This window comes from Labrus mixtus, chromosome 22, assembly GCF_963584025.1.
Source record: "Labrus mixtus chromosome 22, fLabMix1.1, whole genome shotgun sequence".
In the NCBI taxonomy this organism is placed as follows: domain Eukaryota; kingdom Metazoa; phylum Chordata; class Actinopteri; order Labriformes; family Labridae; genus Labrus; species Labrus mixtus.
Window position 1 is genome coordinate 5182832 of NC_083633.1, and position 142228 is coordinate 5325059.

General features: G+C 41.4%; 8 protein-coding genes and 1 long non-coding RNA gene across 11 annotated transcripts in view; 5 read left to right on the forward strand and 4 right to left on the reverse strand.

Moving 5' to 3' along the window:
* Positions 1-3156: 3156 nt before the first annotated feature.
* On the forward strand, positions 3157-40522 carry gas2l3 (growth arrest-specific 2 like 3). 2 transcript variants are annotated; one of them, XM_061029634.1, is made up of 9 exons: positions 3157-3290; positions 20792-20847; positions 31625-31811; positions 32875-32993; positions 33407-33548; positions 35048-35111; positions 36098-36239; positions 37240-37344; positions 38925-40522. In XM_061029634.1, the coding sequence occupies exons 2-9, from the start codon at positions 20824-20826 to the stop codon at positions 40272-40274; spliced, it is 2133 nt and encodes a 710-aa protein (XP_060885617.1). In that variant the 5' UTR covers positions 3157-3290; positions 20792-20823; the 3' UTR covers positions 40275-40522. The 2 variants fall into 2 exon arrangements, with proteins under 2 accessions (XP_060885617.1, XP_060885615.1); XM_061029632.1 differs by lacking the exon at positions 3157-3290 and adding an exon at positions 17635-17858.
* Positions 40523-42109: 1587 nt separating this feature from the next.
* On the forward strand, positions 42110-43510 carry LOC132956766 (uncharacterized). Its single transcript, XR_009666084.1, has 3 exons — positions 42110-42267; positions 43019-43078; positions 43192-43510. It is a non-coding gene; the product is annotated as an uncharacterized LOC132956766 (long non-coding RNA).
* Positions 43511-44024: 514 nt separating this feature from the next.
* Positions 44025-65389, reverse strand: tm7sf3 (transmembrane 7 superfamily member 3). The gene is made up of 12 exons (XM_061030262.1): positions 65104-65389; positions 60852-61006; positions 54166-54316; positions 53668-53788; positions 50678-50849; positions 50395-50572; positions 50022-50108; positions 48140-48220; positions 47891-48043; positions 47649-47749; positions 46458-46620; positions 44025-46357 (listed from the first exon to the last, which is right to left on the reverse strand). Exons 1-12 carry the CDS (start codon positions 65186-65188, stop codon positions 46104-46106), a joined length of 1701 nt encoding a protein of 566 aa, XP_060886245.1. The 5' UTR covers positions 65189-65389; the 3' UTR covers positions 44025-46103.
* Positions 65390-66294: 905 nt separating this feature from the next.
* On the reverse strand, positions 66295-69925 carry fgfr1op2 (FGFR1 oncogene partner 2). Its single transcript, XM_061030263.1, has 6 exons — positions 69674-69925; positions 68650-68786; positions 68420-68537; positions 68008-68150; positions 67735-67848; positions 66295-66707 (listed from the first exon to the last, which is right to left on the reverse strand). The coding sequence occupies exons 1-6, from the start codon at positions 69744-69746 to the stop codon at positions 66570-66572; spliced, it is 723 nt and encodes a 240-aa protein (XP_060886246.1). The 5' UTR covers positions 69747-69925; the 3' UTR covers positions 66295-66569.
* Positions 69926-69967: 42 nt separating this feature from the next.
* On the forward strand, positions 69968-74261 carry med21 (mediator complex subunit 21). Its single transcript, XM_061030264.1, has 4 exons — positions 69968-70064; positions 71117-71231; positions 72323-72423; positions 73606-74261. The coding sequence occupies exons 1-4, from the start codon at positions 70023-70025 to the stop codon at positions 73783-73785; spliced, it is 438 nt and encodes a 145-aa protein (XP_060886247.1). The 5' UTR covers positions 69968-70022; the 3' UTR covers positions 73786-74261.
* Positions 74262-77894: 3633 nt separating this feature from the next.
* Positions 77895-96910, forward strand: LOC132956605 (serine/threonine-protein kinase 38-like). Its single transcript, XM_061030146.1, has 15 exons — positions 77895-78270; positions 84242-84381; positions 85348-85399; positions 85516-85638; positions 87124-87207; positions 87319-87442; positions 87593-87747; positions 87844-87946; positions 88116-88177; positions 88338-88455; positions 89357-89480; positions 89633-89728; positions 90967-91058; positions 91211-92191; positions 92257-96910. Exons 2-14 carry the CDS (start codon positions 84248-84250, stop codon positions 91333-91335), a joined length of 1392 nt encoding a protein of 463 aa, XP_060886129.1. The 5' UTR covers positions 77895-78270; positions 84242-84247; the 3' UTR covers positions 91336-92191; positions 92257-96910.
* Positions 96911-100995: 4085 nt separating this feature from the next.
* Positions 100996-126920, forward strand: LOC132956125 (basic helix-loop-helix ARNT-like protein 1). The gene is made up of 18 exons (XM_061029334.1): positions 100996-101088; positions 102233-102374; positions 111517-111628; positions 111756-111794; positions 112999-113040; positions 113145-113302; positions 113387-113469; positions 113554-113646; positions 114338-114455; positions 114562-114711; positions 118446-118680; positions 119110-119216; positions 119908-120058; positions 120214-120266; positions 120364-120475; positions 120677-120767; positions 121753-121849; positions 122885-126920. The coding sequence occupies exons 2-18, from the start codon at positions 102332-102334 to the stop codon at positions 123040-123042; spliced, it is 1842 nt and encodes a 613-aa protein (XP_060885317.1). The 5' UTR covers positions 100996-101088; positions 102233-102331; the 3' UTR covers positions 123043-126920.
* Positions 126921-127540: 620 nt separating this feature from the next.
* Positions 127541-133405, reverse strand: LOC132956706 (P2Y purinoceptor 1-like). Its single transcript, XM_061030293.1, has 5 exons — positions 132566-133405; positions 130321-130508; positions 130047-130155; positions 128660-128893; positions 127541-128494 (listed from the first exon to the last, which is right to left on the reverse strand). Exons 2-5 carry the CDS (start codon positions 130486-130488, stop codon positions 128079-128081), a joined length of 927 nt encoding a protein of 308 aa, XP_060886276.1. The 5' UTR covers positions 130489-130508; positions 132566-133405; the 3' UTR covers positions 127541-128078.
* A 1759-nt stretch (positions 133406-135164) lies between these two features.
* Positions 135165-142228, reverse strand: part of zgc:162331 (uncharacterized protein LOC793007 homolog) — a 110632-nt gene continuing 103568 nt past the window's right edge. For both annotated transcript variants that reach the window (XM_061029770.1, XM_061029769.1), the window contains 4 exons: positions 138576-138767; positions 137664-137817; positions 137364-137549; positions 135165-136735 (listed from right to left, as the gene is read on the reverse strand). In XM_061029770.1, coding sequence (XP_060885753.1) covers positions 136402-136735; positions 137364-137549; positions 137664-137817; positions 138576-138767 — 866 coding nt within the window. In that variant the 3' untranslated portion in view covers positions 135165-136401. The remainder of the gene's footprint in view (positions 136736-137363; positions 137550-137663; positions 137818-138575; positions 138768-142228) is intronic.

Consider the following 142228-nt stretch of genomic DNA (forward strand, 5'->3'; position numbering starts at 1 on the left):
TTCCTGTGGACGATCTCTGTTCAGTGGACCTTTAAGTGAGAATGTGTGTTTGTAGATTTCCATCAGTAGGGGGCAGATTAGTTTAAGAGATGGAGGCTGGATCAGAGCTGCAGCTGCTGTTCTGAAAGCTCATTCACATATTACTACACATAACTGAAGGAGCCTTTCTGTTCATGGTAACATGAGATCATATCTTCAAATGATTTCAGGAAGTGACCATTTGTGCTTCTCAATGTCCCATAAATGTCTCACTGAACCTTCAGCTTCTTAAACTTTTCCCATAATGCACCTGAAACATTTGGAGCATGTTCACCCTGATCACTGGATCTCAATGACATTTTACTCACTTTTCCTCTTTTTTTTTAAGTATAAAGTATATTGAAGTACACGCTAAACTGCGAAGTATATATTGTGATTAATACACTCCAGAATATTTTGGGAAATGCAAAAGCTATAGTATCCAAATACTTACTCAAAGATTACTTACTATGTCATGTTTGGTAAATGGACATGGGTAAATTTATACATTCAGGGTTCCTCTACTGTTCATGTTTCTGCACACATGGAGACATTTGCTCTCCAGGTTCTGTAAAAGTAAAAAGAAAAGAGATAATGGATGAAATGGGGTTTCCAGACTTCTGTGCCTGTTCATCTATTTTTTATTATTTACAATTGCATGCTGACATTATAAACAACCAAATATGAAGTTGTGAAATTGTGTAGTAACCCGGTGAACTTTAATGAATAGATTCACTATCTGACTGTGGCAGTATAAAGAGTCTCAAAGTGTTTACATGTACTGTTTCTGGATTATCAGTGGAGTTTGTGGTTCAGATCTTTAAAGGAACAATCCCAAATCTGCTGTTAAGAAAATGACCTTTATCAGACACACTGTTACTGATTAGCAGCGTATGCAGGTTCACAGAGGGTGAACTGTGTGTTTGTAGAGGAGACGCTGCAGTTCACTAAACTCAGACACACAGCAGGGCTAAAGTTTAACCTGCTCACTAAGGCACTCATCAAACCCAGCAGAACCAGGAACATTAAAACAGGTAACTGTTAAATGTCTTGTGTGTCTCATCTCCAGTTTCAGGGAGCTTCAAGGAGGTCAGCTGGCAGGGAGGAGAGCTGGGCAGCTGGAAGACTGTTTCCTGAAGTATTTATAACAAAACCACGTTCAAGAGGAGGTTGCCATGGTTTCACTGCACAATGGTAAGGGTGCGGCTGAAACTCAACACAAACCTGTCCTCATCCCCCCCCCCCCCCCCCCCCCCCCCCCCCCGCCCCCATGAGACCAAGCAGCCCTGAAAAAGCCCCTGAACTATTCGTGATCTGATGTAGAGAGACGCATCCTCCTCATTGTTCAGAGTGAAGTGGGCCAGTGGGCCTCGATAGTGAGCGTCTCACTTTAATGTACTTTAACATCATAATGTTTCGGTCACAGATGTCAGGGCTCCTCAAGAAACAAGAGGCCCTTCATAAAAGCTGCTGCCTCAAGTTCCTCACTTCTTTGTTTTCATTTTACATGTGGTCTTTTTTCTTTATTTCATTACTTCTCTCTTTCTACTTTTCTCTCAGCTCGTCTGCAATATAGAAGATGAACCACTGACCTGTGTCACTGTGAGTTCATCACTATCAACAACAACATATCAGAAAGATGTACAAGTGGGCGAAAACATCTCAACTAATTCTCCTGATTTGCTGACAGTTTTAAAAGTAAGAACAATGCATTCCCGCCCGTCCAATTCCTTTTCCTTATTTTTTATAACCCGTGATAAAGTGGCAGTTCTACCTTTTGCAAAATGTGAACATGCATTTGATAGAGGAAACAAAATACAAAAACTAGCACAAAGAATGTTGATGATAAAATATTCAAACTATATGTTAAGGTCTGAAAAAGGCATTTAAAGACTTCTGCAGTGTGCTCTTAAATCAAAAGACAAATGTTCAGTATAAAGTCAGGCTGCACAATAAATCATGAGTGTTTGCAGAAAATGATTTTTGCCAACAAGCTCTGCTTTCTCACTCAGCATGTGTACATATTACACGCTCTCACTACATTTCCATGCAGTCAGATGATATTAAAGTTAGCTACCAGCTATTCCCTCAGGGTGTTTTTTTGCAAATGTATTGGTGTATAAAAAATAAAAGAACACTTGGGGCGCCCGTAGCTTAGTGGTTAGTGCGCGTGCCCCATGTATAGACGCTGTTGTTGGTTCGGACCTGACCTGTGGCTTCTTTCCCACATGTCATTCTCCAATATGTCTCTCTCTCTCTCTCTCTCTCTCTGATTTCAAATTTTAAATCCTCCCAAAAAAAACATGATTCATTTTTGATTCCTCATACAGGGCGGGCCGAACTGTTTTAGGTGTAGCAGAAGTGATGAGGACTCATTACATCAGTAATTAACATGAAGATTTACAGATGATGACATGCAGTAGTATGAAGTGAATGCACAGAGAGAGAGAGAGAGAGAGAGAGAGAGAGAGAGAGCATTTGTTTGAAAGAACTTGCCCTTGTTTTTGCATATTTCAGAAAGAAAAGATATCACAATGTCCCTTCCCCCCACCCCTTGATATCATTCAGCATCAGTATGAAGCAGATTGTCATAAAATCTTCCTCCTCTGATTTACAAAAGCCTTCTCCCCTGACTTTTCATATTGCTATTTATACATCAGCTTAACTTAATTCTTGGCGTTAAGGCTTAACATTCTCAACATGTGGACTTATTTCCAAATACATATTTCACATTATAGTTCTCTTCCCTATTCCTGGACCTTTTATAAGTATCATTTCTGAACCCCATAATTCTCTCACGCATTACAATCTAAAGAAATAGACCTAAAAAATGATACTTTTTAAAACCCACACATCCTTACAGGAAGTTGTGTCAACCCTGGATAAGTAAAAGTCTGCTTAGGAACAGTGTGAAAGTTCAAATATAAAAATCATTCCCGTGTTGTTTCTTTATATCTTACTCATCATCCCATAACTACCTCTTGATTCGTACTTTCTATAAAGCTTTTTTTTAAGGCACTTATATTTAATTGCTATGAATGGGCTTTCATCATTCAGTAAAATGACACTCAGGTGCGCCCGTGGCCCCGCCCCCAGCTACTCGAGCGCTCTGATTGGCTGGTTCGAACAGCGCAGCCCACAAACACTGAGCAGCGGAGAACATGAGTAACTCCTGCTGAAGACTTCCACAAGGATCAACGCTTTCTGGTTTCTAACTAATACAAACTCCCCGGACTTTCTGTTTGAAGACCCGAAACCCTTCACTGGAGCTGGTGAGTGTGAAACTTTGAAAAAAAAAATATTTCTGAAGGAGAATCGACGGAGGAAGTTTATCCAACAACTTTTTCGCCTACATTGTGCAAAACTTTCCCCCAAAAATTCCCTTTCTCCCCAAAACTCCACGAGGGAGCCTCGTGAAAGCTGGTGTGGAGATAAAACACTGAATATATATTTTTTGTGTGTAGTCTATAATTGACGTTCAGTTTTCATTTTAAGTCTCGTGGAATAAAACGACATGCTTTGACAAGCCTTAAGATGTGCGCAAATAACGCGATAGTTGCGGTCATGTCTGCATTTTTCAAGATTTTAAAAAGGTCAACTGTGCAACTTATTGAAAGGTATTTTACATTCCTATCTACCACTCTTTAGATTTTGTGTTGAAGTGCATTTCATTGGCTGTCCTACTTCATTCATGTCATTGAAGAAGATTTAGTTTTTCTCCTCTTTCAGTCATTTGTTGTCTATCTTAAATTGTTGTTTAGTTATCTTTTTCTCTGGTGTATAATTATCTGCTGGTGTTTCCGGTTTGTTTACTTTGATTGTTCCCTGCTATGCCTTGATCACCTGCTGCTTTAACACAACAATGTTACCGTCTATGATAAATTAATTCACCTATTATACTATCAGTAGAGCCTGATAGTTGAGGGAGTCTGTGGTTATGATCAAACTGGTAGGTAAATGAAGCACTTTCCTTTTCACATGAGCCACACTCACATTTAAACGAGGCTACTACTTAAACCAATTAGTCCCTGTGTGTACAGATTTCCCTCTTACATAATGACCGTCCTGTCCTGTTCGTGCTTGTGTTCATTGTGAGACAACAACAACAGCTCACAGGTACCGAACATGCACACTTTTATTTATACTTGATTGGCAGGTGGGAATAAATAGGCAAGAGGATGAGTAGTTTAGAGGTGCATAATATGGACAGTGTCTCCTGAGGACATTGTGGGTTTAAGTGAATGTTGTGTTTGTGAGGAGGAGCAGGTGGAGGTTGAGTTGAGACTCCCTCTCCTGTGACACCTAAAGACCCTCATGATGCTGGTTCAATGCTGCCTTCAGGTGCTGCTAGGGGTGGTTCGAGTTTCCGAGTTGGGAAGTCCTTCTTTTGGCTTCAGTGTGTTCATGTGATTTCAGTTCAGAAAGTCTGAATGTTGTAACTATAAAGCAAAAAAAAAAACAGTGTTGATGCCACGAAGAAGATCAGTGAAATGTAACTGTTAAAAGTTATATTAAGTTGATGTGCAATATGTGAATTAATAAAAAAAAGTATGTTAACATTAAGAAAACATATTTGATGATGATTCTGACGTCAAGTTGGGAAGTCGGGCACCTCATTATTTCCGAGTTGAGCTTGTGTTTTTGTACATTTTACAACGCGGAAACTCGTTTTTCCGATGGTGTCCAACACCACGTGAAAGCAACACCCGAGGCACCCACTGACATGTCTTGCTGGTGTGCCCTTCATGGACCTGCAGGGGTGTAGGACTGTATTACCCATTGTGCCAGAACAACAACAACAACAAGGGATAAAAGTCAAATTGTCCTTCGACATGTAACAGTCCTGGTTTCCTGACGGAGGAAAAAGGATGAATGAAAGAGGTTGGCAGGTGTTTCCCTCAAACCAGGAAGAGATCGTTTCACACACACTGCCCCTCGGACGCTGGCGATGACCTCATGCTGGTGTTTATTTTTGTTCTCGCAACAACATAGTTTGATGTACTTGACCTTGTGATTTAGCATCATAACCAGGCTGAGTGCTCATTTCCTTTCTTTTCATTCACTCACATGTGACATGAAGGAGGTGATGCAGAGCTCTGGAACCAGGGAGCTGTGATTACAGCTGTGAATTAATCGTTCCACTTTCCACACTGTGATTATGTCACTGTAAGTAGGACTGGAGGAAAAAAAAGGAGAAGAGGCTGAATGAGAGTGGAGAGTCATTATTATTCATCCTCACATGCTGTCCATGGAAAACGTACTTCAACATGCAACATCCTAACAGTTCTACATCCAATCATCTGATGTATTGATCCGAACATCAATCAGCTGATGGGTCTGCTGACCCTGCTGGTTTGACCCGGGGGGGTCTCGTTTCAGTCTAACCCTGAGCTCTGAGTTGATTTACCCCTCAGGCTGGAAACGCACAGTGTCCGGCTCCAGAACAGCTGATTCCAGTTGGATCAATCGCCTCTGAGAGGATTCACTATACATGTTCAGGGTGTGCATCACGACTATGAAGAGCCAACATCAATGGAGCCCTGATAGTGCGATTCACTATGGCAACAGGTGACAACAAAAAAAAAAAAAAAAGATGCCCTCTTGTTTGCAATCCAGCAGGAGAGAAGTGGACTTGGAAACGGCTTAGAATGAAATGTAAGAACAGACTGTGAAACGATGCAGCCCCTTCATCTCGAGGCTCCTCGACGAAAGAACGTGCCATGTTGAGAAAAAAAACCTTTTTGCTAAACCAATAAATGTATAGAAGTCATAAAGTATTGATAGAATGATCAATATTTTAAAAGTTGTTCAGTGTCGTGTGCACACTTTCTTTTGCTGCCCCCATGTGGCCAAAGTGAATTAATTTTTACTACACGTGACCGTCAACTTGGTTTAGCTACTCCTGCTTACTGATCGCTCAGCAGAACACGGGGGGGGGGGGGGGGGGACGACGACAATACGTCAGTGTTTGAGACAAAGCTGTCGCTGCTCCGCTCTCGATGAATGAGCAGCAGACCCAATTCCAAACCATCTTCATAAATAATCACCATCTGCTTGATGTTTGGCATCAGGCCTCGCAGTGTGGGGCTGCCAGGGGTCCCGAAAGTTGAGACCAGAGCACACACACACACACACACACACACACACACAGCAGAAGAGACAAAGAAGGCTTAATGAGTTCAAAATGCACGTGGGCACATATGGCCTGTGATGCTGCGTGTGTGGACACAATGGACATGATAATGAAATCTTGGATTAGCCCTCGTGTATTTAGGGTGCAGCTTACAGGAGGGGACTGGTGGGTGGCCGAGTGGTGGGTGGGTGGGTGTGGCTGGTCATGGTCAGTGTGTGTGTGTGTGTGTGTGTAAAGGGGTTTGTTATTTAGTGTGGCTGATATGTTTAGTAACTGTGTTAACATCATGCATTATTCATCGATGGCGGTGTGGATGGGTGACATTTGAATATTGCGAGACATACTGGTTTGTAAATTTGACTAATGGAAGTCTGAGGTTAAATCGATTTCAGTCGTTATTATTGTCATATTGTTTTCCAACCTGCTCACACTAAGTGGTCAACAATTCAAGGCCCAAAGATGTCAAATGTGAAGCTGTCGGAACCCCTCTAGTGCCAAGTCTTGATGTAAAATCTGCACTTTAATCCACATGTTGACTGTTGGTGTACGTCCAGAAGGGGTTCATGAATGGGATGAATTACTTCTGATGGTCACTTTACTCAGCAGCCTCTACCATCAGTGTGTGAACGTGTAGGTGTGACCTGAGCTGTAAAAGAGCAGAGAAGACTAGAAAAGATGAAGTCCATTTACCATTTAAAACATCAACTTTTGAATTTAATTATGTGATAACATTGTTCAGTATTGTGATGAGGATATAAAGCACGATGAATTAATCAAAATAAAAGCGCGCACATTAAGCTGTACGTCACTGTTTGAGACAGTTTTTAGGGCTGTTAGCTGTTCTTCGTTTCTTACACTTACCTGTGCCTCCCAAACAAATTTCTCCGGAATCCAAAGTCCTAATTTTTTTATATATATTTTTTTACAGCTAAATTGGTACTAAATTAATTTGAAAGTTGCTAGTTTGGTTAGCCTGAGCTCCGTCTGAGGCTGTGGCTCAGCGGTAGAGTCGGCAGTCTCTCCTCTGGAAGTGTGTCGAAATGTCCTTGAGAAAGACACTGAAGCCTAAAATGTTCTTGAAATGCGCTTTATCAATTTAAGCTATTGTTAAACTGTCGTAGTTGGAGTGAAAAGGCTGACTGACGATAAGCAGTGAACTTTCCTCAGTTTGAATTTTGGTCTCACTTAGTCGAGTCTTTTACCGCCTCCGTCTTCATGGTGTTGTATTCTCTGATCACTGGAGATATAAAGATGCACAGATCTCTCCCGACATGTCAACAAGCGCTGGTGAGGCTGATTAAGGTGAAAGGTGCCCCGGTTTTGAAATCCTACCACAATCCCAACACACACACACACACCCTAACAAGGATTATTATTGTGAGGAAGAAATGCAGCTAATTAGGCTGAGCTCGCCGACCCTTGACCTCTCGGGTCTCCTTGGCTCGACCTTCTGTAAATGGTTAGGAAGGGGAGACGGGGGCTTATCAGCGGTGACCCTGATAAAGCTTGTTACACTGCAAAGTTGGGGGGGGGTGTGTTTGGACTTTGTGAGGTCCTCATTGTGGGGATGTTATCCACGATTATTAGCAAATAGCATAACTGTGTGACACAGGCTAACTTATTTACAGTGATGACATTTCAAAAGTTTCTGGATACGAAATGCTTAAAATCAGTCAACAGCTCCACATCTTGGTTAATAAAATTCAATGGTCGTGTGATGCATTGCTGTTCATTATGGGATGTCCGTCAGTCGTTGTTTTGTAACTGAGAAAAGATCAACGGTCATGTTGCCGTTGTTGTGTGTTCAGGTATTTTAAACTGCCGCCTGGGCTGCGACTGCAACGGTTCTGTCACTGCAGGCAGTCGGCCTCTCTGTGTGTGTGTGTGAGGTCAGCAGAAACACCTCAGAGTGGGCATGCTGCCAGGTCCACTGCAGCTTTAAAAGATGCAGTGCCTGTGTCGGTGACTTCTGATTGACTCGGCTAACTGATCGCCAAGCACCGTGCAGGGGAGGGAAACTTTTCAAGAAATGAGGAAGAGGACTTTAAATGTAGAAAATGTTCAGCTGTAGTAATCTGCTCAGTCCCAGTAAATACTCTGAGGAGGATGTGTCTCCATGTGTAGGTTACTGGGGACATAGGGAACTCTCTATCTACACTCTGTGTGTGTGTTGCAAACAAACCAGAACATATGATTGTCATCTGACTACAAACACACACATCATCCATTCATTCATTTATCCTATAAAGCTAAACTTGTGAAAAATGCTCGTGGTGGAGCCGATTCAGCACATTTTCTCGTGGCTCATGTTCAACATCTTTCGCAGTTTAACCACAACTGTTAAGTTTGTTTCAGATTCAGGGTTAGAAAAGAGGTGTTTACGCTCATTAAATTGGACCGTGTGTTCAGTTAGCTTATTTATAGAACAGTTTGAGGAACTCTAAAACTAAAAGGGGAATTCCCCTCCGAGATTTCTGAATCTATCCACTGTCCGGTCTCTCCAATGAAGACATTAAAATCCCTAAAATAGAATCTTTAAAAAAAAAATAAAAAAATAAAAAAACATGGATGTGGTCACCCATTGGTTTGTAGGAAGTGTTTTGAAGCCTGACAATGGCGGTCGCCATGTTGGAAAAAAGCCAACTCAACTTTTGATCAATTTAGAGGAGGACAGAAGTGGAGTCAAATCAGCTACGTCCCTAATTATGCATATGAACAACTCTTAGCCTTAACATTAGCCATTTACAGACAGCGGTCCTGCAACAGCGCCGTTATAAAGTCCTGCGGTCATTACGCCCTTGTATTTGCATATTACGTCTGTATGTGCCTTCTGGCTCTGACGTTGTACATCACCCGCTCATTCCCCTCGCTTCACCTTTGACTCTGCCTCCAGTGGATGATTGGTGGTGGCGTGACTTTGCCCCTCCATCCTGTAGCCATGTTACATGCTGCATGGGAGGCGTAACAAGGGCTAGAAGTATTTCACCTTCAAATGGCAATTATCACCCCTACACGTTATCCAACACTGATGGTTGCCACTGGACTAGTAGGGCAAATGCACCTGATCAAGATCAGAGTACGACCGCTAGAAGGGCTTTTAGTAAGAAGCTTTTCAGTAAGCTACATTCAAAGACTCCCTTCAGAACCATCCGACTCTACGACCAAACCATCAGATTTATCTCTTGAACGAGGGAGTTGCTCTGCTACCACTTCAGTCAGTTATTTGTAATCGTCTCTTGTAAAGCAGCTAACCGTCTTTAAAACAAACCTGTTTCTGATGGAGGAAGATGTAGAGCAGCGACTCCTTCTTCGACTTTCAATGATTGTTTTTGTCAATGGAGTTTGGTGGCTTCGTGGAGAGTGATGTAAAGACTGTTGGGGGAAGACGACGGCATTTTATGATTTAAAAAAAAATCCATCTCCATTGTCCGCCCTTCCCTATTGTGAAGGAAAAATAACATTTCAAGACTATAAATGGCAAAAAGATGCTCTTTAAAGTGTCTGAGTCATTTTTGAGTGGTGACTAATATGTAAAAATAGGGCCTTAGTAGTTAAACAATACTAGAATTCCCCTTTTTTAAAGTCCTCTGTGTTTCATCGAGAGAGCCTGCTGGCTTTGTTCGTTACATTACTTAAAGGAAGACTGTGCGACTTTTTGATCCAGCAGGAGTCGCCCTTGAGCACCAGCATGAAACAAAAACTGTTTGTTTGGCGACTCCTTCACCACACTGATTCCTTCGCTTTCCTCCAGCGACACACCACCAACCCTCTCTCTCCTCACGTTTCCACAAAGGAGTTATCGAACTGGAACGCACCATAATGAAGCACAAGCGGCTGACGTGATCGTCCTTGCCTTGAGCTGCATTGTTGTGTTAGCGGGCTAACGGTAGCGCTCTTTAGTTTCCTCGTAGCTTCACGTTGCTTGTAAATTTACAAATCAACATCCGCTGCGACGAGGATCCTCTAGTCTGTACACGGGGCGCTACATAACCGCTAGGCTATCCAGCGCCCCTTAAGTTTAACTCTTCTGACACTAGAGATCTACCAGCATCAATAGCGTTTGGTATAGACGTTCCTTCAGAACCAGTCAGGAGAACTTCATGTTTTGAATAAATGGATGGCTGATAGCATCTTCTGTTTGACGCCAAGGACAGTCTTATCTCATGGCGGCTCACATGCGAGAAGCAGACTGAAGGTCTCTTTTCACCGACCTGGAGTCAGAACCAAGGGTCCTTTTTGCGACCCCCCCCCCCCCCCCCCCCCCCCCGGAGGTGACCCGGTGGCGTGTTGGCGAGCCAAGGATTAGCATCAACAAATCAAAATGGGATTGGCAGGTGGCTCCCACTCATTCAAGCCTTTAAGATGGACTTTACTCCCACTGTCTCACCTCTAAGGAGAGACGGCTTGAACAAGGACGAGAAGGAAGGAGGCCAGGAAATGTTTTAATCCTGCTTGAAAGGGGGATAGTCTTTTAGTTTAGAGGACCATCGTGAGCAGGCTTGTACAGGCCCAGGGGGGGAGTGAGCAGCTTTAGAAAGTATAGTTTGATTGAAGATGTCGGGTTCTGTACGACAACAAACGGCTGACATTTATTTACTTTGGGTAACTGAATGAATTTCTCTCAGCACACACTGCACCCGGGGCCCCATCTGTAATGAAAAGGTGGGGGGGGAGGCCGGCCCTTTAAATGAAACGCTCCTCTGACGGGGTAATTAAGTCCAGACACAAAGGGCTCAGCAGGAAGGAGTTTAATAGATGAGGAGTTGGTATTCTCCTGGGGGAAGCACGGTCCAGCAGAACCCTTTTGGACTGCGGGGAAAGGCTGAGGGTGGCAGGAGGTTTTATTGGCCCTGAGAGCTGGAGCGCGGCCACCTCTCACCGCGGGTACACCGCAAGGACACACAAAGATATCACTCACCCGTTTCTGTCTGCTCATGGTATCAAAATGACTGAAAGTAGGGCCTCCAAAAGCTACAATTAACATTGTGTCGTAACATAGTGTTTGAACTAACGAGCTTCAGGAGGTTTGCCAAAGAATCAGGACTGAAGGAGTGGGTGTGATAAACACAAATAAGATTAAATCATAAAACGGCACTTCATGACAAGAGTGTTGACAAAAAGATCATTTTTATTCCATACTGGATGTTTTATCAGGATTAATAATTTGAACATGCTCCCACTTTGAGTAGCGTCTTGATAACAGATTCTTGAATGTTCTTGATTATTTATGTCTATGTTAGCCGTCATCAAAACCAGAGAAATCCTTAATGTTTTAGTTATAACAGCCCGTTTCTTTTGGGCAGCTGCCATGACAGAGACGACGATGTTTGACTTAACATCTGATGTTTCCATGGCAACGCTAAAGACCCCTGCATTAGGTAAGGGGATCTACTAGAGGTGGGGGATAAAATGGATTTATGTCAAAATTGAAAATTCTTCTTTTGTGAGATTTTTAATCGATACATAACTTAACCAAAAACAGATTTTTTTTTTTTGGCTAATCAGTCCCTCCCCGCTAAGTGCTAAAGCTAGCTCTGTAACTCAGTAGAATGCTAAATGAAGCAGCAATAAATTCAGCCAGTCTCTCAGATGACTGGAGTAGATCCTGAACTATGTACTAATTCAAAAATAGACTTTGAATCATAGATCCAGAATCGCTTTGAATAGAAGATAGATTCCGAATCGAATTGAAATCAAATAGAATCGTGAGACACCCAAATATTCCCAGCCCTAGGAGCTTCTACTGAAAGCTGCTGTGATACAAACGTCATGTAAATTATTCTCTGATACATCATTGGTAAACATATTCTCTTCCTCAGGTCTGTTTCGCCCGTTCCTCTTGACTATGGTCAATGTTGATTTTGATTCATCGGGGGTGGGGGTAGCGTAGCGGATAGAATAACCCTCATGACTCCTGATCAGCCTCGACGTCATCTTTCGTTATTGTTTTGATTGAGAGCCCCCTGGTGTCAGAATTTAGACACCAGTGCATTCAGTATTGTGTCTCCTGTGGACGAAAGAAAATGGACCAATGTGGATGAGCTGAGATCTCTATTCAGCTTTTTAAAGCATATTCAACTTTCTCCCATATAGCAAATGAAAAAGGACACGTTATGATTTTGGAACAGTTAGCATGTATGTACTGATGTTTTTTTTATTTTTTTTTTATGCATTAGACATTTCATACTTCCAAACATTTTCCCGTAGACGCTGTCACTGACTGATTAGGACTTCAGCCAACAGAAGAACATAAGACACTCTCGGTTGTTTCTTAGTAAAGGTGGCTGTAAACTGTGTAGTGCTTCAAAGAGAGAGCCTTCAGTTGGAATAAGCCAAACACCCACAAAGAGCACATGACATTCCCCTGGAGATACTCCAAACTGCACATGGCCCACTTTGGTTTAATTTCTACCCGTGCGTACTCCATTTGTATTCCCCTGACTCACACACACACACACACACACACACACACACACAACGCCATCCTATGGTTCCAAATGTAAACGGACATGGCCGCCCGAGCAGTCAACTTTGTCTTCATTACGTAATCTGTTCTCATTTCATTTTGCACTTCTGCACGGGTGCACGCACGCTGCAGCGGGAGCGCCGCCGGCTGCATGTGTGTGCCACGTGCTGCGTCGTGTGTTGTGATGACGACGGCGGCGGCGGCGTGGAGGTGGATGTGTGCTCGGCCGTCTGGAATAGCGCTGATCCTCTTAAATGATTACCAGAGAGAAAGAGACGACCTGCGCGGGGAACATGCGGACAGATGTCTCACCCCCACCCTCAGCTAAACACACACACACACACACACACACACACACACACACACGGTTTCTCTGTTTAGACGAGGCAACTGGAAAGCTCTAACTAGATCCCTCTCCTTTAATCGACTCCAAGTCTATTATAACACTCGTTGGTACCAGGACAAAGGCAATTCCTCTAATTTATTCAGCACCTTTCTCCGGTCAGGAAGTGGATTATTGTGGAGCACTAAAATGAGAAAATAAGAGTCTGAATGAGGACCGTTAGATAATTGGATTCTGGCAGTGTGTTTATCTGATCCCTCCTTTTTAAATCAGGCAATGTATTTGGTTAGAAAAAGTTTTTTTTTGTTGTTTTTTTCGGTGCATTCAAAACTGAGCAGCTGACAGGTTGTGTTAAGATGACCTCTGGTGTCCTGCACATGTGTAAAGAGTGTTTTCTGAGGAAGAATCTCCTCCCTGATGTCTGTCAGGCAACACTCAGTGAGTCTTTAGTGTGGATTTTGTTTTTACAAAGGTTGTTTGTCATGACCCTTATTGACTCTTCTTGATTCATGCCGACAGTGGTGTGATCTTTAATGTAAAGGCGCTGACTCATCAAGGAGATCGGCGGTGAGCGGTCGTCCCCCTAGTTTTTGCGGTGTGCCGGCTCCGTTGGCCTTTTTTTTTGTTGTTGAGCCGATTCGACATGTTGAATCTGCGGTCTGTGAGAGGAATCTCTCTGATTGGCTGTTGGGAGGTTTCATTTCTCTCCAGCTCTCGACTCAGGTTCAGGAAAGCTCCTTGAGCATGTCTCTGTAGTATCCATGCTTTCACCCATTAGTGCGGTTTCTCCTTCTTTGTCTCCTCCTCCTTCTTTTTCCATTAAAACACCAAGGGCTGACAACACCAGCGCCATTTTCACCTTTTTCTCAGACATTATTCTCCATTAGTAGACGACCTATAATACCAGTGGTGACCGACAGCGGTGTGAAAATGGCCTTCTCGTGTCATAACAACGCACTACCGCTGCAGAGCGTACGTGGTGGTCGGCTGTAGTCTTTGCGGTGTGTTCAAATGCAATTTCTTGGCCAAGACAAAAGGTGTCAAGAGGCGACGTGAGATGAATCCACAGACACTAGTTCTTTACTGTCTGCTTGGTGTGTCGGGGTCTTTAAAAAGTTCTCCTCTGGTTGCCTGGTGAAGGCTTTGGAGGGCCGGATGGATCAGAGTGGAGAGGAAGAGGGTTAAAAAGGCAGAATAAATAAATAACTGGATTCATAACATTAATAACAATCCACATCATCATCGCCTCAACTACCATCACTAACAAATAAGTACTATTATGACAACAATAACAGCCAACTTCATAGAATCACCTCTGCACAGTCTGAACAAAGGAAGTGAAATTCCCTCCTTTACAAGTTATCTAAAAACAAAAAGAAAACACAGTAGAAAAGCCATAGAACAATCCGTACAGGATCTCCATATATCACACATTGCTTGAATCTGTTGTGTCAGTACCTGCATACTGAAAATCTTTTCTGAATGTCGCCTTTGAAACTTTGTCGGAAGTTGTTGCTCAAAGCGTGAGTTCATTCAATCAGGAAATCACAGCCTTCCTGCGTGGATTAAACCTGCTTTTCTTTTTCCCTCATAACAAGAATTACAGGTTTATCCACCCCAGACCTGACCGGGGTCTTTTGTGTACCGAGTTCCTGTGGCTCATTTACTCAGTTAATCCTAAAGTGGCTGCAGAAATGGGAACAAGGGATGATTGCACCTGAACAAAAAGTGAAAGTTCTTTATCGTGTTTATCTTAATGTGGGTGTTTTAAAAAGTTGTTAATGCTCTGCAGTTTTAACAAAAACACCCAACATGTCAGTGTCTATTTAAGAAGTACAGCTTGTTCCTCAGCAAAGGTCAGTGTCATTTGGCAGACAAAAGAGGCTCAGTTGCATGTTTGGCCCCAAAGAACTCCAAGGACCAGATCTCAAAAATGGTCTTTCTGTAAAGTCTTATTGCGTGCCTACATCATCGAGGAGAAAGCATTACAGATGTCTGAAGAGTGCCAACATGGCTCCATGTGTTTTTTCCCCCCAGTGACCGTTGGAGAATGTGCGTGGTCGCCGTGTCCTTTCCAGCGTGCCGCTCCCAAGTTCACCATCATAAAAGATGTTTTTGTCTTCGCCTCCCCCGGTTCTTTTGGCTCCGGTTCTGTCGTCCTCCTCTGTGCTGTGACATTTGACTGTGCGTGGGTGCCTTTGGTCCCCGCAGGGAGTCGCGGCTCTCAGGCTCTGCTGGGGCCCCAGATGCACACAACTGGAGTCCAGAGCCAAAGATTTGCCCTTTTTTTTTTTTTTTTTTTGTCCTGCGTTGTCTAGTGTGAACCTTCACAAACGCCTGAATGCTGAAAAGAATTCAGAGCCCTTTCTGAATACTTTTCCAATCCTTTGAAATCCTAAATGGGTTGTTCTGTCGCTGTCCCTGCCTCCAATAGCCTCGAGGACACGGGTTTGAAAGACAAAAAAAAACTCTTTGAAATATTTTCAAGCTTTGCCGACATGCCACAAGTCAGGCTTTTAACTTCTGGTTTTGCGTCTTTCGATCGATGATACTTTTTTATCATCTTTTTTTTAACAAGCCAGAAAGTTGTTCTCCCTAATTTGGTTCCCCATTGATCCTAAAAAACATGTGTTCAATTTTTAACAAGACAAGCCATCACTTGTAGCATGTTGTGTTTTCTTGATGGTAATGGTTTGATCTGCTGGTTAAAGTGTAGCATGAATTTAAAAAAAGAGCGTGTGCAGCTGTCTTTTGGCTAAATGTCAAAGACTTCAGGCCAATTTCAGATTTTTTCTTTTTTTTTTAGTTTCTCGTGCAGGACTTTGTGCCCAAGGACATGTGATGTAATGTCTTCAGACCGTATGTTCCCAAAATGAGAGAATACGAGGACTGAGAGAGAGAGGGATGTACTGTTCATGCTACAAGTCAACGTGTGGTATTAACCCTACGATGACTGAGGAGTCGGCTGCAGGAGATCATCACCACATAATCCTGTTTAAATCAATCCAATATAACAACATTAAAACATGGAGCCTTCTTGTGTTTGCAGCACTAAGCCACGACTCGTCTCTTCTGTCATCTCGCCGTGCTTCTTCTTGATGACGTCATTATGTTGCATTAGGAGCAGTTAAAACATGCATGTATCGCCATGGCGATAATGAGCAGGCAGCAAGGGGGCAGCTGCATCAGGATGGGGGACGTCTTTGTTTCATAATCCAGTTTAAATTGATCTAATATGGCGGGGGGCATAATAGTTGGAGCATAACTATCAAAACGTATGTGACCTTAAGATCGTACAGAATCAAGAAAGATGACAAAATAAGCCAAAATTCCAGCGCAGGAAGTTGGAACTATTTATTTTTCTGCAGAGGAATCTATCAAGACAGGTTTTCCCTCGGCTCTTACAACAGAGTATTTCTCAGAAAGAACTTCAAATAACTTCAGGGATGCAACAAAATGTATTTCCATTGTTTCTTTATACAGGATAGGTCAGGATCTAGAGAATGTATGAGTTTGACATGGCTTGAATTAGGGCTGGGCGATATATCAAGTTTTTAAGATATATCGATATATTTTCAATCCAGATATAGAGTAGGACAATATCGTTAATATCGATATAGTTCATGTTGCATTAAAATAACGTTATACGTTTCTTGTGTAGAGCTGCCAGTTCACCCATTTCTCATCTCACTGTCTCTCCCTCTTCACCCTGCTCCCCTCTCTCTCTCTCTCTCTCTCTCTCTCTCTCTGAGCCAGAGTCAGATGTAGCCATTAAAAGCACACCAGGAAATCTGCTGTTAAAAGAAAGCTGGACATGATTTTGCACCAGTATAAAAACCGAACTCATTCAAACACGAGACAAAATACGAGACTTGCTGCTTTGTCCACAGGGGGCGCCAAAATCAAGACAAACAGACATTTCCTCACATGAGCTTTAATGGATAACTCACTTGCCTGATATTGGAAAATTAAAAAAAAAAAAAAAAATGAAGATAAAAAGATCTCATTTAGAAATAACCCATGGAGACACTGGTGGACCGTTTGTACCCACAGTTTTAAGGACTGAACTATTGCTTCATTGTTACAAATCTGTTCGAAACAGCTGCAGAAAACACACATCTGTTTTCATCAACTATGATGTCATGTTTTTTTGTTCGTATCCTTGGAGTTTGTTTTCCTCAGTGTAGATCTGTTGGAACACTTTCCACATGGACACACAGGTTTTTCTTTTTTTTTACACCTAAATTGACAATGACAACCATCACAAGAATCACCAGAGGAATGAGCTCTGCACATCTTGTTTTCCTGCTTCACACCCCCAACTTTCTGCTTTTGGTGTGGGAGGCTGGGGGAGTGTTATGGGGGGATGAATAGGAAGTAGGTACCCCCCCCCCCCCCCTCCCATCTCATTCCATTTCATTGCATCCTGGTTGGGGAGTTCATGGTTTTTTGCTGCTAGCTCGGAGATGAGAAGAAGGAGAAGTGTTCAGAAATGTGTGTGGTGGGGAGGGTGGCAAGCTAACAAAACAATGGAGGCTTTGTGCGAGGGTCCCGCCATGACAGGATTGTTGTGGGAGAGCGAAGGGGGGGGGGGAGCAGGCGGACAGGGCTTAGCGAAGCGCAACCACTTCATTAGTCAGGGCTCTCCCTCTGCACCTCCTCCCTCCCTCTCATCCATCCTCCCTCCCTGTCATGCTCTCGCTGTCTTGCCCTTCCCCGCTCACTCGTGGAAACACAGAGGCAGGAGTCACCGCTCTGACTGGGCAGCATTGAGCGTAGCGCTGTGTTGTGTTTTTTTTTTTTTTTGGCTCTGTATCGACGAGGACGTGCTTTTTGAGGCTTATTGGAGTTGTTTGGTGCACTTTTCTCGCATGGTACTCTTCTGTTTTTGTTCTGAGGTAGGTTTTCTTGTGTTGTCATCCTTCCCATCCCACCCTGTCCCGTCCCGTCCCGTCCTTGTGCGCTGACTTGCATCTTCTCTCCTCTGGGCTGCAGTTTTGGTGTCGGGTGACTGGACGCTGCACTCCAAGGCAGGCCTCTGATGGACAGCTGAGAATTTGATTTTAGGATTTGTGGGTTTGGGATATCTAGATGCATGCCACTTGAAAATAAGAAGCACATTCACATTTGAAATGTGTTTTGTTGCCAGAGTAGTATCGCTAAAAACAATGGTGCATGATTGTATTTGGTAAAAGTAAAACAGAAAATGTCTTGCAATCAAAATCCCTGCAGGAAACATTTTTTAACTTGATCAAATCTAACTTTTTTTTTTTAACCAACCAAATGTGCTACCAGTTACTAAAATTCCTTGAGTACTTTCTTCCTCAATCATTTCATCGCTCTTCACATGATGAAATCAGTTGAAACTCTCAGAGTTTTGAAGTTGTACAAACCCATTGTGTTGTAGAATTTAAGCTCGATTCAGGCCAAGGTGAGATTTGCCGGAGGAAGGTGGGGGTTGTTGGTGCTGGTGTGGGACTATTGGCTCAGCTGTGTTGACCAAATGATCAGTGTTATGAGGATCTATGTGCCTGTGATTGCTCCCCCCCCCCCCCCCCCCCCCTCCGGCCACCCACCCGCTGCCTCTCTTTGTCGTGCGCACACCCCCGGGGACAGTTGAGCGTCGGGGTAATCCGTCACGTCCTGTATGGGAAAGGGCAGAGAGGAGCACTCTAGACTAACCGCATCACTTCCTCGTGAGAAAGTCTGATCCACTAAGACTCACTTTGTGTTGAGTAAAAACAACAACATCCCAACTGGGTTTTTTTTTTTTTTTTTTTTTACCCAGAGGGCCGTTCACAGCATCCTGAGTGGCCTGAGTTCATCTTACTTCCTGTTAAACTTTCCCAACTCAGTAACTACAACATCCTGCATGAGTTGATTAAATGTCTTGTAAATTTGATTACACACTTTAAACAGAGTAAATCACTCTGACAGTGAGAACAGATAAGTACTGTAGATTGAAGAGCCACATGTCTGAAATTGGTTAAAAAGACTGGACGGACTTGACTGGATAATCGGTGCATGGCCTGAGAGCTTTCAGGTCATTCACAGGGATTTCCCACATCTTTCTCGTGTCCACGAGTCAGAAGGCTCAGGTGGCCAAGGCTGGACCATACACCAAAAAGATTTGGCTACCATCAACAGGTGCACCGGTGATTCAGTTTTGCAGATGAATCTTTATGGAGTGTTAGTGGACCCTCGCTAAGCACTGGGCGAGTTACTGTTACTCCCCAACAGCAAAGTCTCGCACTTTGCTTATGATTGTGAAAATGTTCCTGTTCAACTATAGTTTCTAATTTTCTGACAAAAAAAGAAGGTTAAACCATAATTAACCATCTGGCAAAAAATCAGCCTTCAAATCAGAAATAAATAATGATTTGACATTTATCGTGATAATTATCGATATCGACTGATATGACTAAAAATGTTATCACAATGAAGATGTTCGAACCGCCCAGGCCTCATTTTCCCATTATCGGTATGTTACCGTAGTTTGATTTAGTTACGCGTTTTTAAATGATTGTGCTATACTCCAAATTCTGCTGCTGCATCGATCAAATAATTGTCTTAATGATTTTCCCTTTTTGGTTTAAAATTTTTGCAAAATCACGACTCTGACTGATATTATATGACAGTGAAAATAGTTGAGATTTAAATAAATCACTTGGCTGCTCTCCTTTGCTAAAAGAGTTATCATCAAGTCAAAGTCCATTTCATATATCTCCAATCTTAACTGGATATACATTCATTTAATCTGCCATTTTCTGCATTTTGAATCTGTTATAATCAAAGGCAGAATGGGTATTATTTCTCAATCAGTCTGAGGCAACCTCCACAAAATTCTTAATTGCTCATTTTTTTAAATACTGAGGTATGAGAAAAATCCTGTCTGAAAAAATCTGAGAGGGCTCCAGCCCCCCCCCCCCCCCCCCCCCCCCCCCCCCAGTTTGAAGGAGCATGACACCTCTGTATGTGCATGTATTATATAATGAAGCTTTGTATTGCAAATTTTTCCATAAAAATATCCGCAGGCATGTTTGGACACGCCTTAATTAGCTCTTGACAGAATATAGATCTGGAAATTGCCACCCCGTGTATAGCTGTAGTCTATTTAGTATGTAGCCGGCCAATTAGGATTAGCGTAGCTTCCTGTGAATGATCTGTTTTTATTTTATTGTGCCAGTTATTATACCCGATCGTTGCAGATCTTAAAGGGTTTTAAGTCGCGCTGTAAGTTCACTTACTGATTTACTTAGCTTAGCATTCAAAAGTCTAGCTCATCCTCTTAAACAGAACAAATAAAACTAAGCGTTGACACATCATGTTTCTTTTGTTCAATTTGTCACAAACAGAAATCTAGAAAGGGATTTATGTTGGGGAACTATTTCTCGACATTAAGGTGTATCCTTCCACTCGTTGTGTCTTCTCTTGCAGTTTCAGGGTGATGTTAAGTCTATGTCTGCATAAGAACCGTGTTTCACAGTTTTAACCAAGAAATAGTTCCAATATGTACTTTACCTCCTTTAACCCCTTCTTCTAGTCGTTAGAAGCTCAGCTAATCACCTACTGTACACGCAGACATTGGTAGGATATAGATCTTCCTCTAACTTCTTGGAAGGAGTGCAAACCAGATGATTGTTAACATGTCAGAGTTTCTTTGGTGCTGCCCAACCTGCCCAGAATCACTACCATTTGGATCTTGATGAGCGTTTCTCTGAAAAATCATCTGAACTAACTTTTTTCCCCAAACTCATTAAAAAAAACACAATATGATAGAAGTACATTTTGGTTTTTCTTTAAACCAAATTATCTCTCTTTTCCTCCACAGAATGAAGAAGTGAATCATCTGCGATCACAGTCATGGCTGTCCAGACTGGCATTCAGGTAGGCAATCCCCCGATATGACAATGTGCACTTTGATCGTCCAAGAGAGGAAATGTTAGTCCTTCAGTCCGTTGGTACAAGTTGGGGGATCAGGGATCAGCAGCATTCGGCTTGTTGATTTTTCTGATCCAATCTGCTGAGTTTTGAAAGTTTTTTAACTTCACAATTTCCATTCTCCTGTGGACATTTTAGACATCAGGAAGAAATCTGTAGGAAGTGTACACATCAGTACCAAAGACTAAATCCAGTGGACAAAGTCTCCTATTGGTTGACGGTCTATTATATCCAATCCTCGATCCGGCGTATTGGTTGTTGCCAACTTCTTGCTGTTAAGAAGCCAACAGAGAACACATTTGGGATGAGGACGCATTCCTGGAGAGGAGAGAGAGGTTTCCAAATTCTAAACTATCAGTTTACCAGCACTAGCTTGGATAGTTAGGTGCATCTGTAGGAAATGGTTAATTTGATGCGGATGCTGATTTTGGCGCTCTTAACGAGGGAATGAACCCCAATGAGTTTCTTTTACTTCAACCGGAAGCTTAAAAAGAACCGCTGGTTGTGACAGCCAATCACAAGCTGCCACACTTAAGATCAACCACAAGTCAGGCTTTGCTTTTAATGAAAAACGGACATCATGGTGTAGTGAAGATGACTTGTTACTATGACGATCTAAACACTCAAGGGATTTGGAAAATGTTTAATTTACTGAAATGTAAGGTTTTTTTTTTTTTTTTCAACACAAATGCAGGTTAATGAATGATACACTTCCTTCACTTTTTTAGACCTGGAGTCTAAACCTTCTTCTTATTTACAGTTAATGATCCTGAAGTCAGTTTGTACATTGTGTAGTTTATAACGCCCTTCAACAGTCGATCTAGTGAGTCATTGTTTTTACACCAAGAACGAACGGTTCAATCTGTGTGAGAAACTTCAGGGGAAAAGTTCCCGGACCATGTGAGAGTTATTCGGATCAAATAAAGAAGTGCAGACATCTGTCTCTTACTCGACAGCTGCGGCGAGCCCACCTGTGTTACAGCTTGCCGCCTTGTTGTTGTTATGCATGTCTGACGTTCCTCCGCTCGGACCCTGAGGAGTTTCTCCGCACATTTTTCAGGAGGAGTGGGTGGAATGCGCAACACTTTTTTTTCCCTTTCCCCTCCCAGCAACCAAGTGTCAGACATCCCAAAACCCAAAACAACAAACGTATCGTGTTACAGATTTGTCACATGGCAGCTCCTCGCTGGGAAAGGCTTTTCTCTGTCATCTGTGTTTGGAAAGTCCTGGCTCTCAACCCATCTTGGATCAGGGATTTTTTGCAAAATATGTATCCCAGTGCTGTGCACTTAGAACATGTGGCAGGAAGCCTCTCGGGCTGATGATGTGTTGACGAGGCTGTCAGGAGCTTCCCCACAGTTGTTGATGAACTTTGCTTGGATGCTCTAGCTCAAAAATTTAACCCCTAAAATCATGTGAATTAAAAGGTTTGCTTTCTCATGCCAGGAGATTAGATTTACGCTGTGCTCTAGCCAGCCCAAAATCATGGTTTCTATTTGATAAAAATGTGGAATAAAGTAGTTCACATTGAATAAAGCATAAATCCCGGTTGCAGCAGAAACAACAGCTGGGATTTTCCATTTGGCATCTCTTTGAACGACAGGTGGCAAATGTATTGAAAAGATCTCACATCTAGGGGTGAGGCAAAATCTCGATACAGCAATTCATGGTTGTCCTGAATATCATCTTACAATAGATGAGTCGCTGGTGCCAAATAAGCATATTTTAATTCAAATGTACTTTCCCTGCCCATTTGACTCACTACATCCTGGTTCTTCAGGATGGCGCTCATGACATGAGTGAGGCTAACGTGAAGGGAAATGAAACTGAGTGATTCAGACTTTTCTAATCCTTTCAAGGGAATTTAGTATTCTTCAGTTAATCAGATGTATCATTATGATTGTCATCATATTGTATTGAGTATCTTATCATATGGTGTGTGAGAGTTATCCTGCGATTTCCACCCTTTATCTCCAGTATTCAAATTCATGAAGTCTTTGGTATAAAGTTGAAAATTACAGCCGACTTACAAGAAAAGCTTAATTTAAATGTTCTCTCTTATCGCTATTGTGGGCCACGGAGTTACCCTACCTCCAGTCACATCTGTTCTTTTGTTTTCATTGGTTGGACCGATCTAGTAAACTTTTTTTTTTTTTGAGAATTCTGATATAAATTGGCTGATTTTGTCCCTACTTGGAGTGTTATCATCGTCTCCCTGTGAGGATATTGATCGGTATCAGACTGTATGCTGCTGCAGAGACTGAAACACTGCGGCTCAGAGCTTCACTGCTCATGTAGAGCGCGCTCACATCGGATACTCAGACACACTCTGACTGCTCTGCTCAGCCATGCTGACAATGTATGCACTCATGGAAGTATAAGTAGCATATGCACACATGTTTTAATGCAACAGTATAAAAAACATTGTAATGTATGAAGTCTGCAGGTTTTGGTTTAAAACGGACTTCAGATTAATTTGTGATCGTCACAAATTGTTGCCGTGAGGCGAAAACCTCGCCACAGCAGAGAGGACAAATCTTGTTTTGAGCTTGATGCGGTTTGGGATTTTTTAGTTCCTAACCCTTAACTTGAATTTCAGAAATAAGAAAACAAGAACACACTGAACAACAGACTTAAACAGAAGAACGTTAATGAGAATGGAGCCAGTGTCGTCTCCTCGTAGCATAGCAACGCTTGCGTGCCAAAATTAATTATTTATTAAGGCGCCGTGTCCACCTGTAGCGTTTTTTTTTCCCATGCAGAAAAGCGCTGGTTGTGCAGTGAGAAGAAGAGCGCTGCTCGCCTGCCTTGTCTCCATGACAACAGTCTGTTGACAACGACAGACACTGCTCCGTTACTTTTTTTATCATACAATTGGAAAAGAGCGACGGTGACGCCAAAAGTGCCTTTCTGGAAAGTTGCAAGATTTTCAACTTGAGTGCTCGGAGCGGCTGCACAGAAACGGCAAAGCAATGGTCGCTGTGCTTTTCATCCAGGCGGCTGCTTTCTGCTGCGAACGCTCTATACTCATTGAAAACAACTGGGGGAAAAAAACGCTGGCGCTCAGAAAAAAACGCTAGGTGGACACGGGGCCTAATGAATGCTAAATGGTTCAACTGGATGACAACTGTGACAACTCGTACGATAGCTGTAAACTGTGACCCCACAAGCTATCATCTGCTGTCTCATTTGGTTCATTGAATGTGTAATAGCACATCGAACATGTAGTGAGATAGTCACCGTCTCGTTTTGAGTTTTTAGCCTGCTAATGAATTCACATCCAATACTTTAAGCTTTATTTTGGTCTCCATCAATGTCTAAGGAAAGTATCCGTCTCTGTAGCTGCTAAATGCTACATTACGTTAAGAACTTAGTCCCAGACTTCGTCTTAGATAATGTAGTTCAGGTAAGGTGGAGATGATTTGTCATCTGTTTCAGCGTAGAGTGTGATGACAGCGGTGAGTCTCAACCAGTGCTGCAGACCCCTAGACCAAAACAACGAGCTAAAAGAGGCTCAAAGGACCCATAGAGTGTCAAAGAACTGCAGCGTTACTGGATCATTTTCCATGGATTTAGTACCAAATATAATTTCCTCATGGCACAATGTCATTTTTGTATAAAACTACTGAAACGTGCAGCTTCAATCAAACTATTAGTGATGTAGAATTCAGTATTCTAAAGTTTTAGCCTGAACTGAGTGAGGAAGGTTTGATAGCATTTGTTTGTTTCAGGAAAAGAACTGTGCGGTCAGCATGAGCAGAAATTCACACCAAAGCTGACTACACATCAAAGAGCAGCATCTGCAAAAACCCCCAACAGAAAGCTGGAGGAAGGTTTCACTGATTCAGCGCAGTCAGACTGACAAGTGAAGCGCTCCGATTACCACCTCCTCTGTTGCTACTCTTCTCAGAATTCCTTCATTAAAACCAAGGCTACGTCTTCTTTTCCCCAGCTTTTTAAAATAGCCAGGATGAAAGTGACCAGAGGAGCTCTTGTAGTGTTTGAAAAGAGCAACGTGACCCTGTTAGTTCAGCCTGGACAAACCAAACAGCTCTGGGGTTCAGTGACGATCGAGATAGGTCAAAGGTTAACAGTCAAGCCATGGGAAGTTTTTCAGTCGAACTGTGACGGCTGAAGTATTTGTTAAAATAAAAAAAAAAGTGTCTACCAGTTTTGCAGTATCTTTGATCTCTCACTTTTTTAATGAGTCATTTCTTGTGTTAATTGTCTTTCATATTTTTTTTTTTCCAAATTGCACAAATTCGTTGGCAACATTTCAACATGTAAAACATGTTTGACAACCCTAGTTTGAGTTGTTGCTCAATATTGGATACAGCTGTAGTGAAAACAGTCAGATCTTCCCTTCTAAAGTTTGTTTGTTTTTCACATGAGTCACGTCCATGAATCATTGACATATGGCATGAAGGAATAGTTTCATAGTAATGGGAACAGATGAAACAGTCATGAACAGTTTATGTAACTCTATATAACATGATACTTATGTGAACTGGAGGCCTGCCTGATATGAGAAGGATATGTGACATGTGATAACGGTGTTCAATATTTGGATAACGATACGAGGCGTGTTCCATAAAGAAATCTTAAATTAGCAGTGACTCACAGTTTTAATGTTTCTCTACTGTTTCTCATGCTTCAACAACACGTGTTTGCAGCATGTTTCTACTAAATCCTAAAAGCTTTTTTCCCCAACTGAATTGGCACCAATTCATCTGATGGCCAGTTTGAGCTGACTGTAAGGTCTTTATTGTTTTTTTTGTTTTGTTTTTTCACATAAAAGTTTAATTAAAGGTTATGTTTTTAAAAAAGTCATGAATTTGTGTTCACTCAAAGAAAGTATAATGAAGGCTTGAATTACTTTAAACATTGTTCATTAATGTTTAATATAATAACGAATAATTCTAGTCCTTGATACAGACGGGGGACCTAAGAACAACATGAAGAACATCTGTATCAGAATTTGCTTTCGGCTAAATGTTGATTTTTAACTTTGGAATCTGTATCGGACTGTACCTGATTTTCTCAAAAGGTTCATTTCTATTGATGACACAGCCCTAGCATGAATATTTATTCTAAGGTTTATACCGAATGCCTTGATCCCGTTTGGAATATTTAGCATAATCCAACTTTCCTTTTCGATCTTTCCTCGATGAATCACTTTATTGTTTCAGGGATTTTTGGCCGTTCTTGCTATAAGTAGCTCTGGTTAAGCTTTTCACCTAAACTCCTAAAACGTACCGAGTAAACGTAGAGGGTAAACGTACCGAGTAAACGTAGAGGGTAAACGTACCGAGTAAACGTAGAGGGTAAACGTAGAGCAAGAACATGAACATCTCAAGATTGTTGCGGTTCTTAGCAGGACTGTAAACCCACATTCCTGAACCTACTGGGAACAGATTAGCTGAGATGTTCTCTCTGCTCGTTATGATCCAGATTTACATGAACAACACTGTTCTGCTTTGAATGCTCACAATACACATGTAGAAAGTCAGGTGTTTTCATTATGAGGATGGATGATCTCACCGTTCAGCCGTCTTTTACGTAACTTGTGAACTATACACTAGACTGCTTTATTTTCTCATTAGCTGGATGTTGAGCAGAGCACATATGTTGTTGTGAACCCACAGAGCCCCACAGGCAGCATGCCCTTCTGAACCGCGTTACATAACATGTATGTTCTTCTAACAATTATAAATCAGGTGGTTTTTGCAGCGTTCTCGTGACCGTTCAGAGCTTCAGAGGTCGCCCTGACGGGGACAGATGTGGATCCATGTTGATGTCTTCTATTGTGATCACTAGTGTCTAATCCTTTCACTGAACTAACTCAGGGGCCGTGAAGCTCAAAGAGTTCCTCCAACAATTCAGTTACACATTCAGGTTATTGAATCACAGTAATGGGAAAGAGCTGGAGTCACCTGAGGTTGAAGTGAGGAAGGGACAGAATGCTTATTTGTCTCAGGACTTTATCACGAGGAGGCTGCTCAGTCTGATGAAATCTGTCTTAAACTGTTTCCATCAGACTGAAGGTCACTTTGAAAATATTCAATTAAAAACCCCTAAAGTCATCAGAGTGATCATTGCTCTAGCCTTGAACCTGGATGTTTAAAGTCCGTGTTATAACCTGAGCATCTTGGGTTTTGAAAAAATTGGATATGTAGGATTTTATTGAAATTTTTTGTTGAGTTGCATTATGGGATTTGTAGTTCAAAATGGTTTGGTTCATCCTCAGGTATAATTTGATGTCATGGTCATCATGCAGTTAAAGAATCTTTTCAGACATTTGTGAGTCCGATCGAACTTCAAGCTGTTGGTTTGAACTTCCTGACGTTGTTTCCTCTTTAGATCCTCTCTTGTGCTGTACTTACTCTCTGATGTCGGTCGCTTTGGATAAAAGCGTCTGCTAAATGAATTTTAGACTTAAATGGGCGTTCACATGAACTTTCCCAGTTGTGTAACACTTCCTGTTGTAATGCCAGCTGTCATTTATGCAGGACAATCAGTAGTAGACCCCTTGAGCCACACTATCTGAGACCAAAGACAGACCCGAGACCAGAGTGCTCCGAGACAAGACCAAGACATTCAGGGATTGAGACTGAGTCAAGACCAAGACCAAGACCAAGGCCGAGACCAGGACCAAGACTATAAATCATTATGTGCAGACTAGAGCGCGTCCCTAACTTAGACCGAAACACCAGAAGAGTTTGCGGCCGTAACCGGGGGGATAAAAATAAAATGATGATTGAATTGAAGTCATTGGTTCTTTTAGAAAGAGGCGTTTTCCTTCTGATCACAGTGATGATGTGGACATGTAGCCTCTCATTAGCGGTCTAGATTTAAAATCCGGAGTTCACCCAGTTTGAGACCAAGACAAGACCGAGGTAAAATTGCAACTCTATTTAGCATCATTAGATTCAAACACTACAGTTTGAACACTAGTTGCCTTGAGCTCCCAGTAAGAAAATATATTTTGGGTCCCATATGTCTCTGCCCCATAAACATTCAGTATCTGTTTGATCTGACGCCTCTCTGAAGCGATATCACACCACTCAGAAGACACACACAGTCAAAGCCTCCATAGCGACCATCTGCAGGAGTATGTTATCACATAACAGCCTCTCTGTTCCACTGGCCAGAAGGTTTCTTTTTCTGTTTGTGGGAAATCAAGTTCGAAACAAGCCTCTGCATTGTCTTAAAACACAAAACCGCCTCACTACAGTGGATCCCCATCGCTGCTCGATGGCATGTGACGGACACACACAGATTACAGGCTGTATCTCAAACAGATGTCAATATAGTGGACGTGGGGGCGGAAGCGGGGGCGTCATCCAGGAGGCAGTTATGCAATGTCTGGCCGCGTCCTAATAAAGCACATCTGCTGCTGATTTTGGAGATTTCCCCCCTTGAGATGCACGTCAACAATTGAAAAGTTGAAAACAAAATCCACTAAGTCCTCTTGGGGGGGGGGGGGGGGGGGGAGACAGAGTTCTTAAACCATGAGGGTTGGGCTACTTACATTTCAGTTCATAGTTTTGCTCCAACATTTCAGCCAAAGTAAAACCTGATAATGACTCTAAAAGATGTTCTGAAATGTTGAACAAAGAGACAACACAGGACATCATGTTGAAGACTCTGCAGGTGAAAAAGACGGTGCAGAGCTGAAGTATGAGTTAAAAATGGAAGGGGGGGGGGGGAATGGATGGGACAGCAGAGGATGGATATGATGGGACAACTGCGTCAAAGGCAGAATCAACGTCTCGCTTCAGGCGCTGAAGTCCCCGGAATATGAACCCTGAGCTAGACGCCCATTGAAGCAGTCAAGTGCAACGGTGTTTACCCGTCTCACATTTTCCCTTTTTGGATCAGAAAGCAAAGAGGAAACAAGTGACAGTAAGGTTGTTCTTAATGGGGAGTCGGGGGGGGGGGGGGGACGGCATCAAAAAGAAGATGATGTTGGGATTTGGTGTTCAGGGATCAAGATGTGGATTTTACTCCCCGAGTGAAGCGCAGTGGATACCAGGCCAACTTAGAGCGTATAGTGGCGGCATCAGAGCGTGCTGAAAAACTCCAGCAGAGCATTAAGTGAAGTGTGGTATGACGACATCCCCGATGCATCCTCTCTGCATGGATGGGTCGCTAAAAAAAAAATTCCTCTGGTATTCTCCCAGTGCGAGGCTGAGTGGTTACTAGAGTATGATAATGTCGTAGTAGAGACACTTAGAACAAACCGCTAACCTACATTCAGGGTGAAGGAACGACGAGGTGTTACCAAGAGACATTGCAGGTTTTTTTTTTTTTAACTCGTGTTGTACGGCGTTTACAGAAGGATTGTACGGAGAACATGCTCGGGCTTCTTCCATAACGCCTCACTGAAGGGATTACATTTGTAAATCCGAGTCCTGAATCAGGCCTGGAGAGAAGAAAACATGTTTTTGACATAAATATTGAAAACAAATCTGCAACACTCCGACTGAAGGAGTCCTATAATCAAACACTGCTGCAGTGATCGTAACATGGCGCCTGTGCACAACAATGATGCATCTTCTCACAGTCAGAGTTACCCTCCTCACAGTCGGAAGGTAAATATTAGTTATGCACAAATACGACTTCCTCAGTCTTCATAAAGACACCAGAGATTTGGATGTTCAAGAAGCTGAATACTCACATTTTGAAACTTCATTAGAAAGTATCAGATAAGAACATATAGAAACAACAAACCGTGTTTAATCCACAAAACTAGCTAATTAAATCTGTGGCTCAGTGGTAGAGTCGGTCGTCTCTCAACCGGAAGGTCAGAGGTTTGACCCCCAGCTCCTGCAGCAACATGTCCGGCGTCTCTTTGGATTTAAGACACTTAACCCCAAGTTGCTCCTGCTGCTTCATCGGGCAGAGTGTGAATGTGTGTGAATGAGATTAATTAGTTCTGATGATAACTTTCCACAGCAGCCTCTACCATCAGTGTGTGACCTGCAGTGTAAAAGTGCTTTGAGTAGTTAGAAGACTGGAAAAGTACAATTTACCATTTACCAAATTTAAGCCACAATCTAGAGCTAATTAAAGTTGACAAAATTCAATAATTCTTGATGCCATGTGTTTTAAAAGTTCAATAGTACCGAAGCTTTAAAAAGACTTCAGACCTTCAGTCATATTTTTAATCAAAAGCTGCCGTGATCAAAAGAGAGAGAGAGTACTTTCTGAATTGCACATATATGTTGACAACAAATGTGTGCAATTTAGACGTGTGTTATTTTCTTACAGCCTAACCAGGGATGAGGAATGCAAATGAGCCATGGCTAGAAGTCCTACATTGATTGCGTCATTTTGCACTTTAATTAGATGTAACAATGTCTAAATGTCATCTCCCTGACAAATAAACTGATACATAAATAATACACAGCGTGCAGGAGTTTGCCTGCAATTGTTGGTGATTAGAAACCAGGAGTTTCCTGACATCAGGTGCCTATAGGACTTCCATTTTTGTTGCTCTTGTATCCCAACAGGTGTCGATAATCTTTGGTTTTAACCAGAATATTATTGAAGTTTAAAAACCGTGTGGTGGGACAACCCTACAGCACAAACTTTACATCTGTTACGTTATATTTTTGCAGCGATACCAAAAAGCTGCACATACAGATGTTCGCCTTAAGACAGCTGACACTTCAGCTCTTCATCTTCCTTCAAGCTAAAAGGATTAAAGTGGCTGCTGATGCATTACTTAGTACATGCACATAGAAGTTAACAGAGGGATGTAATGAACCTGCCATAGACGAGTTGATTACCGTTTTGAAGCATGCATTCGTCATTTCTGTCGTCACCATGTTGTACTCTGAGTGTGGATCTGATGTGGATCTTTATTCTACAGTCGGTTTGACTCCCAATGGGACCGTGATTTCACATCCTTTTATTAAAGCCTTGATTAACAGAGAGGAGCGCTCAGATTAGATTAGGCAGACGTCTCAATATGTGGGCAACCACCCCGCTAATCTGTTACAGCGTTCTGCCAGGCTTTAAATCAGCGTTTCTAATCCTACAAGTAGACCGTTTGAATTTGAACATCTTACTCTTTGTGACATTTTTCATGGAAAATTCTTGGGCGTCTTATGCCTTTTTATATATAGATAGGACGATTGCTAGAGTAGGAAATCTGAGAGGGAGAGTGGGGATGGACATGCAGGAAAGGACCTGAACCCGGGCTGCCTGCCTGGAGGACCCCGTTCTCCATACACAGGCTAACCACTGAGCTACCGGCGCCCCTACTTAATTTTTATTTGTACTAAAACAGTTCGATGTTCTCCTGCAGCTTCCTTTTTTTATGTCAACTTGAGCTGCAATGTTGAGTCTAAAAAATATCTAATAAAAGTTCCGTCCACTGGTCATTTGTTGAGTCTTTTCAAACACACCAGAACCCCACAAGGTTTATTTCTTGAACAGTATAGCACCATGTTCTTTGTATGGAGGGTTTTGACTTGAGGAGGGAAAAAAGCTGTTAAAAAAGAAATGGCGCTGACAGCTCGGAATCAGACGGTTGCCGTACACAAATCACTGGAGCTAATCTACCACCCTGTCTGTTTCATTCTTATAGACTACATGAATCATTGATTTATTGCTAAAATAATGAGCTCCAATATTGATGATGTAAAAAAAAAAAAAAAAAAGGACCTGACATTTAATCATCCGTTCCCCCCCCCTCCTCTCCTCTCGTCTCCAGGTATGGTTTGGAGAAAAGTTCGATGCCCCGTTGCTGAGTCCCAGGAGCCCTCGCAGCCCGTTGGCACAGAGACACGGCCCCGGCCTCGCAGACGTCTTCCAGTACGACCAGTGGCTGGCCGTGAGACATGAAGCCAACCTGGTGCCCATGCAGGAGGACCTGGCCATCTGGCTCACCGGCATGCTGGGTAAGTGAAAGAGAGAGAGAGTAGCTGCTTTTTAAGAGTGTTTTTTTTTTTTTTTTTTTTTTTTTTTGTCTGATTCAGGGTTGTTGTTGGGTTATTTTTTTTCTCTTTCTCTCACATGGGTAAATAAAAAGCGAGCAGCTGAGCCCAGGTCCGTGCGCGTGCGAATCAGCGCTGTGCATGCTAACACTGTTCCCCCCTCGAGGCTAGGAAAATACCCGAGCACAATTGACACGGGTGTCCCATGTAATTGGATTTGGATGCTGTCATTTCCAAACCGGTCTTTAGCCGAGCACAGAAACAGGAGTGGAACAAAATCCCTCATTTCATCCGTCTTTGCCATTATACTGACGTCTATTGTCCCCGTCAGATACAATGAGGCAGTGAGGAAACTAAAGCCGACTGCAAACTGACTCTATTGTTGACTGTTGAAACGTTTTTTTTTTTTGTTTTTTTTTTCAATAGATACTTTAGATTTTCTCACGAGGAATGTGGGCAGGTACCAAACACTTAGAAAGAGTTATGAGTAGCGTGACCCCGGTGACCTGTATCCCACATTTCTGGACTCTTTTTAAACGGTTTGGCCCATCTGATAGTGGATCCAGAGGGGGGCCGGATGCTTTGCAGGAGAACAGGTGGCGTGCAGCGGCTGAGGTTTCAAGCCTCGAGGCTCGCCCGTTGTCGTGCGGACGAAATAAACTTTTGTGGAGAAATCTCTGTCGCTTAATGTTATTGTGGGTTTTGTGTTCCCAGTGTGAGTTAAGTTCACATGGCCCTTTTTGTTGAGCTTCTCAGAGGGGTGTGATTTACAACAAGGGGGGGGGGGCGGGGGGGTCGTGGGAGCGCGATGAGCCCTGGGGGAGTTTGTGAGAGACTCTACTGTTGGAAGTCAATGTTGAGTCCTACCGCAAAAGATGTAGAAGAAGAAAATCTGTTTAAAAGAGAAGATTCCTCAGGCCATTAAAACGACTGAACGCCAATGACGACCCTGTAAAATAAAAGCCTCTTGTAGATAAAAAGAAAATAGTTTGCATTGTGCTGACGTCGTTTTCTCTTCAACCGTCAGGAGAGGAGGTGCGAGCCGAGTTCTTCATGGAGGAGCTGAACAACGGCGTGAAGCTCTGCCAGCTTATCGGCGTGCTGCAGACCAAGATCGCCGAGAGCTGCCCCTCCGCGCTCTGCAAGGTGAGTCAGACGGCACGGACGGAAATAGCTCAGATGACCGTCTTTAAGGGCAACCTGGATGTTTACACGTGGTGGGATGTTTGGTTCTTTTTCTCCGACTGATTCAGGGTCTTCTTCTCTGAAGCCGTCGGTGGAGTTTGAGCACTTTCTGCGTCATCTGATAATGTACTCGTCTATCATTCTGAAATGCATCCGTTTCAGATTTTAAAGCATTTCACTGTGGAGAATAAGTGTGAACATGACCTATCGACCATCTCTCTGCCATTTGCTCTCTATGCACCTTGCTGTGTTGTAATAAAAGTAGCTTCTAACATTTCACCAGTTTATTTGTTGTCTTTAAAATCCACTCCCTCACCTACAAATGTCACAGCAGTGTTCGGCGGTGATGCTCACATGTTCATCTTTTCTGACAGCTGTTCCCCACGAGGAAGGTTGCTTGTAAGCGCGACGCCTCTCCGGGTTCCTTCTTCGCTCGTGACAACACTGCTAACTTCCTGTCCTGGTGTCGCCACATCGGGATGGAGGAGACCTACCTGTTCGAGTCAGAAGGCCTGGGTAAGAAACCTGCAGCCCAAACCTGCCAAAGATCAGGACTAGTCCACGCGTAGGCGGGTAGTTTTTTTCAAATGGGGGGTTTTCCTCCTCTCTTTAAAAATGAAAAACATCTTTGTCCGCATGAAAACTGAAAACGTGCTGATACAGCTGTCAAGAGCATTCTCACTACAGGTGCACTATGTCTGCCTCATATTGTCTTAAAGAAGACGACTTTAAATCTGAGACACGAGGAATTTGTCTGAACCAAAAGCCAGTTCCAGTCTGCTGGTTTTTTTTGTTTTTTTTTTTCCTCTTTCTGTTATGAATCAAAGTCTCGTGAAGCTCTCAGCTCATGCGCATCAGGCAGACTTAACTCTAAAAATCCAGCTGTCTTAATGAATCAACCTTTATGTTGATGAATCTGACCTTTGAGACTCTGGAAAGCAAACCATTGTTTTTGTCTGACACGTTACACCGATGGAAACTTAGTTTGTTAAAGAGCCAAAATGCAACTTTTTTTTTAAGCTTACTGCGTTTGGCAAACTGTGAGATAGTTTTTACAATCCAGACTCTTATAAAAAACCAAACACACAGTCCTGGAATAGAGGCAGAAGTTACACTGGTATATGTATTCAAGCAGCTCTTCACAGAGCATCTGGGAAATCTTTTAATTCAGGGGGTCAAAGTCTCACAGAAACGTCTCTACACCTTTCTCACACCGGCCAAGTTATGCTGAAAACTTAGGAAAACGTTTAAAAAAAAAAAAAAAAAAAAGCTAAATTCCTCTGAGCTCTCATTACTTTAGTCAGATCAGGGTCCAGGACCGTTTGAATTCTCCCAGACCAAGAAAAATAAGGTACCAGAGTTTTGTGCTCGCGTGCAAGGCGGTCAAAGTCTAAAATATTTCCAATGGTGTTGATGTATCTGAGTGTTTGTATGAAGAACTTCATATTAAATCAGCCACATCATCCATACCTGTGATTTTAAACTATTCAGCTAACAAGAACAGCATTAAGTGGACATACTGGGGTTGTAAGCTCCTGATAACTCTGCAGAGATCTGTTGTTTAAGACTCTCTTCTTAATGGATTAATAGGATCTGTCGTGGAGAGCAATCATCCTGAGTACTCTGCACGGGGGATCACTTCTTTCAAAACTCATTTGAGCCATTCAGAAAAGAGCGCCATATGTCTGCTGCTCCAAGAATCAAACCAGACATGCCTTTATTTTTATTTTTTTAACGCATATATATATATATATATGTTGTCGAACAGCTATCCTCAAGTGACTTTTACACATGTGAGTTTAAGTCGTGCTCGCCCGTCCTCCGTCTGCATGAGTCACCAACCATCCTGCGGGGGGGGGGGGGGGGAGCTAACTTTATCTTTTGTGCTCATAATGTCACGTTTCTGATGTCATAGCACGTTTCTTAATCCTCTGAAGAAAGAAGAAGTGGCAGCTGCTTCTTCGGATAATAACGATGGGTCGGTTAATTGTTGCATTTTTTTTTTCTTCCCTCAGTGCTGCACAAGGAGCCTCGGCAGGTCTGCCTCTGTCTCCTGGAGATCGGCCGTATTGTCTCTAAGTAAGTCCTGAAATGTGTGACATCATTCGTGTCTCTCTCCAGCCAGATGTGAAAATACAGTTTTCAAGAAGTTAATCAGGGAGGCCGGGCTCCTTAAAAGTACTTTTTTGGGGGATTTCAAGATCTTTAACTTTGACCCAGGTCATGTCTTTTCCTCTTTTCAAGCCTGGCTGATGATGTCTTTGCATATTCTACGGCACTGATAATGCATTATTCTAATTTAGCAACAGCTTGATCTTTTCATTTCAGGTATAACTCATCATTTATCATATTACAGAATATTTAGCGCGGCTCATCTGCATTGCAAGAAAATAACTGAGGTTTAAGGGTTCACTGTGAAAGGAGATAAAAGTATCTTTGTTGTCAATCCTGCTATATGTACATGAATATACAGAGGATCAAAATGAAATTACAGTGATAACAGACCATGATGTAATTTGTCAGTGGTCAAATATAGCAGCCAAAGACTGTATGAAACATGGACGTAGTCTCAGTGACGTCATCCATTGGCTTCTGAAGAGGGGTTATGAAGCCTAATGACGGCAGTCTCCATATTGGAAACGTGTTCTCAACCTAACTTTGGATCAGTCCAGTAACAAACAAACAGTTGGAGTTAAGGCGGGGCTTAATCCTCCTGGCATACGGCTACTGTGTGTCCACCTGTCAGTCATCTCAGCCACACCCCCTTTTTATGCATAACTCGTAGGCTTGATATGATCAGAACGAAGACGTAATTAAGATTTCACACAAAAACTGTTTGTTGAAGCAGGCTGTGAACATTGTTAACCCTGGAGGTTGTGACTTGATGATAACAGCAGAGTTGTGTTTGAGCTAAAAAAGGGTGATGGAGCGTGGTGTGAAAGTTTTTTTTTTTTTTTTGTTTTTTTAAAGGGGGGGTGGTAGTGTCAGAGCATTTTTTGAGTAAGGTGTGAGGGCGTGTAACGACCTCCTCTGTGCACATGTAAACCCTGCTCTGTGTCTGTCAGGTACGGCGTGGAGCCCCCCGTGCTGGTGAAGCTGGAGAAGGAGATCGAGCTGGAGGAGACTCTGCTGATGACGGAGGAGCCGCGCCCCGCCGTCAAAACCTTCAGCGTGTGCTGCCAGCACGGCGGCCTCTACCAGCCCGGGGTGAGTCCTGATTGACAGCAGGAAACATTTGAGCACGATGTGATGGCTGCGATGTTTTGACACAGACCGAACATGAAACGTTACACACCTGGAGGCAGGAAGTGTGGCTTCATAACAGCCCCCCCCCGAACTCTTGTTACGTCGTGTGAACTGTCATGTCACTCGAGTCTGTGCGATGATGTTCACTGCTGGCGACACACAAAAACAAGCAAAAAAAGAAAATCACAAAAGGGCCGCAGCTGATCACGTTGGCAACACGTAGCCGCCGCCGCTGCTGCTGCATGTGCGACCCATTTGAAGCCGGGGCCAAAGATGGCGGCAGGCGTCCGCTCTTACCGCTTCACTGGCGCCCCCCGCGGGGTCTGACACATCGCAGCTGACCATGGCTGCTGCTCGTGCGGGCGCCCCGTGCCTCGCCGTCAACACGTGACCTCCAGGCTATCGCAAACATGCCGTCACGCAGCAGCAGATGAACTCACCGCTCATTTAAATACATAACATCTCCGTCAGCTGGGGCTACAAAATTCCTCACGGGGGCGAGATTATTCCCCCCCGGTGCAGTAAAACAACAAGGCTCCGACACTGTCAGGGTTGGGGGTTGTATTCCCAGAGGAGACGGCTATCCCAGAGGAGACGGCTAAAAATAACTGCCCTCATTGAAGTGGAAGTCAGTTTGAATAAAAACATCCAACAACTTGTGTGGTCGTTCTTTTTTTTTTCTTCCCAAATTGCAGTTTGCATTACACATTCATAAAAGCCTCAAACAGACAGTTACTAGCTATTTCAGTCCATCACATCGCCCTCTTCTGCGTTAGTCATCGGGTGTAATCGCATCACTGCTCGCTCATGCAGGACAAACTAGAGGTCCTTAAATGCTATATAATCCAGTCATCTGAGGTCGCACTGAGTTTTCCCCCCCCAGATGGAAACATCCTATCATATGTCGGTGAAGACAGTCCAATATGGCCGCCCTAATGGTTCCTCTTTTGTCCACTTGCAGGAGCACGGCATGGACGACCCTCCCTGCAACTGCTCCAACAGAGTCTCCATTGAGTACCTGTCTGAGGGGCGCTACAGACTGGGAGACAAGACCCTCTTTATCCGGGTGAGTGTCCTGACCGAGCACACACACACACACACACACACAAACAGTCCCTTTTTTTTGCAGTGTTTGAAGGCTCTTGTCCGCCTTACCCACAGCCGAATTTTTCACAGATGTCTCCTCTTGTCCAAAATGAAAGAACTCTGTGTTTGACAAAATGTGAACAGAGCAGTATCACCTTTTTTAAAATCAGTGTTTTTCTTCTTACCCTATCTGGCTGAGCTGCTGCTATCTTTCACTCTAAAGGTGATTTTTAAAACGCAGCACGGGGTTCAATCAGTGTTTGCTCATTTATTTTTTCAGCTAATCATGAATTACCTTCTCATGGTGTCACTACACAGCAGCCTCTGCCATCAGGTTGTGAATGTGTTAAGTGTGACCTGTGGTGTAAAAGAGCTTTGCGTTGTCAGAAGACTAGAAACGTGCGACACAAGCTCAAGTCCATTCACTTTTTAATATGGGAGTTTTGTGGAGGGGCGAAATGGGAAACAAATGAAACAAAATGTCTTACATGACTGAGAGTAGAATCCAGTTCAGCAGAAATACTAAAGAAGCATATTTGAGGAATTAAGCGAACACTTTAAAGGTGCACTGTATAGATTTGGTAGTGGAATTTTAAAAAGTAGAAGTACAATTATATGTTATATTTTCTGAACTAAATACACAAACTTTACTCAAAGGAAAAAAAAAAAAAACGGCTCCCTGAAACACTGTTAGAGCTAAAAAAAAAAAAAAGCTACCAGGAGAGTTACCTTGTAGCATAGCATTTTATCTTCAAACTGTTCCAGGGACCACATATTTCCTCTGAGGACAGTTTGTGTTTCGAGTTTTATATACCACAGAAACTGTTTCTCCACCTTTTCATATTTCTCCAGCAAAACTCCAGAGTGCACCTTTAACCAGCACTGAGTAAGATCTTCCTGGAGTGCAGTGCGAGCATCAAGACTTCAGTTTATATCCTATTAAGTGTGTGTGGTAGGATACACACTGACGACACAGGCTGCTGACCGTGTGTGTGTGTGTGTGTGTGTGTGTGTGTGTGTGTGTGTGTGTGTGTGTGTGTGTGTGTGTGTGTGTGTGTGTGTGTGTGTGTGTGTGTGTGTGTGTGTGTGTGTGTGTGTGTGTGTGTGTGTGTGTGTGTGTGTGTGTGTGTGTGTGTGTGTGTGTGTGTGTGTGTGTGTGTGTGTGTGTGTGTGTGTGTGTGTGTGTGTGTGTGTGTGTGTGTGTGTGTGTGTGTGTGTGTGTGTGTGTGTGTGTGTGTGTGTGTGTGTGTGTGTGTGTGTGTGTGTGTGTGTGTGTGTGTGTGTGTGTGTGTGTGTGTGTGTGTGATCTCTGGCAGAGATGTAGAGCGTGCAGGCGTCGTCACTGCATCGCTCGCGGCTCTGATTGGACACATGTAAGCTCGTTACCCAACGGTGGCGGCTTGCGTTAGGGCGATTACATCATAATTACTCTGCTGTCTGCGGTGCCAAGGGGACGGACAAACTCGTTATGAACCTGCCCGCTGCTATTTTTGGATCATCCAAGGAGCACCTCTCTGTTGAAACCTGTGTTTTGAACTTTTCTTATTTTTGTCTCCACAGATGCTTCATGGGAAACACGTGATGGTGCGCGTCGGCGGCGGCTGGGACACGCTGCGCGGCTTCCTGACGAAGTACGACCCGCTGCGCGTGCTGCAGTTCACCACCCTGGAGCAGAAGATCCTCGCCTTCCAGAAAGGCCCCCCCGGCCTGGGAGGTCACCACGGCAACGCGGCCCCGCCCCCACCCCCCGACATGGACCCGCTCGCCGCCGTCAACGACCTCATCTCCTCCTCGTCTTCGTCCTCGTCCTCCTCGTCGACGTCCTCGTCCTCCGGCTCCGCCTGCAAGCCGGTGAACGCTGCCGGTCAGACGTGTCGGTCCTACACCCCCTCCCCCGCCTGCACCCCCACCCTGTCCAGGAAAGGTTCTGTCTCGGTGCCCAAGAAGAACCTCATGGGGACGCCGTCCTCCCCCAGGAAGCCCACCCAGCTGCCCCTTCCCGTCACCGCCAAAGGCTCCTCCTCTCTGCCCGCCACGCCTGTGGGAGGTTCCTCTAAACAGTCCCCTAGCCTGGTGGGGGGTCAGGGACCTCGCAGAGCCCTGACTCCATCCTCCAGTCCGTCACCCACGCCCCCAGACCCAAGTACCGCCTCCAAACTCAAGCTCAGGCCGTCACCACGCGGCCCCGCCTCCCAGCCCAGGAGCCCCGTCTGCCCCGAGCCGTCCTCTAAATTTCCAAAACCCTCGACGCCCTGCACCTCCCCCACCGCTTCCTCTGTTCCCCGCCCGATCACAGCACCAGCACGAGTCCCCGCCCCTAAAGACGGCCGACCTCCGACCGGTGCCGGCCAGCGCTCTCGCCTCGCACAGCGCCGCCCCGGTTCACCTGCATCACGCCTCCGTTTGGAGGGGGCGAGGCGGGTGAGGACGGCCGCGAGGGCCGCAGCGGCTCCAACAAGAGTCGCTGTTTCGGCCCCCCAAACCCGGACCCCCACCCCAATTTCCCGCACGGCCTCCCCGGGGCTGCAGAAGCCGACCTGCCCCCTCCCCAAGAGCAAAGAGGTCAAAGCCAAGGCTCCGACTAAAGCCGCTGCTGCCCTTCCACGCAGCACCGCCGCCGTCCCCGGGCGGGTCCCGCTCGGCAACACGGGCCCGCCTCCCACCAGCAGAACCAATCAGAAGACAGCAGCCACGGCACAGAGGGTGGGCCGAAAACAAACCCCCAACAACGACAAGTCCACTCTGAAACCTGAACTGTCCCCGGGACCGGCCCTCGCCCCGCAGAAAAGCAGCCCCAACGTCAAAGCGGGGAAGACGGAGCCGAGCGTCCGCAAGAAGATCCCGCAGTACATCGGCAAGAGCGAGGACGCTTACTTTGAAATGAACGGCAGGAGGAAGCAGAGGACGTAACTGCACGGCCTCTGACGCTGATCACACAGCAGCAGCAGCACTTGTTGGATCTCAGACTCTTAAAAAAAAAACAAAAAAAAAAAACATGAATCTCGTCAATAATCCCGACCACGACGCTTCATTTCTGACCATCGTTTTTTTTGTTGGATGTTATTTAATAGTCTTTAATTTCTATTTTTTTAATCCAAAGGGTCAAAGACGTCATGCTTTTGTATGTCTTCTCTTTGTTGTGATCAAATGGTCTTTTTAAGAAATCGATATCAGCTCCATTAACTTCTTAAACCGGAGGCCAACGAGGGCGATCGACCTGCAGCTGCACAACGGTTTTTAAAAAGCAATAACGTGCTGCGAATTCAGAAAGGACGCAACATCAGGAACACGATGCAAATGTTAAAAAAAAAAAACTGGATGCAAGAGTTGTGTTTGGCTTTGTGCATCCCGCTCTTGCGTTGCATGTTGTCTCTGAACGCTGAATCTCCTGCAGGCCTTTTGTTAGCCACCGTTAGCTCTAACACTAAAACTTGCACAATGTTTACATTCTCACCTTTTGTTACATCTGAATATCTGAGTTTTTAGAAATATATCACATAATAGAATTCAGTAGAAAATAAATCAAACACTAACCTCAGAACTTTTACAGCTCTAAAGTAAAAACAGGACTCAGCCATGATTCAGTCAAACGCACTTAGGTGAACTTTTAAAGGAGAAGGTCCGTTTTTATCACTCTGTTACCAAAGTTGTGAAGACTTCAGTGACACAACTGGAACTCAAATGATACATGTTACTCCCCAGTGAGAATAAACATTCCACTGGTAGGGGGGGTCAGATGTCTGATTTTTTTTTTTTATAAATGATATCTGGGGGGGGGGGGGGGGGGGGGGGGGGGGAATAGACCTTCCTTTGTGTGCCTTCATCAGAGATGGAGTCTCTGAGCGGCAGTAGAATGTATACGATGATCGGGGGTGGGGTTGTCGAGTGGTGGCGGTGGTGGCGGTGATGGCGGGGGGGGATGTTAACTGGGTTTTAAAGATGAAAATTGCACAGTGTGTACGAGCACTCATGCCTCTGTTTTCTCAGAGATGAACTACTGATCAAAACGCCTCTTTTCTTTTTGAACAGGAAATCCTTTTAGAGCTTCTCGGTATAGACATGTTTTTATATGGTTTCTAATATTTCTGTGTATTAAAAATCTAGTTTTCTATGTGGTGTTTGTGTATATGAGTGTGTGTACGTGTGTGTGTGTGTATAGTATATATATATATATAATATCAGTGAGGCTTTCTTTTCTTTTTTTCTTGTTTGGCACTTTACAGAAACCGCTGTGTTTGTCTGAAGTTGAATGTTGATTCTGTCGATTGTGTTCCTGCTTCCTGTTTGTCATTTGATCAATAAATGGACAAGTGTTTTAAAAGGTTAACTCGGCTTGGTTTGTCTCTTTTCACACGTCGGGCTGTTCCCTTCGTGACATCACAAAGGGCAGTGTTGAAGAAGTGAAATCTCCTTAAATTAAAGTTAAACTCTGCTGCCCTCTAGTGGTTATAAACAAACACTGCATTGGGGTTCAGTCAGTGTCATTGGTTAATTTATGTTGGATTATGAAGAGATTTAAGAGTGGGGGGGCTCTTTAACTTGATGTATTAACTTTATAAACTAGATACTAGAAATATATATTTAAAATAAAATATAAAAAGACATTTTGTTAATGTTTGCAGCTGAAACTCCGATACAACAGAGGAGAGGTTAAGTTCATTCATACATCATAACTGTGCTTTTAATCAACATAAACTTCCATCTAACCACTCTCTATCTATCTCTCTACTCTTTCTGTGTTTTGTTAGTTCATATCAGCAGAAAGGTCCAGCGAGACGGTCGCTGACTTAAGTGGAATCAGCTGTTGTCGACTGATCTCTTTAATGAGTAACAGAGCCCGTTTAATCAGTCACAGTTCTTCTGAACACACAGAGGAAGGAAGATTTGAGTCTCAGCTTTAAAGGTAAATCAAAGTCAGATCTGAGAAGGCTTTTTTTTTTTTGTCTACATTTGGGCTCAATTGGTTAAAACAGATTTTTAGCAGAGATTCATCGTTTGTAGTTCCTGTAAGCTCTGGGCTACTTTCTCTGAAACATTGCTGTTCTGTTTCACTTACACATGAATTATAGATGCAGCAGGCAGATGTGAAAAAAAAACATCAAATGGCACCTGCCTCATACCAAATGCATAAAGGCAGAGTTAGTGAAGAGTGTACTTTTTATCTTTGGAAACAGAATTTGGGAGTTGGGAAGGTTGGGGGGGGGAAACAGAGAAGAGAGAGAGAGAGACTGTTAATAATAAAGAAGATGATGTAAGCAGGAGGTTTCTGCTGCACCCAAGAGACAAAAACAAAAAGTAAATGCAGGTTGAACAATTCACATTTATGATGACTTAGAACATACAAAGTGGCTGTGGCTCAGTGGTAGAGTCGGTCGTTTATCAACCGCAAGTACGGGGTTTGGATCCTGCAGCCACATGTCTGATGTGTCTTTGGGCGAGACACTTGAAAGAGAATCCAATTTGAATAGTTGTATCTAGAATTTCTAATAACACTGGTTTATAGCCTTCTTCTTTTGTTGTATTGTGGTATATTTATTTGAACGTATCCTCGTGTCATGTGGGTTTATCTTATTGAATGTTGTTTCAGAAAGCAGGTTTAGGGCAAACACTCAGTTAACCCTGAATTTAGGGAAACTCTGGGTTTTCTGTTTCAGAGAGGGAGGTCACTCAAACCCGAGAAAGAGGAGTAACTCCAGACCGTTCCAGAGAGGGAGGTAACTTTACCTCTGAGTCAGTTACTATGGCAACTGAGTCTGTGCACCTAAACCTGGTCGAGCAGGTTTTCTTTGATGAACCCCGAGTTTCTACATTCTCTACCTTCTTTCAGAGCCAGAGACGCTTCATTTCCTCATTCTTTCATTCAGTTCGTGTAATGCTGGAAAACAAATTAAATCAGCTGATCTGGAACCCAAAACTCAGAGTTTCCCACCCGAGGGTAAATCAACTCGACCTGCTTTCTGAAACGGGGCCCCTGTTCACCCAAAGGCCCAGCTAGGGACAAGAGATGGACATGAGCAACAGCTACAAACCATAGACTGTAAATACTTCTACAAACTCTATGTGACGCACACCACTTTCATGTTTTGTTTTGAAACTAGATTTAAGTTCCTGTTCCTTTTTCAGTGGTTACGTTGATGTCCTAACAGCAACAGACGAGATCTGAGAACAGAGATCTGTTGTTGATCTGTACGCTGCTGCTCTACCCGGATAAAACACACTTTGAAGGACATTCAGTGTGCCCACTTTTCTGTCTCTCTTAAATCAATGTCCTAACCTTTGTTCTCTTTGTTCTCACACCGTTACATCACATGTACGGTATCCTGTCCCGCCATGTCTCTGCACTCAGAGAACCAAGGTCACAATGTAACCCTACAATCCAACAGGTCCCTACTTTATTTCAAAATAAAAGCAGGGTTGAATTAAAAAAAAACCAAGTAAAGTAACTCTCAGCTTAAGACAGTACAAAACTTCAAAATAAAAGCCTAACAATTTCATTCTTAAATGCGAAATAATGGATTTCAGACATGTGATTAAAAAATTAGATTCATCGCAATTCACTATTGAAATTAAGTGATTAATCGCGATATACATTTTAACCGTTTGACTGCCCAAATTTACATATCATAGCATATCAAACGGAGGAAAGAACAGAAGGCAAGCTTTTACCTGATGGCATTTATTAAATATCAAAACATGTTAATTTAAAAATGACATTAAACCATGTGTGCATGTGGTTTTGGATTCTTTATAAAAAAAAGTCTAGAGACCAGAAAAGGTTCAGTAAAAAATCTTCCTGTACGGACTTCAAAGTGAAGGTTTGGTGAGCCGTCTCAGTGCATCTTTGTTTAAAAGCTGAAGTGAAACTGTGACAAAGAGTCATATGGCACACAGAGTTAGAGTAAAAACAAAACATCAGAGAGATTAACAGACAATCATCATCGGAAGAACCAGAGCATTAAATATATAAAAATTCAGTGTGCAAAATTACAAAAAGACTGACCCGACTTGAGTCTGATCAGGAGCACAGACGCAGTCGATGGAGTAGAAGAACACTGCTAATCTAAAGTTTGTGTAAAAAACGACGACAGTGCAATATTGTGTTAGTCAGTTTCTGCTTCGTTGCTCGCTCTCACACACATCCTCACTTTTCAGACACGTTACACATCATCATGTATGCTGATTTAAAAAAGAATTATGTTAAGAGTTTAGTCTAAAACACAGAATCATCATATGAACTCTCCGTCATTTTTTAGAGTGTGTTCAAAGTTTTACATCAACTTTAAGGTACACTGTATGTTCATCGTCGTTTAAAAAACAACTTAAACATTTAAGATGCATTTTTTTTTCCATGCCAGCTGTGAGACAAACGTACAGACCGTATACAAGAAGTGGATTTATACTGTGACGTTGCTGACTTGTTTCAGGACTACAGTTCTGAAGCCTCCACTTTGGTTCTTTTAATGCTTGTTCTTACAGCGAGTAGTGACACAGCAACACCTCTGACCTGAATCTACAGAAGCCTTATGCAAACATGTTTACACACTTTGTATTTACTCTGTCTTCCTGTGATAACAAGACCTTTCCCGCCCATTTCTCAAGATCTTGACTTATACCCTTACTCGTATCCTGCACAGAGTTGCAGAGAAACAATGGCTAACACGACTTTGTTGTCCTGAGCAATCAAGAAAAACAACTGAAATAAACTCTTGAGGTGAGTCGAGATCTCCAGAAAACAACCGGACATTTCTTGATATTAAAGGAAAATGGAGTAACTAAAATGTATGGATGCGGTCCGCCTCGGGCTTCCATATGAACGAGAGGCTGCAGTGCGACAGAATAACTGGCTTTAACGTCTTAATTTTGTCTAAATGGAAACGTCTGTTCTCAGTTCTCAGTCATCCAGAAGCTTGATCCAAAGGCGGCTGGGCGTAGCTGAAGACGTTTCACCTCTCACCAGATAGTTCAGAACTGAAGAAGACTTTTGGAGGAGAGGTGAAACGTCTTCAGCTAAGCCCAGTTTCTTTTGCATCATCAACTTCAAACTAGAGATTGGGAAAATAAACTCATTAGGAACATTTCATTTTCTCCTCTTCTTTCATTCAACCAGTGGAGTCGCCCTCTGCAGGCCATGATAAAGAATGCAGCTTTAAGGCGCTTCAGCTTCACGTCTACTGCTTGTATACAGTCTGTGGACAACACATGGATATCCATTATTTATTTTCCTGGATGAATGCAGACAAAATGCCTCGCTTTGTAAGATTCGAGTAGTTTGTGACTTTAGTGCAAAAAGAGCAGAAACAACAGACCGATATTATAAAGCACGTTTCAGTTATTTAAAAAAAACAAACATTCAAAGACACTTCTTTAGTTCTTACTGACAAGTTTCAGTGATTATTCAAACGTCATTTAAGTGTTAAAAAAAGTGGCTTTCATGGGAAAAAAACAGTCAGTCTTCCTATGAAGGTTAAAAAATAAAGAAGTCAGCTCCACCTGCAGAGTGTTTGTGCTGCAGCTGAAGCTTTTCAATCAGCTGATCTTGTGTCGACTCCCAAAGACAGTGATGAGGAACTGAAGTCCTCTAGGCATCAAAAGTCCGTCTGGCTTCCTTGATACTCCGCAGGATGAGTCTCCACAGGACAAGAGAGGGTTTTCTTTTTCTCTCTGTTTCAGCCCCCGACAGTACGGGTAATAATCCGCCTCTGAACAGAGACAGTGAGGGCGTGTGTGTGTGTGTTGGTTTTAGAGAAGCAGAGGTGTGTGTTCTCCGGCCGACTCGTTCCTCTTTGTGAGCTGCCGCGCTCGGGCCAGGATGCGGTTCGGCAGCGGGGGGAAGTGGTGGCTCGGGTCCAGGACGTTGGTCTTCCGGCGCTCGCGCTCCTGCAGCCACATGAGGTACGGGCTGGGCGGGAAGAACGGGCGAGAGCGCTCACGGTAGAGCTGCAGGACGATGCCACCCACCCCGAGGACCACCCACACTGTGATCATGGCGTAGTCTTAAGCGCCGGGAGGAGGAGAAAGAGAGAAACAAAAAAAAGTTTTGTTCAGGTGGGATAAGAGGTTGGAGCTTGATAGCAGCACTGAGATTAAACTCACCGATTGTTTGGAAGGGCACGTCTGTGAACACGGAGCTGAAGTTGTTGTTGAGGAAGCGTTTGAGGATGTTCAGAGTGATGTAGGAGAGGCTCGTGTAGATGTAGGCGTTTATAGCCAGGACGACAGCGTAAGCACCGACAACACCACACGTGATGATGTTCCCCTGTTGACAAAGAAACAAGAAAACATCAGTCAGAATCAAACGCGCTCTAATCGTACGGCAAGTTTATTTACAAATCAAAGAGAATATCACATGAAGAAAATACATGACACAGAATGCCAAAACAAATTTTAATATGTGCTCAAGTTAAAAATCAATAAGGAATTCATATCACCTATAATGAGGTGACTTAGTTAGGAGGTGATTGAAGTTTTGGGAAGGCAGCAAGTGTTTTTAAGACCCGTTTAAAAAGAGCTGACAGAGATACAGCACGACTGAAATCACTTCACTCCTGCTAAAAACTGAATAATGGACATTTTAATGAGGAACTACTTCAATATAAGACTCATTCTTAAGTCATTTAATTATCTGTTTTCTGTTGAAGGAAGAATGTGCAACTTTTTTGACACGGTAGATGTCGCAGCATGAAACCAAAACAAACTGCTGTTTGCAGGAGTTAATGTCGGAGTTGCGCACAAGCTACGTTTTTTTTTTTTCGTCATTGGATCGCGCTGCAATTGCCCGTGGCCTGCATCGTCACACAAAGACCGTGATCTAAAAAACGCTTACTGGACATTATAATTAGCAGTGAGTAGGTTATTCTTCTTTTCTCTAGTCATCGACTAGAACAGCTTTTATACTCAAAAGTCCATGTAAACATGTAAACACAGCTCCGACAACAACACAGCCAGCGGGACTGAAAGTGACAGTAATGTCATTTTTCAGTGTGCCACGGTTTATTTATAATTATTTTAATTGTAAGTTCCTGCAACCGACCGGCACCTGGGAGCGAAGGTTGGCGGAAGACGGGGCACCCTGTTGGATCGATTGTCATGGATGAATGACTCTATGGGGGCTAAGGGAGACCCCTAGTTCTACTCCAAAATGATTTAAAAAACGACTCTAAAGAGGAGCACCATTTCCCTCAAATTCTTTTAAAATTTGCAATACCACCACTAGAGGGCGTCAAAGTAAGAACTTCATCTGTAAACACACTGAAGTGAGCAGGCTGGAGGGGGAAATCAGTTTACCTCTCTGGGCCAACGCACAAAGAAGAGCGGAACGATGACCATGATGCAGCAGAAGGTCACCCAGAAAACAGCATCAGATCGCCTGAACAAGTCCAGGTCACCTGGAGAAAGAAACACAAGGAGCATGTGTAACATACGACGACATTTACATCTTGACCCTGACTGCATGTTTTATATACGGTATTTAAGATCAAACAGACTGATGTTGGAGCGAGGGACAGGGTGTGTGGTGGTTTTCGTACCCAGAGGAGTGAAGAAGATGGTGGAGGCGAGGAGGAAACCCAGCATCAGTCCGACCACGACGATGCAGGCCATGACTGAGCCGAAACGCCACCAGCTCATCACCAGGAGGACGCCGCCCACCACGCCGATCACAGCAGACAACGCCAGGCAGACTGCACAGGAACATTATCAGAGAGGTGTTACTCTGAGGAGAACATCTGTTTATTTCTGCAGGATGACTTGCAAATAATCCAAGAGGAAACACTCACTGTCATATTGCAGCTGTGTTGTCCTCGTGATCAGCACGAAGAAGAAAAACGTTGCAAAGCTGAATCCCATGCAGAACAGCTCTGCAGAAAACCAAACAAAGGAGAATAAAACACAGTAACTTTATGAAAACCAGGTCAGGCATTTCTACATACACATCACTAATGCTCCTGAAAAATCAGCTGCTGCATGTTTGTGACACCACATGACGCTGGGTGAAGAATGTCCACTGCGTCGTACCCTGAGAGTCTGACACTTTCAGATTGATCACATCTACTGGGAGCAGTGGCAGAACGCAGTCACGGGTTCAGATTGGAACAAATACATTTCCGCATCACATGTGAGGCGGGCCAGAGATCTCCAGTTTCTGATGCTCTTTAACTTTCATACAGCGACACAGGATTCACTAAAAATCACTCCACACCTCTGAGGTGTGTTCTCTCTGCACCACACAAAGGGGCCTCAAAGTGCTGCTGTTTCATGCACACACTGGGATGTATAAAAAAAAATCAGTGTGACGAGGGAGAATGTGAGGACCATGCTGCAAACTATATTGTTTGGCCAGTGGCACATGCAGCTGCGCTCAGTTTCACATGTACTGTGATGCATAAAGGAAAGGTGTGCAGGAAGTGGAGTGTGCACGTTTTGTTTTTATACATGGGGAAATGTGTTTGTAAGCACTCTGAGTACGCCATCTTTCAGTTTGAAAGCTGTGCTGTCTTTTATAAAGAAGAGGCCTCTGAGCTTTGTTTCTGTTTATCCTCTCTTTATAGATTCTCATGGGGACAAAGCAACTACAACAGATGCCTAATAAGTCTCGTAAGCACATCTAGAGGAACTGTATGTCGGTGCATGAAGAGAAAAGAGCTTTTCCAATTGCTGTATTTTTAGTGGATCTGGATTACTTAATGCTTGAAAGTGGCATTAGCAGAATTATAAAGCCGTTTGATCAAATCTGAGTCACAGTTTCTGATCCTTTTCATCTCCTCACACATCCAGAGTTCAGTTTCATGTTTTAATCTCACACCAGAGCGATCATGTGTTTCCTTACAGAGCTGCAGAACAAAGACAGTAAACTTTTCTCAACATGGGTTATTAGACGTGTTGCTCAATTCTGTAACAGCCCCGTCATGCTATTTGACTTGTAAATGAGTTTGTCAAAGACATGTATTTACATGAGATTAACATCTTAGAGTAAGAAAGTAAATCTCATTCCAACAACAAGCACATTTAATCAGGACAACTTCTTATTATAAGCACAATAAGCTGTTTACAGTCGCGACTGTTTCAGCACCGGGGACTGAATCTAATCTCATTTTCTTAAATAAAAAGAAGGAACGCTCCGACTTCTTCTTTGATCGCACATTTATCCTCTAGATTCTTTGTTTTAAGACTAACTGTAAGTGTGTGGAGTATAATTCTGATCAGAGGTTTATTGTTGAACATTTTATAGCACATGGTCTACAGCAGTGGTTCTCAACTGGTGGGTGGGGACCCACAAGTGGGTCACGGAGCTGTTTTCAGTGGGTCCTTTTTAAACATGTTTTCTTGTTTTGTATTTAAGGTCTGTCACATGTTTTGAAACGGCTGAGGTCGAAATGTCACCGTCTTTCATTAAATGAATCTGACTGGTTGAAAAATGTCATGGAGGAGTTGGTAGTGGGTCCTGAGGCTAAACCAGTTGAGAACCGCTGGTCTACAGTGTTTGGTGCAGGTGCTTTCAAGGTGTGTCAAAAGTATCCATATAGTGGATCTGGTAGCAGATCACTTTGCATATTTAAGCCACAAAATTAGATTCTTTTTTTTTTTTTTTTTTTAGAGCTTCCTTTTTGTAGTGATATGCGATGTGGTTTAGATCACATAAAGCGATGTCACACTGCTCACCAATTTTGAAGAAGCGATGTCCGAAGAAGCAGATGAACAGGCCCGCCAAGCCAATGATGGTGAAGAAAACCTTTGTGGATATTTTTCCTGCAAATAATCACGAGACATCAAAAGATTATTTAGAATCATTAACTGTGTTACAGAGAAGCTAAAGGTTAAACTTTCTCTAAGAGCATTGCCAGCCTTGCCAACAAGTAGATTTTTTACTTATAAGGGCGTTTGCTGTAATTCATCAAAAGCTGACACATGCAAAAAAAAAAAAAAAAACAGTAAATACTTTCTGTTTAATGTTTCAGCAAATCCACCAAATGCAGGATTACAAACAATCGGATAATAATCCAGCTGTGGTGTTTTTAATCATGGAGGAGCTCACCCAGTGTTTGGCAGCCGTCCAGAGTGGAAGTGAAGCTGCAGGCGTAGGTGTGGACGGGGACGTAGGAGGCCGAGGTGTTCTGCACGGGGTCTCTGACGACGACCGAGTAGATGACGCCCTGACCGGGGATGGAGTTGAAGACCGCCGTGCTCTTATCTGTTGAAAACAGCGTCATGACCTGCGGAGAGACGAAGCGTTACCGTGAGTCACAGCACACGTTTGTTTGTGCGTCTTTCACTACACATATGGTTAGTGTTTGTGTTCTCGATTGGCGCCCCCCCACCCTTCTGCCGTTCTGCGTCATGCCGCGGACGTCCGCCACATCCTGGATGCTGCGGAAAAGGCTGCGCTCTGATAGGTCGTTCTCAGGCAGGAAGTATTGGTAAATGTCGTACTGCAGCCGCCAGCGCGTGCTGGGCTCTATGGATTCATCGCAGGCCGGAGGATCCTCCCCCCTGACAGAGAGAGAGAGAGAGAGAGAGGACAATCGAGACTTATATCATGTTTTTATTACAGCTGCCCAATAAGGGTGTTCATTTACATGAATCAGTGACAGAAAAATCAAGACCCTTGACATCATAGGCACACACATAGGACGATTGTAAAGGCCCCTGACTGACAGGAGCCCATGGCAGCGCCCCTGCTCATAGGTCACTGGGCATACACTCTTTACTGTAGCTTTGTAAACATGACAGAAGATGACCTAATGTATGACTTTTTGTGTTATTGTTTTATTCTGTCTGACACACACACACACACACACACACACTGTAAATATATTGATCAAGGTGAGGCCCCTCCTCCTATAGAAATACTTACTCCAACCAGCAGATAGATGGATACTTCCTCGTCATTTTTCATTGTTGACTTTCATTGACAAACTTTGGTTTTCACAGCAATCAGCCTAATCAGGGGGGTTTCCTACTGTCATTGCAAAATTTGCATGTTTTGAGCCACTGCTTTGGTTTAAAATTTGTCAGCCCTCTGCCCCCCCCCCCCCCCCTCCCTGGTCTGGGGCCCCATGCAGTTGCCTGTCTTGCCTGTTGACAAACAGCACCTGTGAGCAGTGTTTGTGGTGAAAAAGGGGAAACATCGACAGTCGTTTGTATAAAACTCTCCTCATGGTGGTGAGCAATAACACTTACGGTTTAAAAAGAAAGATTTAAACACGAATTAGAATTAAGGCAGAGACGACCTCCAAAGCAAAGCTGCTCACCAAAATGTAGAATATATGTGATTTATTTTGATTCACTCTCAGTTTTGATGTTTTTAATCTTGCACCACAGCACAGCAATCATGTGTTTCCTTGTAGTGCTGCAGAACAAAGACAGTAGACTTTTCTCACCATGAGTCATTTGAAGTGTTATTCAATTCCTCTACATCCCCAACACAGTATTTGACTTGTAAATGAAGTTTGTCCAAGACATGTATTTACATGAGATTAACTTCTCTGACTAAGAAAGTAAATCTCATTCAATTAACAAGCACATTTAAATCAGGAGGACTTCAGAGTCCACAAGCACAATCAGCTGTTTTCTCTTATATCCGTATTTTAAGACAGATGCTACAGCTTTGGATGCAGAATTTAAGCACATTTCCTGATACAATAAGTTACTTTTTCTTTGATCGTACAATAATCCTCTATGTTCTTTAATTGCAAGTGTGTGGAGTGTATTTTGGCATAAACTCTTGACTCTGATTTGGATCAGAGGTTGCTGTTTGAAACTTTTATAGCCCATGGTCTACAGCGCTCAGTGCGAGTTCATCCCAGCCCTTCTTTGCTTGTTCACAGGCTCATATTCTGAGGGCAAAATATGATGAGGAGCAAGTGGCTATCTCTTTATTATTCATCAGTGTGTTTTGCAGCACACACTGAAACACACATAAAGGGGGATGGCCAGAAAAAGGGGGCATGCTGTGTGGAGAGTCTGCAGAGAGCAGAGGGGTGGATGTTTGTGTGAGAAGAAGAGAAGGATGGGGGGGAGATTAAAGGTCCTTGAAATAACCTTACAAGGGATAGGACAATGCAGACTATGTTTCCACTGGCAAAGGAAAGCTGCTCATGACAATCACTGATATTTTCATACATTATTTGGAGGAATTAATCACAGAGCACGCCCTTGTTTCTTCTGTAAACTCTGCTTCACTGGCCTGCTGCTACGGAAAAAGCAAAAAGGGTGGGTGAGAGTGAGAGTGAAGAGTGAAACTTGACACAGTTTGTTTTGTATGTAAAATTATGTGGTTTATCAGTGCACTTTGAGTGAACAGAGAGTGCACAAAACAAGTTGTAAATCTTTACAAACAGGAACCAATGAAATATGTCCAGAAAATTCTATTTATTGAATGTTATTATTTGTGTCTTACTCAGATCTCTGACATTTTGAATTGATTCATACGTATATGTGAAGGTTTGGTGAGCTCATTGAATTTATTACTAAATGGTTTCTCTAATATTATTATAGGGATGAGCTCTGTTTGTGCAGAAACATATTTGATCCATCTACATGTGATTTACTGCATTTGTCGCAACCTAACAAAATGACGGCTCTGACATCTTCCGCAGCTCCTCTATCAAAAAAGATTTGTAGAAACAGTTTGTGTTGGCTTCACAGCTCAAGGCGCGGTCACCATGTGCACCCATCACATGATATAATAATAAATCACACAAATCAGACGCGTCAAACAAGTTTCCCCTGAAGTGACCTGACTCAGAGCTAAAGGCAGTCAACAAAGACATTTCTATTTGTCTGCACGAACACTGTTACCGGGCTCAACATTTCTTTCTGCCACACTGAATGCAGATAAAAAACAGTCCACAAAAAGTGTTCAACTCTTTTATCTTGGGGGGGAAAGAATTAGCTTTTTATGGTGTTGCAGTTTATAATGACATACTCCCTCAACATATTTTTTGTTTCTTGAAGCTGAACCGCAACAAGAACTGAAAACTTGTAGCAAAACATGCAAAACATTTTCCTTCCTCAAAAGCATGAACACTTTAGACAGGCAAGAGAGGCAGGAAACGATCGAACCGGTTGATTTATCTCTGTTTATCTGCCCTTGAGACAGATTTGAAATATAACAGACATTCTTGAGTAAATAAAGCGAGTACTATCAGTCACCACAGAGGAGGAGGGGGAGGGGGAGGCTGTGGGGGCATTCAAAGGAAATGAAGAGTGAGGCTGTTTGATGGAAGCTGCTGGCAGAGTTTGCTGCTGACTTCAGCTGAACAGGCCGAACAGGAAGCTGAACAGGCGAGTGAGTTTGGTGTGTTACCTCTCGTAACCTAAGTTGGCCGGTGCAAAGCGGATCGTGGTCTCGTAGAGGTTGTAGTGGATGTAGACGTTTGGGTCGATGTCCAGGTTGAACTCTGTGTTACAAGCTCCAGGGACCGGATCTAAAAAAGACAACACATTCATAATAAGCTTCAGCATATAAGGCTGACAGAAGACAAAAAAAACAAAAAAAAACACTCAATTGAGTCTGTGCTGAACTCTGCCATGTCATGATGACTTGTAGTAAGGAAGTTTCAACACGCTATAAGCAACCACAACGTGCACAATCAGTGACAGCATGGTCTGCATGAGCTTCCTCAAAACTTAAATCATGATAGCTGAGAGTTCATTAAAGTAACCATGCCTCTGTTTTGCAGTTCTTAAAACAAGAGTAGCAGCAACTTCCTCGTTTCCGATTTCTCATGAAAGACGAGGATGATGATGACGTTTTTCCAAAGGCCTTATATAATCCCCAAGAAGAGTAAAGAGGAAGAAGTACCGGTGCTGGTGTATGGGAGGATGACTCCGGTGCCGGCCACAGGGTCACCATCTAAAGATGACAGGAACATGGAGAGAGCCGATTGGCCCGGCTGAAGAGCTGACAGGAGACCTGAATCCACTGCTGTCAGAGAGAGACCCAGGTCTGGAACCTGAAGCCAACACACAGACACACAAACAATGCAGAAAACACATGAACAGTTTGATTAAAATCACTTCAAGGCAAACTCTCTACAGTCATATTTTCATCTTTGTGAAGTTATAGTCAGACAAAGCATCAGAGAATACGCAGATTCAACATGTGCGGCCGTCCAATATTTAAAATGTAACCATGCTCAAGGAGGAGTGTTTACAGAAAATATTAATGCCAACACTGGAAGCTAACAACAACAATGCTAACATGCTGGTCGATAACAAGCACAAAAAAAAGAGAAAGAATTTGTTTTTTCATCACCATCCCCCCCTACAACAGACTTCTGCACAAGTCCACACTACTGTGCTGTGATTGGCTGTAACTCCCTGCCTTAACATTTGTCTTGAGAGCTTCCTGCCTATGAGCGCTTCCACCCAAGAGTACAGAGAAATGGTGTTCATGTCCACTGAAAAAAAAGTCTCCCTTGACTTACGGTTTCAAAAACATAACCCTTTTTGTTAAACATAACCAAGAAGTAGTGATGACTAAATCTACGACAGACTCATACTGCAACCTTTTCACAAAGTTGTCAGTGCACTTGGTAATGATAAGGAGATGATCATGGTATTAATCTGGTGCAAACTTCTGGTGTCACACACCAAATGAACAGTGATCTCCAGGGTCAAAGTCTATTTTTATCGTGAGGGAAAGACCACCTGACATTCCTAAAGCTATGCAGCTAGCATGGCTTAAACTGTGATTTAGTATGATCAGGAATCAATCATCAATCAACTTTTATTTGTATAGCGTCAACTCATAACAAGTGTTATCTCGAGACACTTTACAAGAAGCAGGTAAAATACCTTACTCATTGTCTGTTAACATTACAAAAGAGCAGGTAAAAGACCTTACTCATTGTTATGTTACAAAAAGCAGGTAAAAGACCTTACTTATTGCTATGTTACAAAGATCCGGCCTATCCATCATGAGCACTTTAGCAAAGCAGCAAAAGTTACAGTGGTAAGAAAAAACTGCCTTATTAAAAGGCAGAAATCTTCGGCCGGATCCCCGGCTCATGACGAAACAGTCTTCACAGGCCTAGACTGCGCCGGGCTTGGAAAGGGATAGGGGGAGAGATGGGATAAGATGCAGGAAGAGGGATAGAGAGCAAGGGGGTGGGGGGAGGTAGACCGTCCATCAGCAATCCGGTGGGGAGGGGAGGGGGTGTGGGGGGTTGTTCTGGCAGGCCGCCAACCCACGAATGAAACCTACATACTTTTCTGCCTTTTTTATGGGTCAGTTATGCTGAGCTCTGTGGCACTTCCACACGTACACATGTTCTCTGAGACCTAGATTAAAAACAAACGCACAATTGTGTCGCCCAAATGGAGATGGCCGGCAAAAAAAAACCCCACAGTAGAAGACAACATAACACAAAATGAGCCGACGCAAACACGAGGACGAGACAATCACGCGTCTGCAGTAACATCGGAAAAACATCACAACACTCACTTCTTTGTTTCATGGATTACTTTGTTTCACCCACACTGTACGCCAATATCTGAAGATTATCATCCAGCGTGGTCTACACGCTCAAGGCAGTGACATTTAAAAAAAAAAACCGACTGAGCGTATGGTTCAGCTTGTGAGACGGCGGTGACTAAAAGGTCAACTGATTGCTCGTGTCTGCGTTTGAAAAACAGACAAGAATCGATTCCCCCACTTAGATACCTGGATTATTCATTTGTACGTATTGTGTTAGATGTTGATAAAGAAAACCCATGATGTGACTGAATCAATTTTATTGGCAGAACAAGGGGAAGCAAGTTCAAATGAGATCAAGGGTTCACAGAAGGTTCTTCTTTGGAAAAAGTCTGCTCATCTTTAAACTTTTAAACAAACTTTTAAACAAATGTCACACAAAGTACCAAAACTAAGAATGATGAATTCTGAAAAACTTAAGGCCCAGTGTCTGCAAAGCATATTTTTCTGAGCGCCAGCGTCTTTTAGAAACTTAAAATAATGTATTTCTTTCTTTAATAATTCCGCTGAATGTAAAAAATTGCAGAGAATGAGTCAGAGTGACAAAGTCCAGCACATCCTGAACTGGTGAACTCCCAGTTCACATCAACTAGTTGGATAATACCCGTAGTATGTGTGTTATACAATGGAATAAGTGAGGACAACATGTTAGTTAAAGTTTTTAGTCAGTGTGTCTCACTGGTGGGATTTTCCCTTCCTGCTCCACAGCTTTCTTTTGTTGGCAGCATCTCTTCGGTGGTTTCACATTCTTGTGTATCACAAACTTACTAAACCTTTAAATCACTCCCAGTATTAACCCACAGATTAACAGCTTCACCCTTTGCTTCAGAGTCACTCCCTCACTGAACATGTAAGTCTCTGCCCCCTACAAACTTTGATACTGCAGGGTTCGATTCCCCTGTGCCTTCAATGAGATGCTTGTATACTGGCTGGGTTTGTGTTTTTGGATGTTTTAAATCAGGCTTTATTAATAATTTTTCATGATTTAGTGATCGATGTAGGATTACACACATTTTCAAAGAAAGCATGGCATTGTTTGGGTCCAGTCTAAAATCTAAGGGAGAGGAAAGGCTTGGGATATAGAGGCATATTCTGTGGCTACGATCTGGATCTGTTTCAAACTTGAATTTGTCTAATATGTCACTTTGCAGTTATGCCCGATTATGGACCTATAACAGATACACCAGTGTCTGTATTTGCTTTTATTGGTGGAGGGAAAACATTTATGCAGGACACATTGGGAAGAAAACAAAACTCTGGGTGATTTAAAAATGAGATGTTTCTCAGCACTGTCTGCTGCACAGCTTCCTATCTCAGTAGACCGTCTGCACTACGACTGGTTGACAATCTGATTGATAAAGTTATACATTTTAAAAAAGCAGCCCTCCTTATACCTCTGTACAGTCATACCTGAGCAGAAAAGTGGTGCATAAACTTCAAGGAAAGAGGCAATAAGTTGATAAAATACCGTTTTTGGCCATTGCGTGAGAGAAAGGTGAAATTAGTATCGTTTTCCTAAATCCCAAATATATTAGACTCTTATTCAAAGCCGTGGCATTAAGGCTTTATTGTGTTTACCACAGAACAACAACTGTTACAAGAAAATGCATTCAAGATCGGTATCCAACACAATTGTGATGTTGTGACTGAAAACACTATTTTCAGGGCACATACCAGATATTTTAAAAAACATTTTTCAGAGAGTAAACGCTGAATAACTCGTGTGACGGCGTCTGGCAGCAAACGAAGCATTGTGCCCACACACAGTGTGACTCTCAGTCTGACTGCTCATACAATAACTCCATTGTACGATACCCGGCATCTTGTGTGCAGACAGTGGGGTGGGTAGAGATGCTGCTTTTCGACTTGGCTTCCTCTGAATGTATCGAATACGCCAGTGAGCCAGAGAAAAGATTTAAGACTTCATGACGACTCATTAGTCACCGACAGAAGACACACACAACAGTGATTCAACCGAAGTTTGTGGTGATCTGCTTCTGCTAGAAAAATACGAGTTTCATATTGCGTGTGCTTTGATGACTGGAGGAAAAAATAGTGTGTCAGTTTGGTTGTTAAAAACCACAATGGCTGTTAAAAAGAAAACATTGGTTTAACGCTCTATGAAAGTAATAAATGGAAATAGGGAATACGTTTAATATAAATAATTATATCAATGACACTTGGGTGTGTTTTAGTGTTATTGTTCACTTTTTATAAAACGGCCTGTTTCTGTCAAAAGAGTCACTTCCAGTTTTTGGGTTTTAGTGCTGGGATCTCTCCGTGTCAAGTTTTGACCTCCACTTGCGTCAACAGGGCTGTGCTCTTTCTAGGAGAGGTCTTCTTCCACTGAGAAACTCACATGGATTTGTTTTGCCGTCGCTTGTTTTTAGACTCTATCCATCAGCAAGAAAAATAAGGTCTGCTTAAATTAGGCTCCCCACCTTGTCCATCAAGCCTGGACCCAAAGCCGGGCTTTCCCACTGAGACTTTTGGGAAGGATGCAGGAAGGTTTTTCTTCAGGGGGGCCGCCCTGTCTGCCACTCATGACCAGAGGACTGTACATCAGCTGACTGCCACTTCTCTCACTAGGTCAGACGACCTCGCTTCACAAAGCTTCATTCATTAATCAGAGGTTGAACTAACTGGCTGTTCATACGGCATGAAGCATATCTTGAATTTTATGGTTTAATTTGCAGTTTTGTTGCTATTTGAGAGCATGCCACAAACTAATTAACTAAATGAAAGGCCAGGAAATTTTGATTTGCATTTGATTTGCTGATTTAACAGAAAATACTACATTAACATCTCTGGTCTTTCATCTTTGTCCTGCTTACTGCCTCTACTCTGCACATGTTGTGAAGCCACATTTAGAGCAATTTCATGCTCGGAGTAACCTCTGTGTACCATGAAGAACATGTTAGCTAACTCCCTTTAACGAAAGCAAAGCATGAAGAAGAGCTTATGTGTTACATGCTCTCACTTATTCACATGTTAACCTATATTTACAGAGTCTGTAAGATACAGCATGTTTGATGTTGAAGCCCTCTGAGTTCTACATTTAGAGTAGAATCATCCAGAAGCAGAGTAAGTGGGCATTGATGGTACACAAGTGAACAACCCATGTGGAGAGGAAAGAGGCAGAACATATTGGTCATGACGGCATATGGGAACCTTTGAGGCTTCGTTACCACTGCAGCCAAAAGTGACCTGAATCAGATTTTTTTTTTTGATCCTATGTGACTCAGATCTTTTTCTTTTAATGAGAGTGTGAACAGAACAAGTCAAGATTTTTCAGATTTTGCCAACTTTCATATGTGACTCTAAATCAAGATGCAGGTCAGACCTGCACAACGCGTGTGACTTGTTTGTGGTTGTTCTTTTGCGCGTGCAGGACCGGAGTCTGCATGGACACAGGAGTCTGGTACATGCCACACTTGAGCAGCCAAACAAAAATGTCTGATCTGAACAAAAAATCTGAATTGAGCACTAAGGCTTGCAGTGTGAGCGCAGCCTTATACAATGATTTAGTTTTGATTGATCTCGATAACTGATATCTGCAAGTTCAGCTTAAAATCTGCTCCCAGACCTCGTCTCTCCAACTCCTTTCTCGAGTTGTTAGCTGGACTGTAAACAATTTGCTGCATGGACAGAAAGTCTTTCCTGTAAGTGTCTCATCGCTAACTGCTCACGACACTAAAAGTTTGCATTCGCTCCCAGACGTTAAATCCTCATCAGACTGTAGCTGAAGGGATCTGAGATTTATGTGATGTTAACAATGTGTGAGCCCTGTTTGCTCTCAGAATAACCAATGGCGGTTTCTATTTTTACCTTGCAAACACATGGCAGTTGCTGGTCTACCTTTGCCAGGTATTTTGTTAACACAGCAACACACTCAAACTCACTGCTTTGGTTTCACACATTACTTTTACATGCAGAGCGGTGAGGAGAGGCTGTATTATGAGGAAGAAGCACCTTCGTCTTTCGTGTGTGGACGTTCCTGTTTCAGCGTTGAGTATAATGACAAAAAAGAGAAAACCATTCACAAAAAATGACTCTCTGCAGATATAGTTTTACAAGTGTCGCCTACTCAAATGGAAAAACTTGTGGCTAAAAGTTTACAGCAACAGACTGCAGCCGGCTGTAACGTTACTAAAGTGAAGCTGCTGATTGTTCTCACATGCAGACACCAGCTGTTAGCTGCAAGATGCAGACGGGTTGAGAGTGAACGGAGGAAAGACGAAGCATCGTTTCAAACCTTAACACCATGTGTGAAATTCAGCAATAAATATGTAAATGTACATACATGGCCCGACTGAAAGGCTGCCTTCTTTTCACTGAGACTACACCATACACCTCAAGTGGTTTTGCTTAAAAGTCAAATAAAATTTTACTATGAAAAAATTGCTATGGTAAAAACGTTTTTTTCCTTAACCCCTTAGCGTTCCTGTAAACATTTCTTTAAAATTTCAGAGAATAGAATACAAAAAAAAAAAGCACTCCCAACAGCTCGGGCCATCAGAACCAAAGCAAACCGAAAACAGTGACCAAATAAAAACACTGTACGTATGGAACCATGGGCTGACTGCAGTGTTGCATGCCTATCATTTAGACCTCAGAATACGAAATAGAAAGCCCCCAATTTCACATACAGGAAAACAGGAACAGCCCGTCTCATTTGTGTGTTTTCCTCTTTTTGCTTCAGAAAGAGACAGGCTAGTAGTTTGCCTCTATTTCAGCACATTTTGCTAACCAAGCTAACCGGCAGCTGGCTGTAACTTAATATTAGTTGTACAGATATGATGAAAAATAAAGGGGCTGTAAATGTGTTGAGATGAAGGGAAAGAGATAGGTCTGCAGGATGTTTGTCACAGGTGCTACAACAGCGATCGAAATCTGAGATGTTTCTCAACAGATTACTCATAATACACCCTCATCCTGATCACCACATCCAGCCCCGTCATTGGCTGTTACTGATGGTTATTCACTGTGAAACCAGGTCAAGCTTTTCTCACCCTTGTGTAGGAGAGTGTGGCGTTGTGGTGCTGCGTGTGAAACTGCAGAGTGATGAAAGCCACCTCTGGGGGGATCCTGGAGACTATGGCCTGCACCGTCTCGTTCTGGGAGACGCTCACGTTCTGAAACGTTCCGGGCAGGAAAATCACTCGGTCTGAGAAAGAGAGGGCAAAGTCACATTGGTCTCCATAAATCAGTGGGTTTTATTTATACGTTGTGCTGCCTATGAACTGCTCTACCACAGTGTGAATGCATGACCTGAGCTTTATAAGCTCAAGTAGCATAAAATGAAGTAAATGTAGAACTATTCATTTAACACTAACGATACAAGCAGCTTAGCTCCAAATATTTCCAAGAATTTAAGAGCATCTTTGACGGTGTTTGGATCATGACTACACTGACACTCTGCATCAATCTTAAACTATTTAATGCAAAAAATATTAAGGATAGTGAGTTGATTTATAAGTTTATTAACTTAAAAATCGTAAATAATAATAATAATAAATTAGATTTATATAGCGCTTTTCTAAATACTCAAAGATGCTTTGACAGGAAACAACAAAAAAAACTAAGCAAAAACTAAGAGAACAATACAAAATAGAAATAGTGTCAAGGGAAGAGGATGAGAGTCAGTGGTTGTAGGCAAACAAATACAATCTGTTAACTCGATCAAATACAAAGAAATGGTTTGCAACAACGAGAGAAATTCTGAAAACATGAACGGAGAAATGTACCCTGCAAAGAAGATGCAATTTAAAGACGTGTTTTGCTAAATATTTTCTTCATTTTTAAGTATCAGGAAGCCTCCATCTATTTAATTGTAAGTGAAATCAGAGGCTAACCAATATGAGATTTTATTTAGATGGTTCTAATGCGAGCTCGTGTCCTGAGCTGGTGGGGGGTTTGGTACCTCTCCAGCTACCAGACTAATTCTAGACTTGGTCCGTGGGGGGGAGGGTATTTTTTTTTTACCAGGATCCCACTGTGATGTCACAAGGAGAGCAAATTTGAAACAGAGCATTTTTCTTTGTGTTGTAAGACTTATGCAGACCACAAACAAAGGACTGGATGGGTTTATTTCACATTTTGTGGGTCTGTAGACACTCAGGTTACCCAAATATATGTTCAAAAATACTGTAGAAGTGGATTTTTCATAATATGTCCCCTAGTAAAGGTTTGTTACAGTCTCAGCAACTTTTGGAATGGAGGTGAAGCAGCCATGATGACAACATATGGGAAAACTGTTGATTCCCTGAAGTCATAAACTGCAGACAGTTGGTGTAAAGCCAAGGAAGCGACCTCAAACCAGGTCAGAAATGTCAGAGTGTCATCTTACAGAGAAGGCTGAATGAAAAACACTCTGTTGAGTAATAAGGTACCATGCCTTAATACTGAAGCAAGCCGTCCCCATGTGCTTAATTATGTTTCTCACTCTATTCTCTCAAAGCTGTATGAACATTTTTCATCTCCAGATCTCAGCACGCACGCTGCAGTGACTCTGAAGCTAATAATCTTTACGCAACATGTGAGGTTTTCGTTTGAGATGCTTATATGTGGAAACATAAAATCATACCACATCTGTAACATTCAGAAAGATAATCAAGCATGAGCTGTTTCATTCTCAACTTTCATCTGAAACCTTTGAGACAGGCCAGCCCTAAATCATATCGTCCTGTGATCCTCTGCTTGCGGCATCTGTGCAGATGGTTTTCCATTGATATTTCAAACACACTGTGATAAATTAACCCAGCATGGATGTATTTAACCCTTAAGTAACTGTTTATCTGGAAGCGTTGATTTACCGTGATCACTTCAAATGATTAATCTGTAAGGAGCAATGATCCACCGAATGGATTGGACACATTTCTTTTTTTTTTTAAGATTTATTTTTGGGCTTTTTGTGCCTTTATTGTACAGATAGGACAGTGGATAGAGTCGGAAATCAGGGAGAGAGAGTGGGGAATGACATGCGGGAGGGAGGCCATGGGTGGGAGGTGAACCCGGGCCGCCCGCTTGAGACGACAGCCTCCATACATGGGGCGCGCGCACTGACCACTGTGCCACCAGCGCCCCTGGATTGGACACATTTAATCTGAACAAGAAAATACAAAAATATACGACAAGCAGCTTTGCAGAAGCTTGTATTGCAAATTAACCACTTCCTGTATTATTCAGCAACAAATACTAATAGTAGACGTGTTTGCAGAGGTTGTGACTTTAACAGAATCCAGAGGGTAGTTTCCCCCACAATCAGTTCATCCCCAGCAGTAGTGTCGATTGCTGATCTTTAACTCACTTTATCACTGCGAGAGTGAACTTTCCTCGCTCTTCGTGGTCTCTCCTGATCACTCACATTGAGTTCAGTGGGGCATAAAGTTTCACTGTTTGCTGACTGCAGCTTTTAATGTTGGCTCACTCACTTGCAACATAACCTACTATAATTTCTCGTAACAATGGTTTCATTTTGGTAATCCTTGCAAGACTGGGGACTTAAAATTACACAATTCTAAAGCCTACATTTCAATAACATTAAACGCTTTAACCATTCATAGGTTGCATTGTTGATTTATTTGTAATGTGTCAATAGAACGTGACGTCATTCAGTGTTTATTGGGCCTAAGATAACTTTCACAGGTGCATGTTTGGTAAAAAAAAAGGAAATGTTCAGAGCTTAAGAAGCTGGCATTAAAGACTTTCAACCTTTATTCTTAAAAGTTAGCAGTTGATTTAGCAGACAGCTACAATATGAAGCAATGCAGCTCCATTCAGTGACATAATAAACAGCACTGTTCTGCTTTGATTCTGTGTATGGTCGTGTGGTATCCAGAAAATCAGTGGATTTATTGCAGGTGAACACATGCCATCTTATCTGCAGTGAGTGTTTGCAGGTCGTATTCCAGCTCAGCTGTGACATGCTGCCTTGATTTCACTTGAATGAGGGGAAACAGAGTGAGACAGAAAGGGCTTTGTAGGTTGAAGTCATGGATATATACAGTATGTCTGCATCGGTTTATTTTTTAGGGTGACTAAACACGCTGAAAAATTAATTCAGAATCAGAGCTTTATGGAGTTTTCTAGTTCCTTTACCTGCTCTGCATTTATTCATGACAAGAATGCATGATTTAGAAATACAATATATTTGATTGATTGTTTTTTTTATTATTATTGTGTCACGCAAAAACAATACGCCGAGCCCAAAAAAACAGGCTTTTAAAACAACATCAAAACAAATCAAACCTGAAATGAAAAGTAAACACTGAACAATAATAATGCTAACATAACAACCCAACCTCCTGATGTTTCTCCAAGAGACAAATTATGGCCAGCTCATTAACAACCACTCCATCCTGTCATCATCAGGACTCACAAAAGATTTCAGGAGTTTGAGCGTACATTACATTCATCAAAAGGTGCTCTTAACTCATCATTAAAGGGACAATGCAAAATAAATCAGACCTCTCCTAAGTCACACAGGTGATACCCATTCTGTGTTCCTCCGGGATGTTTTTACATTAGAAGTCTTGAATGGCTGTTTTTGGTGCTTTCTCAATCTGCCTTTAACCCAGTAACAGGACAGTTCAGGGTCCCATGAGTTGCTAAATGTCTTTTCCACAGTGGCAAAACCACTCCATCAGACTCTTCATATTTAAAAGCTGACGTTACAAACTGGCAACTTGAGCTGTAATCTGTTTCTTGCAGCCACATCCAGGGTAGAAAAAAACACCAAATGTCTGCTTGATATCATCTTAACTTGCTCTTTTTTTCTCTCTATCTATCTGGCAAAGTGTGTATTCACTTTGTAAACACTCTCTTCACTTGATTTCACAACCCATTTGTTTACAGTAGCTTACTCACTGTTTTTGTGGAGACGTGTATCAATCTTTGGACAGAGATGGCTGAACTTTGATTATTCTCTATTTGACCTTTTCCAAGATGCATCACTCTCAAACCTCTCAGATGCTGTTACTGTTCTTATACATGCCAGAGGGACAGTGAATAAATACAAAACTATAATACGGTGTTATAAAAATGTAAACATGTAGGCTATTAAAGCAATATCTCCAACGCTGACCCTGCTCTGCAAGGACCCACACAACACATAGGCTGTTAAAATGAACTGAATTAAATTAAATATTCGAAATATTAAACAAGCTCATACATTACACATTTCTTATCGATTTTAACAGCTGACTATGTCAAATTACATTTCCAAAATTAAAAACCATAAAATCGTTATCTCTACGGACTTACTTTCCACTTGAGCCTCAACTTCAGTCATCACGAGAAGCAGCAGGAGAGGCAGCAGCAGGAGCGGGCACCAAATCCAGCGACACATTTTCTTATTCCTCTTCGTCCTGTGCGGGAAAACAAAGCGTCTATCTATCTGCTGGACTGTAAAATCATTGGTAACCTCGCAGTCTTCTGTTTTTGGGCTGTAGGATTCCCTGAAAGCACGAAGACAACATGCTTGACTGAACTGTGAGGCTCTCAAGGACAACCTTTTCCCTCTCTGCCGCTCTGCCGCTCTAACTGCTCTAACTGCTCCCACGAGAATCTCGCACTTGGTCTCGCGATAGCCCCCCGCCTCCTTCTAATATTATCGGATTAACCGAACCTGTTACCTGCGAAAACCAAGAAAAAGGACCGAATAAAGATATATTATCTTTGACTTTCTTTCTTGGTAATTTGTTGCACTTTCATGGTGATGTCTATCATTCAGTTTTGTTTTGATACTGCATGATATTTATTGAAAATGCCAACGCAAACTCAGCATACTGTAAACTTTTGTGCACTCTATATGTGAAATATCTAGCACAGTTCTTCACAAACAATACTGTTTCATTACCCAGATTAAAATGTTTGCTTTTCTATTTTATTACTTAAAAAAAAAAAAAAACAACCCCCATGACTGTTTACTTGATTTCCATTGTTCCCTCCATTTGTTTATGATGTACCAAAAGACAAGACAAATGCTTTGAAATCATAAAAATGACTTTGCAATCAATCACATACAGATTGTGATAGGCTTTTGTGGATCTGAAATATAGAGGCAGTCGGAGCTCTTTGCTAACATATACTCAGATCCTAGCTGGCCACATATAAAAGAAGAGTGTACCAAATTGCTGCTGGTTAATTCTATAACTTTTACAGAAATGTTCTTCAGCTATTGAATCCAACACCATATTTTGGTAGGTCCCTTTCAAATACTGCCTTTATTTTTCGTTGCAGCCACTAGCAAAAGGGGTAGTTGGGTGTTACAGTAGATCCTGTGTGTTGCATAAAGTTTCTATTCCTCCTATCAGCTGCTTATAACAATATTTAACAAAAACAAATAGTGAAAGTGAGAAGTTCAGAACCCTCATAGGCCACCTAAACAAACCCAGACACTATCAGACATAAGAAAGTAAAAATTAAAGATATATAAACCAAGCAGAGACACAGTCATGTTTACAGATTTATTTTGAATCAATCCCTTCTCTTACACATTCACACTTTCAAACCTTGCAGGCACCCCAGGACTCGTGCATTCTAGCAAACATAACAGAAACACTGTGTCTGAATCACCAGACAGGAGCACAGCTCAGGAGCATCATGCTATGAATGCACCAGGAGGAGATGGTGAAAAAAAATTAAGTAGTATGTGGCAACACACTGTAAAGACTGTACACAGTTGTGGCAGCGGTACGGAGGGGGGGGGGGGGGGGGGGATGGGCGCTCTAACTCTTTCGTAAACTGACGTCAGCGCTCGTGAGCAGTGGTGACAGTGAAGTGTTCTCTGATATGTCGTCTCTCTTCAAAACCAGGAAAGCTTCTCGACTGATTCCCAGCAGCTCTCGTAGTCCGTTGTTCTCCAGCTTAAAAACAGAAATAGAACACATTATCAACATTATTATTAAATCAACTATTACCATTAAGATGATGCTACTGGGCTTCTCATTCAATGCTGCAATAGTAATAACCTAAACAGTAAGTTAGACATGTGGTACAAAAAGAAATCACATGCCTCCATGTGTCTGCTTTGTTATTCAATCAGTAAGTCAAAATGTAAGACTACATTTCTACACTTTGCTGGAATTCATGTGAGACAGCTTAGTAATTTTTAGGATCCTAGCTTGATTTTTAGGAAACAACATTAGACCTTCACACATGCAGGGGAAGAAAAGAGCTTGTGATGAGCTCGACGAGAGGAGAAAGTTGTTTTTGAGACAATGATTTCAAAATTCATCATTCATAATTGATTTGAGAAGCTACTGACAGATGGTGGATTGTTTTTAACGGTTAATTCTTGAGGGAGAAAGACAACACAGCTCTCACTTGTTAATGCAGGATTGTGGAAAATGAATGAAGAGAGCAGAGGTTTACATAAAGATAAGGGCCATGTCGAGTAATTTGGCGTGCACTTAACGCTTCAGTGTGTGACTGAAGAGTACTGACTGATAGTGAGTGAATAATGTTTCAACTCTAACCCCTAATGATCTGTGTAAAGTCTTCTTTCAAAATCGTCTTCAGGTGATTTTAAAGAATCGAGTCATTTAGGGTTTTGCACTAATATCCATTAGAGTCTGTTTAATTTGTTTATCAACAGTAGGATTTCCATACATGCTGTTGTTACTACATCGTATCAGAGTAAGGGGGGCTTCTGTTATTTTAACCTCGGCTGCATGTTAATGGTGAGGTTAGGCCTGTTTTAATGTGACCAACATTTCTCAATACTTCAAGTACTGTACACTGAGTTGGTGTTTTTTTCTTCTATTTCTAGCTGACAGTTTTCACTGACATGTAGATAAAATAAAGAAGGTCCCCATACATAATGGTTCTGATTTATTTGTTTTTTTGTCCTGCTGGTGGTACACATGGAACAGAGTAGGACATTTCTTTTACCTCTAACTGTTTAATCCTCTCCTCGTCTTCACAGGTCCTGCCTTCATCCACCTCTATCGCCTTTCTCATCACAGAGGCCATCTCGTTGATTTTGTCTATGTGCGCTTGCATTTCCTACAAGGGTAAATATATACATGTAAACAAAAATACAGACTGAATACAGACTTTTAAGTTAACAATCAATGGAAAAAGTAAGGGTGTAAATAATAAGTTGAGTGGAACATCAGATATTTACTACATTTCCAGGTGTTTATACAAGTAGTTTTCACTGACCGTGGTGTGCTGCTCCTTCAGCTGGGTTACAATGGCTGGGTCGTCTCTCTTGCTGGTCATGAGGAGCCTAAACACCTGTTCCCTGTATTTGGTCATTATAAGCTCTAATGCAGACTGATGTTCCTCCAACGACGTCCGTAGCTCTGCACAGAATATGAACAACAATATGGGTTAATGTAGAATGAAGAAATGCAGAAAACCTGGGTAAGAACATCTGGCAACTTTATCATGGCATACTTTGATTGGCTGCTAAATCTCAAATTTACAAAGAATCTCTATAAAGTTTGTGTATGTGTCCAACAATAGTCCAGAATAGCTATTCCATAGTCATGTGTTCTTCAAAAATGATCCAAAAAGCAACCAACAAATCAAACACCTGCAAAAAGAAATACAAAACAAGTTATCTGCCTACCTTTGTTTTCCTGCTGTAGCTCTCTTATCTGACGGTTCTCCTGTTGGATTCCTAGAACCAGACTAGAACGTGGACGATGTCGTGCAACCAGGTTTAATGAGTCGATCTCCTCCTGATACTGCAACCAAGAAATCACCAAACCAACTCATTAAAAAAAAAACTGAAAGGTATTAGTGGGAAACAGAGCTGTCTTGTTTAATTGGCACCACCAACACCTCGAGACATCGTACCTGTTTCATGGCCTCAACGCGCTTGTTGAGCGACGTCGTCTGTTCAATTAACATTTCAGCAGCGTTGTCATGGTTACGAAGCCTTTCCACCAGTGATTTGGCATCTGCCAGGACCTTCTCTATGGTACAATTCATGCCTGGGAATTTTGGAAAAGAAAGTCAGAGAAGAGGACTCTTTACTTCATCATCGCATTGCATTTCCGTTTAGAGTTAGGAGACATGGCAGGAAACTAACACCAGGTTAGTTCATAGTCCAGCTCATTAAATGCCATAAATTCCAGTAGTGTAATAAACAAATGTGGTCATGTTATTCATTTGCTTGAGTCATTTCTTTGAAAGCCTGTAAAAAAAAGGATTTTCAAATGAATTGTATATCATGTGGTGGAAGATATAAAAGACAATTAAATGTAATATCCTGAAACTAGCTACTACCAATTTCCATTCACAAGTGTGTACTTTAATCAAGCTTTCATCTCAGGTAATACTCTGGATTAGTTACAGAACATTACACTTACTCAGGTGATCATTACACAACTGACCTCACGTAAAGAGTAGAGCTCCCAGTGTGTAGAAAATACAATTATTAAATTAACATTAACAACCAAAAAGAGACCAGAGTCACTAGAGCACATGATGAAACACCAGGTTACTGAAGCTACTCTTCTCTTCTTCTGTCTCAGCTTCACATGACAGCTGCAGTGTCAGCTATTTGACTCGAGCTAACTTTACACTAAAGTAAGAAATACACTTACTGGTTCATTTTACACCATATGAATCTTAGCTGTTATAAACGTAAGGAATTGACTCACACACATATTTGGCTCGATCAGTAAGAGGATTAATATCAATCACCAGAAACACATTCATGTTCTTTGCTAACACATTAGCTGACTTACAAATCCCACTAAAAGAATAAACAAGCTTCACAATACAAACCAGGGGGGTAGAAGCGGCCGGCTGACATTCAACAGAGTTCTTCCTAAATAAAAGTTATGAAGTTATTTAAAGAATAAACTTTTCGTACCTGGGGAACTCAAAGTGCAAGACATTGGAATTAGCCCGTCCGTTACTTCCTGTTGATGTTTGGTAGCTAACATTAGCTCCCGGCTAGTAAGTATCCATTAAGCAGCAACAAGTAGAGGTTCCTATGCGACTCTATTGCGTTTTTAAAAAGAAAACGAACCGTTGTGAGGTTTGAAAACGTCGATAAAACATTAAAATCTTACGCTGCTAAGAGTGTTGAGGGGATTTAAGTGGCTAACGCTAGCCCCTTGCGAAATGCAAAGCACAGCTACAGAAACAACGTAACATCCCGCGAGAGTTGGCGATACAAGGAGATTCTCGCGACGGACAGCGGGGTTACAACGGAAAAGATGGCGGACAGGTTAACACAATTGCAAGACGCTGTCAATTCGGTAAGGCATGTTTTATTAGTTTTAAAGCCACAACTATGACAGCATTTTGACTTTTTAGAATTAATTCAGTGTGTTTAATATTTTAAAGAAGTAGCCATGTTTAATGTGACTCTGTAAAGTGAAATGTAAACATTGCTTTATCACCGAGTAGTCCACGGAGGAACAGAGAGGGGCCTGTTTTAAATTATATTTAAATTAATTTAATTTAAAACAAGAAAGGGTAAACATTACAGATAGTCAGTAGTGGGATTAATGGAAAATAAATAAATTAAAACAATTAACAAAACAACAACAACAACAACATCAATCAGATACAAATACCCCAAGAGAGAAAGGTGCATTAAAAGAGCAAATACTTAAATATATCAGAATAAAGTTTAATGGCCTTATTGTTCTTTTTTCCATGTATTGAAATGATTTGTATTAATTGACATAATAACACAGAGAAAGACGTGTTGATGCTTTTCCATTTACAAGTAAACTTATGACATTTACCCTCAATAATAATAATAAGCTTAACCATGTCTGAAATGTTAATATTCAGTGTGTCACATGATAAATGAAAATGTATGAATGTTATCAGTTTTTAAAAACTACCAGCTGTGGACACACCAGCCCAAAATATTTTACTGTATGAACAATCAAAAAGTTTCATGGTTTTCACCTCTGAGGAGAATAAAAACACCATTCTCCTCTTCATAATTTAACCTTTTGTGTTTTGAAAATTGTATTTACACAAATCCATGTACAAGAAGGTGTATCCCAAATTCTGCGTAATTTTTCTGTCTTAAAAGACGTTACAGTCGTGAAAAATGAAAATGCAAAGACATTAAAGAAGAATACCAATGACAAGAAAAGCTCTTTAAGTCATTTATGTTATCGTGAATATTATTTTATCATCTTCTGCTTTCATTCTTAATGTTTTGAATCTGCACCTGTGCCTTTTTTCATAATGTGTGTTTATGAAGATGTCAGTGCCATGTCGTTGTGTTGATTCAAGATGTTGTTGAGTTATTCTGAGTGTAATCTAAATGGTGTTGTTTTGTGTCCAGCTTGCAGATCAATTTTGCAATGCCATCGGCGTCCTGCAGCAATGTGCACCTCCTGCCTCCTTCAGTAACATCCAGACAGCCATCAACAGAGATCAGCCTGCAAACCCAACAGAAGGTGAACATATGTTCACCTGTCTTTTAACCTCTCTATCTCCTCTTTTAATACATGTTGCCTCCTACAATTCACTTGTTTACAATATCGCTGTGGCTGTCTACTATGACGTTTTTTATAGATTGGAGACGCCAGATGTGACTTGTCGTATAATAACATACTTTTGTGATGTGAGCTGCTCTTTGGCATCATTTTCAACAACACAATTTAATGAACAATGGAGAATAATTCCAATCTTAATAGACTGTAAAATCCAGTGTATAAGACACACTTTTGATACCTGTTTTTCATGTAGGAAGTTGTCTCCTTCTTATATCGGTGTGTTAAATACTGAGGCATGCACCGTCATTACTGTCAGTACAGACCTCACCGTCAAAATTCACTCCCATTCATTGTGTATTGCAAGCTGTGCTGGGAAACATACCGACACTGACAAGGCTTGCAGCGGCACTTTTTAAACATCTTTACTCCGTCATGATGGTTGATTTAAAGCAAACTGTGGTAAAAAAAGTTAAACAAATACAGTTTGTGGAGTCTAGGTTTGATTGAAAGACTCCTCAAATAAAGTCAAAGAGTGACCAGAGGAGTGGGCAGCCTCACTCGAGGGACGAGGGTCTGTACATCACAACCTTCACCGTAGACTGAGAGCTCAACTACCATACTGTAGCTAGTAGGAGTGCAAAGAGCGACACAGCTGCACATGGTAGACTTCGCTGAACACAATAGAAATCATCACGCAGGACGACAGTGTAAACCTTATTTCTCTCTGGGAGACCTCCAAAATCCAACTGAGACTTATATTCTGGATTTTACGGTAACTAAAAAAATACTATCATTTGTATCACTTTTTCCACTGACGCACATAGAGGAATAATCCACATAAGTATTTGAATGTCATGTTGATGAATTCTGCTAGAATCTGAATGGGATATCATAACCTTTGGTAATGGAGCCAGCTTTTAATTCTTTGTAAATCATTAACTTTTCAGGGGGTGTGTTCTTGATTGATTTGTCCCATCTGTATGCCAATGACTTACAGGATAAAGAAATGCTTAATGTGTAACATTAACATTGAAATCTGCATCTCTGTCTAGAATACGCTCAGCTATTTGCTGCCTTGATCGCCAGAACAGCCAAAGATGTGGATGTGCTGATCGACTCTCTGCCCAGTGAAGAGTCCACGGCAGCCCTGCAGGTCAGCACCTCCACAAACACTACACACTCTACATGCTTTAAAAGGGAGGAATTTACACCACGGGCCAGGTTGAATTTCTAGCTTTCAGTCAGCAGAGGGAGCTAGCTGCGTCCTACACTGACAGCTCAAAAATCAACCAAAATCACCCTCGTTTTTGACGCTGCTTTTCTTTTTTTTTCTTTTTTGATGCATAAATGAGGCTCCTGAAAGTAAGTGTGGATTTTTAAAAGGCACTGCAGTTGTTGAAGGGCAAACAGGAGTCTCCAAACAGCCCTGAAATACAAATACAACTACTTATCACACATTTATTTTTACTGTTGGGTCTCTATAAACTCATTTTAATTTAGTCTCATTGTTTATGTGAAAAGATAGAGGATGCAACACATCTATTTAATCTATTTCTGTGTTGATTCCTCCCTATATATAGAACGTTTCATTTACTAGAGTTTATCAGATGACCCTTGCTGGACAACAGAGTTAGAAATATAATGCAATGATATGTTATATAGTATATATATATCAGAACCCATAGACTTTTTAAAAAATCACATTTTCATCAGTCTGTGATCATATGGATGGACTTTTATGTAATCTGTGCGATTTTTTTAATTTGATGAAGTGATGCTCTTTCACCTCGACTGTTCATCACTATGATGTGTGTAAAGCTTACATTAATTTCTCATTGAGTTAGAGTGCAGTCTAACCTCACAGTTTAGATTTAATGTGCCATGGTTTTTGTGATATAGCCTCTGAAATAGTTCATACATAATTAACATTAAAAACGCCATTTTTGGCAATAAAACAAAAAGTACGAGCTACCAAACTCCTTTTAATCTACCCATTTAATGATAGTGATGATTTTGGTGACGATGATGGCTTTAGGGAATCACTGATTGATGTGAATCATAGTTTAAGCAGGTGTATTCCCTTGTTTTTCCATCTGTTTGACTTTAAGGATTTACATTTTGGACCTCTTATCCAAAATAATTCAGCTTTAACAACATAGAAAGATGCATTATTGAGTTGTGTAAGAAATTAAGCTCAAAGATTTTACCATGTGCATATGTGTCTTTCATTTATGTAAAGATAACAAATCCATTTTATCATTCTCTTGATGCATAAAAAAATACCCCTGACACCCTTCATTGTGACTGTATCTGACCGACTGTGACCCCTCCCCAGGCGGCCAGTCTGAGACAGCTTGAAGAGGAGAACCATGACGCGGCAGCTCGTCTGGAGGAGGTGGTTTACCGCGGAGATATGCTGCTGGAGAAGATCCAGAGTGCCCTGGCTGACATCGCCCAGTCTCAGCTCCGCACCCGCAACGGAGCACCAACCCAGGCGTCGCCAGCCGAATCCTGACCCACAATGTACATAATGCAGCTCTGGACTCTTTCAGTCATTGTGTTCTTTATTTTTATCCTCAGACATCAGCTGTTAGCCCCCGAAGACTCAAAAATATGCTGAGAGTGAGTGAAAAGGAAATGTGAGATGCCAGACAGTTAAACAATGAAACAGTTTATTTTTGTTGCACAGCAGCCACTGGCCTCGAGACAAATTCACTGAAAAAAAAACTGAACGTGCTTGATGTCATCTTCAGAAACACTGATTTCCTTGAGGAACTCTCTACTGAAGCAGAAAGTTCTGTCAAAACTGTCTTTTTTATGTTCTATGTACAGTTTATGTTTTATATTGAATACGTCTGTTTTTGTGGATATCTTCATGTGGAGCATCTTCATCCTCCCAACAATGTTCAACACAGTTTAAAAACCGCTCAGTTTATTGTACATTAATATTAAATAAGTCTTGTTTGTCATAATAAAGCTTGAACAAACTCATTTTGTCCAACCTTTTGTATCTTTATGTTAGCTGATGTTTAGTTTCACAGAGTTTTTTCTCCTACATCCTTTAATTTTTTTTATGTTATTAGTGAGATGAAGCAATTACAAGCATTTTAATCCTGGAACATGCAGGATGTTTATTGTTGATGTTAGTGCGGGAAAAGCTCATCTGGATACTTCTTTGTAAAAAAAAACAACCTAAAAACTCTTTTAAAATCCATAAAACTTGTGTGTAGGAATATTGTCTGTGTAGGTTCTCAGTCTTCCAGGTCATGGTAAATGTGAAGGCAACTGGACTAAAGCTAGTTGTAGATTTTGAAGACTTCTCACCTCTCCTCTGGAAGGCTTCTTCAGTTCTAAACTAACTGGAGGACGGCTCTACAAAGACCCAGTCCCAGTCCCACCTTGGGACATGTGACCCCCAACGACCCACAGACGACCAGGAAGGTTAACATCTCCAGCTAATCGTCTCTGATCATTAGCATGCTAATGATGATGCTAATGAGGCTTTAATGTCTAGCTCCGTCCACCAGTTTGTGTAGGACTGAAGAAGCCTTTCTGAGGAGAGGTGAAATGTTTTCAAGATGTTCAACCAAGTCCAGTTGACTTTGGATAAAGCTTCAAATGTATGAATATTAATTATCTTATTTTCAATCCGACCTCACTTCCGGGTTTAAGGGAAGGACATGTCTCTTTGACCTGCATCATTCTTACTATTAACTGGTAATTAATGACTTACAATAATAGTTTCTCTTTCTAGCCAGAGGCCTCTGTGCATTTAGTGTCGAAATAGTTTGTGGTTAAAAAAATTAAGATGAACTATAATATATATCCAAAAAAGACACAATCATGCTCGTCTATGTGTGCAGGCAATGAAGCAGGTTTACATGCTGTTTTACAAAGCAAGAACAAATTAGTGATTTATACAATTTGATTATTTATTGTCTCATTTTGTACACAGTTAAGTCGCCTAATCGTTCTGGTGTAAATATACAGTTTTATTGTCTTTCCCATCTTTTCTTTGCACAAGTTTTGGAAGAAAATAGTTCAAAGTCTGTCCCCAAATAAAGGCAGGATAATGTAATAGACTTATGTGAATAAAAGTCTAGGCTATTAGTAGAAGCTTTACACTAAGTTGACGCTCTAAGATGTTTAGGAACTAATCTCTTATTTTAGGCATAAGGGGATTTCATCAGGAATGTCAAAATAGCTTGGGGAAACATTGACGCAAGGCAACAAATTAGGGAAGTGAGTAGCTGAAGACCTAAAAATAAACCTAATGGGAACCTTAGACTAGAAAACTGTAAAGACCAATTACAACTGGATACCAAACACCGTTTCCCAGTGTAGAAACCAGTAAAACAAAAACGAATCATCCATCTGACCTACAACAATAAAATGTTGTTTCAAGATGAATTCATCTGTATTTGGCATAGAGTTTCAGGTCGAGTTGTAAAGGCCAGCCTTGTCACTTGATGTTCAGCTGGTTTTTGGGTTGTTTCCTTTCCAGAAGCATCTTTATTCTGCTCGAATTCTGAAAACCTGAGTTTAACCTACATGGTACGTCGGAACACATCCTGCATCCCTAAGTTGCAAAGCACATGCCGACACTATTTCTGAAATATTAAAATGATAAGGAGCTCATCTTCATCTTTTAATATTATGTGGAAAATGTTGTAACTGTCGTATGTAATACAGTTAAGTGACAATTTTAAGGTTCAAGTAAAAGATTTGGACCAATCAGATGCTCAGCAGGATTCTTGAGTAAAACTCAAAATACATATAGGCCTACCACCGTTTGGGATTCACTGTTTAGGACAATTTTAGATTCAGTATGAAAAATTTGAATATTCTAGATAAAAAGAAAAATCAAAGATGCTTTTTTGGTGAGTGCTTTGGATGTATTTTGTGCTCTTTTGGGCAAAAAAAGATTTACTTTCCCAAATGTCTGTGTTTCTAATACACCAAAGGCTTACTATAACCTTTTCTTGAAGTGCCAAAGGATAGGCTGTACTGATTGTGTCTGCCTTTAAAGGTCCAAAAGTGGGGCACAGATGGCCTAGCGGTTAGGATGCGCCCCATATACAGAGGTGATAGTCGTTCAAGCAGGCGGTCCAGGTTTAAGTCTGACCTGGGGCTCTTTCCCCGCACCCTCTCTCCTGATTTCTCACTCTATCCAACATCATACAAAGTCAGAAAGCCCAAAAATAAATCTTATAAAGCCTGAGAGGACCTGGTTGAACAGGGGAATGTTTCCAGAAAATTTAGACTAACAACAGAGCCTCATTAATGAGGTTTTATTTGATATGACATATTTAAAGTCTGATTTAAAATGACTTGCTTCCTCCTCTGTCTGTCAAACAGTCAAAACAGGTGAAAACATATGTAAGTTGGACTGTAAATGTCAGAAAAAACCCTGTTTTGTCACTCAGTCTTGATAAATGTGCTTCAGTGGTTTGAGTTGATTTCAGACTGAAGCTTAGGCTGCAGTCCAGAGCATTTATAGCTCAAATCTAAATATAGGTGCTGTGTCACAGCTCAGTGGGACCCATTGATGTGAGAAATATAAAAACAGCCTTGTCTGCTGGACACCACACCCAGACGTGTTAGCAGGGTACACCCAGCTCTGTGTATGTTGACATCATGGCTAAGTGAGTAAAAGCACTCAGACCTTCCAAATAAGGAGATTCATGGCCCAGAGGCTTCACCTGCCGGCCTGGCCTGGTCAACAAAAGTGTGTTGTTGTAGTGACAGTTATCAGCTATCAGTTTTGTTATCAACAATTTAAAGTAGGAGATGGTGTTATTTACTGCACACACATGTACCTGTCCTACAGACCTTTGCCATATAGCCATAAATAAATAAAAAGTATAGATATAGGAAAGGCTGAATATACTTCCAAGTATCCCAACTGGGATTTTTTTTAGTAGAGGAAATGAGTCAGTTTCCTCTGGACTTTCTACAGTCTCATGTTTAAATGTGAAAATATAATCAGCAGGATGTAGTTTCAACAATGATCCCATCTCACTACTTTTGTCAAACAAGCAGTCGTCTTGTTCCAGCAGAGGACCAAGACATTGTGTTGATGCATGAGAATATATCTTGTGCTGTTATTGTTATGCCGTCCCATGTTCAGTTTTTTTATTATAATAAATTATTAATAAATATTTTTTTTCTTTGAATGTCATGTTATTGACTACAGTAATTTAAAATCTGAAAATAGTAGTTTTGATTTCAATGTGACCTTTTATTGACCTCGAAACCCTCTTGTGGTTTACAAGGCATTTGATATTAATTTGTAAACTCAGTTATTATTTCTGTTTGTGTCATATGATTCCACATAAGATATAATAAATGTTCTATTTATAAGTGTTTCATCTACACTACTAATGAAATTGCGTAACAAAGCTGTAAACTACTAGAGCTATAATATTCTTTCATAGCTTGCTAGCCAAATGAACCTGTGTCCTGGAACACAACACTTGCGGGGCGATTTCTATCTTCCCATTGGCTGACACACATGCCATTGGCTTGAACATCGGACATATGATTGGTCTAATGAATCCATGAGGCCGTTTCTCTTGCAGTGATTGGCTCAGGCTGACGTCAATCAAAATCCTGCGCCGTTGCGTCTGCCGGAGCGTCTGATGAGCTCAACGGTCCCCAGGAAGCAGCGATGCTTATTTGGGTATTTTATAGCGATAAAGACGAGGTGAAGCGCGGATTTTCGAGGTCAGGCGGAACAAATGAAGACAGTTAAATATTTTTAAATTATTTCTTTCACGCTTGGTGTCAAATGGAGGAGACTTTTGTCATGATTTGGCATTGATTTGGCGATGTTTACTGTGCAGCCCGATAAGTTCCCCTGAAGAGTAACGGGAGCCTCTAGCCTTCAGCTGCCTTAATATTAGGCAGTAAAATACAGAAAAAGGACAATTATTATTATTTCTTCTGGGTTGTGGGGCTGGCGGCAAGCCAATCATTTACTCTGGAGCCGGAAACGGAGGTAGGTGATCCTCATTTCATATAGAATATTTATTATTGTTATGCTGTGGGATTTTAATTTGTGGCTGTCATGGACCCTGCCAGCGGAGTTTTAGCTAGCTAACATAACACCTCGAAACTAACCACATATTTACATGAAACAACCTCATACTATTTAAACTCGTGGATATTGTGTAGTATAAGATGTCATGGGTCAGGCATCAACATTGCACCTATAGCTGCACAAACAGAGAGGTACTACAGGCATGAAGAAGTTCACATTTATTGCTCCATGCAGGTACACACCATCTCTGCAGGTGTATCAAGGAAGTGTAAACGTGGGATGATAATGTTAATCATTAAACAAATAAGTCTTTGGCTATCTAGGACACCTTGTAGTTTTTTAATAAATTGCCACAACCCTTCTTCAGATGCACTCAGAACATATTTGAAATCAATTTGTTTTTGGCCTTTTTTTTTTTTACATTTTAAAACATATTCTGAAGGACTCTACCCCTAGAAAACAATCACTGCTTACTAACTACTAATAAAGATATAAAGTAAACAGGTCTACTAGATGATACTGCACAATGATTGGACAATGACTGAGTTATTAATACATACCATAAGTGTCTATTAAAAGACTGTTGGTGACAGAAAGGATTAGTTATTTAGCTTGAAGTAAACAGAAAAGTTGCCCAAATCCTAGGGCTGGGCGATATGGACCAAAACTCATCTCAATATTGTTTAGCTGAATGGCGATACTCGATATATATCGATATGTTTTTTATTAACAGTGAAAACACATGGAAAAATAAACTACCTGTTTGTGAATTTAAAAAGTAATATTATCAAATAAAAATGTTCCTTCAATACAATAAAAGAGAGAGAGAGGAGGAGCAGGGTGAAGAGGGACAGACAGTCAGTCATCATCAGTGAGATGAGAAAAAGGTGACCTGGCACCTCTGTAACGTTATTTTAACATAAACTATATCCATATTAACAATATTGTCTTACCCTATATCTTGTTTAAAAAATATATCGATATATCTTAAAAACTCCATATATTTCCCAGCCCTACCAAATCCTTGTCATTTTTGTTTACAGGCTTTCTGTGCATGTTTGAGTGTGAGTGCAAGCACCCCATTCCTCTCTCGGGCGTCATGACTGAGCCCTTTCATTCAGGACGGCAAGGGTTTCCTGTGCAGTCACTTACAGTACTTGAAGGGTGGAGTGTGTCCAGCTGAAGTCTCTCTGTGTGTGTGTGTGTGTGTGTGTGTGTGTGTGTGTGTGTGTGTGTGTGTGTGTGTGTGTGTAATTCCACATTCACACATTAACTACACATTTAACATACTAAACTGAGAAATCCAACATCTGGGGGAAAAGTTACATCAACTTTGACGACTCATATACAGAGTTTTATTGTTTTATTGTGTGCCAGGTACGATAATCAACTTCAGCGTGCTAACATGACTATTGCTCGCATGTCATATTGTTGCTGTAGGCTACATTTTATCTACCTGTGCAGACAAACTCAAAGTAATCTGCAGACCTGTTCGCAGTCGGCAATGGGGAATATGTTATCTGTGTTTGAGGTCTGTCAATTATTCCGAAATCTTAGAGCAGGAGATCTCACAATCTTGGCAAATGAAACCAAAGCACAGCAAAGTCCCTCTACATTTATTTAAGGAAACCCTAACCCTAAATTGTTTCAGTAAGATGAGGAAACACCGTCTGACTTTATCAATGTTTGTTTATTGTGTCCAAATCTTTAAACTTTATTTTTAGGTGATAGTCAGATTTCAGCCCTGTCCCCCGTTTTAGGCTGCGAGCTTTGGTCTCCAAATAGTGAGCTGCCTTTTATAATGCCTTCCTTATAAGTGCCTGAGTGGTGTTTGCTTAGCTGATGGGGGGGGATCTGGTTCATTGGAAGCCAATCTGAATACCGTCAGAGTCAGACTGAACGAAAGGCTCGGCTGTGAGCTAACAGTTTTTAATGTTGCTTCATCATTTTCCAGCTTGGTGGGGAAACGAGCACAAAATCCCGTCCAGGCTCACGGCTCAAGCGTGCGCAGAAATTACATTACTCGGTTTGTGCTCCTTAAAAAGGAAGGTCGCAGAACGGTAGATCTAGAGAGTATGGCAGAAACCGGAGAGACTGAGAATAACCAAATGTAATGAACGATTTGGTCAAATTAAAAGAGGACTTTTCCCCTTATTTCAAGTCAGTAGCTATTCAGTGTTTTCATAACATACTAAAAACATGCTCATTTTTAAGCTCTTATAATTAGTCGACATCAGACTCAGCGTTTCCCGTTGGTTTACAAAATTGCTTTGGTTTCAAAGCAGCCCATGCCTGTTGTGTTTTCCTTCACCTTCTCCTCCAGCGTTTTCAGAAACAAAGATCTAAAAAGCCACAGAACAACATCGAGCAGCTAAAGTTTCTAAACGTGGTGGAGCATTCAGCCCACAGAAGCAGGGATTTCACCGCAGGAAATGGTGATGACCTCAAAAAGAACTAAGAGGAGAATGAATATGGTCATGTGTTCCTCAAAAAAAAAAAAAAAAAAAAAAGGTGGTGTAAGCAAAAGTATAAATTTAGAAATCCCAGAGTGATATCATGGAGGGAAGTGTGATATTTAACACGTTTCTGAAGCCAGTCAAAATATAATCATTTTGATTGATCATTGTTTGGTTCAATAACCAACAGACAGAGCAGAGATGTAGTAAAGATGTTCCTGTTTCCTTTACAATACCAACTTTAATACCTGTAGACTTGAGTATCAGCCCATAAAAAGTACAACATAATATTGATGGAAAAGCCCTGTTTGCTGATATTTGCTAGCTTTTACTGACATTGCCATCTCCACTAGCTTTGCTCTGTTGTTGTTTTTTGTTGTCACATGATAATGTACCTGACCCCAGTCCATCTGTTTTGTGAAGATATTAAATGATGGATCGTATGAGTGCGTAGACAGGCTTACTCTCAGATGTGCTTTACAGCTTTTAAGACCTTATCATATTGGAAGATGATCCTAATAATATGTGTGTATCAGAGCGTCTCTAGAAATATTCACTCCCATAAATGTTTGCTGTGGTGGGTTAGAAGTCTTAGATTTCTTGCCTCATGGGCTGATGGGTTTTTATTCTGTTGATAGATATTGTGTAAAAAAAAGTAAAAGTGGAGAATAGTCAGGGATAAAGGTTAGAGCATTGGTTCCCAACTTGGGGTCCAGGTCCCCCTTTTGGGTCGCCAAAGGACTCTTGGGGGACGCGAGGCTTTATCCGCTCTGAGGTTGTCAGAATTAGATTTTTTTCATATTACGTGAAATCATGATGACACACTCACTGGATAGTTTGTAAAAAAAACGTCTTCTGGTAAGAACAAGTGTGGCCTATTCTGTTGGGATTTTATCATGAACATCTTTTAAATTTTCTTTGTCTGGGTCATAGTGGGGGCTCAGGTTTTTTATCATACAAGTAGGTGGGGGTCCAAGGACAAAGGTTGGGAACCACTGGGTGATAGGGTACTATAACATATTTACTCTGCCAATTCTGAAATCCCTGTACACCTGAGAACTGAGTCAGTGGTATCTTACAAACACATGTTGTTGCTGGTGACTACAGTGCTTGTTGCTATTGGTTTAGTTGCTGCTAAAAGATGTTTAGTGACTTGCCACATCCGCAAGTGAGGAAAACAATGATGTCCCTGCACAGCACTCTCACTCCTGCTTGCCCACACATTGTGCCTGACTGACTGAGTGACTTACTTCTGTTATTTATCAACCTAAAAGACCATCACCAGTCCATGCATACGTTGTGTGTCTTTCTTGAGGTTTTTCTTTGTCACTTTTGTTGTGGACTTCCTTTGGATATGGGGATTTGAAGATAACCGATTTTCAAACTTCGATACAATTCTAGTAAATCAAATGACACCGATACCTGATGAGGGGCAAAAAACAGAAGACCTAGGCACCCAGTTTTGGGTACATTCTTATTTTAAACGACCAGAAACATTCAAGCCAACTTTTGCACACTGTCTGAATAACACAAATACGTTGGCACCGTACAGTATTTATGCAACTTAGAGTTCAGTTAGTGCACTTTCTCTTTTTTGCATGCGGCAGCTTTTGGTTAAAATATGATGGAAGAGCTTCATTTTTTTCTAAAGCTTCAGTACATCTCGATATCTATCATTAAGATAACTAAGATTTTGACCATTTTAAAACTCGTGGTTTCAAAAAGTATCAAACATTTCAACAATCTACTGGGTATTCGCCATGTGCATCTTCCCCAAAAATGTAACATCAGGCGCTCATGGAGGGATGAAAGCCCCCCAGACAGAATATTACTGACACTGCTGGCACTTATTTGTATTTGCTCAGTATTGTCATTTCCTCAATGAGCATCAGTGATGTTTCCCGTTGAGTAGATCTCCCCAGCAGGGTAAACCTGTAAAGACCTCAGTAACTCAACTCCTGTGTTCGCCAGCATCGTTTTTTTCACCCAACCGAAGCCGTTTGCAGCAGATTTCAGTATGTTTTCTCAGAAGTCAGGAAGCGTCTTGTTGTTGTGGGCAGTGGACGGGAAAGGGACTGTTGTCTAGACCAAACACGGGTCCTATCTAGCGGCTGCAGGGCTGTTTTATCTCTGTGTAAGCAAATCAAGAGCATTCATAACTTTCTGATGGCGTGATGCTGAAACGTTTTGATGACGTTTACATCCAGTCACCCTCTTCCTCTTTCCCTTGTTACATAATATATTCAAAGTCTGACCATGTAAATACTCTGTTAGTTTAAGAAGAACAGATCTACTTCCCTTTCAGTGTGAACGTCATTCTTTGTATTTGTGTTGTGTTGCAGTTTGATTTTCATTACACCCACTCAAGAGCGACTTCAAATCCAAGATGTCAGTGCAGTGTGTGCCCTTGTAAAGAGAATGGTTCACAAATTGCTTGATAATTGACTGAAGCGCTGCCATTATATGATGTGTTGTATTAAATTACAAGGCACGATGGGGTTCCTCAGGGTTCGATCACATTACCAAAGATCCTCCATCAGTCAGTCCTCCGTCTTTGTTTATTTGATTAGAAAGCATTCTCAGTTTGATGTTATCACATACTGCTGAGATAGATCTGTAGAAATGTCCCTGAGTAGTTGCTGGATTGAAACCCTGCAGGCCGGGATCCATCCGACACAAATAAAGTTCTTCTTATTATTATTATTATGAGGCTCACAGCTTTTTGGTGGAAGCCAGTGAGGGTTCTTGTCATTGCTGTCACACTACTGATTCCTCTCTTGTCTGTATGGGAGCATGCACAGTGATAACAGGGATGTAAACGTCTTATGCATTTGAAGCATGTCTATAATGCTTTTGCTGAACTAAAGCCACTACTACCAAAAGTGATAATTATACAACAAAGGACCGGTCGGACCAGAAAGCAGTAATGCAGTGTTTATCAGCAGATTCTTCTCAAAATAAGCGGTGCTGGATGCTTTGTGGTGTGTGCACTGTGGACTAACTCACCAGGTTCATTAAAGAACAACCACAGCCTGCGAGGTCAAAGCTGGGAAATGAGCATTAATGTCAAATGCTAAAATGTGGCAACAAAAGCAGAAGTAAAGATGATGAAGAGACAAAAAGATATGCTGGTTAATAATGACCATATGAAGCTTACGTAGTCTGATATTTGTCTTATTATTGACTTTAGCCACTGGTCATATCAATCCAAGTCTGGCAGCAACAAAACCCCTGAGGAAGAATTTTTTGACTTTAACTTTTTATTGGATGAAGAAAGTGTTACTAACCTCGATCAAACGTTACTCACTGGAGTGTTCAAGTAATGTCATCAAGAAGTTCATGAACAACTTATTGTGTGGAAAATTGCTGCTTAAATTCTTCAAAAAACACTTTTTAAAAAGTAGTAACAGTGACTTGTCTGATGTGCAAAACCTGATGTGTTTTGGTCCTTGTTTCTTTCTGTTGTGTTTCAGGATAGTATGGCCATGACGGGAGGGACTGCAGCTGCCCTACCCATGAGCAACCACACCCGTGAGAGGGTGACCGTGGCCAAGCTGACACTGGAGAACTTCTACAGCACTCTGCTCACCCAGCACGAGGAGCGGGAGATGAGGTAAAAAAAAAAAAAAAATGCTCGAGTGGTCGTAAAGGCTGTAAGACATCTAACATAATACACAGGCGTCGCCAAGGTTAGGCCTTTTTGGACAGCAGGAACTTTTTCATACTTCTAGGAACTGTTGGAACCCCCCCCCCCCCCCCCACAGGAACTATGAACTATTTTAGTTCCTAGAACCCTGTTTAGAGGAACCTTTTTAACTCCAGCCTCTAAGTAGGCACTCTCCCAGCACAAGAGAGACTTTGAGTGTCTTAAGTGCACAGAGAGTCCATACGTCAAAATCATTATAAAAAAGGAAGATGAAGAAACCGAAACAAGACTACAAAAAAATGTGTCGGCCGGCTTACATCACTTTGAGGTTCATATCGTGGACTTGAGCTTGTGTCGCACTTTTCTAGTCTAGTTTTCTATGTTCTGACTACTCAAAGCGCTTGGTCCGAAAACACCTTTTGACATAAAATGAAAGTTCCTGCCTGTATGGTGAAGAAAAACCACAATAAACTATTTAAATTCCACTAGATTCTCTCACAGGTTCATTAAGACCTTAACCTATCTGCAGCCAGTCTCCCTCTGCATGTAGATGTAGCTGATATTTACAGCATCATGTGTGGCTTTATCTGCTGCTGGAAGAGGAAACCAGTTAGTGGTGTTTCATGCCAGCTGTGAGCACAACAAAGGACACTTTATAATCTAACACTTGCGGTCTCAGGTTACCGCACTGGTAGTCCTGATCTCTTGTCCAGGTATCATGGTTCAGTCGTCCTCATAAAAGACTCGCTGTTTAAATCGTTAATGTTCACTCCACTGCATAAACTGAGTGAAACTTTAGGTAATCAAACCCCTCTTTGTACATTTCCCCACCAAATCTCTCAGAATAATTTTTGATTGATGATTTTTGCAGCCCTTATTCAAATTTAATTCTCTTTTTGAAAGCACAATTCTGTTTTCTTTTTTCATGTGCAGACAGAAGAAGCTGGAGAAGGCCATGGATGAGGAGGGTTTGCCTGATGAGGAGGTATGACAATCATCGTCTTCATTTTCACCTCTGCATGTTGTAATTAGAAAAAGGCTTGGACTTCTTCGGATGTCTCACATTCTTGTCCGTCTTTGTTTTTTTTTTTTTTTTTGCAGAAAGTAATGCGCCGCTCGCAGCATGCTCGTAAGGAGACCGAGTTTTTGCGGCTGAAGAGGACGCGGCTCGGCCTGGATGACTTTGAATCTCTTAAAGTTATTGGGCGAGGTGCTTTTGGAGAGGTACATTAAAGTTAGATTTCTATAAATATCTTGAAGGGTGTCAAAAGTTTAAATGAAGTCTGTCATGAAAGTTTGTGGTTTCAGTTTCCCTCATGTTGATGCATGATGTTCTCTTTTGCCTCAGTGTTATCATGGTGTTACTTTCAAATCCATGACATCACATGGCCGCTTTAGATGAGTTTTATTCACTGTGTGTTTGATCAGAAGTTTACAACAAGAATTCTCTGAACAGAGTGATATCTGCTCAGGATTATATTGGCTTAAAGGAGCAATCTGTAAGATATATACTGAATACTGAATACTTACTATATGATCAGACATTAAGGAAACATGCTATGTTGAAGTGATGGCTTCTCTGACAACAATGCAGCAGCCAGTATGTCCTCCTTCTAAGTTTAGATTCTGGTCCAGAATGGTCTGGATTTGTTTTGACCAGAGAAGTAAGCGGTTTTAAGGCTGTTTTGGATGCCCCTCAGTTTTGCCAGATATGAGACCAGTTATCACGGCAAACCAACAGGTGTTGCAGCGATGTAAGAGAACTGGTTCAGATAAGTGATTCTAACCAACCTTACAAGATTTTTACAATAAGCTTCACGACCAGAAACGTGGTCGAACTAGGATAAATATTGGAGATGCTTTTAAGCGGGAGCTCCACATACACACAGTCAGACATGACCACACACACACACATTCCCCCACTGGCTCAGCTGGCCCTGTCTCTCCCCTGTAACGCCTCTGTTACTACATTTAAAGACGGTACAGATGGAGGATCACTTCCCACATTACGCCTCCACAACATTTAGATTCAAGGCAAAATGTCATAAGGATGTACCTTGAAACGATATTCTGAATACGGCTAATAGAATTCGATTTTTGGTGGTATCATATCGAATTTAAAATTCTGCTATCGTTGACAGCCCTAGTGCCAAATAAGTGAGGCACATTGTGACAGATGAGTTCCAGTAAATGTGTTGGTCTGCACTCTGCATCATCATCCTTTTCCAAAAGTCTCAATACTGCCAACACACTTACAGCAACCGAGGAATCTTCAAATGAAAGGTGGGCAGCAGAGTTTCACAATGTCTCCTGCCGTGAAGTGGAGGTTAGACATGACATGAACGTAGCAGAAGTCAAGCATTTTATAACACAAAGGTTGTAGTTTGGATGTAGCCTTAGAGGACTTGACATAGATTGGAAATGACAGTTTCTCACAACATCAAGTTAAACATGGAAATGAATGGAAGAGCATGTTTTGCAACTGAAATGCACGTTGATGCACATGCTGCTTCTGTTCTGACTTCACTGCTGTCTTCTTGGAGAATTTCCCCCGGGGATAAATATAAGTATTTCTGATTCTGAACATACAGTAGTTAGATGTTTTTCCTCACTCATCTGCACATTCAGTTATGTATATCTCATAAAGTGCTGTCCAATAGAAAAGTGAATACATGCACACGAGCTGATCTGTCACGTCGTCTCCATCAGGTCCGTTTGGTGCAGAAAAAAGACACGGGGCACATATACGCCATGAAGATTCTGAGAAAAGCCGACATGCTGGAGAAAGAACAGGTGAACAAGTTTTTTTTATCTGCACCCCGATTCTCACAGACCGCTGTTGAAGCTGCTGCAACAATGGTGTTCTGTTAGAGGTTTCTAAGGTTGTGTTCTTTCTCCCTTTAGGTCGCTCATATCCGAGCAGAGCGGGATATTCTGGTGGAGGCAGACGGCGCCTGGGTGGTTAAGATGTTTTACAGCTTCCAGGACAAGAGAAACCTCTACCTCATCATGGAGTTCCTACCTGGAGGTACTGATAAAATAACAAATCTGTTTGACTGTAGCATTTTGAGCTAGCCTGTTGCTAGTATTTTCTCTATTCTATTCTGTGATATTGTTAGCAAGCGAGACATAAATGCTGTGAATCATGACACTCAAGAGCTCTGACCTTGTTGTCCAGGCGACATGATGACTCTGCTGATGAAGAAGGACACTCTGTCCGAAGAGGCCACCCAGTTCTACATCGCAGAGACGGTCCTGGCCATCGACTCCATCCACCAGCTGGGCTTCATCCACAGAGACATCAAACCAGACAACCTGCTGCTGGACTCCAGGGTGAGACTCCCAGACGCACAGACACAAATGCCCGACTGTCCGTGTGAGGTGTGTGTTTTTCTTTGTGATATATATGGAATGTGTGTTTGCTCACAGGGACACGTGAAGCTGTCGGATTTTGGCTTGTGTACGGGACTGAAAAAGGCTCATCGCACAGAATTTTATAGGAACCTGACGCACAACCCGCCCAGTGATTTCTGTGAGTCCAGAATCCAAACCCTCATGCTTATACACGTGCAACAAGTTTAACTTCTCCCAAAGTACATTTTCCGGTGGACTCTGTTGTGATCTTTTTGCAGAAACATGAGCCTGAAACTATTTGAAATTGTCTCTCCCTTTTCTTCTCTTCACTATTTTGCTCCGCGCAGCTTTTCAAAATATGAACTCCAAGAGGAAAGCAGAGACCTGGAAGAAGAACCGGAGACAGCTGGTAAGGCCTTGACGTTTGACAGAATGAAAGAAAAGAGTTGAAAGGAAAGAATCACACAAATACTGGTTACAACATCCAGAACAAGTTGTTAATAGTTGATCTTAATTATTTGAATCTACATACAGAGTCCTCACCTTTTATGGTTCTGGTTGAATTTCAGGCTTACTCTACTGTAGGGACTCCTGACTACATTGCTCCTGAAGTCTTCATGCAGACGGGATACAACAAGCTGTGTGACTGGTGGTCTCTGGGGGTCATCATGTATGAAATGCTCATCGGTAAGACAGCCACAGAACGGTTCATGAAACTCATTTTAGATCTTTAAATCACAGAAGTGATCAAAAGATGTTTGATGCCCCAATTGAGTAAAATTGGGAATGATTTAAAGGTGGGCCTGTAGCCTAGTGGTTATTGTGCACGCCTAATGTAAGGAGGCTGTGGTTCTCCTAAGCAAGCGGCCCGGGTTCAAATCCGACCTGTGCCTCCCTTCTCACTGTCTCTCGCAGAGTTCTGACGCTAACCACTGTTCTATCTCTCAATGAAGGCATAAAACGCCCCAAATACACCTTTAAAAGAAGGTGAATAGAGGCGTTTTTAAACACCAATTTAAACATGTTTTGATTGAAAAACCTTTTTAATCGTTTCAAATATTTATTGCAGCAGAACATAGTTTGTGTTTGGCATCTAGGCTCCGACCTCATCACTCCTCGCAGTTTTTATTAACATGCAGAAATTTGAGGAGTGATGGGATGATATCTAAAACCCCTCAGTCGGAGCCTAAAGGTGGATGCTGGGGGGGTGGAGGGGCTGAAGCGAGAGTGCAGTACTGGTGCAGCTGACGATGAAGGAGCAAAAGGGAGAGACCGGACATCTTGCAGCTTAAATACACAGCTAATTGAAGGAGGTGTTGTCAGGTGATTGTTGAGAATGAGGCATGTCGTGTGTGAAATCAGTGCTGCTGGAGAATACTGCCTGAACTAGCTCGCAGGCGTCGCCTCATTTCAGGAAAAAATACCTGAAAACACAGGCATAAAACACGTAAGGCTTCATGAACATGCAGAAGATAATGTGCCAGGATTTTTGGTCCTTATTTTGCATCACATTGCAGAAGTCGTTTAACAAGTTATATATCACTCTACCTCCAAGTTATTTTTTTAATGCACACTGACTTTTGTTCAGGCTATCCACCCTTCTGCTCGGAGACGCCGCAGGAGACGTACAGGAAGGTGATGAACTGGAAGGAAACCCTCGTCTTCCCGCCTGAAGTCCCCATATCAGAGAGGGCCAAAGACTTGATATTAAGGTTTGCAGAGATTTACAATGTCTCTCATACACACCTGCTCGAAAGTCACCTGCCAAACATCCTGGTTTAGACATGGAAACATGTTTCTAAATGTGCTGAACATAAAGGTTTGTTGAACAATCATATCATCAGTCTGCATGTTTATGTTTCAGGTATTGCACTGATGCAGAGAACAGGGTCGGAGCTGTGAGTGTGGAGGAGATTAAGAGCCATCAGTTCTTTGAGTCCGTCGACTGGGAGCACATCAGGTACGTGCAAGACAAGATAAGATAAGATGAACTTTATCGCCCCAGTGGGAAATCTGCCTTGGACAAAGCTTCTTTCAGGTGTACGGTAGCCATCAGCTCAATATTCTTCTTCATGTCTGAATGAGTGCTTAAACTCAAACTAGGATCAATATTGGAGATGCTTTTGAAAAATGGAGAGAGGTTAGAACACAGAAAGGTTTACAGACTGATGCAGAGCTGGATAAACACTGAAGCTTCAGTGTCCACCACATGGTAACCTGCATGAGCATCAACTCTAGAGAGGAGGGGGGCGGGGGGAGACAGCTCTCTACAATGTTTTGAATTTGGACTGCAGTACCCATTTTTAACACTAGGTGTCAGAGTTACATATCGCTCCTTTAATTCATTGAATTGTTTATATCTACTTTTAGAGGAGTTATTCCAATATTTGCTAATATTCATTTTGATTGCTTTTTCATTTATTGCTTTTACTTCCTGTTATGTATTTCCTTTTTTATCGCTTTTATTTCTTCCTATTTGTTTTTTCCTTTTTTATTCCTTTTTTAAAGCTTTTACCTTTACTCCATCTGCTCTCTGCTGAGTTTGTACATTTAGCATCTTTTCTCCTCTTGGTTTCTCTTCTTCTTATTCACTGTGTCTTTGTTGTTCTGCTGTTTGCTGTTTGCTGTTTGTTGTTTGGGCTCTTTTGTCACCGATAGCGTGTCATGATTTGTTTGTTTCCCTTCTTAAAGTGTTGTTTTTAAAGGTGCTATAGAAGTAAAGATATTAATATTATTACTTTTGTATAAAAGATGTTTGTAAGTAGGTCAGAGCTGTAACTTTTCCATGACACTTAAACACAATAGAAGTCAAGGCTACAGCAGCACATTGAACAGAATGAAACACGTCCTGTCTGCCTTATGAAGAACAGTGTCGTCCATCTTTATCAGCGCCTGTGCTCAGAGAAAAAAAACTGTTTAATGAATTATGGAACACTTATAAAGTTGATAAGACATTTGAATGAGCCTTTCACAGAGGTTAGAATAAGTGAGGAGGAGACAAAGCATTTCAACCTGGTGTTAAGTTATTCCTTTACAGAAAACAACCACAATGATCATCTCTCCATTAATGGATGTCCATCGGGTCCTGTTTGTGTTTGTGTAGTTTGCTCGGTTTTGATCTAACTTGTTATATGTACTGTTCTGATTTCTCTTTTGAAATCTTTCTTCATCACGATTGTCTTCATGTTGCCTCCTCAGGGAACGGCCTGCAGCCATCTCCATCGAAATCAAGAGCATCGACGACACCTCAAACTTTGACGACTTCCCCGAATCAGACATCCTCCAGCCAGGTTTGTTTTCACACATTTGTCTGCAAGCCAATTAAAGCGTCTTATTTATGATTATCCTTCTAATGGGTTTCTCTTAGTGTACAAAGTGTGACCTACAGCGCCCTCCAGTGGCATTTAAAATAACACCTCCTTCGTTCTGTGTTGAATTTCAGCCAGCTCAACAGAGCCGGACTTCAAATCCAAGGACTGGGTCTTCCTCAACTACACGTACAAACGTTTCGAGGGTTTGACTCAGCGAGGCACCATCCCCACATACATGAAGGCGGGGAAGGCCTGACACGCTGCAACGTGGAGACAAACAAAAAAAACAAAAAAACAACAACAGACGTTTACGGACACAGGGTCGGGCCGTGGAGCCCCCGCTGGTGCTGAAGGCCACGCTGTCGGCCTCTCAGTGTAATTTAACCCTCATCACAAGTCATTTAGGCGTGCTCAGCCTCGGCAAGAACGCCAAGAGCTCGGAAATTAAGGAGCGTTACCGCATTACCTCGGTTGTTTATATAGCGTCTACACGTGCCGTCTTTAGCCATAGCTCTCAGGCCAGTTCCTCGACACTAAATCAGCATATCTGCATGTTAAGCGGCATTACTGCTTCCGGAGAGGATTTAAAAAAAAAAACTGCCTAAACGCGATAGTGAGAATAAAGGTTGGAAAACAAATCACTGCTTTGACAGTGATGGTTTCTACACTGGAGGCTCCATTAGCTCTGCTGCAAACATCATTTCTAACACTGAAGATAAAATCTGTACACTGGAGTCGAACTCTGAAGGATAAGTGAGTAACGACAGGCCCCCGCCCCTTCTGTCACCAATATCTCTGGGGATTTTTAAAGGAAGGTTCCAGCATGGTTTCCAGGGTTTTGACTCTCTCTCTCTGCTTTGTTTTTAAGTGTAGGAAAGAAAGCACATCAAGATTCAGCTGACAGAAGCCTCTCACTTTGGTTTTAACCGTCGGTTTAGCTTGTTGCCTTGTAGCCTGGTTCAGCCTCAACATCACACATTCAGGGTGCTGATGGTGCAAGTTCCTGCTAGCAAAATGCTATATCCCTTTTAGCCTCATAATGCTCTGAGACCAGAGAGGCATCGTTTAGTATGTTAACCGTAATATTTCACAACCAGGCTTGTGCAGTAGACGTGTATTTAGCCATGCTAGCATCAGTGCTAACTCTTGGGATTATAATGTTAGTTCATCACTGTAGTTCAATTTGAAACATCTCTATATTTGTTGGATTGGCATAAAAGTAATTTGCATCTAGCGCCATCATCATGTCAAAAAAAAAAAAACGAGGTTGGTCCAATTTGGTTTTGCGATCATCTTCTGTAGATTCTGGTTCTCTGGGTTTAGCATTTAGCTCAATGCAGAGCTTTGTCCGTATGCATGTGCTCAAAGAGCTGCTAGCGCTGATGTAATCTCATGACGTGTCTCCTTTCTGATACTTGAGTGCACTGCTGTGTAGCACACTGTGTGCATCATCTACCTATCGGCATGCTCAAATAGTGCAGAAAGTTCAACAGAGTGTTGAAGCTCAATCTAGCATACAGAGGCGCTGCTCGTCAACACGCAAGGCAGGCAACTGCTTTGGGGCCCCAGATCAATACAGGGCCCCAAAGCAGCGGTCATAAAATGTGCAAACTTTTGCAGTGACGGTAGGAAACCTCCCTAAGGGATTCCCATCTGACAGAACTCACTCTCTTTACCCTGCTGAACGCTGATTGGAGGGCCCCCAAATTGATTTTTGCCTAGGCCCCCAACAGACTCTAGAATCAGCACTGCTAGCATGAACATTTATTCATTCCCTCTAATCACTATTGAAAATGTGGACGGCTTCTTCTTCTTCTTTAAAGTTGAGTTGAAACTGTGTGGACTATGTTGTAACTTTAATTTGCTTCTGTATGCCCCAGCTACATGCTAGGTGGAAATGATGCAGCTATCTAGCTGACAACGTGTCAATCAAAATGTAAAGCTCCAATTCATAACAAGACGCTTTACAAAAGAGCATATGGGATAAGATGCAGGAAGGATTTCTCCTGTGTTCTTTATGTTTGTGTTGTCCACACTTCCTTACGGCTGAGGTGGAGGTCGGAGCAGGCCGTATATATATATAAAGCATTAAGTTGGTGAAAAGGAAGGTGCTCCAGTGTGTTTTTAAAGTCTCTTAAAGTGACAGATGCTTCTGTGCTGCTGATGAGGGGAGGAGAGTATATCATATATCATGCTGGAACCCTCCTTCAACCCCCCCCCCCCCCCCCCCCCCCCCCCCGGTTCTGATGAAACACCGAGCATTTTGCCTCAGCGCTGAGAAACAAGTGTTGCCAGGAAATGTGTGAATGCCGTTTGCCCCTGTGCTCGACGTCCGTTACTGCGGAGTGCCGCTCATTCACATCACGCCAAACAAACCGCCGTAGTGTTTCACTTCCCCCTTAAGAGTCGGCTGTTTGTTGTTCAGGGTTCAGTGCCACAGTCATTGATATTTCTCCTGACTTTAATCCTTAATGAAGCCCCAGGGTCGATCCCTTTCTTCTGAGGTGGACATGCAAAGTGCCTTTAAAGAGCTGAAGAGCAGATACTTCAGCAATCGGAAGGAATTAAAAAGTATTAGAAGATGATAATAATCAAAGTTATAGAGCTGAAGGAGAAGGGAGAAGCAAAAGAAGGAAACTGAAGAGAAAAGATTTATGAGTCAACTTGTATGAAACCGTCCCTAAGAAGAAAAAAGAAAAAGCTACAATGTGTCAAATTTAGTCTGAAACATGAAACATTACTGTAAGAAAGCAGAATCCTGAAAAAGCATTTCAGCTAACTGAAGGGTTTTTATTGGTTGGATAATAAAACACAAGGCTCATAAAAACAATTCTACAAGGAACAAAATGTTCATGTAAAGATTAAATAGATATTAGAGACTAAATGAGATGAGATTAAAGCTCCTGTGAGGAACCCTCTGGTTTGTCGACCCCCTGTGGACAAAGCTGAAACACAGAGATCGTCGGCCGTCGGTCCTAGTTGGACCGTCGGTGAGCGGTCGTCGCCCTAGTTTTAGTGGTTGTGTCCGGCCCCTCTGGCCTTTTTTTGGCCGATTCGACATGTTGCATCGGTCTGTCCTCACTGGAGCTTTAACATGGAAGATATTTTAGACACTTGTGTTCGAGCTGCTTAGATGTCTTTATTTATCTAGAGATTTAAGAAGACCCTCACCGTGTAAAGCTAAAGTAAAACCTGTCCTAAAAAAACAACAACAACAGTTTAAGCACGTCTGCTCAGAGTTGCGACGAGCCAGCGCTACAAAGTAGTTACCAAAGATCTCTGATCATCTCTCCTCGTGATCCGAACAAACATTCAGCTGAAGCCGTCGCTTCGTGCACTCAACTCAATACTACCTTTAAAAAAAACAAAAAAAAAACACCTTTTCAAGAGAGCCAAACATGTTGATAGACAAATCTGCTGTTTATACTTCTACACTCGTCAGAAAAAGAAATGTTAGCTCAAGTGTCAAAAAAGCTCCATACAGGGAACGTGAACACACAGAGGACTTAACCGTCCAGCTGTAGTCGTCATGAGAATCACAGTTTGAAATGTTGGTGGTGCTATTTCTGAGGGATCCACAGAGAAAGGATCTGAACGTGTGGTTTAATTATGAGAGATAAACGATGATAGCCTCTGTCATCATATTTGATTTGTTAAATGTATAATAATAGCCTTTAACGCTCCATAAAGACTGACACAAAGAACATATTCATTGTTTAAATTAGGGATGATTTATGTGTATATTTCTGCATTATTTTGTTCAATGTTTTTTAAATTCCATTCTGTGCTAAAATCCCTGAATTTAAATTGAACTGTTTTCATGAAAGTCTATATTTAAAGGGGCGCTCCGGCTGTTTAGTAATCATCATCCACAAAAAATGGCAGAAAGAAAAGAAAACACAAGTGAAGCAGCAGACGCTCAGATGTTTTGACGTGTTTGCATCTTTGTGGGGCTAAAGTTCCAGCAACAGGAATCCTACATTTCCCACAATGCAACATGGTAGAAGCACTAAATGCAGATTTATTTTGAGCCCTCTGTGTTCCGGCTCTCTGCTAGAAATGTGATTTTCTCATGGAATCCGTCAGTCTTTATTTGAATGGCGCCCAGTCATAACAAGTGTTGTCTCAAGACGCTTTACAAAAAGAGCAGGTCAAAGACTTCACTCGTTATGTTACAGAAGAAAAGTGGGAGATGGAATAAGATGCATGAGGAGTGATAGAGACAAACAGAGGGCATGTAATCGTACAGTTTAGACAGTCTGAGATCCTCTGCTACGTCTGTTTGTAAGAGACACAAATGTCACTTTTCCGTCTTTATTAGACGCCAGAAGGACAGTAAAGTTGAATGGACCACCACTAATCTCGCTCTCTGGCTAGCAGCTAAAGATCTGCATTTTTTGTCAAGCTTCGGTACTTTTTCACTGCATCTATTAGGAGAAAATCTGAGATTGGATTGTTTTGAAACGCGGTATCGAAAAAGTGTTGAAGTATTGAACATTTTGACAACCCTTGGATACGTCATGAAATATGAAAAAGCGTCAACCCTTTTTTGTTTTCTTTGGGGGGGGACACAGAGGTCTCCTGAGTGACAGAAAAACCGCCTTCCTGTAACTGTCACAGAGCTCATTGATGCATACTGGTTGAAGTGGTTTGTCCCGTCCCTCCAAAACGTGTTTCATGCTGCTTAAACCAATCAGAGTCTAGCTAACTGAGCTTGATGTGAAGAATAGACGGAGTGCCTCTTTATTTACCGCGGGAACGTATCTGTAAATGTCAAATCTAACAATCTGCTTCCCTTCAAATAAACAACCCTGATCGGGTCGTTTCCCATAATGATAGAAATCAAAATGAGGTCATCAAAGCTACGACTGTACCGGAGCAGGACGGACGCATGATAAGAGGATTTTTGTTGATGTGTGTCAGAACACTGAAACACCCAAACACAGCCTGGGAGGACGCCATGTGCAGAGCGTCCTTTTTCCCCAGGATTGTTTGTGTGACTGACTGTGAGAGTGCAAATGTGAAGGAGAAACGTGGCGGTGTTTTCATGAAGTAGAACCTTTCTGTTGTGAGGTGATGTGTTGGATGTCATGCTCAGTTCTGTGTTGTAAACGGGAAATGATTCAACCTTTAGTTTTTTAAAAAGTAGCTGCGTAGGAGACGAAGAAGAGAAGAGAGAGAAACTGCTGTAAGGATCCATACAGTTCTATTTAAATGTACCACATGACTTGAAATCCATTACTGTGCCACTTTATCCAAAGGGAGCTAAATTATTTAGAGCTCATTTCTCTGTGACGATGAAACCAGTTCAGGAAATGCTTCACTTTCATCCCATAGCCCCGGCTTTTATTTCTGATGGACCAAACCGACTCACTGGTCCAGCCTGCGTCTCGTCAGTCACATCGATGTCACAGAAATCAGTCATTATTGATGTTTAGCAGAGTCAAACCCCTAACTCAGAGAACGACCAAACACATGTTCATCCTTTAAAAAAAACCTTAAAAAGAGTAAAGGCCAGTTCTCATGTAGAAACTAGTTTTAGATTTAAATCAAAATCTCTGCAAAGGAATCCTCCGAGCCCCGTCACTAAGATAATAATATTTACCCCCCCTCCCCTGTAACCTTTTTAAAGGTTTAATAAACCTCCTCCAGAGACCAGGACTTTGTGTTGAGGTATTTCTGTGTTGCTGTGTACATATTGTTGTAGGAACACTTGAAGGAAACTGTTTGTGGAGTGAAGGAGGGAGATGCTCATTAATGTATTCGTTCATTTGATGAGTTTTTATGTTGATAACATGCTGACAATAATAAAATTAAACACTGAAATACTTCACGTTGGGGCTTTTTTTTTGGGGGGGGGGGGAGAGAGAGAGAGAAGGGAACTAAAGCTCTTGTGAGGAGTTTTCAGATGGGTTTCTAAAACAGTAGAATATAATGACGACTGAATGATATTTAAAAAGCAAAAACAATAATAAAAATTAATCTGGAAGGTAATTAGACTAGTTATATGTAATGCCTGTGTAGGTGTCACACTTTATTTAAAGCTTGCTCTAAAAGAGCCTATAGTTTTCTTATTTTATTCCCACCACAAAGGCTCCCTTTTTTTGACCAGCAAAATAAGCAGGATGAGTTTTTTTGTCTCATCCTTCTTATAGTGCGTTCACACTCGCACAAAACTCCTGAAAAACTCCTGAAGTTTTCAGGTTGAGCTGCATGTGTGAACGCAAACAGCTGATTTTTTTTTTTCCTCCTGCCAGCCTCCTGGTATGATGTCCGAGGTGAGCTGCTGTGAGACAAAGCAGGAAATAATCCTCGAGCGAGTGGGAGGGGGGGCGGTCACGTTTACTTCCTGTGATGCACGACCATTGACCACAGATGAACAGTTAATGCTTAAAATGCAACAATGATTACAATTCAGAGACAAAGGGGCGCCGGCCGTCTAGTGGTTATGTCGAGCGCCCCATGTGCAGAGGTTACAGTCCTCACTGCAGCGACCGTGGGTTTCGATTCTGACCTCGGCCCTTTTCTGCATGTCGACCCCCACTCTCTCCTCCCAACATTTCCTGTTCCTGTCTTCAGCTGACCTATTTAATAAAAGGCAAAAATGGCCCCAAAAATATATTTGAAAAAATTCAGTGACAAAGATGTTAGATTTTAAAGTGCCGTTGGTCCACATGGTCTCATGTCGTCTCTCTCTCTCTCTTGTTCATCCTCATTGTGTCAACCATTAAATAAAAGAAAATAGAAAGAAGTGTGTGGATTAAAACTCCAGCTTGAAATATGTTATAATTATTTCTAAAAACAAAGATATAATGTAGGAAAAAAAGAAACACCATTCACCATTATTCATTTTCAACTTGCTTGCTGCTGTGATGTATGAAGGCCACTAGAGGGCACTGTTGATGTGCATGAGTGCAGCTGATCAGGGTCTTATGAATGGACACTGTGCCTCATCACTGTAAAACGTGTTGTCATGTATCTGTAAGATTGACTGAGGATTCATGATGAGCCAATTAGTGCAACTATGTTGAACTCGAGCTGCCGTGAAACAGCAATAAAAACTAAAATGAAATAAAAATGGCCATAATTCAAGACTTTGTATGTGATCTGTTGCTTTGTGTTGCATGTCACACATATTGTTTCTGAATCTCATAAGAGTTAAGTTGTGAGAGTTAAAGGGCTTCTAAAAATGTGTGGCAGAGATACACTGACTATTTTTTTCATACCTTAAAGACCTACTTCGAAATCCGCTTTGACATTGGTGACTAGTGAATATGTCTGACGATACCTTTGACCTAAACAATAAACCTAATACTATTTCAATTACATGACCGCGTGGAGCATTGTGGGAGCTTTTATCCTCCCATGTATGTAATCTGTTGACGCTGGCCGATGGGACATGACCTGTGCAATATTTAATTTCAGTTGAATTCTCAGTTTGCAATAATTGAATTTAGTTAAAAGTAGGCAACATGTAGCCTAAAGGTCTAAAAGGATGTTATGAGTGGGCCACTTGTTCCACCATGGGTTACTTTCCCCCCCAGTGTAGTCTTGCAGGTTATCACGTGTGGGTCATGTCACCATCACACACAAGGTTACATGAATGGCCAAGACCCAGGCTTTTTTTTTTCTTTCCAGGAAAAAAATTGTGTTAACCGGGTTTTTTTTTGTTTTTTTTTTAAATCCATCACCCCGATAGAGGAAACCGGGTTTCTGCTGTAGCCTACATTTAAAAAAGCAGGTTACCGCAGCAAGACGACAACAAACACATGTGATGCAAAGGTGACAGAAACAAAACTTCATAAAAACACAATCCTGTTTATTTCTCGAGTGGTCAAGGTATTGTTGTTTTGTTTGTAGTCTATGTTTGTCAGAGTTTACATTGAAAATGTAAAGATATGCTAACTTTTAACTACCTTAACTTTTGTTTTTTTGTTTGAGCTCTTAATTGATATCCATTACCTGTGTGTGGTGTAGAGAAACACGTGCTGTTTCCACCTGCTGTTAAAGTGAAGCAATGTTATTATGTGTTTGTATAACAGACATGGCAACACAAGGCCAAGGAGCTTTGTTTATGCAGAACATTTCAAACACAGAGGCTGATTTAAGCTCTTAACTAAAGTATTAGAGGACATAAGTCAAACATGCAAGTCATGACTTTTAACAGGTTTTAACGGACCTAAAGACTGAACTTATCTTATCCTTCACACCTTTAATTTGCACAGTAAACAAAGGTTGAGTATCAAAGTGACCTCATCTATAAAAGAAAGAGTCCTTAACAATAACATGTTAGCCCTTTAGGGGGCTTATATAAAGTTGTTTCCTACGCATAGTTAGTCCATTTTATAATTCATTACACATCGGTGATGAAAAATTGGACATCCAAAAACTATTCTCCTGCAATGTGACTGCGGAGCTCGGACCAGAGTGACGTTCTTGTGCCATGAGTAAGAAAAACAGTCTTCCCCTCAGGAGAGCACGGGGCGGCGTTTTGCTGACGTCAGAAAGGTCACAAATTGAACGATCAGGCGACATTCAAAGGCTTTGGAAAAAAAAAAAAATCACACCTAGGTCAGGAATGAGACACACATTATTTACCCAGCGCCCCCAAAATGCCCCCCCCCCCCCCCCCCAAAAAAACCCCAAACAAACTAAAAGCTAAAAACATTATAAATACAGCGATATAACCGAGCTTAGTCGTTTTATTTCTGCAGAAACTGAATCAAGGATTTTAAATAGAAATTCACAACCTGGACTCTTCTCTATATCGGTGTTTATGATGGTATATCATCATTAGCGTTACTTCTTCATGACCCCCTGACGTTCACTTCATATGTTCATTTTTGTCATTTTTTCTGTAAAAGGAAAATATTTCCGGGTTGGTATCGTGCACGAGACGCTACTTTCTCTTGATACGAGTTCACGAGCCAACTGTCGGCACGTGACCGACATGTTATATAATATATAGGTCAACACGTTTCTCGCTGGCACGTGCAGTCTTCTTTCTTACGTAAAGTCTCGTGCAAAGGTCTCAAATTACACTATGTAGGTGAGGGCCGAAGATCGTCTAATTTAGAGACGATGCTTTACTTTGACATTTATTGAAACTGGGGTGAATGAGGACACCGTTTTATACACCTTAAAAAAAAAACTATTAAGACCAGTAACCTGTTCTAATTTTGCCTTTTCCCCATTTGTTTTTGTTATTCATTAAGATTAAAAACCCCAATTTAATTGGGTTCTTAGATGTATAATCATAATGTAGAATGTAGAAATGTTATACAACCCCTACATTTTGCAATTAAATTTAGTTTCATATGGTTGTACATAAAAAGAGACAACTCATTGGCCCATAGAGTGAAAACCCCTTCACTCAAGTAGTATTTTTTACATTAAAACGCTTTGAGTAACAAAATGTAGTAAGATCCAGTATTCACTGTTAGTGACACTTTATGAACAATATTGTATCTTTCATTAGGCTATGTTAGAAAATCATCAGAAATACTTTCTTAATACTGAGGGGAGATGTATGCATGACTAAAGCTTCTACTAATATAAGCATAAAGATATAAGATATAAGCATGCAGATACTACATATAAGAAGAAAAAAAAAGTCAATTATATGAAGCCTACCATAAAACACAATATATACAAATAAATAGGAGTGAGAAATAAAGCAATAAGAAACATAGCAGTAGGTAAAAAAAAGGCCTACATAGAAAGATGCATTAATATCCCCCTTATCTTAAGACTTTTTGGATTTCCCTCTGGTTTAATGAAGTATGTATCAATCTATCTATGTTTCGCTTATGTCTTCACTTTTATACGTCACCTTAGGAGTTTTCGAGCAGGGGAAGTCTCTCTTTGCTCAAAGATAAGTATACATGATTGGAGGCACTACAAGATCCGAAGCCAACAGTGGTGCAATATCTAACTTAGACAAGTCGAGTGTGATGTGGAAACTTGAAACGTGCCCTGCTCATACACTGGGAATGAACCCTTCACTGAGGTAGGTAACATCTTGTGTCTTAGAATTCAATCTTTGGAATAAACAATATCTTACAATTCGTAGTTTCTGGACCTTTAAAAGATAGAGGAGCAGATGTAGTATCTATTACAGAACTTTTTTGTGTGAAAAACCAAATCAATTTAATATTTATAATTGACATTTTGATATTTAAAAAATAGCTGGAATAAATGTCTTTATAAAAAAAAGTAATAGTTTTGGTCTCATGGGTTTTGCAATAACACGTTTTTTTGTTTCCATATGGTTGTTTTGAACGCAAATTGATAATTTAATACCATGGAAAAAACACAGAGTGAGACCTCCTTATTATCGCCGATCTGTTTGGGGGAAAGCGAGAGAGTAGCAAAGTCAGATCGGTGACGCGCAGGCGGCACTTCTTTTTCAGGTCAACAAAATGAGCGTAGCATCGCAGGAATCAATCTCTCACCGTCCCGTCAAAGATGGGCCGGCTCTGTTTGATACTAATTTAGAATAACTACTGTCATAATCGTATCTCAAGTTTCCTGTTAAACCTTTTTCATTTGAGATCATTTTGTATGCGGATCGGGATTTAGCCTACAAGCTCGGTGATGCTAAATGCAGATCAGCAGAAAATCTTCACTGCAACGAAAATACAGTGTTTGCACGTTTTATGCCATTAAATGAAAAACACAATCATATTAAAAAATACAAAAACATTTTTATTTAAACCTCTGGATACTTTGCCGAAGCTATGCCTTGGGTAGCTGCTGTAAATGCCAGCTGATTCATGTAGAAGACGTGAGTATGTGTTGCTTTATTAGGCTTTATTGTTAAATGAAGTGGATGCTGATTCAAGAGAGAGACGAGCTGAAATGAATGGACAAGCCAGCTGTCCCACTGAAAAGCCGTTTACAGCTCAGTCGAGTAAAACCTGGCATGAATGAACCAAAAAAAAAAAGCGACGAAGGAAGGAGGAGACAAGTGTGAACTTACTCTCTTATCCATGTATCCTAAAGGACATGGGTGTTCCGTTCTCACACAACATCCCTCACGTTTCTACACCCCCCTCCTCCTCCCTCCTTTGTAGAAAAAAAAAATACGGGAGGAGGAGGGTGAGGGAGAAAAATGAAGTCAATTATACAACACCCGGCTCTCCTCTCTGCAGCTCCCTCCTCTCCTCTCCATTACTACTACAGCTGGTGGCTCCACATGCGCGGCGCTGCTCCGTAGCCTTCACTGAGCACACCGGCTCCAGCCTGCAGGTATGTCGGCCGGTGGCTCTGACGGGAAGGCGGCTGGGCCAGCAGGTGAGTGTTTGGGGGGGGATTAATTATTTATTGAGTTAATTGTTATAGTGTGTAATTCAGGTCATTCCTGACTTGTGTTATGACTAGTTTAGTTTTTTTTATTTAGCCCATCCTTTGGCTGGGACAAAAACAAAGCAGATTAAATACTTCATTAAAAAGTTATTCTGAACTTCTACCGACTGATACGGGTGTAGTTTAACGGCAGATAACGACCCCGTCTTGCTATTACCGGTACGTTTTTTTTGTAGTTTTAACTTTACGAGGGCATTTAAGAAGCTGTGATAACACAAGCGACCCTTATGTCGGTAGAGAGGCTGCACCGACTGGAGCCGGCCGGAAGTAGCGCGTTGCTAGGCCTATCTGCCGCACCGGCGACAGGAGCAGCCTCCCTGCTGTTCTTATTCCCCGGAAATGTAAATTGGCAAGTGGTGAACTGTCTTGCCGGTGAACTGTCTTACCGGTAGCGTAGTCGTACCGGTGGAAGTCTGTCCATTCATTATTCCGTTTTACGTGCTCGTCTCCGGCGACGGGACGCGCTTTGTTCCGTTTTCGGGAGGGAACCACGTGACAGTATCCATGACGACTACGTTCCTTTGAACTTAACAAACGTTTTGTTTTTTTTAACACGCCATGTTTCTACTTTTTTTTCGTTTCCAACACCTTTCCCTAACACGAAACAGTTTTTTGTTTCCATAACCTTCACCAAGGAGGCTTAATGTAGTCACGTGGTTTCACTCTCTCGTTCAGATCCTTCAAATCTGGGTCAGTGGATCAGTAGAGCAGCGCTGCCTTCACCGCTCCCTGTCGCCTACAAAACACACCACGAAAAACTACAATAATGTCGGCTATCGAAACTTTCCACAGTAGGCCCTTTCGAACGCACTGCAACAACCTGCCTCTAAATATAAACTCTTTTAAGCACAGAAAACATATTTTCAAACTTTAAAAGGTACCGAGAAGTAAAATAAAGTAAGACAGTGCCATGTGTAGACTACGTAAAGATCCCATAGAGGCCTACACACGTAGCGACTTTACATTAATACACATTGTGATTAGAAATAACTATAACACGAATCTGATGTTAAAAATACTCAATTACTTCAACTCATTTAAATTATTCTCGTAATTTAAAACGAATATTGAAACGAATTTATTCACCAGAAAGCTTATTTGAAAGTAGTCGGTACACCATAGTAATTTAAGTAAGTTATTTTCGCTTTTGGTAGGCTACTCCGTAAAACACTAAATCGATGTTTTATTTATAAAAAAATAAATAAAATAAATCTCGTAGGTTACCTCTTTATTTTTTCTTCTCCTCAGAGGAATATATTTCTATAAAAAATTAAAACCACTGATTAGTAGCACGACGGGTGTTTTTGACGGGTTTTATTTCACAATAACGTCAAAACGTGATCAGGATAATGTAAAAATGAAAAGTCCAATATAAAAAATAAATTATACTCTTCTTACTTTGACCAGTTATGCTTCAATATTTTCTGTAAAATCCCTTTAATAATAACAATCAGGTACCTAGTCATTACTGTTTTTTTAGGCTACATAAAAATGTCTGAGAGTATCTGATTCTCAATATAATAATAATAATAAAGCTTAAAAATGGAGGTGGACGTCCTTTACACTGAAAAATCACCTTTGTTAGACATAACAAATAATAAAATCAATTTTAAAAGAAAACTCAAAAAACAGTAACACATATTTTTAAACAATTTATCACTCCTTAAAACTGTACATAATTTAAACTAATTATATGTTTCACATGTATTTGACAACAGTTAAATTTAAAATGTTTTAGCATCATAATGTATCCTGCAGCTTTTATTTTTAATTTTAAAATCATATTTAAATATGTTTTTGGACATGGGGAGGGTAATAAGAGCTTTAAGTCAAATATCAAAAGTTTAAAAAAAATCACCTGGTAACCAACAACACCTACTTTCAGTATTTAATAGTGTAAACGAATAATCTCCTCCTCTGCGTTGAAGGCCAACTAATTAGAACAAGCAATTACCTGAAAATATTTAAGTTTTTTAAGTGTTGGCCCTATTTTTATTCTTCATGTAATTGGACAAGAAACCTTTTCAACTAAAGCATCTTATAAGTATTGGCTGCTGTTGTTAGATCTTTATGGCTTTAAAAAATATCATGCATACCTACTAGATGCTTCATTACTTGGTGATTTTGTTCCAACATTTTGGGCTAACCAGATGCTTGGATGCTCCCTTTCTCTGACGTCCATTATACTTTTTTAATGAAGCAACATGCATTGTTCTTTTTCTGAGGAGTTGCAGTCAACCTTAAATAACTCAGAACATACTGTACTGTGAGTGCAGGATTTAAGGCCTGCCTGCCTTCTCTGCATCAATCTGAAACCATCACAACACTGTTGATTGTGTGTTCCTAGGAGCAGGCGGCCTGAGCTCCAGCATAATGCAATATAAATGTCCCAGGTGGTCCACTAATGACATATTGACCTACAGCTTCAGCTGGGGAGACATTTAAAGATAATTATTTTGACTCAACACGTGACCCAGTTACACAACCAGTGTCCCCTGAATATTTACTCTGTTCCTTTATGCACTGATGTATAACATGGATTATTTCAGTGTCATTGAGTTTAATGATGGTTGTTAACCTTTAACTTCCCTGCTGTATAATTTTTGTACAACAATCACTATCGCTAAAGCTACTACAATGCATCTCTTCCTATCACCGCTGCATCATTTGCCGACTGTATTAGCCAATAGTAGCCATGATATCGCGATAATGGTTGTTTTTATTCTCTTTGTAGTTGTCTGTGTCATTTTGGAGATTGTATTGCAGTTATTTGATGTTTCTTGATAGATATCATTTGGCTCCTTTTGTGTATTTTTCCATCTTTTTGTAGTTGTTTTGCTTGCCTCTGCAGTTGCTTTGTGTTTCTTTGTCGTTATTCTGTGACTCTTTGTTGTTGCCTTTCTCTTTCCCCGTCTCTTTTCTGGTTGTTATTTTGTTTCTTTGAGTGTTTTCTGTCTCTTTGTAGTTGTTTTGAACGTCTTTGTCATCATTACTGACCTCTTAGTGGTTTAAAGGATCTCTTTATTTTCTGTCTCTTCTTGGTCTTTGCATCTTTTGTTGTTATTTTGATGTTTTTTTCAGCAGTAATGTATCCACTTTAGGCTAACACATACAACCTTCTGACTCTGGCCGTTAGCTCAAAGACGCTACTGTTAGCATTGTACTATTACCAGAAGGCCCTGCCACTATTATTCCTAAATTCATACTCCTAATCTTAGCTGGGACAAAAACTCTGTAACGTTATAGTCAGTTAAGTTTTAGTAAAGAACACTATGTTTAAAAAACCCTGTTTTATCACTCATTCTGGCGTGGTGGAGCGCTCTAAAGACGAGCTTGAAGACGCTGTTGCTATGAAGGAAAGTCAGTCAGAGTGAAAAAAAAATGAACAGATGATAAGCTTTGTCCTCTCATTAGCGTCGCATTTAACCGCCATCTGTTATCAATGTCAAAAGATGTTTAATTTAAATGTAGCGAACACAAACTTACTTTCTATTTAAGGACAAAGTTGGATAAAATGTATTGAAATGTAAATGTATTCATAGAGATTTATGATCTAACCAGTTGTATTTTGTGCTTTATAACTTTTTATTTTTAATTTCCTGTTGCTTCTACTGATGGCTGTCGTGAGTTTGCTTGTTGCCCCTGCTTGTTTGGCTTGACGGACCCTCATACCCTCATAGTCTGACATTTTCTTTTGGAGCCCTGAGGAGCTTTATGGAGCTACTGTTGAGGCATGAACTCATTACTGTTGATATAACCACAGACTAATGTAATGTTTAGGGACTAAAATGTTGTCTGTTGTTGTATTTTGTGAGTTGTGCTCCCATCTAAAAGCGCATGGAAGCGTATCCGGGGGGGCGTCCTTTTCATGCGTCTTTGCTGTACTCTTTGGATTAATGTTTTTTCTTTGACGTATGAAATAAATCAAATTCATCAACATTTGTGATGATGTATTACATGTTTGAATGAAAAGGCACATAAAGAAAAGCTTCCTCATGAATGTGACTCAGGCGTTGACTCTAATGAATCTCCAAAACAAGGAGCAGAAATAATAAATAATGATAAATAATAACGCTGAAGCAAATAAACCACAAGCTGCAGGCCGGGGAACAGTCCAGCTTACTTTGCAGGGAACTGTAAGGAGGTCAAAATGAGTTATAGGAGCTTTTTCAGACGGAAAAAAAGAAAGACGTCTAGACGCAGGAAATCACTGTTTACATCCATTGTACACATTATCCTTTTATGATACTGTTGATGGTTCTTAACACGGCCATCCGGCGATGAGGGAAATGCTTTAGTGTGCAGGCGTCTGAAGGATTTTTGCATAGAAGGCTAGTTATTTAACGCCGACCATCATTTGAAAAAAAAGTATGCAGGCACGGCCGTCTGAGTCAAAGGTGATGAGCGCTATCAGCCACATGAAAGGATAAGAGGAAGTCAGATGTCGTATGGTGAGATGTTACAGACTGCACTGTTTGTTAGTCCTCTTTGTGTGCAATGTTGATGATTTTTTTTTTCTTTTTCTCAGCACTGACTTGATGAATAGGATAAATGTAGGACAGATGCATTGACATGCTGCATTTGGGCCATCGACGATAACGCAGCAACTTATCAAACTGGGTAAAATGTGTCGCTGTATCGTGTGAATTATTTGAATCCCTCAGTTAACGTGTAAATACAAACCCGTCCCCCAAAGTAGTAAAATTAGAATGTGCACATAGAATTTTTCTGACATGACCTTTCAAGAAATAAGCTCCTTATCCAGAGATTACGATGTTATGCCACTGTTTCCCACCAATCACACGACCAGTGTTTCTGGTTATTAAAACTCATTTGAATAAGTAATGTTAACAAACAGACCAGAGGTTAACCCTAACAGTTTAAAACACATAACTGACTGAACTATGACTGCACACTCATTCAGAGGTTAACGCTGATAAGATGAATTGTCTGCGGTGTAAAACATAAATAAAAAACAGTGTCGAAGGAAACTCTTGTTCAGCCACTCCACAAACGGAGGTCAGTGCTCTCTTCAGACAAAAACACAACATAAATAAAACATTTTGATAAATGTTGGGTTCTTCAATCATAGTGTAATTCACAACCTTAAAAATTAAAAACAAATGTTTAAAATAAAGGACAGGCGCATTGGTTAGTGCACCACCGGCGTCCCGTGTATGGAAGCTGTAGTCCTCCAAGCGGGCGGCCCAGGTTCAAATCCGACCTGTGGCTCCATATTATTCCCCACTCTCTCTCTCTCTCTCTGATTTCTGACTCTATCCACTATCCTATCTCTACAATAAAGGCACAAAACGCCCCCCCCCAAAAAAATAAAAAATAAATAAAGGACATAAATGTGTCTTCATTTTTGTGAGACAGGTAATTATTTTAACAAAATAAGATGAAAATTTATGGATCCCCCCCCCATTTGGGGAAATTTGGTAATGTGCTGTTAGCTACAATAAGAAGCACATTCTGCGTAAACACTGAAGATTATAAGAAGTATAACAAATGCTTAGAAACCCAAAGAAGTACTTTTAATGTTGGCAAATTATGTTCATTAAAGGTGCACTATGTAGATTTGGTGGTGACATTTTAAAGTTGGACAAGTGAGACAATTCGATGCTATATTTTCTGAACTGAATACACAAATTTGCTCAAAGAAAAAAAAATGGTTCCCTAGACACTGTTTGGAGCTTAAAAGCTACCAGGAGTGTTACAGTTTCACTGTCTCGGACCCACCACCATAACTTCTCGTGTAGCATTTTGTCTTCAAACAGTGTTCCAGGGACCACATTTTCCTCTGAGGACAGTTTGTGTATAGAGTTATTCACATAAACCCAAATAATCTGTACACTTCTTCAACTTTCACATTTCTCTACCAAAACTACATCATGCACCTTTAAGCTTTTACTTCTATCTACAAGGTGTTGTGTTTTTGTGATCAGCATAGTGTTAGCATTAAGAACACCATCCTCTGCTTCTTTGAGAAAAAGGAATTACAGACTAAGTTAACACAGATGCAAACCCTGATAAATATTTAACAGTCTTACTCTCAAACATATCGTCCCCTACGCAAACAGTCCTCGCAGAGCCCCATCAGCTTGAATCCAGATTGATGTCACTGTCATTTGTGCGGCCTGAACACTCTGCTGAACATTCACCACTTTCCTCTTGTGACCTCTGTTTTCCTCTCATTACTTGGCTCCCTGTCGGAGGACAACATAGCTGCTCTTTGCTTTCGTGGAATTTTTTTTGTCTTCGCCGGGCGCTTTGAGCTTGAGCAAAAGGAATGTAAAAACAATAAGCTGTCTCTGATATTCCTGCCAGAAGTGTTTAAAGCGTGTCACATCTAGTTGGAGATTAGCACATGCTTTAACATATTTTATGCATTTCCTTTTTTTTTTTTCTTTGCTTTCCGCTGTGGTGTCTGTTTGACATTCAAACCTTGTCATGCTGAATAAACCGAGTGATGGATTGCACTCGCGTTCTGGTGGTGTCTAATCTATATCAGGTCATCATCAACTACTTTGTACGACCAAATACCTTGAAGTTATTCAAGTATGATGACATGTAAATCCCCATAGAGGCTCATTTAGGTCATATCGTGCGTATCACTCCTGTGCATCTATAGGAGGTGGTCTATGTTTCTGGGTTTCTATAATCTGGTTTGTCATCTGCTGCCCTGCAGGCTCGGCCTCTCGTCAGCACCCGGCACGACATCAGCAGCTTTTGGCTCGGGCTTAATTTAAAAAAAAAAAAAAGAAAAGAAATGTGTCCGTCTTTAGGTGGTCTGACCGCCACATAACGCGGGCACTGTTGCCTCCTAGATGGCACGTTTCAGATGGTCAGCTGGCATGGCTTACAAGGGCGCCCATGCATTGAGGAAAATTTTTCCTGGATAACAAGGAAAGAGGAAGGAGTGTGTGACGTCGGAGGCATGCATGTTGGGCAGCATTGCTGGTTGTGGTGGGTGGAAGGGAGAGTCCTCACGCGCTCGCGCCCACATTCCAGTTTTGCGTCAGAGCCGACACTTTTCTGGAGGGATTAAAGAAACAGATATCAGTATCAGTAAAAGTCACTCCACTGCTGGTTACACATTAAAAGTTCTGCCTGTGTTTGAGTTTTATCTGCTTTGTTTATATGTCAGCGTTTTGAAAAGGTCACCGTGACCCTTTAGATTTACGCCCTTCTCGAAGTCTATTTCCAGCACCTCTTTTCAGGAACCTCTTCAAAAGTGCTACTCACGTTTCACGGTGCAAAAGTTCAGGGTAAACACTTAAATTGCGCCTGCTTTGCACTGTGTTTGTTGATGGATCTGGTTTATTTAACTAGCAGAAAATCTGGGTTAATAATAAAAAATAAAAAAAAACATCCTTTATTATCATTTACTTTTCAGAGCAGGAGAATATGGGTCAGTCACAGAAAAGCTGAGTTCACTTTTATCAACACTTTTCCCCCCCCCCCCCAGAAAAAAATGATGTGACACTTTAAAGTACGGGAGCCCTGAGAGGGAAGTAGGTCAGTGTTACCACATTATATAAGGTTAGGTAAGACGTGAGCCCAAACCCCATTTACTCTCACGTGCCGGCTAAACTGCCAATTGCCATGACTAGCTGGAGGTTTAGCGCCCTCTAGTGGCAGCCTTCAGAAAGTGCTGAGGGAGTCCGCCTGGAAACAGATGACTTCAGAGCAAGGCCGTGCCAAGGCTATTGTGTGTGTGTGTGTGTGTGTGTGTGTGTGTGTGTGTGCGTGTGTGTGTGTGTGTGTGTGTGTGTGGCAGCCATGAGTCAGCGTTTAAAGGGCCATATGTCTTTTTTTTTCTTCCACAGTAAGATGGACATTCCTGAGATGTCAGCCATTTAAAAAATAAACCACCATTACAAAAAAAGAATCATGAATCACTGTCATTGTTCGCTCTTAAGAAAAATCTTTTTCCAAAAATGGTTTCAGATTCATGCTTCAAAACGAATCTCAAAAAGATGCAAGCAATCATGAGAAGGTCTTCATGATAAACAAACTCATCTGTATTTTATATGGAAGTAAAGACAAGCCAGAATATTGTAAATAAAGAAAGTGAATAATAGATAATTAAATCACTAAAATGTTCTGTTGGACAGTTTCATAAAACCTTATAAGATATAACTGATGTCATAACTGTCAGATGGTTTAGAGCAGAGGTTCCTGAACTTTTCACACACACACACACACACACACACACACACACACACACACACACACACACACACACGGTAGGCCTCTCCAATCACAGGTAAAAACAAAAGAAGAACAAAAGAGAAAATGCAACAGCCTAAAAACTAATAAATGTGTTTTATATCGCAATTTATTGTAAGAAATGCTAGAAGAAGAATTCAATCTCCATGTACAGACTTTAGCACTAAGTGGACATAAAAAACGTATTGATGTGTAAAGAGGAGCAGACACCTATGGGTGCTGTTGTGTGCAAACTAAAATTTAAATATTTTTAAACATTAATTTAATTTCACTTAATGTTATGGTTTGATTTGAAATTGAACTATTTTGTATATATATTTATAATAATGGGGAAAATAATCAATTTTAATTAATTTTGATTTCATTCATTTATTTTGAAGGCATCTCACGACCCCTCTGTTGGTGGCTCGTGACCCCTCAAATCTGAGAAAGACATTCAAACCAAGATGGATGGTTATCCAAATTGAAAAAAATCTATTAAGTCAAATCAATAAGGTTCTGGCTTTCCTTTACTTCCATAGACTCTGAATTACTCGTTTTCCCATCTCACCTTTCTTTCTCTTTATCAAAGTGGCAATGACAGTTTGAACCGAGTGACTTAGAAAGAATTCATAACTTTTGAACAGAGTCAGAGTCAAAGGAAAAACTTAATTACAGCTTCAGGCAGTGATGTACCTGGAACAGATTTATCTAGATATCTGTCATAAATCAGTGAGCGATCACCACCCCCCCCCCCCCCCCCCCCCCCCCCCCGACAGCCTTCAGAGATCTGGAGGTTTGATGTATTTGTTCTCAGTCACTCACCTCCCTGTGATGGTTTGTTTTCATGTTTCAGATCCCGCTGCAGAGGAGGAAGCTCTGAGTCAAGCCGGATCCTCGCTGGCAGCTGTCGAGCTGCCAAGGAAACGAAAGGGAGATGCGGAGGACAGGTCAGACCCCCACGTACGGTATGAGGAGCAGTATGTTGTCTGTGAAGAAAATTCAAACCCTTTATGTTTATTGAGAATAAATCGATGCATATATTCTGCTGTTTCTTTTTAATAACCGCTAACATTTGTCCACTTGATTTTCTAGGCAGAGCCTTGACTTCCCAATGGATGATGATCTCAGCAGGTACACTGACCTCTTCAATGTACCCACACACTGTCTTATGGAGGGGTTAACATACAATAAGATCCGATACAGTACGAGCTGATACGATACTTCAATGATAACGTGCAGGATTAAAGTTTTTTTATTCACTGCGATCTGTCAGTTTCACCTCTTATCATCTCTTCACTTCTTATCTCCGCTGTGCGACATCATGCCGCTGTCTTCTTCTTTTTGTCAAATGAGCCCGTGTTGAAGCTCGTCTTTTTTGAGGGTAGCAGGAGGAGTCATGAAGAGATGACGCAGCGAGTCAAAATTAGCAGTGAAATCTGTTTCGAGCACGGTAGTTAGGTTTAAGTTCAGCCTCTGAGGTCCTCCATGGCGCTGTGCTAGGCGCTAGGGCTGGGAGTCTCTGGGTGTCTCACGACTCGATTCAGAATCGATTTTCTATTCAAAACGATTCTGGATTCATGATTCAAAGTTTATTTATGAATGAGTACATACTTCAGGATCTACTCCAGTCATCTGTGAGACTGGCTGATTTATTTGCTGCTCCATTTGGCGTTCTACTGAGTGAAAGAGTTAGCATTAGCACTTAGCAGGGAGTGACTGATTTGCCAAAAAAAGAAAAAAAAAAAAAAGGAAGTTATGAAATGATTTTAAATCTTAGAAGAGAAAAATTTCGATTTTTACATAAATTGATTTTTTCCCACCTCTACTAGGCGCTGACATTTTTCTCATAAAAATGAAAAAAAATAAAAAATAGAAAAACGACATTGAAACTTGTCTCCATGAAATCCATGGGATATTTAAACATGGCGCTTTTTTGTTTATTTCCCTTTATTAAAACTGTCGCACGGGAAGTGATGATTATTTCAACCAATCAACGGACTGCAGCGTGTCTAGCTCGACCTTTCAGGGGTCGGATCAGTCCGCTTTGCACCCGAACAGAAGGGTACCAAAAAAGAAGGACTTTACTAATCAGTTAGTTTGGCACCATTCCAAACTTTTGACAGTAGAAACACCAATCAATGCGTACCATACCAAACCAGATTGTACCACATGGTGGAAACGGGCTAAAAAGTCCATATTTGGCACCAGCTTTGTCATAATTGTATCACCCAAGTCAGGACGAGGATAAATTACTGCATCTATATTTGGTCCCACCTCTAGACTGATGTGAAAATTTTGGCAAAGAATAACATTATTCTTTTTTTTTCCTTTGCAGATCTGAAGGAGAGGATACTCAAATCAAAATTAAATGCTTCAGGTACTTTTATCACCGTCTTATAGGTTTAAAAAAAGTAAATTCTCTGAACCATTTTACAACTGTTGTAAAGTCTTGTGTTACTGACCGTGTGACTGGGCCTTCAGGGAGCCTCACAGCCAGATTGAGAAGCGGCGGAGGGATAAAATGAACAACCTCATCGACGAGCTTTCTACCATGATCCCCGCCTGTCAGCCCATGGCGCGGAAACATGACAAACTCACTGTGCTGCGAAAGGCGGTGCAACACCTGAAAGCCCTCAAAGGTGAGCCATCTGGTAATTAAAAAAAAAACAGTCGTTTACATCGATCCTGTTCAATTGAATAACTCTCACTCATCATGTTTTCAGCTGGGACGAGCAGCGCCTTTACAGACACCACCTGCAAGCCTTCCATCCTGCCTCACGATTACCTCAGGCACCTTCTGCTCAGTGTGAGTGCTCATGTTTAACCCTTCACACTTTATTATGCACTCTCAATCTGAATTGGTCTAATGATCTTTATGTCTTTCTGCCAGGCTGCAGATGGTTTCCTATTAGTTGTTAGTTGTGACCGGGCGAAAATCCTGTTCATCTCCGAGTCTGTGTCCAAGATCCTCAACTTTAAACGGGTGTGTATCACGCTTACAACACACACTCATTTTGTGGTTTTTATCTGTTTTTAAATGTTCATAAGAAGAGTTGTTGACATCCTGCTCTGTAAATACATTTTTTTTAAAGACCGTTGGTCGTAAATATTAACGGACAAAGCCGAAGTGACGTCAGTCTACTGTCACAGCGGGGGGGGCTCCAGAGGCTCATCAGCAGCAGCCGCCATGCTGGAAATGCTGACTCAGCCATAACTTTCAGTCACCTAATGACAGGCTGAGAGCTGGAGCTGAGGCGGATTTTAAGCCTCTTGATGACCCGTTACATCGTGCCCACCTGTCAATCATGTCAGCTAAGCGCCTAACTATGAATAACAAGTATCATTTTTTGTACCAGGCTGTAAACATGGTAATTTATGCTGTAAAATCACAGCCTCAGCAGTTCTCTTTATGGTTCTTTTCTGAGATCTCAATGTATGTCTAGACTCTTTAACTTTAGAAAGTACGGTGGCTGGGAAGTGCAAAATAAAGTTACAAAGTGTGAAACAAATAAACACTTTGGAAAACAATGAATGTAATGAGCAATGAGCTGGCTGGTTGTCTGGACTGTGGATTAAATAAAATAGAAACAATGTTTTGTAATAATGTGACCTGAACAACGACAGTAAAACAGGGATGAATAAAGAGATGAATAAATGGATGTTTGTCATCACAGTTGGAGCTGACTGGGCAGAGCCTGTTTGATTTCATCCACCACAAAGACATCAGTAAGGTGAAGGAGCAGCTGGCGTCATCAGAGCCCTACCCTCGCCAACGCCTCATCGATGCTGCCAGTAAGTCTGCTGACATGTCAGGTTTGAGTAAAAACAACGTATGAGGTAGCAGAAATTAGAACTAAAGCATGTTGACATTATGCATAAAATGTCTCTCTGTGTGCAGCCGGGGTTCAGCTCCAGGCAGATACTCCGGCCAGACCGTCCAATCTGACCAGCGGAGCCCGGAGGTCCTTCTTCTGCCGGATGAAGTACAGCCGGGTGGTGGGGAAGCACGAGGACAAACATTTGCTGCCGAGTACTTCCAAAAAGAAAGGTGGGCTCTCATACGAATCCTTCTAGAGACAGAGAATAATTAAGACCAAACCACACTGGAGGGTAAAATATATCAGTTGTATGTGAGGGGCGTCTGTATCACTTTTGTCTGTTAGCAAAAAAGTCCATCTTCTTTATCTCGTTTAAAGAGGATATATTATACCCCCTTTCTACCTTTTCAAACAGTCCCCTGGGGTCTAAATGAAACATCTCTGATAAAGATAAAGATAAACTTTATTGATCCCCCATTGGGGAAATTTTGTTGTTACAACAGCTCAAAAACAGGAATATAATTAGCAAAATAGTAAAAAGTTAAAAAACAAACTTACTTACATTAATTAAATAAAGCAAGAAAAATACAATAGAGATAAAATAATACTAGGCATATACTATATACACTTTCACTTGTGGAAAGACAGAGGACAGTTCTTATTAAAACACACACACAGTGTGTAGAATTACTGATTGTGAACTTTATTAGAGTCAGGTGGGGGTACTGTTGAACAGTCTGACTGCAGATGGTATGAACGACCTGCGGTAGCGCTCTGTCTTGCAGGGTGGGTGTCTGAGTCTGCTGCTGAAGGAGCTGCTCAGGGCCCCCACAGTGTCGTGCAGGGGGCGAGAGGGGTTGTGCTGTGCTTTGGTCAAAATATAACATGACTCAAGCACCAGAGGAGGTTTGTGACCCTGTATAAACCAGCTCTCTCAGAATGCTCCGTTTTGGTGTGCGTGTCTCTTTAAATGCAATGAGCCCCCCCTGAGTTTTCCTGGTAGACGTCACTCCTCTGTAGCAAGAAAAAAATGGCGGACCTGAGCAAAAGTTTTGCTCTAGGCTGGGGGTAGAGTCCATGGGTGGAGATATCAGGGGAGGGGAGGGGATTTTTGTTACCAGAATCCCACTGTGACATCACAAGGAGAGCACATTTGAAACAGAGCATTTTTCTCTGTGTTGTAAGACTTATGCAGACCACAAACAAAGGACTGGATGGGTTTATTTCACATTTTGTGGGTCAGTAGACACTCAGGTTACCCAAATATATGTTCAAAAACTCTGTGAAAGTGGATTTTTCATAATATGTCCCCTTTAAAAAGAAGGGACATATGAGAGGAACTTTTCATCACGGGGAAACGAGCGTTCTTTCGAGTTAACGAGATGAACAAGTCATGATCTCGAGGAACTTACTTGGAAAATGGTGTTAATATAACGTATGAATGCACGTCTGTTCATGGCTCATGTAGTAATGGACAGATGGAATCCTTGACTCCCAATCAGTTCAACAAACAAATGGCACTGATCTGGATTTGTTGCTAAATGCAGCATCCTGTTTTGTAGCCGGGTAAATATTTCCAAATGATTCTCATTTGGAAAAACAGATGGATGGGATGTGACGCTCGAGGCAACGCAACAAGTGCCAGAAAGGTTTGACCGAAGCCCACTTGGTCTCTGTCTTTCTGAAATGGAGTTTTAATACAGAAAATGCAGCACCTCAGAGGATATTTCTCCCATAAGATGTCTGCTTTTGGAGGAAAAAGTAGACTGAAATGTGTATGTATGAAAACTAACAACAGATCATGACAGAAACTTGATACACAGATTCTAACTAAACCAGGAGAAACACACTGGCGCTCTCAAACCCACAGCTCCTGTGGATCAGTGCTATTTGGGATATGGGATTTTTTTTTTTTTTTTTTACCTTTTCCCGCTTTAGAGCACTTGAGGTCGTTCAGCTGATAGGAAACTGCCTGACTGAGTTATTTCTTAGTGCTCAGCTTTGTATACAGCCGTGTTCAGTCCTGGAACACCCAGAGCAGACGAGGAAGATCGAGGATGTGTACCAAAAGATTAATGAGTTGTTCAAATGTGTTTCTAAGCATTGAGGTCAGCGATAGGGCAGCCAGTGGAACAGAAAACAGTGGAAAACGATTCCCCTGCCCGGCCCGCCTCAGAGGAAATTATCTGATCTTAGAGCTGGTGGACAGGTGGAGGATGGCGGGTGGGGGTGGGTTGTGACTCCCTCCACCTTTTTGTAAAAGTGTAATGAGATGGTTTGAAAGTAAGGGTCTTTATTTCTAAGGCATCACTATGGAAATAAAAACTTTCTTATCACTGCTTATTAAAGGTCATAGTCAGCTCTTGTTTTTGTTTTCCTCTGGCGTGTTTCCTCCTCTCAGATCTAATCGCTCTCCAAACCCAAGTCAATGAAAGCTCACAGTGATAGTTATGTTAATGTTTTAGGGTTCATGATGATGTTAGGGATAAATACACACACTCGTCGTCTTGTTCTATCAGAACTTCTTTGTTGAATCGAGATTTTTTTTCTCTCTCAAAAAGAAGCCCCAGTTAAAGTCCAGCAAAGGAAGTAGGTCAGTGTTTCAGCGTTGTATAACCACAAAATAAAGAGATGGTCCGAGTCCTTCTTAACCGTAAACCAGGCTGTGGTGACGGAAACACGGGGCATGGCGCCACTCAGTGGTCAATCCCTGTAACTACACTACATGATATATGGTATCGTAGCAGTTATTATCAACTGTAGAGTTCAACAGTGTTATCTCTTAGTAAATTTGTCTTTCACAATTATATAAGATTTATATTCTCTCCTTTGTTTTTGTTTGTTTTTGGACAACAGTTTAAATGAGAGAGCCTTGAGTGTTATAAAATGTGTCGTTGTTTCTGAGATTGCGCGAATGAAATACAGTTTAGGAAAGGTAAGGCGTGACACAAAACATAGAGGGGAAGAAAAAAAAAACTCTTCTGACTGTTGGGCGCAGATGGCCTAGCGGTTAGGTCACACCCCATGTAAGAAGGCAATAGTCCGGGTTCAAGTCCGACCTGTTGCTCCTTTTTTTTCCCCCCCATGTCATTCCCCACTCTATTTCGCACTTCACTGTCCAATCCACTGTACTATCAAATTCAGACAAAAAGCCCCAAAAATAAATCCTTAAAACAAACAAACAAACAAACAAACAAACATCTCCTGATTTTATAGTCGCTGATCATCAATAAGCTACACACACTGTGTTTTTGAAAACTGTCTCCTTCTATCCTCCAGTGAAAGTGGACATACTCTTTATATCTTATCTTATGTCAGGGAGAGACTAAATAAATAAATAAAGAGGTTTGCTCATGCAGGACACTACCACAGGATCCTTGGCTGGCTCCTCCCACAAAATATGTCCTTGGGGGTCTTACGTAGTGTCGTAGTCAAGACCACACTAACCGAGACCAAGACATACTGAAGACAGGAGTTCTCAGAGACAAGACCCTTTGTACGCCTCGAGTCATGTTGTCCACACAGTCCCATGGGGATGACTGGAGCGCGGGCGGGCGGTGGTTGAGGGACGACACGGTCTGATGGTGGTAGTTGGGGCGTCAGGGGCATCGGGTGGTAGAAAAGCCAGATCACCTCGCTGAACGTTGGGGGAGCTCAGTCTACTCGAGAGCCTGGCTCCTGCTGCCGGGACAAGGCCCCCTCCTGCATAACATTTCATAAAACACTTGCTTGACTTCTAGGTCATACAGCAGTCCTGAGGTTTTATGTTGTAAAAAAAGTCTTTAATAAACATCATGTGACCACAAATAGATAAAGGTCATAGAAACAGAGAAAAACTGGAAAACCTTCTAGTTTGCTCTTTTGTTATACTGTAGGGAGCAGTGCAATTTGAAAACAATAAGCACACCTTATGGATAACATTATGTCAGAAAATAGTTCTAACTGCTTGTTTTTGTGCGCACAGACACTAGCAGATACTGCACCCTCCACTGTACCGGATACATGCGCAGTTGGCCAAGCAGCCAGCAGGACTCGGAGGAAGACGCCGACAAGGAAACGTCGAACCTGACCTGCCTGGTGACCGTGTGCCGCCTCCTCTCCCACTCGTCCCATCAGCCCCCCAAAGACGTCAAGGTCAAGCCCGCCGAGTTCATCACCCGCTGTGCCATCGACGGCAAGTTCACCTTCGTAGACCAACGGTGAGTATTCCCAGTTTTCCCATCTGTCCATCTGTACAAATTTCCCCTCTTTCTACCTGTCACGAGTCCGGTGGGTCTCACTGGTGGGGGCGTGTCTTGGCGAGCAGGACTCCCTAAGCATGAGCTTCATCAGCTGTCAGTGAAGATAATTCTTTCTGTCTTTGCCATTGTTTCTCAGAAGGAGCTGTGCATCTTGATGGCATCATTTGAAAAGCCCTTCTCATTCTTTGGGAAGTAATTTCATACGACAAGTATAGTGAATCATTTTACCTCATTTCTTACATGTGTGACTGCTGAACTTTACATGTGGGAGAGAGACTCTTTAATTCATCAGTGTATTTAACCCGCACAATCCTGAGAGAACATGAAAAAGACAGAAAAGAAAGTAAGAATAACTTAACTCTCTCTTCACCTTTTTCTCGTTCCCAGAGCGACTACCGTCATCGGTTATTTGCCGCAGGAAGTTCTCGGCACCTCGTGTTACGAGTACTTCCACCAGGACGACCTGCAGCACCTGGCAGAGAAACATAGGCAAGGTGATGGAGCAAAGCAGCCACATGTGGCACCTTGAATCTTACTTCTGGTTCAATTCTAAGTAGAGTTGACATAATTTTACCTAGAAGAGCTAGGAGTTAAGGGGACATATTATGAAAAATCCACTTCTACAGTGTTTTTGAACATATATTTGGGTAACCTGAGTGTCTACTGACCCACAAAATGTGAAATAAATCCATCCAGTCCTTTGTTTGTGGTCTGCATAAGTCTTACAACACAGAGAAAAATGCTCCGTTTCACATTTTCTCATTTTGTGATGTCACAGTGGGATTCTGGTAAAAAAAAAAAATCCCCTCCCCTCCCCTGATATCGCCACCCATGGACTCCACCCCCAGCCTAGAACAAAACTTTTGCACAGGTCTGCCATTTGTCTGTCTGCTACAGAGGTGTGATGTCATGGGGTTCATTACATTTAAAGAGACACACACACCTAAACGGAGCGTTCTGAGAGAGCTGGTTCATACAGGGTCACAAACCTCCTCTGGTGCTTGATTCATGTTATATTTTGAACAAAGCACAGCACAGATGTTTCATTTAGACCACAGGGGGACTGTTTGAAAAGGTGGAAAAGGGGGACAAATTGTCTTCTTTAAAAAAAGAAGTGACCTTTTTCTGATGAAGTACTGGCTTTCAGCGACTTTGTGATAACACTTGTGTCTCATCTTTTGGCAGCACTTCGAAGCAAAGGGAAGATCGAGACGCCGTGCTACAAGTTCAAAACAAAATACGGCCCCTACGTTTATCTCCAAAGTCAGTGGTTTAGTTTCACGAACCCATGGACCAAAGAAGTTGAGTTTATCGTGTCTTCAAACAGGGTCGTCTCGTAAGTGTTGAGTCATATTTGAAGGTTTCATTCAGAGTACCGATGCATTGTTACTAACAGAGGAAGGTTTTAATAAGTACAGCTAAATAATACACACATACTATGACTTCAGATCATTGTGCCAAAGCAGCATTAATACTCACTTTCACCAACAGGGGGCCTAATCACACGAAAGAAAAAGAAGCAGCCAGCTCAAAAGCACTTCAAGGTAAGAAACTCACTGTGGATCCATGCAGGCTTTTATTGTTTTTCTGTGATTTATTTTCAAAATGTTAAGATCGATTTTTACTGTCCTCTCTCCACAGAGGACACAAAACAATTACCCATAATTCCTGGCCTTGCCAGCAGTGTGGGGACGATGATATACGCAGGCAGTATAGGGACCCAGATTGCAAATGAACTCGTCGACACTTACAGGTTTGTTGTAGAAATAAAAGTCGAAGTAGAGATAAGTGTAATCTCATAAAGAGTGAAAAACTGAGTGAGGCAGATAAAGGTTTAGAATATAAATAAAGATATTGGACTATTCACATGACCATATGCGATTTAAATACTTATAATAAGAATTTTTAATGGGTTAAAAGAACATTTAATGATTGTATTTTTGTTTCTGATCAGGGTGAACTCTTCTCCATCAAGCGGAGCTTCCAGTCCGTTTGGAGTGGCCCAGGAGAAATGTCCACTGGTTTCTCCTCAAACCAACAGGAGTGTGAGTGACTGCTTTATCATTACAGCACATTTAACGTGCAGAATATTTAACGTGCAGCATTTAAAGCTCCTGTGAGGAACTTTTGGTTTGTGTAGATTTTCGAGCCGCCTGTGGACGAGTAGTACCTTTAATCTCTTCCTCATTTGGTCTTGCACTTGTGTTAATAGTGTTTTGTGACTAAAAAAAATCAACCCGCTGTCCTAAAAGCTGAATGTATAACTCACAGTGATTCTTTGCCGTGGAGAATGTAAAAATAAGACAGTTTTGCAGCCCGTTTTGTCAGATACCTATCCTGAAGAAGAAGGTAAAGGCTACTGCAAGTCAGGAACACTCTCGTCATAAATGTAAATTTCACTCCAAAAATGGAAAATACAGATTTTGTATCTGAAGGCTCTGCTCGAAGGATGCTCTCTGGGTTAGCTGAGCAGCATGCCGAAGCTTTCCAGGGACTGAGTGCTATGCTCTCTCTCCAATTTCTGAATATATTCACTGTCCTGTCTCTAAATAAAATAAAACCTTGTGTTGCAACATTCATGTAGATTTTTCTTTTAATGCAAATCGATAGTGACATACCAGCATTTGATTTATGCTAACGTTGATGCTGTGCTCCATCGATATGCAAATCAAAGCAAGTGACTCATAAATTTGATAATTACAAACAAATCAATGTTGACAGGATGATGATGTAGATACAAAAACAGGTCAAGACCAAATGATTCATTGAGTTTGTGGTCTTGTATCACATAAATTTGATGTGCTGTTGTTACATGTAAAGTCATCTTGTTAGAGGAAATTGAGTCGTAGTTTCATCTTTATAAGTGTCTGTGTATGTTTTTAAGCCTCATTAAAATGGAAGACGTGCATTACTGATAACATTCAGATTAAAACAGGGACTACAGCTTCTGAGTTTAATTACACACCTGAGTGGAGAAAGGTGAAACATCGGGCCCTGTGCAGTGGTTTAACATTACTCGACTTGTTTCAGGTGTCCAGCAGAGACGAGGCAGCAGGCAGTTCATCAGTGTCCCACTCCGACTCGGGGACAGGAGCCGGCGCTAGCAGTGGAACTTCTGAAAGTACAGGTACTGGCCCATTTTGGTTTCAACACTTTTTTTATGGCTCAATTTGTTTAGATCAGTCAAGTCTCTACAAGATTCAAGAGAAGTAAGATGAATCTTTTATCATCATTAGCTGCTTCTTACCATAAAGTTGTCCTTATTTGGAATCAGGAATATAGTAAATGTGCAATTTTTAAAAACCTTCAGGACAGCCGGCCTCTGAAACCTTCCTGCGTTGCCTGTTCACATACTGGATATATGAAGGAGTATAAGGGCCACATTAAGGGGGAAAAAATCGGAGATTTCAAGATTAAAGTCATAAATTTACCAGAATAAAGTCATACATTTATGAGATTAACGTCGTCTTCTATCAGAAGAGCAGCAGCCGCCTGTACGAACATCAGGGAACGTGGAGCATCTTGTGAAGTTATACTTCAGTAAATACTTTTTCGGCAGCATCAGCATCAAATTGTCATATGTATCAGGGATCTGAAAAGATACTTCAAGTAACTGGAGCTTTTCTGAAGAAAGAACCGAACTGACTTGGAGGAAATATTCTCTTTTGTGGCAGAGGTAAAGTCTTTGAGGGTTCTCATATCATCAAATTTGCGCAGGCTGATGGCCGCTCTTCTGGTCCAACCTTTTTAGGATAATCATTTTAACCATAGCCTCATTAAAATCGATTTTCAGATTAAATATAGTAAATTAACAACTTCATTTCCGGCTTTATTCTCGTAAATTTACGGCTTTAATATTGAAATTACATTTTTTTCCCACTTTGACGTGGCACTAATACTCCGTCATACTTAATGCACTCCACAATGGGAAACTTTCCCTGTTGAAGGGACACACACACACACACACACACACACACACACACGCATGAATAGATACTTTGGATTTTTTGTCATTTTAAACTGAAATGACAGTACAACTGAGTTATTTAACTCAGACAATAAAGCTACCTTTGCTCTAGTTAGAAATGAACACTGCAGCGAGTAATAGAAGGTAGAATTATTGCAGATAGTTTCTAAAATGTACAAGCTCTGTTCCACTTAGGTGAGCCGTCCCAGCTGGACTTGGACAACATGGTGGTGCCGGGCCTGAGCAGCTTCAGCAGCGATGAGGCAGCCATGGCGGTCATTATGAGTTTGCTGGAGACGGATGTAAACATGGGTCAATCGGGGGACTTCGAGGACTTACACTGGCCTTTCTAGAAGGGGCACAGACTCCCCGCTCCCTTTTTAAACGCTCTTGTACCGCTTGCAGAGAAATGGGACTTTCAGTCGCTCATCTCATGACCGACTGATCTGGCCTTGCACAATTGAACCCACTGAACATGTACCAAAGGTTGCAAACATGTCGCACTTAAGAAAGCCTAACAGACACTCGACAAGGTAATAGGAATTATTACGACTGTGATTATCCTGTTGGTCCCCCCTGGCTTTAAGAGAAGTTTGGTTTGTGTCCCTAAAGTCTGCGGTGATTCAGTGTCTTCCTCAGAGACGCTTAAACGCAGACTCTCTACACTAGGACGGTTTATCCTCTGCCTGCTCCCAACAAGTGAGCGAGGTCTGGAGGCGAATCAGACTCCTGCCACGTGCAGCGCTGCTAGTGAAACTCCTCAAACCTTTGACATCTGCGAAACCTTTGGTACCCAGTGATGACTTACATGTTTCTCACAACATGGTCTGATTGTTCCATGTTTTTTTTTTTACGCTGTTTTTTAATGATCCCCTACAGAAATATTTAAGTTATAAGTGAAAATGCTCTGCAGAGTAATGTTTGTCTGATATTGTCTAAATAAAGTACAGAGGAATGTTTAGGAAAGAACCCCTTTCCTTACATGATTGGGAATCGAAGACTATTTGATTATGCAACCGTGGAAATGTATCTGCCCCACAACCCCGACCACTACATGTCCAGTTACAGCCCGTTTGAAAGATTCTGTATTTTATATTCAAAAATGATTCAAAAGTCATGTCTGTCATTCAAAAGATTCAAAAGTCATACACCCGCCAAGTGTTTAATGATCCTGTAAGATTTATTTTAAAGGAAACATGTTTCATGTTTCGTCCTACTTTAGGGCTGCTTCTAAAAAGATCAATACTTGAATAATAACTCCTGTTTACAGTTTTGGTCCCAGTTAGCACTGAAACTTTCTACCAACTTTCCACCAAACCTAGCACAAATACCAACAAATCTATGTCCATGAAAGAAGCTTAAAGGGATAGCGGTGTGCTGAAGTAGTGCGAAAAACAGTTTTTCAGTATGCGTTTACGGCAAAAGCGCCGTAAATAAGCTCAGCCGTCATCATGTCTTTGTAAGTTCATATTGAATTTACATCAGTGTGAGCTCCACATAAAGACACAGTCAGACATGCACAAACACACTGTGCTGTGCCTGCCCATTGCTCAGCTGATTCTGTCTCGTCCCTGTAACGCATGTGTTACTACGCCCCTGTAAGTTACAGAGGGGGGATCGCTTCATCCCCCCATTATTCCCATTGTGACATTTAGATTAAAAGTGAAACGTAACAGGGAGGTACGCATTGCGACTTGAAACAGCAGTGTGAACAGGGCTAGCAGGTTGCTAGTGGAAAAGGAAAGCGCTGTGATTTCCTTTTAAAGGTAGCGTACATTTACCCCAAAGTTGTTTTCAGCTTGGATTTTCTTCAAACTTTTTGGAAATTACATGGAGCAAACATATGCTACAATACATAGCCTAGCTTCCTCGCCTGCACTCAGGCTGTTTTCTCCATGTGAGCCAAGGTGACCAACATCTCCGGTGGGCTAATTGACTTACTATTGACAATCACCTCATTTCAAAAATAAACCAACTATCCCTTTAAAATAAACATCACGTGCAAACATCTCAAATCTTAGCAAATGTATTTGTGAAATATCTAGTCAAACATATCTCATTACACTTATCATGAGCCACATTCACCAGGCAGGTCCAGATAAACATCTTATTTCAAGGTTATAAAAAGCTAAGAACAAGGCCTGATTTGCTTGCAATAAGTAAAAAATATCTGCAAATGGGGCCAGCAAATTTGACTTTTTTAAGGAAGAATGGGTGACTTTTTGATTCAGTAGATGTCACCCTTGAGCACCAGCATTAAACCAAAACAAACTGCTCCGCCATACTGAAGCCTCCGCTCTCCTCCAGCAACACACCTCCAACCTCTCTCCACTTGTGTTCACACAAAGGAGTTATCAATTAGAACGCACTATAATTAAGCAGCGGACTAAATTGTCTTTTGCTCGAGCTGCAATCACCTCTGACCTGCATTGCTGTGTTAGCATGCTAATGTTAGCACACTTTGGTTAACTCGTAGCTTCATATTTCACATACATTTACACAGAATGACCGAGATCTAAAGACACTCACATGACATCCAAATAAGCAGCGAGTATGTTATTCTTCTTTTCTCTAGTCCTTGACTAAAACACGATGTAAACACGGCTCTGACAACTGTATAGCCGGTGAGACTCACGCCTCCCACTCATTGTAGTCAGACTCAGAAAGACATGACACAGGATATACTTGTTTTCTGCTGTATTTATAGTGTATGTAATATGTCTGCCTGAAGTGTGTTAGTACATCTCATTTCAAAGAAACCTAAGCAAAGCATTGGCTGATATTTTTTAACTTATCACAAGGAATCACGCCATTGTCTCTTTATTTTAACACTTTGAAGTGCGATGTTTATCTGGACTTGTAAAGTGAACATATAACAGATATTAGACAAATGCACTTCTAAGATTGGAGCTTTGCAGTGTAGCTTCAGTTTCAAAAGTGTAACTACTCATTGCAACCTTTACAAAAGAAGTAGAAAAACGGAAAATGGAGAAAAAACAAATTTTCAGTGATGGTGGTCTTTACAAGGAGTATCTCTCTAAGTTTCTGTTTCAGTTTCCAGTGTGCACTAAATGACTGAGCCCTCTTATGCCTATACTGCGTGATCACATATCATATTGTTCTCCAGAGAGCTCTGTGAAGGTCCAGGTCATGGAGAAATAAGGAAGGTTTACGACTGCTGGGAGAATGTGTTCCAGTGTTGACAAGGGACAAGCCAACATGTTTGTTTTGGGAGGATTGGTTTTAATACTCTTGTGTCTTTTATACCTCCACACTTCACCCATTGTGTAGCCCCTAAATTGTATTGAAACAGCCTATCACTACGCAGAAGTTAGCCATAGTATTTGTATTACTAGGGAGGCAGTAATGTTGCAGTTGATCTATTTCTGAATGTCCGATTACATCAACTGTGTCTTTAAAAGAAACTCCACCTTAAAGCATGTCTTTTGTGTCTAAACAGCCATCAGTGGAGTTGATTTGTATCTTTTTCCCCCCTTTACAGATAAAGATACTGGTATATTCTTAAAGTCTTGACAAAACAACAGAGTTTAATAGCAAAACAAGTTTGACCTTGAAGAAAACGTACAGTTCTAGACGCTTTGAGAACAATTTTAACGTCCTTATTACCTTAAAAAAGCCCATAATGCATTGCAACTACAGGTTGAGGTAGCAGCAAAAGGTTGTGATCACGATCATCTTGAAACACATTATCAAAACATTTTTCTTTATGACTTAACTTGAAAAACCAGTCGGTCAAAGCCAGTCCCTTGTGGTTACCATAGGGAAAGTGAGCCCCTGTAAATTATTTTATCAAAGATAAACTCTTGAAATGTACGCAGTATGTGAGGGTGGATTTTTTTCCTTTTTAAGCTCGGTGACTGGCCTTCATACAGCACATGTAAACTCTGGTTATATCACTGGTTCCTCTAATCTTGAAAGCATAATGTGATTGTGTTGCCTTGAACTTGTTTCGGAAAAGGTGTAATTATAAGTCAGCCATTATGCACTGTCCTTGGCTTTAAAAGCGGAACTGTTGGTACTGGACGCTATTTGCTGTTGCCATCAGTGCCATTTTAAATGGGCACACTTAAAGCATATTGAGCATGCCCTGCTATCAAAAGAGGAAATGTCTGCTATTTGTATGTACAAATTGTCATTAATGTATCTGCTGTAATGAGGAATGGAGGTTGAAGTATTTGAAAGTAAAGCATTTTTACATAAAAGGTCTGAACTCTTTGTTGTTCTCATAGATACAATGTTGTCATGTAGTGAGTAATTATTCTTATTATTATCCTTTACTAAACATCTTAACTGATTCATGCTTAACCACTGTGGGGAAACAAGAGAAGGGGGTGTAAGTAGTCAATAGAAAGCTACAACGTGTTGCATGATTTGAAGATAAATCCTTCTTAATTTGTTGCAATGACGACATTCCAGATTTAATCACAGTCTGCACATCAATTATTAATAAAAAAAAAGTTTCAAAGCAATTAGAAAGAAATCTAGGAGGTGTCAGGATACAAGATTTTCAGACTAAAACATTACGCAGATGATACTGTACTGTTTTGTTAAGATTTAAAATGCTCCATACAATGTGCAATATTTTCAATATTTCAAGTGTTTTCCAAAGGTTCACCCTCCACTAACAATGTTTCAACACTACAGATTGTTTAAGAAAGATTTACACGTAATTATTAGGGGTGGGAATCACCAGTCCCCACAATACGATATCGCGATACTCGAGATATTATAAAATTCTATTGCAATTAAGCTTTTTAACTGCATGTTATGTCCACTACACTAAACTAAATCAAGAGCTGTTTAGTCAAACAAGAAACCTCAGTCTTTTTATTTGTATTTCAGTCTAATTGAACATGAATTCTTAACAATGCAAGTTGTTCAAAATTAATTGTGCAACCCCTTCAGCAGTTAAAAATGTAAAAAGCTTATCCTAAATATCATATTAAAAATATCCATACTTGGCCGCCATATATAATATCGCCACACAAAATATCGCTATACTATACTGTATCCATTTTTGACCCAGCCTCCAGTAATTATTAAGTTTTGCACAGGATACAGTGGCACTGTGATTAACTGGCAGACAGTCCAGACTGTACCCCGCCTCTCGCCCAATGACAGCTTGTAAACGGCTTTCAGCCCGTCATGAGCCCAAACGGTAAAAGTGGGATAGATAATGGATGGACGGACAGAATACACTGCTTCTCACTGTTCACATATAGTTGGCAATTGTTTCCTTTAAGTCTCAACATCTATGTTTTGGTAGATTATCTTCTAAATAGGGGGGGAGCCCTAGGAATAAAATAATCGAAACCGAGCAGTCGTGTCTTGATCATATTACAAATCCTTGTCTAAACTTCCCATAACATCATTTTTTGCGTGAAGGTTTGAAGCTAACGAGGCAGCACATTTTTCTAGCCCTGGAGAGATAGAACAGTGGACCTATGAACACACCGAACCTTGGAAACAACTCAGACAATTCAAAAACATTACACACCTCAATACCCAAAGCCTTACGATATTGTATGTAGACGAGCAAGGGAACCATTGGCAGGACTGGGAGGTAAGATATCACTGCTGGCACCACCACAACCAAAACATTACACACTGCCTGTCTCTTTAGGGGGGGCTCCGAGCAGGCTTGGTTTCCCAACGTGGTGTGGGCGGGGCTTTGCTGCATCAGTGACCAGATCATGCTACAAAGGCAGGCGAGCATCAGGATGAAGAGGCAGGACACCGTGATGGAAACCGGAGCCATCATGACAGTCATATCTTCCACTATGGCTGTGAAAAACAAGGTCATGAAAATGTAAATTACAAAAAAAGTGTTGTTTGTAACTGACTGCTACATTGTACTTAATGGCAAATTCAGAAATTTAACACCATCATGGCGCCGTGGCTGCTGCTAAGATGATGGTGTCATTGCTAAATTTGTTGCCCAGCACTTACCTGAAGCCATGCAGAAGGATAAGGTGATCACCCACACCACAGCAGAAACAGCCATTCGGTACTCCCACTTCCTGACTTTCAGATACAGCACAGGTTTAATAACGGCCAGGTAGCGCTCAATACACATACAGGACAGCAGCAGGGGACAGCCAATCAGGTTGAATATCTTGAAGACATCTGTTGCTGTTTCCCAAGGATTTGTAACGTTGTCATGTGGCCCGGTCAGGGAAAAGTCTGGGTGATAGAAAATTACAAATCAAAATTTGTACATGACTTTGAAATCAACTTTGATGTCTGAAGTCAACCCTTGTGAAGTGAACTGCTTTGATTGTGCTTTGTTTGTGCCTGCTCCAATTGTGTGTGATATGTTGTATGTCTATTTTCCTTTTGCTTAGGCCTGTTGTAATTACAAATGTAATGTATTTTATTGTATTTTAAATCTTAACAATTGCATTTTAGGTTGCCTACTGACAACTGGCCGGGGACTACAGCTGGAAATTAGCCGTAAAGGCTAAAGCTGCTTCTTTTACTGTACAGTAAATTAAAGGGGACTGTCCACGAAACAATAAACAAATAAACTAAACTAAACTAAGTCCCAATAATAATCAGAAATGATATGCTGAGTTCTGGATTGTCTCAGTTCTTGCGTCCTTCTTTGGGACCCAAAATGTTAAATATTGATAATGATGGCGAAAACATTTGTTACAGCGCTGTTGCGTATTTGTAATGTGCAAACAGCTATAGCCTAAAAGTTGCTATGCTGATGATACTCATCTATTTAGTTCAAGTAAAAAACTGAGTAGGCTGCCTGTTGGAAACAAAGCTCTATTTTTTTCTTCAACAATTAAAATAATAATCTGCAACATATTTGGTTATAACCTGGTGTAATTTTTTTCTTTTACTGATTGTAATAGATTTCTTATTGTTGCTGCCCAAGAATGATTATTTGATTGTATTTCAGGCTTTACCACTAGATTATGATTTTACTTTTACCCAACTATAGCTTCCTCTGTCCTCCTCTACCAGACAGATGTTAATACAGATCATTCATTACCGCCAATTCAAGCTTCACAATGACAGAAAAACAATGCATTTCTTAAGGCGTTAGTTTTTACAGTGGTAGGACAGTTTGAGGAAAGGTGATGTTACAATTCAGCTCATGAAAAATGTTCTCTTTTACGACTCTCTGGTTCTTTCTTCAGTCAAAGCTCAACACTAAAATATCACCTGCTGTGGATCCAGGTGTAACTTTGAAGGAAAAAAACAGACATATTTAATATTAACCATTGTTTTGTTGCATGGTAATCTAATGAGGCCAGAGTTAATTCCCTGCCCTTTCTGCAGCGGGTGTTGTAAGCTCTCATGAGAAATCTCAAGAAGTGTTTACCTTGTCTTGTTTTGTTCTCTTCTTTCATCATCTTTGCATCAAAAAATAACCTAATGGGCATTATAGACAGGTAGATAAGATCCATCACAACAACATTCACACCTAGAACCTGAAAGACAATGGTTCAGACATGTGGTTAATGTAAGTTCAAGTAAACATAGGGAAGTGTGTGTTGTATGTATTGATTATTTTCAGATTTTAATCAACTGCCAAATGAACGGACGTAAATCAGCCAATGGGGTGGGATGTGTTGATGCTGAGCTGCGAACACTACCTGTGAGGCAGACAGTGGTTTCCTCTCCTGCAGAAACAGCCAAAGCAGGGCGGTGTTAGCCAACACCCCAGTGAACAGAAAGAAAATGTCAGAAATCCACCAGATCTCATGCCACCCAATCTCGTCACAGTAATCGTGGATGGCATTGACAAAGTTGGGGGTGATCATTTCTCTGTAAATATCCGGACCTGCCAAGACAAAAATAGTTATTATAAACATTTAAATCATCCTTTGTTTCACAAAAAAAATGCAAAAAATGTGTCATATGTTCATTACCTAAGACCTGCAATGTATCCACATGTAGAAGAGCAGAATTAAAAAGGTAGGCGATTTTCCTTATACTCTCTTGTATTTGGCCCTTGAGCACATTGGGAGGGTTATTTTTGTCTTTGTGCACACGGAGAGTAATTGACATTTTGAAGCATCCCTGCCTGCCGACTTTGGAGGGTATTTTCAGACCTTCACCAGACGCCTGTTTTGTTATTTGAGCTTAGTGCCTCGTTTCAACAACAAAGGGGAAATAAGAGAGAACTGGATTGCAACAGATTGCTGTTTCTTATGTTATATTCTTATGAGTGCTATCAGTGAAATTGTTTGATTTAAGTTTTTGGCAACACCTGGACAAGGAAAAGAACATTTTTGTACAGCTTCTATCACTGATATAATGTTTACTTTGAAGGAAATAACATTTTAATTCGGTCTTATTTTAATTTGAAACACAGGTTTAAAGCTACAAACTCTGGTGATCCTTTATTACACATTAAGGTCATCTTAGTTGTATATTGCATGAAGAGTGACTTTCCCAAAGTCTCTTGAAGCATGAGTAAAGTTTTGAAAGGAAGAAATTGATTTTTCATTAACCCTTCAATGGGACAGTAAACAGGCTGTGGGCTGGAGGGGCAAAAAGTCAAAAAGAAAAAAATCATGAAATGGTGTTATGTTAGCCCGGATACAATAGAAAACATCAATAAATTAATTTCCCATGATATGTATACATGTCTGCCCACTTAAGAGTGTTCCCCCATCAAATCTCCCCTTTTCGGCATTTCTTTGTTTAAAGATCTGTGATGTTAAAAGGTGTTTAAGCCTCAGCAAAGCAAAAAGTGGAAGACTTACCTTTTTTTGTGTCTTCTTTCTCCTTGTTACTCTCTTGCAGATTTTAGAAGTTATCGCTTACTAACATCTGAGAGTCCCTTCAACCCAACACTAAAGCCATACGTCCTACACATAAAACAATTACACAACTATCTATAGGGCAGACTAAACAAATTAGCACGTGTTTAGTGTTGATTTTCAACGCTTAGATGCAAATATATGTCGTACAAATATATCTTTGCATTGCAGGTGATTTACATCGTATGCAGTCTGGTTACTGACTGATTTTACTAGCAGATCTTGCATGCAGAGTGAGCATCCTCTGTGATTATAGTTCACCCATGTATTTGACTGGGCCCAATAATACTCTTTATGTATTTGTTCCCCTTCTTTCTTTTTTATTAGTTTCTTTGCTTCTTCTCTGTATTTCTGCTTTCTACAGATAAACCTGAAATACAGACCCCCATGTTTTAAAAGGGTCAGACTGAAGAACTCTTGTAGACCAGTCAATCCTAAACGTGGATATGGAGCTGAATCCCAGATCAAAGTGCGCTGAAAGCACTCTGAATATTTGTTTGGTGTTTGAATGTTGTGCCAAAATGTTTGTATCTTTGCTTCTCGTCTTTTTTATGTTGCAAATGGAGCCACTGTGATGCAAGACAGATTTCAGATGCCAAAGTCCCAACAATCAATCAATGAAAATCACATTTTATAAATTGACTCCTTATACAGTAGTTGGTTTGATATTGTTGTTGGTCTAGTTTAGCTGGTGGAAAATATGAACTAGCAAGAATGGTGAGCCGATTTGAGGTCAATCTCATTTTGATAAACTCTAAATCTGTGGATTTCCACCACCCACTACTTCATAAAAAATATCAAAAATTCGGTTACAAGTTTTGATATTTTTCAACCAATCAGATTAATTTAATGAAGAATTATGAGTTTGGACCTCAGAAGATACAAAACATGTGACAGAACAAAGAAAAAGAACAAAACCAGCATGTTTCAAAAGCGCTTCATAGACTTTTTGACACTATGATTTCCAGGCATTATTAACAATCCACTGAAAATGGCTCTGCGACCCACTTTTGGGTCTCAACCATTATTTTGGAAAGATTTGAATCATTTTGCAGTTCCGGATTGGCTTAACTTTTCAACACCGGAGGTTGCAGCTCTCGACCCACACCAGTTGACAACCACTGCTGTAGACAAGTCCTCCTTCTTTTCAAAAACCTCTCATGGTGTATATGTCTGTTTCTCACTTGAAATCAGTGTGTGTAGGATGTGATGATAACCACCTCGTTTAGGCCGTAATAGTAAAGGGCGGTCCAAACTGTACATTTGCATTTCAGTAATAATCTATCTATTCCAAAACAACAAACACAAAAACCATGGAGAGAGACTCTGCCCTTCCACCCAGGTGCAGCCAGTCAGAAATCACAGCTAGGTGGACAGGCTCCAAGAAACCAGCAAGAAAGCCATAACAGACCACCAGAGGGAGCCAGACCTCTGAAACTGAAAGAACAGAACAACAGTACAGGCAAGAAGAACATGGCCGTCTTTTAGATGTACATAGAAGTATGAAATGTCCTGTGGAAGCTCATTTCATTTATGTGTAAATATATATGATGGGGGGGGGGGGGCTTTATTGTATGGGACAGTGAACGGAGTAGGATATCAGGGAGAAAGAGTATGACATGAAGTAAATTAGCCAAGGGTTAGAGTGGAGGCCAGGCCACCCGCTTCAAGTACTATAGCCTCCATCCATGGTGCACACGGCTTAACTGCTAGTCCAACCAGCGTCCCACTCTCAGCGAGAACCTCCCTGGGAAAATCAGCTAGCAGCCCCTCCTGATTCCTTTTTCAGCATGAACTATCTGAAATAGAGGTTTTTGTTGTCATTGTTTTTTAAAGTGTATTTATGTATTTTAATTAATTTACAAAAAAAAGGGTATTGCATGATTGACAAATGTAAGTGAATGTAATAGTGTTGGACAGCAACTGGGCTCAAGTGTACGATGTCCATTCTGCTGGTGAATGTGCACGGGAGCATATAAATTAGTTCTCCTGATGGGGACTCACTTGCAGGTGATTCCTGAAAAGGCAAACACAACCAACCCAAATCAAGTTAAACATCTCCAAGTCAGTCTGCAAGTACCGACTGGAACCCTATAAACTGCTAACTGCAGAACATAGGAGGGAAGAGATGCACAGTAAATGAGGTCAAGGTGGAGAAGCTGAAAGAAGATAGTGGGAAGAGTTGGGCCAATGGGTAAGTTCAGCAACTTCCTTGTCTTTCATTTTATTTTTAAATGTTTAATTCCTTGGACTCTGATCCCAGAAAGCATTTTGTTTCTGCCTTTAGAACATAAATACATCTAAAGTCTGCATCTGGGTGCAAAAAAACTGTAATATGGTTGTACTTCCACCTTTCATCATGGCGGCTGTGTCTCAGTTGGCAGAGTCGGTCATCGCCCAACCGGAAGGTCGGAGGTCAATCCCCAGCTCCTGCAGCTACATGTCTGATGTGTCCTTGGGCAAGACACTTAACCCCAATTTGCTCCCACTGCTTCGTCTGTGGTGTATGAACAGGATTAGTTACTCCTGATGGTCACTTTACACAGCCGTCTTTAGCATCAGTGTGTGACCTGCGGTGTAAAAGGACTTTGAGAAGTCAGAAGACTTGAAAAGTGCGATACAAGCTCAAGTCTATTTACTATCATTATCAGAATTCTCCACAAACTTGCAGTATTATCCAACTTGTAGGATTAAAAGCAATATTGTTAAAAAAAAGTCCAAAAAAATTATATCTTATTTACCCCCCCCCCCCCAGCCTCGTGCCTTGCACACCATGTGAGATTTTGTTTTCAGCCTCTCGGGTCCAGCCACCAAACGAGGTCATCTCCTCATTTTCAACTGTCATGACACTTTGATGAATTACTCCTCCTCCACCAGTTTCTCTTTCTTCCAACAAAGTAGCACACATTGAAACACACGCTGAACCTTTCAACTAAACAAAACTCTCTTTATTCAGCTTTTTATGGCAGTCTCATTAATGTACAACGGTTTACAGTAAGAGAAATATTAAGGACCCACCAGTCCGAGCCATTTCACCCCCCCCCCCCCCCCGTTCAAAAAATTTAAAGTGCAGTTTGTTAGTGTGTCTACTCGAGTCCTTCTATTCAAAATAAAGAAACGTTCACACAGCTAGTGTGAGCTAAAGCTGAAACATGGGAGGAGCTCTTGGACACAGTTTATGATGCATGTACATAGAGGGAGAATAACATAAAGGTTTAAGGTCAATTCTTCATTAGAAAACAATGAATTTAGGAGCAAAATCCTTATTTACTGTAAATAAGCGGACATTAAGAGAATTCAAGTGAATACACGATTCATTAGCTTCTACATCTTTACATACCAGTGCATTTCTCTGCAGGTTGTAATGCATCGAGGACGACACAGCAGCCTCACAGACTCTCTTACATCTATTAAAACCTGACACCTTTACAACCTTTGTAACACCACACAAGAGGTCTTTCTAAAATTGAGTACATTTGCATTATTCTCTGTATCTAAACCCTTTCAAGGCTCAATATCACTCTAATTGCATCAATTGGCGGTACTTTTTTCCAAGTATTATCCGGAGTTGGATTTCCAACTCAATGTTTTAGCCTTTTATACTCATAGTTGTTACATCTTAAACAGTCAACCTCTGAACCAAAAACAAAAGCAAGAATATTTATGTGACAAAACCAATTTAAAGCAACAATATGTCACTTTTCACTCACAGTAGTAATGTTAAAGTTGATCTAATAGTCGCCTACAATAATTTTCAACAGGGAGAATGACGTCTATCCCATTTTCAGCACTATGTAACTTTGGCAGCGGGCCGCGGGTCTCTCATGGAAAGTGCGTACAGCTTTACGGCTTGAGTTCACATCAGCCTTCAGCTAAAAGGAAGCCAGTGAGCCCGTCCTGGTTTGATTACAATGGCTACAGCTGAGAGACCAAAGAGGACGGTGACTGATGAAGCTACAAAGAAACAAAAAAAAAGCGAGTGACCGAGCAAAAAGACGGACTGGCTTTTACATGTTGGCGAGAACTTGGGGTAAAAGTAGACTGCAGGCTTGACGCCAAGCTGGCTTTGTCAATACAGTTTTACGACAGTGCAGTTGCGCTCAGAGACCTGTGGTGGGTGCCGCAGCCTCCATCATGTTGCTTTAAACCCCATGCATACAGCACAAGATCGGATGCATTCAGTGGTTGCAGCAATTACAGCATCTAAATCACAGTGTTGTCCTATACCCATAAAATCAGTCTGTTTACATGTAAAAGTTAATAAGAGCTGTAAAGTGACCAGAAACTCATTACTTTGCAGATTTGTGAGATTTCAGAACAGTATGTTAAAGTCTTAAATCAAAAATATATCTATATGTATATATATTTTTCTAGAGTGTGTGGTCGTCAGGAAGGCCGATAGGAAATATTTTATTAACAATAAAACCATTAAACTATTTTAAAAAAAGTATCATTACTGTGTGGTTAGCTGCCTTAACAGTGGCGGCCATAAAGTCCTGAAGGATCCTTCAGTGGAGGTTGTTCTTCCACAAACGTCACACTTCAGAGTTAAACTCCCGCGTTCCCTTGACGACTGGCTACTTGAAGCTTTCTTGCAATTTTCTGACGGCTGAAATAAAGCAAAACTTGCTCCAAAGAACTCCTCCTGCGGGGTTAAGATCTCGAGTTTTCAGTTCTTCTTGTTGTGTCCAAAAATCCAGGAACAGTTCAGCAAGCATGCAGAAAAAAGGGGAGCTTCTACTCTGGCTGCATCTCCATCTCTACACCTACTTTTTATGTCTTTCTGTTGGCGGAAATGCGGATAAGGAAGAGTAAAAAAATACTTCTTGTTCGCCATCTCCCTTCTTCTTCAACGTCTTCTGCAGGAGTAGCACAGCACCTGGAATATATTAAAACTGGAAGATGTAGCTACTGCCAAGGGCGCTGTGGTGTCGGGTTAGGGTTGGGGTAAATGGGCGCCGGCGCTGGGTGGGGGTATGCCGGCACCGCCGTGTTGGGGTTTGGCGGGTATGTTGGAGTGGGGTACTGCCCCATCATGTGAGGCTGGCTGTGGGCGGTCGTGTGGGCCGGCGTGGAGGCAGCAGAGGTGGAGGACGGGACGTGCATGTAGAAGGGGGCTGACGGAGCTGAGGGGGCGGAGGGCGCAGTAGGAGTCGGGACCCTCTGCAGGACAACGTGCGGGTAAAGCTGAGAATCTGAGCGATACAGTGGCATGGAGGCCTTCATTAAACTCTCCTGACTCCTGTGTGGAAGACAGAGAAGAAGAGACAGAAAGGAAGACTTCAAGTGTCAACTTAAATATAGTACTCCGTATCAGAACTAAAGCTGAAAGCTGGGACATGCTTTGAAACATTAACACCTGTCAGAACCAAACCAGCCAGTGCAACAGTGTGTTTAATATCTTACAGGCCCATAAGCACCTTTCATGCATGCACTCCTGACAACTTCTACAAATGTCAGGGCAGCCTGCCCCTGACTCTTTCCTGGCTGGAGGCTCAACATGTCGTTTAAAGGACGCGAGGCTATCGTGGTAGTTTCTGTCTTCTGTCTGAAATTCATTTTGTTGACGTCAAATCCACTTGTCAGTCTCACTTTTCTCAGAGTGACCAATCATAGTCGAGTCTGCAGCTTAAAAACCCTTTAAATATCCTGTGCCCCACTTTCCATCAGCTGTGTGCAGTGAGCCATGAACATCAATCCTTCTCTGTCAGTTTATCTTTGTGGGAGCTTAAATACTATAAATGTAAGTATTGTGTATAAATGTATTTATTTTGTTGTGTTCAGAGGTCGTCTGATTTCCATTTTTGAATGTTTTTACGATTTTTTTTCTTTTTCTTAGGACTTGTTGTCCTCCACTGATTAGTGTTTACCTTTGGTATCCTCTGTTCTCATATCCACTGAGTCCTGCGGTCAAGTAAAGTGGGCTGTCCGGGGCAAGACGGGGGTTCATCCTCTGGGACAGGTGGAAGATCTTTGGAGGGGGGAAAGACTCCCATTCACCCTCTTCTCTCTCCAGCCAACACTCGCTGCGCCGCGCCGTGCGTTTGTCTCTGCGCCTGAAGAGGAGACAGCTCTGTCAGCTCAGTGGTCCTCGTATAACAGGGAGCGGGTGTGACCACAGGGGCTTTGTTAACAAGGCAAATTTTGAACATCAATCTGTCCAGGCGTACCTGCTCCGCCCCTCCTTCTTGGCTCGTTCTCGACCGGATCGTTCCTGCAGGCAGCAGATGAGGAAGGACAGGGACATGGCGAGGATGACGATCCCACTCACCACTGAGGCCAACACGGCCACTCTCAGACCCCGGTCCTCAGGTCTAGGGATCGCTATGGGAACAAGGTAAAACATTTGAAATTGGATTTGTATCCAAATGAATTTTAACAACAGATCCTAGAAGATTACAGTGTTTGGCATCTAACATTTTCTTCTTTCTTGAAGGCAGTGAAGGTTTTGTCTTATTTCCTTCATCCAGTTGGACAGATGTTGATTTCACATGTCAGGTTTAAAGTTTAACAGCAAAGGATGGAGATTGTCCCTGAGCATACAAAAGTTGACATGCATGGTCACCATGAGGTGTCTGACATGCAAGCTGCAGGCCGTTTACACTCAGGTGTGAGGGTCCAACCAGGCAACATATTCACACAGCGATCTTTTCATTTTGAGTTACGCCCCGGGTGGGGAGCTCACATGCTTCATGAAGTATGCTGCATTTCTTTTAGGTTTGCAAATAGTAAAAAAAAAGGAATCTGATAAATTGTTATCCTTTTACAGCTTCTCAATTGAACAGCTATGAAAAAAAGAAAGATGTTTATGTAGATCTGAAGGTTCATTTGGCCACATTTCAAAATAAAACAACAGATTTTTAACTCAATTGTGTTTTTTAAACTTAGAATTCAGCCTGAAGTCCCTCTGGATTAACATTATTTTAAATTTTCATTTCACTGGAGGAAAGCATATGCCATGTTAATATGATAAATTGCAGTGAAGTAGTTCATAATAAGCTAAGCTCACTTTGTTATTATTCATTCAAATGATGTGTAGTGTAGCTAAAAATCAGTTAAATCCCTCAAAATAAAACCCTTACCTTCACACACAGGCAGGTAGTTGCTCCACTGCGCTTTGCCCTTCTTGACTATGCATTGTATTTTGTCGCTGCCGACCAGCTGGTATCCTTCTCTGCACCAGAAGGTCAACATGCTGCCGACGGACACGCCAGTGCCGCTCTCGACGTAGAAGGATCCTCGACGAGGAGGCAGGACAGGTGTACATGACAGACCTGAGGAGAGAGGAGACAAAACACGAGGTCATAAAACAGAGCATATAATAAGGATTAATATTGGTTCTGATTGAGTTTGGTGCCACTCAGTGTTTGTAAAATGATCCTGAAATGCTAACATTTAAATTATGGGGGAGAACGCTTGCTACTGCATTGCTAATGGTGCCTTCAAACACGCACAAAATTCCTGAAAACAGTTTGGGATGTGTGAATGCAAACAGTCACATTTTTCCCTCTAACTTTACCCATCATTTTTCCGACCAGCCCCCTCATAAAGGTTTCACATAAAGTCAGGGTGAGCCAACTACAAAATTATTAAGGGATAAATTAAGGGACTGTGTTGCCGCCATTTTTGTGTTGTTCTTTTACTCTCGACCCGTTGGGCGCCAGTGTTTTATTCGATATTTTTATTTGGCAACGACCCTCATCACCAAGACTTCACAGTCTCATTAGCTTCTTCATCCCTTCAGCCTCAGATCACAGCATCAGCCATCGTCTAGTCAACCCCAAGTCTTCGCAGTTTGGTCAGCCTCTTCATCCCTTCAGCCTCAGACGACATCTTCAGCTGTTCCGGTCAACCCCATTCTTCAGTTAGACCGGCTTTCATCCCATCAGCCTCAGATGACATCGTCAACCATCATCCGGTCTACCCCAGTCTTCACAGTGTAATCAGCTTCTTCATCCCATATGACTCAGACACCATCCTCCGCTAAAGCCTCCACCACCAGTCTCTGGACTCCATGTGGGGATAGATCTTGCCGCCACTCAGGGCAGACATCTTCATTCACTCTGTCTCTCTGTTGAGTTCAAACGCCAAAGATTCTCTGACTATCATTCAATATCACATATGTAAAATAAATATTTATTTTTGATTACTTGTCTCTCCTGACTGAACTACAACTAACATTTCTAAACTGCTGTGCCTTTAATTCTGGACTGTCCTTCGGAGGATTTCCAGCAGAAAAAGAGGAGCCAGAAGATAGTTCGGGTCCAGGAGGTAAATCCCTTGTTGTTGTCTGTGGCTGAAGATTGTTGTGGAGAGTGAGTTCTCACTCGGTGGGCTAGTTTGGGTTGCAACAGGTTGTCGAAGAGTGATACACGGACAAGAGGGCCCACTGTTGTTTTTTTTTAGTGTTTTGTCGAACTGAACTGAACCATAGAACTGAACCCTATTTGAATTGAATTAGAGCGGTGCTTCCCAAAGTGTGGGCCGCGGCACCCTGGTGGGCCGTGCGGGTACTGCAGATGGGCCGCGAAAAGCCCTCCACCAACTGTAAAAACAAAAGAAATAGGCCTAACTCAATAATGATGATTTACCATGAGTCAACCCTTTAAGTGATTAGTAAGGCGTGTCATGACTATTCATGGACATATTGTTTAGTAAACCTTTGTGTCTATCTTGCCATAATATCATGTTGTAATGTCAAATAATTTACCCTTACTGTAAGTTATAGCTGTAGTCATAAAACATTTTTTAGAATGGGCCCCGGAGTAATTTTGTATTTCAAAGCGGGCCGCGGCAGTCTTAAGTTTGGGAATGGCTGAATTAGAGGGTTATTTTATGTTGCTACAATTGTTTGAAAAAGCTGTGAAAAAGGGACGCCGTTTGTTGATTGCTATTGGGATATTTTTAGTTTAATACATTTTTCTTCCTTTGAACTGACTTGCTTTGTGTTGAATCCTTCTGTGGTTGTGTGTTATGCTCGTTTTTCTATTTTACGAGGTGTTTTTGGTTTAAAGAAAAAGAAGGTATCTTTGTGGTGGGTTTAAAAACATAGCCTACATAACAAACTTTCAATTAAGTTGTCGGTTGAAATACCGACTGGTACCCCAAAAAAAACATTAAAACCGGCCTATGGCAGGATAAGAGCTGGAGCTGAGGCGGGTTCAAAGCCTCTTGAAGAACCGTTATGCCCTCCTGTCAATCAGGTCAGCTACGAGCCTTATTGTGAATAATGCTAATCCTTCATGGGACGCCGGTATAGTGCAGTGGCAGCCTGGGTTCGAATCTGACCCGCGGCTCCTTTTCCGCATGCCCTTCCCCACTCTCTCTCTCTTCCCAATTTCTAACTCTATCCACTGTCTATCTTTCAAATAAAAATCGAAACAATCAAAAAAAATGTACGGGGGGTGAAAAAAAATTCACAGTGTACTGATGATGACCTGAGCTAATCAGACAATTGTTTTTCTTTTTTTTAACCAGGCTTTAAACATGTTAATTTCTACTGTAAAAACAGGCTTTTTTTAATGTGTATGTGACTTCCAGTGCTTCTGTAGCCAGCCTTGATGAACTGCAGGATTTTGCACTTCAGAATTGTCTTCATTTTCCAACACCATCATAAGTTGCCGCTTGGGCATCTCTTTTAAATTCACATTAATTTTTTGGCACTTATGACATGTATTCCCATCCCTCCTGAAGAAATAAGAAATTATAACCCCGTTGAAAAAGGCCTCTCTCTAAGTGCACCACTTTCTCTTCTGCTTCTCTTTCATCTCAACCTCACTCTTTCTTCTCTTTCTTGTGTCCATTTTCTCTCCACTTTCCTGACAAACTCAGTCCCTGCTCCAGAGTGTCAGTTATCTTCACAGGGAGTCTGATACGAGCCGTTACACAGGATAGACGCAGAGAAACAGAGAGATAGAGAGACTGAAAAAGAACTATTTTTATCTCCTCATGCTACAATACACAAATACCTCAGAGGGGTCTTGTGATACAGCAGCTATTGTTAGATCGTACTGCAGGGACTGTTGAGACTTTAAGGAAATCTCGTGTAAAGCTACAGCGTCACAGCAGCTCCAATCTTCCCACATTATCCTGATAGATCCAACTGGAGTAAATACATATTGTTTATTTCTGCACCACAATATTAATTTACCGTAAATTATATCTTCGGTGGGTTAACGGGGATTGGGATCTTAGTAATTACTCGATGAAGTGATTACCGGCTTTTAAAAGTCACTTCATGGACTCAAACTTGTTAGACATTCAATTAAATCTAATACCACAAAAAAATAACCAAAATGGCTTCATGTAAATAGAAGCATTTTTGTTGATTTTGCATGATTTGGTCGAGATGAAACTTGACTAAAATGACCAACACAAGCAAAGATTAATGAGGTCACAAGATGCTTTTTACTTTAAATATGTTTTCATGGACTTTCTGAGAATATCTGCACCAAATCCACATCCTCATAGCTCGATCCAACAGCTTATCAAGGCGAGACAAGCACGTTTATTTATAGAGATATTACAAAACACAAACAATGGGCTAAAAGACGAGGGACTGTCCCGATACCAGAATTCTTACTGACCCATAGAAATAAAAAATCTAAAGTTTCTATACCAGTTTCGATACCATGGCAACAAAAACAGAATACTAATAGGTACCAAATAATATCTTGTTTTTGCTTACTAATAATTGCAAACAAACATCTTAACTGTGTCTAAATATGTTGCCAAC

Bases quoted from the DNA above. Each gene is read 5' to 3' on its own strand.
- gas2l3 (XM_061029634.1), top strand. From the start codon at position 20,824: ATGGCTGTCCAGACTGGCATTCAG. The intron at 36,240-37,239 runs GTGAGTCCTGAT...GTCCACTTGCAG, and splicing joins GCGGCCTCTACCAGCCCGGG to GAGCACGGCATGGACGACCC. The intron at 37,345-38,924 runs GTGAGTGTCCTG...TTGTCTCCACAG, and splicing joins ACAAGACCCTCTTTATCCGG to ATGCTTCATGGGAAACACGT.
- tm7sf3 (XM_061030262.1), bottom strand. From the start codon at position 65,188: ATGTGTCGCTGGATTTGGTGCCCGCTCCTGCTGCTGCCTCTCCTGCTG. The intron at 50,573-50,677 runs GTGGGGGGGCGC...GTCTCTCCGCAG, and splicing joins TGACGCAGAACGGCAGAAGG to GTCATGACGCTGTTTTCAAC. The intron at 50,109-50,394 runs GTGAGCTCCTCC...GATTATTTGCAG, and splicing joins GGACGGCTGCCAAACACTGG to GAAAAATATCCACAAAGGTT.
- fgfr1op2 (XM_061030263.1), bottom strand. From the start codon at position 69,746: ATGTTAGCTACCAAACATCAACAGGAAGTAACGGACGGGCTAATTCCA. The intron at 68,151-68,419 runs GTAGGCAGATAA...TATTCTGTGCAG, and splicing joins GCTACAGCAGGAAAACAAAG to AGCTACGGACGTCGTTGGAG. The intron at 66,708-67,734 runs GTAAAAGAAATG...TCTGTTTTTAAG, and splicing joins AGAGGATTAAACAGTTAGAG to CTGGAGAACAACGGACTACG.
- med21 (XM_061030264.1), top strand. From the start codon at position 70,023: ATGGCGGACAGGTTAACACAATTGCAAGACGCTGTCAATTCG. The intron at 70,065-71,116 runs GTAAGGCATGTT...TTTTGTGTCCAG, and splicing joins TGCAAGACGCTGTCAATTCG to CTTGCAGATCAATTTTGCAA. The intron at 71,232-72,322 runs GTGAACATATGT...ATCTCTGTCTAG, and splicing joins GCCTGCAAACCCAACAGAAG to AATACGCTCAGCTATTTGCT.
- LOC132956605 (XM_061030146.1), top strand. From the start codon at position 84,248: ATGGCCATGACGGGAGGGACTGCAGCTGCCCTACCCATGAGCAACCAC. The intron at 88,178-88,337 runs GTAAGGCCTTGA...GTTGAATTTCAG, and splicing joins AGAAGAACCGGAGACAGCTG to GCTTACTCTACTGTAGGGAC. The intron at 89,481-89,632 runs GTTTGCAGAGAT...TTTATGTTTCAG, and splicing joins GCCAAAGACTTGATATTAAG to GTATTGCACTGATGCAGAGA.
- LOC132956125 (XM_061029334.1), top strand. From the start codon at position 102,332: ATGTCGGCCGGTGGCTCTGACGGGAAGGCGGCTGGGCCAGCAG. The intron at 114,712-118,445 runs GTGGGCTCTCAT...TTGTGCGCACAG, and splicing joins GAGTACTTCCAAAAAGAAAG to ACACTAGCAGATACTGCACC. The intron at 118,681-119,109 runs GTGAGTATTCCC...TCTCGTTCCCAG, and splicing joins TTCACCTTCGTAGACCAACG to AGCGACTACCGTCATCGGTT.
- LOC132956706 (XM_061030293.1), bottom strand. From the start codon at position 130,488: ATGATCACCCCCAACTTTGTCAATGCCATCCACGATTACTGTGACGAG. The intron at 130,156-130,320 runs GTAGTGTTCGCA...ATTGTCTTTCAG, and splicing joins AACCACTGTCTGCCTCACAG to GTTCTAGGTGTGAATGTTGT. The intron at 128,495-128,659 runs GTAAGTGCTGGG...TGTTTTTCACAG, and splicing joins ATCCTTCTGCATGGCTTCAG to CCATAGTGGAAGATATGACT.